General features: G+C 42.4%; 4 protein-coding genes and 1 non-coding gene across 8 annotated transcripts; 2 read left to right on the plus strand and 3 right to left on the minus strand.

The window, feature by feature from the left end:
* Nucleotides 1–19608: 19608 nt before the first annotated feature.
* On the minus strand, nt 19609–30699 carry Lrriq4 (leucine rich repeats and IQ motif containing 4). Of its 2 annotated transcripts, none has more exons than XM_042678877.1 (6): nt 30203–30699; nt 28948–30026; nt 26689–26862; nt 23811–23949; nt 22222–22418; nt 19609–19936 (listed from the first exon to the last, which is right to left on the minus strand). In XM_042678877.1, the coding sequence occupies exons 1-6, from the start codon at nt 30300–30302 to the stop codon at nt 19745–19747; spliced, it is 1881 nt and encodes a 626-aa protein (XP_042534811.1). In that variant the 5' UTR covers nt 30303–30699; the 3' UTR covers nt 19609–19744. The 2 variants fall into 2 exon arrangements, with proteins under 2 accessions (XP_042534811.1, XP_042534812.1); XM_042678878.1 differs by having other exon boundaries at nt 28948–30072; nt 30203–30265.
* A 613-nt stretch (nt 30700–31312) lies between these two features.
* On the plus strand, nt 31313–49815 carry Lrrc34 (leucine rich repeat containing 34). The gene is made up of 11 exons (XM_042678851.1): nt 31313–31466; nt 33898–34018; nt 34764–34885; nt 35038–35102; nt 35603–35686; nt 36690–36818; nt 38521–38616; nt 45367–45521; nt 45849–46004; nt 47250–47376; nt 49587–49815. Exons 1-11 carry the CDS (start codon nt 31373–31375, stop codon nt 49788–49790), a joined length of 1353 nt encoding a protein of 450 aa, XP_042534785.1. The 5' UTR covers nt 31313–31372; the 3' UTR covers nt 49791–49815.
* A 5779-nt stretch (nt 49816–55594) lies between these two features.
* Mynn (myoneurin) lies at nt 55595–74951 on the minus strand. Of its 3 annotated transcripts, XM_042678848.1 has the most exons (8): nt 74813–74951; nt 72389–72685; nt 65468–66258; nt 63970–64129; nt 61276–61454; nt 60239–60322; nt 58349–58435; nt 55595–56812 (listed from the first exon to the last, which is right to left on the minus strand). In XM_042678848.1, exons 2-8 carry the CDS (start codon nt 72652–72654, stop codon nt 56550–56552), a joined length of 1830 nt encoding a protein of 609 aa, XP_042534782.1. In that variant the 5' UTR covers nt 72655–72685; nt 74813–74951; the 3' UTR covers nt 55595–56549. The 3 variants fall into 3 exon arrangements, with proteins under 3 accessions (XP_042534782.1, XP_042534783.1, XP_042534784.1); XM_042678849.1 differs by lacking the exon at nt 60239–60322 and having other exon boundaries at nt 74813–74947; XM_042678850.1 differs by lacking the exon at nt 74813–74951 and having other exon boundaries at nt 72519–72605.
* Nucleotides 74952–76799: 1848 nt separating this feature from the next.
* On the minus strand, nt 76800–76872 carry Trnav-aac. Its single transcript has one exon. It is a non-coding gene; the product is annotated as a tRNA-Val (tRNA).
* Nucleotides 76873–77510: 638 nt separating this feature from the next.
* Nucleotides 77511–80285, plus strand: Actrt3 (actin related protein T3). Its single transcript, XM_042678853.1, has 3 exons — nt 77511–77588; nt 77709–78402; nt 79232–80285. The coding sequence occupies exons 2-3, from the start codon at nt 78206–78208 to the stop codon at nt 80148–80150; spliced, it is 1116 nt and encodes a 371-aa protein (XP_042534787.1). The 5' UTR covers nt 77511–77588; nt 77709–78205; the 3' UTR covers nt 80151–80285.
* The last annotated feature ends 62933 nt before the right edge of the window (nt 80286–143218 follow it).

Here is a 143218-nt window from a genome sequence, read left to right on the forward strand (position 1 = left end):
ACTCATGACTTGGGCAATGTCCCTAAGTGTTTTCACTCATGGATAGCACTCTACTACTTTGACTCACAGCTCCACTTCTGGTTTTCTTGTGGATAAGTGGAGATGAGTCTCATGGACTTTCCTGCCCAGACTGACTTTGAACTGTGATCCTCAGCCTCCCAAGTAGTTCAGATTACAAGTGTGAACCACCTCCACCTGCCTTTTTCTATTTTTTATTTACTTATTTGTTCATTCATTCATTCATTTAGTGTGGGACTGGAGTTTGAACTCAGGGCCTCTCTACCACTTAGCTGTGTCCCATGCCAATCCAACAGGTTTGGACAAATACATAGGAACATGTACCCACCAGTATATTGTCATATAAAATGTTTTCCTAGCACTGAAGTCCTATAGGCTTTTAGAAGAATATGATCAAATATATGTGTGTGTACAAATATATACTTATACATTTTATATACATATATGTGTATATATACATGTATGTATGCATACACATATGGATACATATGTACCGATATATGTATGTATATATACATAGGTATGTATTATGACTTTCACTTTAGGATATAGGATATTCAGACAATCTTTTTTTTTTTTTTTTTTTTTTGGGTCCGGTTGTGGGGCCTGAACTCTGGGCCTGGGCGTTGTCCCTCAGCTCTTCAGCTCAAGGCTAGCGCTCTACCACTTGAGCCACAGTGCCACTTCTGGCTTTTTTCTTTTTGCTTATGTGGTGCTGGGGAATCGAACCCAGGGCCTCATGCATGCAAGGCAAGCACTCTACCACTGAGCCACCTCCCCAGCCCCTTCAGACAAACTTGCAGAACGTTTGTTACAAAAACAGTGTTGTTTCTCACTGGAGGGAGCATTGCTATGGGACTGACCAAAGCTGACATGAACACATTACATCAGGGTTTCCATTTCTGCTATACCCTTGCTTCATTTCAATGGGGATTTTTGTTGTGAAGTCGACCTTCCTGGCTTCTTTGAGAGCATCTGTACCTATAGGAAAGGGTGAGTGGCCCCTTGAATCTCCAGCCACCAGCCTATGGTTCCAGGCACATTAAAGTCATGTAGGACCACAATGACAAAATGTATGACTGAAGAAATAACAGTGTCAGTAAAGTGCAGTAGGATTCTCTGGCAAAGTCAAGCACTGATGGCTCATGACTGTAACCCTAGCAACTCTGAAGGCTGAGATCTAAGGATCATGGTTTGAAGCCAGCTTGGGCAGAAAAGTCCATGAGATTCTTATCTTCTGTTAACTTGAAAAAAGCTGAATGGAGATGTCGTTCAGTGTTAAATGAAAAAGCTAAGTGAAAGCATGAGCCTCTGAGTACCAGTACTGGCACACATAAAAAGTTGGCAAAGAAAGGGACCATTTGCCTTGCTAAGACACGCTTAGCAATATACTATAGAAAGGATAATAATGACAGAAGGGATCATGTCATTGGGGTTAGTCCCAGGAAATAGAGTCAATACTCCAGGAGTACTGACGTGGACACCAACGCCTTCTGTCTACTTCATGTCAAAATTATGCTCAAATAGTGGGTGTAAAAACTCATCCCCTACCTGGGCTCTGGTGATTCATGCCTCTGTGTGTGTGTGTGTGTGTGTGTGTGTGTGTGTGTGTGCGCGTGCGCGTGCGTGCACACATGCACATTCACACCAGTTCTGGGATTTGAACTCAGAGCTTTACCCTCGTGTGAAGCTCTAGTCTGGTGCTCTACTACTTGAACCACTCCCCCACTTCCAGTTTTTTACTGGTTAGTTGGAGATAAGAGTCTCTCAGATTTGTCTGTCTGAGATCCTCAAACCTCATGAGCAACTAGGATTACAGGTGTGAGCCACCAGTGTGCTGAGTTCTCAATAATCTTTTTTTCTTCTTCTTTTTGGTGCAAGTACTGGGGCTCGAACTTGGCCTGGGTGTTGTCCCTTAGCTTTTCCCTCTCAAGGCTGGTGTTCTAGACCTTGAACTATACCTCCACTTCTGACTTTTTGTTGGTTAATTGGAAATAAAAATCTGACTTTCATGTCCAGGTTAGCTTTGAGTCACAATCCTCAGATCTCAGCTTCCTAAGTAGTTACGATTACAGGTGTGAGCCACTGACTTCCTTGGTGGCCATGGCTGGGGCCTGTTTCCCCCACCCCCAGACTCCTCAGGAGGCTGAGATCTGAGGATCATGGTTCGAAGCCAGGTTGGGCAGGAAAGTCCGTGAGACACTTATCTCCAATTAACTGCAGAAAAAGCTGGAAGTGGAGCTGTGACTCAAGTGGTAGAATGCTAGCCTTGAAAAAAGGAGCTCAGGGACTGCCCAGGCCTAGAGTTCAAGCCTTAGTACCAGCAAAAAGAAAAAAAAAAACTCATCCCTTAAAGTAAGAATCTAAATGCCCTGTGGTTTGAGTCAAGGCTCAGGAAACCAGGTGAGATCAAGGGCTTGAAAACACATCTGGAATGTGTTGAAGGAGAAGCAGCCTAACACCATCTGCCTTGTCTCTTTCCCAGCCCATACAGACCAAGGAAGTAGTCTCCTTTTCATACAAGTCTTCTCTGTTCTGTTTCCTTTTCTTTGTTACTCCCCTAAGGTTTATAAACTGCAGCCTTATTATAAAAAGGTATCCCCAGCTTTTAACTAAACAAAACCCTGCCCTGAAAAACAGAGGAATAAACACTGATTAAAGCTATGTGCTCCTTACCACACCAGGTGGCCAGAAACACAGGCTCCCTCCACGGTGCTGTCTATATATATATATAATGGAATGTTATTCATCCATTAGGAAGAATGATATTGAATCACTTGCAAAGAAACAGAAGGACCTGAAAAAGATTATGTTATGTGAAGTCAAGTCCAGAGGGACAAAGGTTGCATATGTTCTCTCAAATGTGGAAGCTAGAATTTGTTTATAAATATGTAAGTAAATATGTTGGGTGGTATGCAAATATACACAAATATATTAGTATTAACAATAGGAATAATGAGTCACATTGATTACCTATGCTGAAAGAAACATTGTCTCCTGTAATCACCACAGACCAATTGCTCTCCTTTACAGATGAGGATGCTGAAGCAAAGATGTGGTTGGGTATACAGAGCTATGAGGAGATAGTAGTGAGATTTGAACTCACATCTGCTTGGCTTCATAATATTCTCACCACTCACAACCAGCTTTAGCCTGATGTTGAGTGGTTTTGAGCAGAACTCCTACCTCCTTTCTCCCACGTCTGTGCCTTTAGAATTTCTGAGTCTTTTCTTGGTCCTCTTGTCTCTGGTCCAATCTTCCCACACGACTCATTATTATTGTTGCTTTTATTTGCCATTGAGGTTTCAGAATGTAATCACTGCTATGGCCGGGTAGCCTAGGGCACACCTGTCACTTAGAAATCACAAACGTAGCACAGATGTCTCCAAGTTCAGGTTAACAATGCCTGGCACTTTTTAGCTAAGAGAATGGGAGCCCATAGCTGTCATATGTGGAATAGCAGAAGCATGGTGATGAAGAATGCACACACGCTAGCCAGAAGTCTAGGTCACAGGTCTGATAGGCTAGGGCTTTTTCTTTGCCTGTTCTGGTAACCGATGGCAAAAAGCCATCATGAGGGTAATTCTCATATGGGGGGGGGGGGGAGCTGCTAAATGCTGGGTTTGTGCATCAGCTACAGGGCTAATAGCAGGTTACTAAGACTCAAATTTGAACAGGAGTCCCTCATGTGAATGCTCCCCCTCCCTCTCTCCCTCCTTCCTTCCCTCCCTCCCTGCTTGCTTCCTTTCTTGCTTGCTTATTTCCTTCCTTCCTTTCTTCTTCCCTTCCTCCCTCTCTCCCTCCCTCTCTTTGTTCCTTCCTTTCCCCTCCCTCTCTCTCTCCCTCCCCCCCCCCCAATAGCACTGGAGTTTGAACTCAGAGCTTTGTGCTTGTTAAGCATGGTGCTCTACTACTTAAGCCATACTCTCCTCAAAACAGGGTAATAAATGTGGGAAATGAAAGCTCTTAGAGAAGCAAGCTGAAGAATCTCAGAAGAGAATGTGGAGGCTATGCTAACCGCAGGCAGTGGAATTACCTTGAAATGAGGATGATAACATGTCTTAAAGCGAGGACTAAAACCAAAGCCACCCAAAGTGAGTAGAGTTCAAGGCCAATAGGGAAGAAATGCTCTGTCACCTGCCCACATAGCTCCAGATATAGACAATGCATTCCAGGTTCGTGGAAGGGGCAGGAGCTCTGTGAAAAGGATCCAAGGAGCAACAGCCAGTAGAAGAGTTGGCCATTGGAGGTTGGCAAAAAATGCTGGTGGGGGGAGGCGTGGCTCAGGTGATAGGATGCCTGCCAATGAGTGATAAACATTTCAGATAAGAGAGAGAGAGAGAGAGAGAGAGAGAGCCCTTTTAGGGCTTTTAGGGGTTGGAGGCGTGGCTCAATTGGTAGAGCACAAGCCAGTGAGTGAAAGCGTTGGGTACCAGTTTAAGCCCTGGTCTCTAATGGAAGGGAGAAAATCTTCCGCTTTAAAGTTTGTGCAGTTAAAAAAAAAAAACTGAGAACAAAATGATGAAGCCGGCACCAGTGGCTCACGCCTGTAATCCTAGCTACTCAGGAGGCTGAGATCTGAGGATTGCAGTTCAAAGCCAGCCCCAGCAGGAAAGTCTGTGAGACTCTTATCTCCAATAAACCACCAGAAAACCGGAAGTGGCGCTGTAGCTCAAGTGGTAGAGTGCTTGCCTTGAGCTGAAGAGCTAAGGGACAGCACTCAGGCCCAGAGTTCACAGTGATGAGATGGGATCTGCTATGAGGTAGATCTGCCAGAGCCAGACAGGCAACATTAACCCACAGCACTGATGGGTGTCAGAAGCCAGGCAGGAATGTGATTTTTAGGCCAAAGACTAAAGGGGAGAGCTGGGGGCCTTGAAGCCCAGTGATGTGCTCAGAAAACTGGGAGTCTAAGCTAGTGAAATGGTCCCCAAGGACAAAGAGCCAGTGTCACGATTGAATTGTGACCTCCTCCATTCATATGTTGGGAGTCCTGTGTGCAGGACTCCAGAACGTGACCTTACTTGGAGATAGTATTTATAAAAGCATCAAGCTAAAATGAGTTTATCTGAGTTTAAAATGAGTTTATTAGCCATATCTGACGGGATTCCATCTGGAGAAGCAGAAGCAGGAGATATGGTCTTTAAAGGTTGCGGGGTTGCAGGCCCTCCACTACTTGAGCCACACTTCCGGCCCCTTTTGCTTTAGTTATTTTGTTAGATAGGGTGTTGTATTTGTGCCTAGGGTGACCAGGCATGGTCAATCTTCCTAAATTTTATGCTTCTTATAGGCATGAACCACTGTGGTGATTCAAATTCTTATTTCTGAGGAATATATTCTCTGTTATATGGTTTAAGATGATAGTGGTTGAGGATTAAAAGAAAAATCTTTATCACAATCCCTTTTTTGTGTGTGCTGATCCTGGGAATGGAACTCAGGGGCTATGCACTGTCCCTGAGCTTTTTCACTCAAGGTTGGTGCTCTACCACTTGAGCCACATGACCGCTTCTGGCTTTTTGCTGATTAATTAGAGATAGGAGTCTCGTGGACTTTCCAGCTGAGGCTGTGATCCTCAGATCCTAGCCTCCAGGGGAGGAAGGATTATAGGTGTGAGCCACCGGTGCCCGGCAAAAGCCTCTTTTTATTATGGACAATTTCACAGATGCAATAAAGGAGACATTAGAAAATGAGCATGACTATACAAAGTACGAAACCACAACCATCACAGGTTCTTGCCCACTCAGGTTTTATTTATAAATGAGTTCTTCTTCCTCCACATTGAATAATAGAAGCAAGTGCGAGCTAAGATACTATTTTATCCACAAATATTTCACTAAGATATCTCTAAAATGCAATATGTAAAAAACAAAAACAAAACTTCTATTGCCATGAAACAATGGCCATGCTCTGATGGTCTCATTATTTTTTTATAAAATTTGCTGGAGAATCCCAAAATAATCCATGAACTACATTTGGTTTATGTGTCCTGAGTTTCTTTTATCCACAGGTTTCCCGTCTGCCATCTTTTTTTTTGAGTGTGTGTCAGTCATGGGGTTTGAATTTGGGGACTGGGCCCTGTCCCTCAGCTCTTCTGCTCAAGGCTAGTGCTTTTCCACTGTGAGCAACAACACCACTTCTGGTTTTCTGGTGGTTCATTGTAGATAAGAGTCTCATGGACTTTCCTGCCTGTGCTGGCTTTCAACTATGATCCTCAGATCTCAGCCTTCTGAGTAGCTAGGATCACAGGTGTGAACCACCAGCACCCAGCCTTCCTCTCTTCTTTTTCCTTGAAATATTGGAACAAAAATCTGTCACCTTTCCCACTGAATCTCCCACTGTATAATTTTGCTTATTGCTGCTAGATTTTCCCACACTTGATGAGTAAATTCAGATGGTTGTGCTGAGTCGGGTTTCGGGAAGGACTGTTCTGAAGGTGATCATGATCTTCCCCCATGAGGCACAGTGTCTTCACAGATCTCTCCTCTTGTGCTGTCAGTAGTTAAGGATAGTACTGCCCTCAATCTTAATTCCCCTTTCTGCCAAATACTGACAGTCTGTTTCCACTCTTCCTTGAGTATGCACGTGTGTGTATATGAAGAAAGAGGAGAGATTCTTCCTCCTCAATATCAGCATCCATCTTCATCCCCTTTCTGCTCCTAACGCAGAATAATAGATGCTGACTCATTTATGGAGCAAAGAAATGTATTGCTCATAGTTCCAGAGGCAAGGAAGTCTAAGACCGAAGACCTCAGCATCTGCTGAGGCCTTTCACGTGACAAGAGGAAGGTGGGGGTAGGGGTTGTCTTCTCAAGATTCTCTTCTTTTGAGCCATTAATCCCATCATGGTATTACCTCATTTTACCCCATTACCACTTAAACACCTTACCCCCAAATCCATCAACATGAATTTGAGGATTAAGTTTCCAGGACATGAACTTGGAGAGACAATCAAATCACCGCCAAGAAGACAAGTCCCACAAAAATGTCAGCTCAGCACTTGGCTGTTTTCAGAATAATTCAGAAGGATGTTGGATCACTAACATCCTTTGAAGGGGACCGATGAGTTTATTTTCAGTTTGCATTATGGCTAAGTGATGGTGGATCATGCTTATAATTCTAGCTACTCAGGAGGTTGAGAACTGAGGATTGCATTTTGAAGCCAGCCCAGGCAGGAGAGTCTGTGAGACTTATTTCCAATTAATGACCAGAAAACTGGAAATGGAGCTGTGGCTCAAGTGGTAGAGCGCTAGACTTGAGCACGAAAATTCAAGGACAGTGCCCAGACCATGAGTTCAAGCCCCAGGACAGGCACACAAATTTTTTTTCATTATGAATTTACAGATTTTCAGTTTATTTAATCTTTTATTCAGTGGTTTGTACTCATGCTTAAGTAGTCCCTTCTTTGGCCATGTAGAGACACTTCAAGTTGATTCTTCAGTTTTGGACATAAGTTGATTAAGTATTTTAGGAAAAGGATGTAGCTACCAGTTTCTTGAACTCTAGTTATTCACCAGCATTATGCCAACTGTTCGGATTGGAAAGTTCCACCAGAAAATATTTTCAAGTATGAGTTTCTTCTCTGTGTTTATATAGTTTTAAATTATACCCATGTCCTATGCTTTAATCCTTTATGTACATAGTAAAAAACCCACCAAATGTTACATGATAAGATCAATATGAAACAAGCCATGTTTTTAAGATGGTGGGCTTTTAGGAGGTCACTGAATACAGCTCTCTCAGCCAACACCTAGAGCAGAGGGAAGAAATTCGGCCATGGCCCAAAGCGCTGCCTCTGCCTGCCTGGTGAGAAGCCAGGCATGGTAAAAAGAGATGAGGCTGCTGCTCTCCAGCACTGGGGCCTGGAGCTCAAGGCCTGGTTTCCTGCCAAGAGTTTGGCATGCACACAGCTGAGATTTCTAAAGTGTCCTGGCCCCCAACCAGGTCCTTAAAACACCCAGCAATCTGGCGAGCAGACACAAGTTGGGAGCCGGTTCAGGTGAGGGGAGGAAAGCTGGCTGCAGAGACAAGAAAATCATGTGTCTTCTCTTGGAGAAGAAAACATTTGCATCTAGAAAAGTTCACCTCCCTAAGAAGAGATTCTGTTCTGTTAAAAAAAAAAAAAAAAGAAGAAAGAAAGAGAGAGAGAGAAAGAAAGAAAGAGAAAGAAAGAAAGAAAGAAAGACTGAAATTGGTGCAGGTAGCTCATGCCTATAACCCTAGCTGTTCAGGAGTCTGAGACTCTGACAGTTGTCAAAGCCAACTGGACAGATAAGTCCATCTGGATCCTCAAAGCTCAGGGTATAGTTAGGATTATAAGCATGTATCACCAGCACCCTGCTAAATATCTTTTCTTCTCCAAAACAACCAAAACTTGAATTTGGTACATTTTGAAATGATAATCACAATTCTCTAATTTTTTAAGTTTTAAAGCAAATATAAATGCAAAAGAAAATCAATAACTAAAGTAAAATGAAACATGTAAACTTTGTTCTTTGGCCCTTTTCAATTACAGCAACCTTAAAAGCTGGAGGAACTATTGTAAGATAATCCTCATGAGAAAGTAGGAAATTCTAAATAATTCACCATCACCTAAAATTCTGAATACCAAAAGTCTCCAATTCTGTGACCCATGTAAAAATGAAAGAATGGCCCACAGGGGGCTGGGAAGGTGGCTCAGTGGTAGAGCGCTTGCCTTGTATGCATGAGGCCCTGGGTTCGATTCCTCAGCACCACATAAGCAAAAAGAAAAAAAGCCGGAAGTGGTGCTGTGGCTCAAGAGTAGAGCGCTAGCCTTGGGCTGAAGAGCTAAGGGACAGCGCCCAGGCCCAGAGTTCAGGCCCCACAACCGGACCCCCCCCCAAAAAAATAAAATAAATAAAAAGGAGGTAATTTGGGCTGGGAAGTTGGCTCAGTGGTAGAGCACTTGCCTTGCATGCCTGAGGCCCTGGGTTCAATTCCTCAGCACCACATAAGCAAAAAGAAAAAAGCCGGAAGTGGCGCTGTGGCTCAAGAGGTAAAGCACTAGCCTTGAACTGAAGAGCTGAGGGACACCGCTCAGGCCCAGAGTTCAGGCCCCATGACCGGACCCAAAAAAAAAAAAAAGAATGGTCACAGATTGGGAGATCTTCACTATAGCCATACAACGGACAAGGGTCTCATATCTAAAATATACTTAGAACTCAAAAAACTAAATCCCCCAACAACAAATCCTCAAAGGAACAACCACCCCATTAATAAGTGGGCTAAAGACTTAAAGAGAAACTTCTCTGAAGAGGAAATAAGAATGACCAGTAGGCACATGAAGAAATGCTCAACATCTCTGGCCATAAAAGAAATGCAAGTTAAAACAACATTGAGACTCCACCTCACCTCTGTTAGAATGGCTATAATCAAGAAATCTAATAACAACAGATGCTGGAGGGGATGTGGCCAAAAGGGAACACTACTACACTGCTGGTAGGAATGTAAACTTGTTCAACCACTCTGGAAAGCAGCACAGATGCCCCTCAGTAGGTGAATGGATCAAGAAAATGTGAGATATATATATCACGTACACATATATATATGTGTTTGTGTGTGTGTGTATATATATATATATATATCACATACACATATATATGTGTGTGTGTGTGTGTGTGTGTGTGTGTGTGTGTGTGTATATATATACATACACACAATGGAATTCTATGCTTCCATCAGAAAGAATGACACTGCCCCATATGTAAGGAAATGAAAAGACTTGGAAAAAAATCATATTAAGTGAAGTAAGCCAGACCCAAAGAAACATAGGTCCCATGGCTTCCCTTATTTGCAATAATTAGTGTACATCAAGAATAATTTTAGCAGATGAGTAGAATAGCTCAACAGTTACATACATATGACCATATAAGATGATGCTAAGCAAAATGATCTCCAAGACATGGACTCAAGAGGTTTTTCTTTGCTGTGGTTGTTTTTAATGTACTATGTGATTTCTGTTTCTTTTGTATGTTCTTCCCCCACTACGGTATATCCTTGTTGTTGCTGTATTTGATTTTGGTACCCTGGTATTGTAGATACATTTATCTGAATTAGGGAAGAGAAGGGGAAGAACAGATTGGTGAGACAAAGGACAAGGAAGGAAACCAATGCAGCAGCAATATTCACAAGGCAATATGTTGTACATGATCTGTACAACGGGGGGGGGGGGGGAGGAATTGGGGAGGAGGGAAATTGGGAGAAAAATGAGGAAAGGGGTAACAAGTTTGACAAGAAATGTACTTATTACTTTACTTATGTAACTATAACTCCTCTGTATATCATCTTGACAAAAGAAAAAGAAAAAGGGTGGAAAAGTGCAGTAGTAGAGCTCACTGGATACTGATGAAAGTGAACTATACAACTCATGAGTGGAGATGGGAGGGAAGGACTGGGAGAGAGTGAGGGAACAGAAGACACTATGAAAGGAAATGTACTCATTACCCGACTCATGTGATTGTAATCCCTCTGCACATCACCTTTACAATAACAATAAAGTAAATTAATTTCTAAAAAATGAATGAATGAAAATGTGAAAGAAGTGGTATTTAGACTGTGGAGACTTTGCTCTTGCTTGGTTTGCATGCATAGTTAGCACTCTACCACTTGAGCCTAGCTTTTTGCTGGTTATCTTGGAGATGGGAACTCACGGACTTTTCTACCATGGTGAGCTTCTCTCAAACTTTCATCCATTCATTCTATTTTTAAATTGATTTACTTTATTGTATTATAAAGGTGACCATATTTGCTAGTTAATTGGGGACTAAAAAAAATCTCACAATTTGTCTGCCCAAGCTGTCTCTGAGCCTTGATCCTCAGATCTCAGCCTCCTGAGTAGTTAGGATTGCAGGTGTGAGCCACCAGCAGCCAGTTCCCATTCATTCTTAAATCAAGTCTCCCATTAAATCTGATTTAAAGATGCCCACATTTTATGCTCTCGCAACATGCACTACTCCTTTCATAATTTGAATCAAAACCAGGAATAAATAATGGCTTATATAAATTAAAATAGACATCTGGGCCAGGCATAGTGATGAGAATCTGTAATCCCAGCAATCAGGGGTTTGAAGCAGGACCAGCAAGAACAGTTTGGGCCACACAGTGAGGTCCAAGCCAACCAGGTTACATAAATACATGGAAGAGTACTATCCCCAGTTTCTAATCTTGCTTTGCTCTATTGGTAGAGTCTGAATGAATACATTGCATCTGTCTGCTCCAATATGGTTGCTTCTAATCAAACACCTATTTCCATGCTGGTTGTAGCAAGAGAAGACTAAAATTTAGAGAATGGAACACTGGCTCCAAATAACCCTGCCCAGGACTGATAATGCATTACTTCTGGGAGCACCTAATGGGTCAAAGCAAGTCACAAGGTCACCTGAATTCAGGATGATCCAGAGAGGGAAAAACCACAAATTCTGTCAAAGAATAGCAATGTCGATTTCAGCCTCCTGTCCAGGAAGCTGATGTAAACATTAATGTTGAGATAGGGGGAAGCATGTATTATTCTGGTGATTTGAGTTTTTAATCTTCTAAAACAAGCACTTTGCTAAAGAGTATTTTTGTCTGAAACTTTGTCATGTTCCCTTCTGGTTCGTGTGCATTCTTTCCTCAGCCGTTCTAAACCAAGGGATTTACCAGAAAGATCCCTGTGAGAATGAGCTTTAAGGCCAATAGCAGAATGTGCTTACCCACACTGCGGGGCATCTGGTCACGGCTGCCACCAGAGCAAGCAGATTTAGTTCCTTTGTTCCACGTGAGCCACAATTGTACTGTGGCTCTTCATTCATTTGTCAGGAAAAGCAGATGCTCTCGGGGCTTTACAGAGTGGAACTTTCCTCACTGACTTTACATCTGTTTACTTATCATGCCTGTGTGTGCTTGCACGCATCCATACTGCAGCTTGAACTCGGGCCTACACGCTGTCCCTTAGCTTTTTCAAAAGCTCAAGGCTGACCCTGGCATCTGGGCCATACCTCCACTTCCAGCTTGTGTGTGTGTGTGTGTGTGTGTGAATCCTGGGGCTTGAACTCAGAGCCCAGGTGCTGTTCCTGAGAGTCTTTTGCTCACAGCTATCACTCTACCTCTTGAGCCATAACTCCATTTCTGGCTCATTTTTCTTGGCTAATTTACTGGAGATGAGTCTCACACACACACACACTTTCCTGCCCTAGCTGGTTTTGAACTGTTAGATCTTCCCTGGAGAACAGCACCCCCCCCCCTCCCCCGCCACCCCCCCCCCCCCCCCGCCACCCCCCCCTCCCCTTCCTAAACCGCAGCACTTGCAGCCTAACCGGTAATCACATGACTCTTGAGTCAGCAAAGGACCCCAGACTCTGAGCTCACTTCCTGATCCGTGGAGGTCACTTCCTGAACCGCCCCTTCAGGCCTCCTTCGCACAGTGAGAGGCTCCCTGGGCTCTGAGGTCACTTCCGCATCCGCTGTGGTCCCGCCTTCCCCCTGCTTTTCCCTATATAATCCTTCTCAACCCCGTTCCCTTCTTTCTCTCCTCTCCCTCACTCCCTCTCTCCGATCCTCCCTCTCTCTCCCTCCCTCCCCCTCCTTCCCTCTCTCCGTCTCCTGCTGGCCGGCTGTTTGCTCTCCCTCCAACAAACTCTTCTCTGCCTGACCCGTGGCGGTCTCCTTTGGTGAACGTTACTGAGCCACAGTCCCCAGGTCTCAGCCAGGATTACAGACTTGAGCCGCGGCGCCCGGCTGGGAGAATCGATGCGTTTGCTTCGCTCATACCTGCTTAGGCTGTCCAGATCCTCCTGGGCCGCTTTACAAAGTAGCTCCAGTCAGCGGCAGTCATTTAAAGTCTATTGATTCACTTGCGATGTCCTTGCAAAAGTGATGTTTAATGGCTCCATAAAGGCTGGGTAACTTTGCTTTGGACCTGTGTCCATGCCTGCCTTACATCATTCTTATTCATACATTAAATGTTACCAACAATAAAAACAGAATGATTTCCCACAGACTTGAATCTTATTTTCTCCTCAGAAATCCTAAAATCAAAACAGAACCAGGAAGCTATCGTCTTGAGAAAGACCCTCTTCACCTTGACCGTCAGTCAAAACAAAAAAGGAAAAAAAAAAAATCCACAGATTGAGAGTTTATTTGCCAACAAATTCTACAGGAGCCCCGATCTCAAGTTGTTCAAAACTGAAAGTAGAAAAGAGAGCAACTATTTTTACAACAATGGATTCAATGGATTCTCAGCCACTTTGGATGCTGGTAATTTTTTTGGCTGCTAGTATTTATTTTTTTTAGAATAATATTTTCTTCTAAAAGGATCTTGTATGCTCCACTGAGCAATATTAGTCTCTATGCTAAACATTTATATTACTTAAACATTTTAGCTCTTTTTTAACCCTTAGGTTATAAAAGGCAATACAAGCCACAAATGCCAGTTGAAGAAAGAAGCCAAGCATGAATGGCTCACCTCTGTAATCCTAGCTACACAAGAGGTTGAGATCTGAGGATGGAGGTTTGAAGCTAGCCACAGCAGGAAAGGCTGAGACTCTTAACTCCAGTTTACCATCCAAAAGCCAGAAGTCAAGCTGTAGCTCAAGTGGTAAAGCACCAGCCTTATGCAGAAAAAGGTAAGGGACAGTGCCCAGGGCCTGAGTTTAAGGCCTAATAGTGGCATGCACACACACACACACATACACACTCCTGAGTAGGTAGTATTACAGGCATGAGCCACCAGCACCAGCCCTGGTGTTTAACTTTTTAAAGTCTTCATATATTCTGGGTCTCAACCCTTTAATGAATTGCTTGCAAAGATCTTTTCTCAGCTGGGCACCTGTTCAAATCCAACCACTAGAAAACTGGAAGTGGTGCTGTGTGGCTCCAGCAGTAGAGTGCTCGCCTTGAACTAAAGAGCACAGGGACAGTGCCCAAGCCCAGAGTTCAAGCCCCACAACTGATTTTTTTTAAAAAAATCTTTTCTCATTCTGGAGGCTGTGTTTTCATTCTAGTAATTCTTTCCTTTGCTGTACAGATGTCTTTCAATTGGATACAATCTCGTTTGGCAATTCTTGTTCTTATTTCCCGAGAAGCTGTGGTCCCACACCTAATTTCTTCAAAGGTCTTTTCTATGTTTTCCTGTAGTAGTTTCAGAGTTTCAGATCTTGCATTCAAATATTTGATTCACTTTGAGCAGGTTTCTGTCTAGGATGAGAGATAGGCATCTACTTTCTGTCTTCTACATGTGGATATTCAGTTCCCCAGCTGCATTTATTTGTCTTTTCTCCAATCAATGTTTCTATTTGTCAAAAATCAGTGGGTTGGAGCTGTGTGGACTTATTATTGGACCTGCATTCTACTGGTGGTTGTGTCTGTTTTTGTGTCAGTACCATGCCGTTTTCTTTCTATGATTGTGGTATAACTTGAAGTCAGGTGTTATGATTCCTCTGATATTGCTCTTCATGCTCAGAATTGCTTTGGCTGGCTTGTCAAGGGTTTTGATGGGGATTGCCCTCTTGGTAGTATAGCCCTGTTGGTAGTATAGCCATTTAGATAATGAACACAAGTGGTTTTTCCATCTCCCAGTGTCTTCAGTTGCTTTCTTCGGTGTTTTATAGTTTTCACTGTAGAGGTCTCTTCCCTCCTTAGTTAAGTTTATTTCTAAGTATTTTTGGAGACTCTTGTGAATGGGATTATTTTCCTGAGTTCTTCTCAGCCCATTTGTTACTTTATTGAAAATGTCTGTCATATCTCAGTTTTTTGGTGGACTATTTGGAGTCTTTAAGTATAGAACCATATAATCTGAAAATCAAAATAATTTGATTTTTTTCCTTTCCTATCAATATCCCTCTTTTCTTTCTCTTGCCCTATTGTGCTGTCTAGGAATTCAAGCAATATACTGAGTAGGAATGGAAGAAAGTGGGCATCCTTTATCTTATTCCTGATTTTAGAATGGTTTCTGTATTTTCTTGTTTACTATTATATTTGTCATCGATAGACTTTAATATGTTCAGATATATTCCTTTTTACCTGTAGTTTCTTCAGACTTCTGTCATGAAGAGATGTAGAATTTTGTTAAAGGTCTTTTCTACTATGTCTATTAAGATCATATGATCTTTATTCTTAATTCTGTGTATGAGCAATATTGTGTTCATTGATCTTCAGTAGATATCTATTAAGTCCATTTGAGCTAAAGTGTTATTTAATTCTGAAATTTCTTTGATTTTTTTTTTTTTGGTCGGTCATGGGGCTTAAACTTTGGGCCTGAATGCTGTCCCTCAGCTCTTCAGCTAAAGGCTAGCACTCTACCACTTGAACTATAGCCCCACTTCTGATTTTCTGGTGGTTTGTTGGAGGTAAGGGTCTCAGGGTCTTTCCTGTCCGGGCTGGCTTTGAACCGAGATCCTCCTCCTGAGTAGCTAGGATTATAGGCGTGAGCCTCCAGCACCCGGCTTCTTGATTTTTTTGTTTGTATAACCTATTGGTGAGGGTGGGGTATTAAAGTTTCCCACTATTACTGTGTTGAGGCTATCTGTGCCTTTATGTATAGAATGTGTTCATAAATTTGAGTATGCCATTATTTAGTGCACATATACTTACAACTATTATATCCTCTAGTCAGATGGTTTCCTTTATCAGTATGAAGTGACCTTCTTTGTTCTTTTAGCTAATTCGTGGTTGAAATCTGCCTTATCAGATGTAAGTATAGCTACTCCTGCCCATTTTCAGGTTTCATTTACTTGGAATGTATTTTCCATCCTTTGACCTTAAGTCTGTGTTTGTCTTTGCCATTGAGCTGTATTTCTTGTGGGGAACAAATGGGGAGGTCTTGTTTATAATTCCCAGATAGATACCTTCAACATAGTTTTAATACTTTGCAAATCCCTCCTGAAGTTACATGGAGCCATGATGCTACCTTGGATTATGAAGTGCTCAGTTCCTACATTGCTGCATGAGGCTCCCCTGCTTAATTTTTACCACTGCAGGATATTCCATTACATGCACCTGCTGTAACTAGTGAATTGCTTTCTGGTACTTCAGTGTTGATCTTTGACACTCTTTCCCATTCCTTACTTCACTGTGCCTCAGCCAATTTTTGGTATAAATTCCCAGAACAAGGATTACAGAGATTATGAGAACTTAATATTGACATATCTCTGAAATGTTGTTTGTTATATCTGATATGACACATCAACATGTTGACCACTGGATTAAATACATTTCTTAAATATTTTAAACTTTTATGTGAACATATACAAAAATATTGACCCATGGACAATCTTGTGCCTTTGTCCTATCCTCATTTCCATTGCATTGTTTGGCATCAAATACCAAATACAGTATCATTTTCTAATACGTAGATTAAGTATATATTAAGTATTTTTTTGTAACGAGAAAGTTAATGTTTACCTTTAAAAGCAGACCATGTTTGTTCGAAACATTGTTCACATTTGTTCTAACGTGTGATTTGGAACGTCAAGAAGGTGGTTAATAAATACCTGAAACCAAGATCGAGTTAATAGGGCAAAACCTGGCAGCTGGTCATTCCTGCCTGGCAACTCTGGCCAAGCAAGTCACACTGGGTGTCTCCATCACCATGTCTCCTCCGATTTAGTGGCACCTGGATTTGTGTTAATTCTGCCCCCCACATGGTTCTGAGAGCCGTGGCTTCTCTCCATTTCCCTTGGTCTCTTGCATGTTCCTGCAATAGCTCCTCACTGGTTTCTCTGCTCCAGGATTATGCTCTTTGCCAAGATTCCTGCATACCTCCACGCTATGACTTAAAGTCAGTGTCCTGAAGCATGGTTTCAAGCAGATCAGCAGGGTATCTCTTCAGGACCTCTGGCTTCCCCTGCCCTTCCAGATGGACTTGAATTTTTCTTGGCTGACCATGTTTCCCTCAAGTGCTTCCCTGTGCCCAGAAAGATCTTCCCTTGTGTTGTACACCTCCTGGGGCCACTCCCTGATCAGTCCTCCCACGCACCCACCCTCCTGGATCACCTCCATTTATCCTTTAAGGTCAATGCAATATGCTTCCCTTAGAAGTTTTCCAAAGGCCATCTGCCCTGCCAGTACTATCATAGCTAAGGTTTTCATCACCACTGAGGAAAGTTGCTGTAGCCCACTCTGCATCCCCACCATTGTACTTCCCATTTTCATTGTAACCACATCTTTCTTGTCTTATCTCCATCTCTGAACACAAGAACTTGTTCTCTTGGTTCTCTGAATAGATCCACCCATGTTATCAGCATATAGTGATGGTTTTTGTGTTTTTACTTTTGTTTTATCCCAGTCCTGGGGCTTAAACTCAGGGCCTAAGTACTGTCCCTGAGCTCAAGGCTCACACTTTAGTTATTAACCCACAGATCCACTTCCAGCTTTTTTGGTAGTTTATTGGAGATAAGACTTCACTCTCCAGGGCTGGAAAGGTGGCTCAGTGGTAGAGCACTTGCCTTGCATGCATGAGGCCCTGGGTTCGATTTCTCAGCGCCACATAAGCAGAAAGAAAAAAGCCGGAAGTGGTGCTGTGGCTCAAGTGGTAGAGTGCTAGCCTTGAGCTGAAATGCTGAGGGACAGCGCCCAGGCTCAGAGTTCAGGCCCCAGGACCAGACCCCCCCCCCAAAAAAAAACAAAAAGACATCTCTCTCTAGGCTGGCTTCAAATCATAATCCTCAGATCTCAGCCTCCTGAGTAGCTAGGATGGCAGGCATGAACCACCAGCACCAGGCTTGTAGTGATGTTTCATGAAAGCATGATATTCTTGGTTGTAAATGAGAGAATGCAACTCTGACAGGTTTGCATCAGAAATGGAAGAAGTGAGAAGAATCTTCTAAGCCCACAGAATCACCCAGAGAACCAAGCTTTGTTCAAAACTAAGGCTACCAGGAAGTGGCCTGGAATTGCTCCCCAGAGCTGTTTCCCTGGGGAGGGGGGGGGGGGGGTTCACCATTGTCCCTTCCACCAGAGCATGGCATCTCCACAGCTCAATTCTACAGCTCCAGTTCATCTGTTTACCACACAGTGGGTAAGGACATAAGATGTCCTCTGTAGAAATGCTCTGAAGACTAAAAAGCAAACACTGAAACACACAGTCTGTGCCCAGGGGTCTCACAAACCAGTCACCATATTCATATTAAGTGTTACAGAAAAAAAAGATGTATCATAGCTAGGTGTCAGTGGCTCATGCCTATAACCCTAGCTACTCAGGAGGCTCAGAGCTGAGGATCAAGGTTGGAAGCCAACCCAGAAGGAAAGTTTATCTCCAAGTAACTAACAAAAATCCAGAAGTGGAGCTGTGGCTCAAGTGGTAGTGCTCTACCCTTGAGAGATTAAAAATAAACAGGCAAGAGAGTCTGTCCTATCTTCTACCTTATTCAAAATCAGGGATGCCAGATAAAATACATGTGATGACACAGAACTAAAACATCATCCATGTTTATCTGGAATTAGAACTCATTGCATACATCTTATTTTTGTTTTCTCTAAATCTGCTGGTCCTACTACCCTGAATAAAATACCTGGTATCCAATGTACCATGATCAAAATGGCTAGAGTGAAGAGGAAAATTGGTGGGTGATGCTGCTCCCTGCTGGTGAAATGTGACAATATCCACCATCTCCAAAAGTACAGCCAATAGTGCAAGTCAGGAGAGTTGGGGTTCTATCCTCTTTCTATTCATTTAGTCTAAACTTATTACTATTTCAATCTACTATTGTTTTCACTGGTGCCTATATTTCCTCTTGACTGTGGTTTTATACTTTCTTTAGCAGACTTAGTAAAACATCACTGCACATCAAGAACTTACAATTCAGGGCTGGGAAGGTGGCTCAGTGGGAGAGCACTTGCCTTGCATGCCCGAGGCCCTGGGTTTGCTTCCCTAGCACCACATAAGCAAAAAGAAAAAAAGCCAGAAGTGGCGCTGTGGCTCAAGTGGTAGAACGCTAGCCTTGAGCTGAAGAGCTGAGGGACAGCTCCCGGGCCGGACCCCAAAAAAAACAAAAACAAAAAAAAAAGAACTTACAATTCACTATTGGATTCCTTCCTTCTTCCCTTCTTTTCATTCTTTTTCTTACTTCTTTCCTTCTGTTTCTTCCTTCCCTTTCCTTCTCTCTTTTTCACTCTTCCTTCCTTTCTTCCCTTCCTCCCTTTCATCTTTCCTTCTTTTTCTTTCTTCTTTCTTTCTCTCCCTCTCTTCCTTCTTCCCCCCCCTCTTCCTTCTTTCCTTCCTTCCTTCTTTTTTTCATGTGCCAGTACTGTAGCTTGGACTCAGGGCCTGTTTCTTGCCTTTTTTAGTCAAGGATAGTGTTCTACCACTTGGGCCTCAGCTCCACTTCTGATCTCTTGGTGGTTAATTGGAAGATAAGAATTTCATAGACTTTCCTGCTTGAGCTGCCTTTAACTGTAATCCTTAGATCTCAGCCTCTTGAGTATCTAGGATTTTAAGTGTGATCCACCAGCGCCTGGTAAATTTTTGTAGACAGAATAGTATAATGAACCCCTAAACCCCTATTATCTGGTTCTCTGGTTTCATTTGAAACTTTATCACCTTTTTCTCCCCACATTATTTTGAAGCAATTCCCAGGTATCTTTGCATACACCTTTAAGTAAAAAGAAGAATCTTTTATTATTACAAGTAGCTATAAATTGACAGATAATTGTGTGTGTGGCTGGCATTGAACGCTTCACATTGTGGCTTCAACATCCATTCGGGTTAACACCCTTAACTCATTGATTTACAGTATTATTTCTTATTTCCCTTTCCAGGCTTCCCTTTTCCAGGTTTCTTTGCTGCTTCTGCTGCGGCGGCGGCAGCTGCTGCTTTTTTATCTTTTTTATCTTTTGGAGAGGACTTTCCTTTCTTTCGTCCTTTTACTAGGTCTTCAAATTTCCCTAGGCCTCTAATCACCATGACCCCACGCCACCACGATTGAATCTGCAAATAAGATCAATACAAGCTTAGTATCCCTTCGAATCATTATTGTTAAGGTCTGCATATGGCCTGGCCTTTCTGAAACCTCAGGCTGAAATTTGATTCCAGATGTAATCAAATTGAGAAGAGGTGGGACCTTTAAGAGGAGCTTGGGTTGCAAGAGCTTAATGGCACTCTTGGGAGTGAGTTCTTGCTCTCAGTGAAGCTGGATTACTACAAGGGACAATCATTTCAAACTAAAGCTGTCTCTGGTATTTAATCTCTCTTCTGTACAAGCACTCTTGCAATATTAGGACATTCTCAACAGATGCCATTACTATGTCCTTCCTCTTCCTAATGTCATAGACCAGAACTCAAAGTCAATCCTTACTCTCTTGATTCACTCAGCCTCAGATCTCCTGTGATTGAGAACCAAAGATGATGATAATCTGGAGGCTGTGAAATCTCCCTGTTCTGGTCTGTGGTCTTAGTGACATGGAGAATAGGCTATGACTAGACTTCCAAGCTTGACTTGATTTTCTATCTTTCTCGGCCAGGCTGTCACTCTTTCAAACAGAAAACAAAAAGGAAAACAAAACAAAACAAAAACCAAGACACTTAATCCTGTGTAAGCCAGGTAGTTGTAGACATTTGGAAAATAGCAATGGAATGCTCACATCCCTGACTGTGGAATTCACAACCAGTTGGGACAAACAACAAATACAGGAGTGTGTGCCTGGAATATGGTGATAGAGCGATGAAGAAGGGCACTGCGTAGGGAGGGCAAAGAGGAACATCAGAGAGCATGTGTCCTGCTTTTCCTGATGGTTAGGGTGCTCAGGTCCTTCTAAAGCCACTTCACACTTATTCTTCGCCTCCTCCTCTCCTGTCCACCAACACAGGAACAGCCCTGCCCTTCCTCCAAAAGCAGACACTTCTAAGAAGCTCCCAGTAGCTCCCTATTTCTTCCAGAATAAAACTTTGACTAAAAGAATTAAAAAAAAAAAAAAGGCTGGGTGCTGTTATCTAGCTACTCAGGAGGTTGAGATCTGAGGATTGTGGTTTGAAGACAGCCCAGGCAGAAAACTCAGTGAGACTCTTCTCTCCAATAAACTACTCAAAAAAGCCAGAAGTGGCACTATGGCTCAAGTGGTAGAGTGATTGCCTGGAGCAAAAAGCAGCTCAGAGACAGCACCCAGGCCCAGAGTTCAAGCCCCAGGATTGGAAAAACAGAATAAAAGCTTTATTATGGGGGGGGGGGGAAGAAGAGGGAGGGGGAATGGGAGGGAAGGGATGGGAAGGGGAAACAAAGGAAGAGGCAACAATGCTTGATAAGAAATGTATTCATTACCTTGCTCATGTAATTGTAATCCCCCTGTACAGTATTTTCACAATTAAAAAAATAAAAATAAAAAATTTACCCTGGCTCCAGTGCCCTCTGTGATTCTCCTGTTCCCCTGACCTCTTGGATCTCTTTTTGTTTTGTGAGTATACCAGTCCTGGGGCTTGAACTCAGAGCCTAGTTGTTTACCTTGAGCTTTTTTTGCTCAAGTCTAGTGCTCCATTTCCAGTTTTTTGATGGTTAATTGGAGATAAGAATTTCAGGGACTTTCCTGCCCAGGCTGGCTTCCAACCTCCAGCCTCCCAAGGAGCTAGAATTAGCTACTCAGTGTGCAATCAGGGTAGGGTCCTCCTTGATCTCTTAACCCCTCCTTGCTAACACTGTTCCAGCTACATAAAGCCTTCCACTTCCCAGGCAAGCACTTTACCACATGACCTATACCCCCTGCCCTTTTGTAGGCTTCTTTTCTGATTAAAAAAGGGGAAGAAACACAACGACAATAACATAGGGCCGAAATGTAAAACTAGTCTCTTAGCCTTGGAGACAAAAACAAAAAGTGAATGAGATTTTCATGTCAAGAAGGACATGGGGGGGGGGGGGCGGGGAGGAGGGAGGGGGAAGGACATGTGTAAGCTGGATGGCATGACTCATGCCTGTAATCCTAGCTACTCAGGAAGCTGATATCTGAAGATCCTGGTTTGAATCCAGGCAGGAAAGTCTGTCTCCAATTAACCACCAAAACAGCTGAAAGTAGACCTGGCTCAAGTGGTAAAGCACTAGTGTTGAGTGAAGCACAAAAACTAAACAGCTAAGGGATAGCACCCAGACCCTCAAGCTCCAGGACTGGCACAAAATCAAAAGACATGTACATGCATATAAACACAGACCCACAGATCCTTTGGTAGATACGAGGGCCTTTTCCCAAAGCAATTGTGAACACATTCACAAGGACCTGTGCTGCTTTTACCCTTATTGCCGTTAGTTTCTTGGCTTTCTTCTCCTTCAGGTACTTCCAGATGCTCTGGATGCCTCGGGCACAAACATCCTGGGGTGGGTCTTCCATGGGGTTGTCCATCAGGGTCAGAACCTGAAGATTCTCTAGTTGATCTAAGTTTTCTGGAATCTCTGTGAGCAAGTTGTCCTCTAGCAGTAGCTCTTTCAAATCTGGACAGAGTTATTTTGGTTTTTTTTAATGGTGAATTTATCTTAGGAACACAGTATCAGTGAAATTTTTCTCTGTATAACTAATGTAAACAGATAAATGGATTCATGAGTAGGTGGAAAGATGTGCAAATAAAGAATGATTTAGGGACTGGGCATAGTGGTGCATTCCTATAAACCCAGTTACTTGGGAGGTAAAGCAGGAGGATCAATGTTCAAGCACATCCTAGACAAATTACTGTGAGACCTTACCTCAAAAAAAAAAAAAAAACTAAAAGCAAAAGAACTGGGGGCATGGCTCAAGTGGTAGAGTGTTTTGCCTAACAAGTTGAGTTCAATTCCCAGAACTACCCCCCTCACCCCCCCCCCCAAAAAAAAGCCAACATCCAGTAGCTCATGCCTACAAACCTAGCTATGTAAGAGGCTAAGAGAATATGATTTAGTGTCCGAGGCCAGTGCAAACAGAAAAGTTCATGAGACTATTTCCTAAAGCATAGCTGGATGCAGTGGCATGTATGTGTTATGCAAGGGAGGGTGAGATCAGTAGGATCGTGGTGCCAGGCCAGCCTAGGCAGAACAATTCAAGATACTGCCTCAGTGGAGGGAAGGAAGCTGGGTGCTAAGGCAAGCACCTCTGATCCCAATCATGACAGGAAGCCTAAAGTGGGCCGACAGAAGCACAGGTGGGGAGCTTGAAAGCTGGGCAGGAAGTGAGACCCTGTTCTAAAAATAAAAAGAAAAGAAAAACAAGGTTAGAGGCATGGCTCAGCTGTATCATGTCAGCCCAGCAACATGGTTTCAAGGAAGAAGGAAAAAAGGAAGGAAGGAAGGAAGGAAGGAAGGAAGGAAGGAAGGAAGGAAGGAAGGAAGGAAGGAAGGAAGGAAGGAAGGAAGGAAGGAAGGGAGAAAGGAAGGAAGGAAGGAAGGAAGGACTTAACCTATTGGAAAAGGTTTGTGTGGTTACACAGAGATCATATGTGATTTTTCTAAGTCAGTCATATAGTTCCAAAAGTTCCTTTGCTGATTTTTACCTTCTTGAGTCAATACTTTTCCTGTTAGTCCAGTGACTTAATAAGCTGGATGAAAATTTCCTTCTGAACTCCAAGTCCAAATACTAGCGAACAGTATGCATATAACAATCCATTGCTGGGGATGGACATAATACAAGTAGAGATGTATGCTGAGTTTCTTAGCAATTATGACCTTATTCTCTTTTTCATTCAGATTACAACTGGCCTTTACAAGATGGTTAGGGAGGCACCTGGCCTCCCTCTAGGGCTCAGCCTCTCCAAACCTAGGGCCTGGTCTTTCAGAAAAGAGGGAAGCCATTCATTGCATCCCTCAAATTGCTGCCCTCAAATTCTATAAAGCCGTAGATATACTAAGTTTCCTCACCTTGTGCTTGGCAAAGGCTATCTGGGATCTGTTTAAGCAAATTGTGCCGGCAGTCAAGAACTTCTAGATGAGGCAATGACCCCAAAGATATGGGAAGGTACTCGAGGCAATTGTTCTCTATGTGCAGCTCTTTAAGACTCTGAAACAACACAAGTATGGCACAGTGAGCCTTATCTTTACTCACAACTCAAATCAAAGTGAGAATCCATGTACTCTCAAGGGGGAAATCATCTATTGAGATATAGGAAAAAGCATATTTAAATGCCCAACATCAAGCCTATAACCCTAGCTACTCAAGAGGCTGAGATCTGAAGATCATGGTTCAAAGTCAGTCCAGGCAGGGAAATCTGAGACTTTTGTCTCCAAGTAACCAGAAGAAAAAAACAGAAATGGAGGTGTAGCTTACATGGTACAGCACTAGCCCTGAGTAAAAAATCAAAAGGACAGCGCCTAGGCCTTGAGTTCAAGCCATGGTACTGGCATGCATGTGCATAAGCACAAGCATGCACAAACACCAATAGGCACACACACACACACACACACACACACAAAAGCTAACATCAAAAAAATCTCTTTTTGGGCTGGGAAGGTGGCTCAGTGGTAGAGCGCTTGCCTTGCATGCATGAAGCCCTGGGTTCGATTCCTCAGCACCACATAAGAAAAAAAAGCCAGAAGTGGCACTGTGGCTCAAGTGGTAGAGCGCTAGCCTTGAGCTGAAGAGCTGAGGGACAGCACCCAGGCCCAGAGTTCAGGCCCCACAACCGGACCAAAAAAAATAAAAAATAAATAAATAAATCTCTTTTTTTAGTAAAACCATTTAGACTTTAGTTCCTTTGGTGCAGGAAAAGAGAGTATGGGAACTTTGTTTTACTGAAACTTTATGGAGAAATAGTTTGGATAATTTTAGTGAATTTGTCATTTGTCCCTTTCAATATCAGAGTATCTCTAGAAGTTACTTCCAAATTACAATTGCTGCAATGATCAAACCAACATTGGCTAAGAGGACATGACCATAACATGAAGACTATGGAATCAACTACTTTTCAACTTTACTGAGCAAAAATTTAACATTTGTGTTTTGCCCTGTGTATGACATGTTCAAGGAGCAAAATTACAAACAAAAAAAAAAATCTATGAACAGAGGGTAAGGAATGGAGAAATCCAAATGGAATTTCTAAGTCATGGTGAGCAGCATTACCTGTGTTGTACCTGCCAGTGCTTAGTTCCAAGGTTGGGAATTATGTAGTAGCCATCATCGAGTTGTTATTTAGGGCTGGGAAGTTGGCTTAGTGGTAGAATGTTTGCCTACCATGCATGAAGCACTGGCTTCAATTCCTCAGTACCACATAAACAGAAAAAGCCAGAAGTGGCACTGTGGCTCAAGTGGTAGAGTGCTAGCCTTGAGCAGAAAATCTCAGGAATAGCACCTAGACCCTGAGTTCAAGCACCATGAACGACCAAAAATAAAAAAAAAGAGTTATTATCTATTATTATTAAGTGCATTATTATTATTAACAGACACATGAAAAATGCAATTATTAAATAATGCATAAATCAGTAGGGCAGGGCTGGGAAGGTGGCTCAGTGGTAGAGCGCTTGCCTTGCATGCATGAGGCCCTGGGTTCGATTCCTCAGCACCACATAAGCAAAAAGAAAAAAGCCGGAAGTGGCACTGTGGCTCAAGTGGTAGCGGGCTAGCCTTGAGCTGAAGAGCTGAGGGACAGTGTCCAGGCCCAGAGTTCAGGCCCCATGACCGGACCAAAAAAAAAAAAAAAAATCAGTAGGGCATGGTGGCTCATGGTGAATCCCAGTTATTCAGGGTATTGAGATCAGATTTGAGGCCAGCCTGATCAAGAAGTTTGAGAGACCCTAGCCCAAGCAATAAAAAGCTGTAAATCAAAAGTATGTGCCTGTCAGCTACATGGGAAGCGTGTTATTTTTTTTTTCCTGACCAGTCTGGACTATATGAATTATAACCAAAGCCAAAATAGCTGAGGCAGTGGCTCAAGTAGTTAGAGCACCTGTCTAGCAAGTTGTAGGCCCTAAGTTCAATCCTCAGAGCTTTCAAGAAGAAAAACAAAGCAGCATACATGAAGACATGCTTGTGGGTGCCAGTGGCTTATAACCTTAATCCTAGCTACTCAGGAGACTGAGATCTAAGGATTGTGGTTCAAAGCCAGTCCTGGGAGAAAAAGTCTGTGAGACTTTTATCTCCAATTAATCAGCAAAAAGCTGGATGTGGAGGTATGGCTCAAGCAGTAGAGTTCCAGACTTAAAGAAGCTAAGGGACAGTGGTCTGGCCCTGAGTCCAAGCCTCAGTACTAGCAGAGAGAGAGGTAGGGGAGAGGCCGGCAGGCTAATAAAGCTGCTGTTCATAAGATTACTTTGTGGCTTGGCACAGTAACATGGACCCATCACCAATATAAACTTAGTGCAACAAGATTCCTCATCACTACACATGGAAGGAGTCACACTGACTCTCAGCCATGTCAGTTGTATAACACCTTAACTCAAAACAGTACCATTGTCAAGGAGTTACTTAGAAAACTGGAAATGAAATGGGAAGAGGCATGACTCCATGTCTACAAAAAGAAAGATACATGCCAGGCACCACGTGAGCACAAAAACTCAAGGCCAGTACCCAGGGCCTAAGTTCGAGTCTCAGAACTAGCACACACACACACACACACACCCCAACACACGGGTAATAAAAGAAGTACTACATGGCCTCTTCATCATTAATAAGGTGTTCAGTGCCAGCAAAAAACCTCAACATATTCAAATGACTGTATGAAGTAGAAAACAGAATGTGGACCCCTGTTCTCTTAGTACCAGCCAACTTCAAGGTGCTTCTTTTCTGTTTACGACAGAGGCTTACCTGCAGTTTTCCAACTTGTTCTGGCAAATAGGTGAACTTGGTTCCCTGGTCTTGCCCGATGTATAATTTCTCTAGAGACATGAGAGAAAACACTTCCTCTGGAAAGGAGACAAACTCATTTCCTGTGAGTCCAAGTATCTTCAGTTTTGAAAGCAAGCCCAACTCGGGAGGTAACTAGAAGCATTCCAAACAGAGAGGGTTCGGGTAAGACTGCTTTTAACAATCAGCAAAGACATTGGGCTGTGGGGTTTGAGCTGAAGTGCTACATCAGAAGTAGACCAACTGAGGGCCTGGGAAGGTGGCTCAGTAGTAGAGCGCTTGCCTTGCATGCCTGAGGCCCTAGGTTCAATTCCTCAGCACCACATAAGCAAAAAGAAAAAAGCCAGAAGTGGCGCTGTGGATCAAGTGGTAGAGCGCTACCCTTGAGCTGAAGAGCTGAGGGACAGCGCCCAGGCCCAGAGTTCAGGCCCCAGGACCGGACCCAAAAAAAAAAAAAAAAAGAAGTAGACCAACTGAGCTCTGCTGCTGAGCAGTGTGCGTGTTTGCATGTGTAGTATGTACATTTGCAGGTCTGCATTCTGGAGGTCCTTCATTTTCTCATTGCCAATCTGATTTCACTGTTATGCATTATTTGTTCTTTTGTTTACCGGTAGTAGGGTTTGTATTCAGGGCCTTGGGCTTTTAAGGTTGTTTTTTTTTTGTTCACGTGCTCGACTTCTTGTGTCACACCTCAACTTTTTTTCCTACTTATTTGGAAATAGTTTCATGGATTTGTCTGCCCAGGCTGGATCCAAACTATGACTCTTAAATCTCTTGAGTAGCTGGGATTACAGATGTGAGCTACCAGCACCTGGCTCTTTGTTTCCTTGTACCAGTACTGAGGTTTGAACTCAGGGCCTGGACCCTATCCCTTAGTTTTTTGATCGAGAGCTGGTGCTCTACCACTTGAGACATAGCTCCACTTCATGAGTCTCAACAATGCAGCAGGGACCGATCTGATCTTGCGACTCTCACCACATGGGGGCGTATGCACTGCCTAGGAACAAAGCTGTTTTTGTAGTTCAGTTTCTGTTAAGTGGAACATTGAAGACTAAAATGCATAGATCAGAAAAACCCCTGGTTACTGAAGCCCTGTGTGGAGGTGGTCTCCGTTAAGAATCTAGATAGGCCCTAAGCCTGCTAGGACCCCTGGCTCTCGTTTGCAGGCTGTGCGGATTTGGAAACATTTGATGTTGAGCTCACTATCTGCCATTATCCTCAACGAGGACCAGAGTCCTGCAAGGATTGAATGAGAAAGCCAATGTAAAACACATACCTGTGACTGGCACACACGTGTTTTACCTAAATGTTAGCTACTAGTTGTGATCGCTATTGGTGTTTAGGGGAAAAAGAAATAATTTGGGCACTGGTGGCTCACGCCTGTAATCTCAGCTATTCAGGAGGCTGAGATCTGTGAGTAGCAGTTCAAAACCAACCTGGGCAGCAAAGTCCATGAGACTCTTCAGTTAACCACCAAAAAGCCATAAGTAGAGCCCTGGCTCAAGGGTAGAACATCAGCCTTGAGCAAAAAAGCTAAGAACCGGGCTAGGAAGGTGGCTCAGTGGTAGAACGCTTGCCTTGCATGCATGAGGCCCTGGGTTCAATTCCTCAGCACCACATAAACAAAAAGAATAAAAGTCGGAAGTGGCGTTGTGGCTCAAGTGGTAGAGCACTAGCCTTGAGCTGAAGAGCTGAGGGACAGCGCCCAGGCCCAGAGTTCAGGCCCAACGACCGGACCCCCCCCCCAAAAAAAAGCTAAGGACCAGGGCCCAGGGCCTGAGTTCAAGCCTCAGGACCAGCATTAAAACAAAGAGGAGGAGGGGGGGGAGAAAGAAAGAAAAGAGGAGGAGGAAGGGGAAGAGGGGGAGGAGGAGGGGGGGGAAAGAAAGAAAGAAAGAAAGAAAGAAAGAAAGAAAGAAAGAAAGAAAGAAAGAAAGAAAGAAAGAAAGAAAGAAAGAAAGAGACAGAAAGCAAGCAAGCCAGGTACCTGTGGCTCACACCTGTAATCCTAGCTACTCAGGAGGCTGAGATCTGAGGATCGAGGTTGGAAGCCAGCCCAGGCAGGAAAGTCCAATGGCCTCTTATCTCCAATTAAGCAACAACAACAGCAAAAAGCTGGAAGTGGAGCTGTGGCTCACGTGGTGGAGCGCCGTCCCCGAGTGTCAAAGCTCAGGGACTGAGATCAACCCCAGCACCTGCGCAAGGAAAGCGGGCCGGTACCTGGAGGAGGTTGTTGTCGTCCAGGGCCAGGATCTCCAGGTTCCTGAGCGAGCAGAGCTGCGCGGGCAGGTGGTCCAGGTGGTTCTGGCTGAGGTCGAGGAAGCAGAGGTTGGTCAGCCTGCGGATGGAGCAGCGCAGGGAGCGCAGCCCCGCGCCGTGCACGTAGAGCAGGTGCAGCGCTGGCCACCGGCACACCTGGCGGGGCAGCTTCTCCAGCCGGTTCCCGCTCAAGCCCACCTCGGTCATCTCGACCAGCTCCTCCAGGTTGTGCGGGAGGGAGTGGAGGAGGTTGTGGGACAGGTCGAGCACGGCCATGCGGCCGCACAGGTGCAGCGACTCGGGCAGGCTGCACAGGTGGTTGTAGGCCAGGTAGAGCTTGTGCAGGCGCCGCAGGTGGCCCACCTCGTCCGGGAGCGCCGTGAGCTGGTTCTCGTCCAGGTCGATGATCTCCAGGTTGTTTAGCGCACACAGCTCCGAGGGAAAGACCTTGAACTGGTTTTGCTTCAGGTAGATCTCCCTCAGCTTGGTCTGGTTCACGATTTCCTTCGGCAGCGATTCCAGGTGGTTGCCGGACAGCCCGAAGAGCTCGAGGTGGTGGAGGGCTTTGCAGAGGGGCACGGGGACCTCCCGGAGGTCGGTGTGGTAGAGGCGCAGCTCGCGCAGGGCGCGCAACCAGGACAGCACGCCCAGGGAGGACGGGAGCAGCGGGTTGGAGCTCAGGTCCAGGCCCTCCAGGCTGCTCAGCCTCCCCAGCTCCGGACACAGGCTCCGCACCCGGTTGTTGTTCAGGTAAAGGACCCTGACGTTCTTGAGGCGCTGGATGTCGGCGGGGATCTCCTCTATCTGGTTGCCTTCCAAGTGGATCTCCTCCAGTTCCGCCAGCGCCAGGATCTCCGAGGGGATGCGCGTCAGGCCCCGCCGGGAGGCGTCCAGGAAGAACGTCCTGTCGGTGATCTGCGCCTCCTCGCCCGTCGGGGGCACTCTCAGGGGAAGGCCTTCGGGCGGGAGTCTGTCCTTGGACATGATTTCGAAGGGATGTTGAAATATTCCAGAAAAAATCTGAAAGGTCGTCGTGGACACTAAAAGGAAAGAAAAATCAAAATTCTCCGGCCATCAGAGTTTGCCCTTAAAAAAAGATTAAAAGTCGAATTGATTAAATTAGTGACACTGTTCTGTAACATAAAACTTATGTTTCATAGAGGTTCCTCTTTCTCTGGGGGAGGGGGAGGGGGGGAGAGAGAAAGCCCTCTTATACCTGGTTCCAAGTGAGAAGATGACCGTGGACTCGGTGATCCCAGTTGTCTTTTGCCCGTTACCTCATTAGAATCTATTTCTTTTGTGTGTGGCCGTTCCATGGCTTGCGTGGAGGGTCTCCTGCTCTCCGGACGGGCTCGCTCGTGGCTGGCACTGTACCACTTGGACCAGGCTTCCAGCTATTGCTGGTTATCTAGAGACCGGGAGTCTTTCAGACACTTCTGCCTAGCTTGGCTTCCAACCCTACTCTCCAGATCTCAGCCACCCGAGGCCTTTATAGTTTGTTGTTATTGCTTTTAAGAGTTTGGGGTTTGTTGTTTAAGAAAACGATCAGGTTCATTCCAGCCGAACAAGATCTACTTCATTCGTACAATATAAGTTCCTCGACGTAGAGAATACTTTGCCGGAAGTATTTGTGTGGAACCACATGGATCTATCCCTGATCGCCCCCCACACACACACACTTTCCGTAACGACATCTGTAGCCAGCCTCCAGGGACGCTCTCCCGGACGCCCCGCCCCTCACAGGTCCCCGAAGGCTGAGGCGCGCTTCGGGGGCCGAGGGCCGGGCCAAGGGTCGTATCGGTGGTCCGAGTCCACTCCGGCCCGCTCCATCCCTTGAGACTCCGCTCTCAGCGATCCCAGGGCCGAGCACTGCTCAGACCTCGCAGTGCAAGAGGACGCGGCCAGGAGCTGCCGAGGCGCCTAGCCCCACCCTCCTCAAACCCCTCCCATCTGGCGGGCTGGGCCTGCGCGCGCCAGACTCCGTCTCCGCCCACCCCGTGAGCCCTACCTGCGGCCTGCCCAGGGTTTGGGCGGCGCACGCGCGGTCGCCATGGCAGCACCGTGGGCCCCTCCATCCCCATCTCCTCCAGCACTCTGTGGCTTGGGCGGTGCACCTGCGGTAGCCATGGCAGCGCCGTGACCCCCGCCTCCATCTCCTCCAGCATTCTGAGGCTCGGGCGGTGCACCCACGGTCACCATGGCAGCGCCGTGGCCACGCCTCCATCTCCTCCAGCCTTGTGTGGCCTGGGCGGTGCACCTGCGGTCACCAAGGCAACGCCATAGTCCCCGCCCCTCTCCTAGCGTAGGGCGCCTGGGGCAGCGCGTGTACGGTCGCCATGGCAGCGCCGTCCGGGCCGCCATTGCTGTCCTGCGGAGTGAGGCCAGCATGCCGAGGAGCTGGAAAAAGAAGGACAGCAAGTCCCGGTCTCCGGGCCGCACCCAGGCCTTCCCCAAGGCCTCGGTCTCGAGGGGCCAGCTCGGTAAGGAGGAGGGCACCTCCTGGCCCGGAGGACACACGCGAGCGCGCCGGTCGCTCCGCCCGGCCCATCTCTGGGGAGTTTGCGGCGCCTCCTCCAAACCCGAGGCCCCGCGAGGTCCGCCTCGTGTGGGGTCGACGGCGTGAGGCCTGCCGCGTAGATCTCGGCCCCCAGGCCCCAGGCGAGCGCGGCCATCGGGGCCTCCCGAGGGCCCCCTAGACACTCGGAGCCTTAAAACCACCATCCTCCTATTCCCAGACTCCCAAATGGGATGGGTGAGTAGTAAACATTAGCCACTGCTACCTGGCCTGCAGGACGTTTAAATTTTTCCAGAGAATGACGTGAGGACACTTTATAATGTTATTTAAAAAACAAAAAAACACATCAAACTGTGCCCAAACACTCAAATTTTGTTTTCTTTTTGTATTTATGCGTTTTATATTTATATATTTCAATTGAAAAACAGACATTTTCCTACATTTTTGTGAAAATACCGTACAGAGGGGTTACAATTACATGGGCAAGGTAATGAGTACATTTCTTATCAAGCATTGTTGCCTCCTCCTTTGTTTCCCCTTCCTCAAATTTATTTTTTTAAATATATATATGTGAGCTGGTAAATGTAAATTTATTTCCTTTCATCCTCAGTCTTGTTTTGCAGATTTCTTTAGCAAACTCTTTTTTTTTTTTTTTTGGGTCCTGTCATGGGGCCTGAACTCTGGGCCTGGGCGCTGTCCCTCAGCTCTTTAGCTCAAGGCTAGCGCTCTACCACTTGAGCCACAGCACCACTTCTGCCTTTTTTCTTTTTGCTTATGTGGTGCTGAAGAATCGAACCCAGAGCCTCAGGCATGCAAGGCAAGCGCTCTACCACTGAGCCACCTTCCCAGCCCCCAACTCTTTAATTCTTATAGGATAGGAATCCACTCAGCAAAGGATATTTCTGAGATGTCAACACTTAAGTCAGTTCCCCAAAATCCAGATCTCAGGTCACAGACATTTAAAGAGACACACACAAAAGGTAGACAGCAGAGACCATGACCCATGCCTCTTAGAAAAGTAACACTTTAACTTTCCACCTCAGAAAACCTGGGCCTGTAGAAAATGTTTGAAAATAGTAAGACTGTTAAGGAAAGATGCACCGGGTGTGGTGGCTCATGCCTGTAATCCTACCTACTCAGGAGGCTGAGATCTGAGGATCACTGTTGAAAGCCAGCCCTGACAGGAAAGACTGGACTCTTATCTCCAATAAGCTCAAGTGGTAGAGCACTAGTCTTGAACTGAAGAGCTGAGGGACAGCGCCCAGGTCCAGAGTTCAAGCTGAGGGGGGGGAGGAGGGGAAGGTGGCAGGGAGGGAGGGGGGGGGGGAGCGAGAGAGTCATTTTTAAGAACTTTCCAGGAAAAAAGTCAGCTTTAGGAATAGGAAATGAAAGTTGTTGGTGTTTTAATAAGCCGGTTTTGTTAGAAGATGCCTGGATGGTATACAGGGTACCAAAGAGATCTGTGGGACCAGACACATTTTCAGATCCTTCTGGACTTAGATTGTTGATAAAATTGCCTTTATTTGGGAGCTAGTTTAAGGAAGCTTGAGTCGCTGGAACCCATTGTGTCACAGTGGGTTAGAATTTGGAGTCATCTTCATTTGCACATTCCCCTTAAAAAGAATAAATTCCAGCTGAGCACTAGTGGCTCACACCTGTAATCCTAGCTGCTCAGGAGGATGAGATCTGAGGAGCATGACTCAAAGCCAGCCTGGCCCGGAAAGTCCGTGACTCTTCTAACTATTCAAAAAGCTGGAAGTGGTGCTGTGGCTCAAGTGGTAGAGCGCTAGCCTTGAGCACAAAGATCTCAGGGACAGTGCCTAGGCCCAGAGTTCAAGCTTCAGGACCAAAAAAAAAAAAAAAAAAAAGTTCCATGATCTTATGCAAAATGTTTTTTAACTTATTTCACATTTAGTGATCTACACATCATTTCTCAGAGCTACCAGGCTTTGCACATGGTAGAGGATACTTTTCCTTTTTTTTTTTTTTTTTTTTTTGGGGGGGAGGGGTCCAGTCGTGGGCCTGAACTCTGGGCCTGGGCGCTGTCCCTCAGCTCTTCAGCTCAAGGCTAGCGCTCTACCACTTGAGCCACAGCACCACTTCCGGATTTTTTTTTCTGCTTATGTGGTGCTGAGGAATCGAACCCAGGGCCTCATGCATACAAGGCAAGCGCTCTACCACTGAACCACTTTCCTAGCCCTGTAGATACTTTTTCTTTTGTATCACCAAGCCAGGGTTAACCCACACTTTATGGATGTAATCCTCATTTTCAAAGTGGCATTTTTATTCTTCCATTATTTTCTTCTTTCCCTCACCATCTTCACACATACACATCTTTGATAGCAAACTTCTTCAATAATTAGCATATTGTAATGGATACACTTATTTTTCAAAAGCTTCAGAATCTGCACCTGGTCTCAAGGAACAGTATGTTATTCTGTGTATGGAAAAATCGCGTACGATTAATCCTTTCATTGAGCACATACTCCAAGAAGTGGATAAAGCAATGAAAAAGGGGTAAGGAAGGCAAATACTCGATGACCTCGTAGTGTTCACTATTTCTGTGAAAATCCTAACAAGTCAGTGATTTAAAGACATGAAAATGGCTTGGTAATACACATGAGTGTGTGTGTGTGTGTACTGGTACTGGGGTTTGAACTAAGGACCTAGGTGCTATCCCTTAGCTTCTTCCCTTCAAGGTTGACATTTTACCACTTGACCTACACCTCCACTTTTAGCTTTTTGGAGGTTAGTTGAAGATAAGGAGTCTCACAGACTTTCCTGTCAGAGCTAGTTTTGAACCACAATCCTCAGATCTGTTTCCTGAGCAGCTAGAATTATAGGCATGAGACATCAGTGCCTAGGTTGGGCATTTCCATGGTTTGATGGTCTTAGAGGTGGTAGAGGAACAGCCCTAGATTGGGCACCCTAAAGTCTTCAACAAGCCTATGAGCTAGGTGAACTTCACCAGATCATCAGTTCTTCAGTTCTCAATGTTTTTATGTATAGAATGGGGATTCTTTGTGTGTGTGTGTGTGTGTGTGAGAGAGAGAGAGAGAGAAAGAGATTAAATTGTACAGAATATTAAAGTCTAGATGTCCAGTAGTTTTTATCTGGTGTAAGTACTTGATGTAAGTCTACTCCATACTTAGTTCCAGCAAATGTTATTTATACATGAAGAAAATAATAGTTCCTCACTGGATTTCTTTGAATTTTAACATCTTTGCTTTTATTTGTTTGCTGTTATTTTCATGTATTTTAGAATGGTAACAGGAATCACATTAAACATTGCTGGTAACAATCGCTTAGTCCAAGTACAGAGGGTAACAGGTGAAGACTTTTGCATTCTTTCCAAAGTTCTGAAGAATCATTCGTGTATCAGTGGTATGCTTCATTAAGAGACACTACTCTCCTCCCTCCCCTCCCCCCTCCCCTCCGAATCACTAGTCTCCTCCCTGTCCCCCCAACTCCCCCCTTTGGGTTGTATTGCTTCCATTCTGCAAGGAACATCTCTTTCTGTGCTTTGTGTCCTCCAGGTGTGGATGCTAGATATAACTTTATCGGGAATACTGGTGCATACTATGCTGCAAAACTGCTACAGGTATGATATTCCTACAACATATTCTTATTTCCACTTATAGGAAATCCACACACACACACACATTCTCTCTCTTTCTCTCTGTCTCTCTGTCTCTCTCTCTCAAGGCAAAGCATCAAGGGTCCAGAACTCTGGGCTGTATTTCTAACACTTGAAACACAGGGAACTCCACTCAGGGTTAGTCTCAGCAGAGCTGGCACCAAGAGCCACTCGGTCATCCTTTTCAGATTTGTACACCATGGTGACACATGTAAGGCAGGACCACACTTAGAACTTGCTAAAACTGGAGACTGTTTTCCTTTCACTTGCATTTTTAAACAAGAATGCTCTTTTCCCTTCAGGTCAGTCTTTTGCTGGGATTCAGTTTTCCTGAGTTATAAAGATTATCTTTGGAGGTCAAAGATTATCTTTGGGTCAATCAACACCCAAAAACATAAAACCTGTGTAATTGATGGATTTCCCAAAATGCCTGTGTAATAGCTTCTTTCTGTTCTTCATTACAGAAACAGCCGTCTATCGTTTACTTAAATCTTATGTTTAATGACATTCAGGCTGATGGTGGAGAATTGATTGCTAAAGCCCTACAAGTAAGCACGTATATGCCTCTAACCATTTTTTTGAATATTAATTTCTTTTTTGTTGCTTTTTTGTTTGTTATTTTTGTTGGTAGGTTTGAACTTGGAGCCTGGGTGCTGTGCTTTGGCTTTTTCCTCAGTGCATGCGTGCACGTGTGCGCGTGTGTGTTTGTGTGTGTGCACACACGTGTATCAGTGAATTAACACTTGCTGAGCATTCATGAAGCTGTGGGTTTGATCCAGAGCATGGGGAGGGAAGGGGAGAGAGATAGGGGAAAAAGAGAGTGACAGAGACAAAGACAGAGAGAAAGAAGAGAGATAGACAGGTGGAGGGAGAGAGAGGTTATGCTTGCTTAATGGCAATAGCACAGGATACTGTCAAAGATGATAAAAATGTCTTGAACTAGCTGTAAGCAATGCTCATGTAATAAATGCTACTGAACTGTTACACTTTAAAAGGGTTAATTTTTTAGGAAATAATTTACAGTTTCCAGTGGAAGGAAAGTTTATTAAAATCTGCATTCATCACTAGTTATTGCTTGGATGACTGTTGTTTGATCATTATTTCTAATTTTTTCTTTTATTCAGTGTTACTTTTATTTTAAGTAACTGTTTTGCTTCCAGTGAAAAAATATGAATCTACAAACAGTAATGTTGCCTTCTAACTCATTTTATGTAGAAAATGCTGTAGATTAAGATGTAAATTGCTGGGTGCAGGTGGCTCATGCCTGTAAACCTAGCTATTCATTGGGCTGGGACCTGAGGATTGTGGTTCAAAGCCAGCCTGGGCAGGAAAGTCTGTGAGATTCATCTCCAATAAACTACTCACACAAAGCTAGAAGTGGCACTTTGGCTCAAGTGGTAGAGGCCTAGTCTTGAGCAAAAAACTCAGGCCCAGAGTTCAAGTCCTGGGACTGGCAGGAGAGAGAGAGAGAGAGAGGGAGAGAGAGAGAGAGGGAGAGAGGGGGGGGGAGAGAGAGAGAGATTCCTTTTCACACATTCCATTCCTTTTCAGAAAAATAAAACTCTGAAATACCTCCGAATGACTGGAAACAAGATTGAGAATAAAGGTGGAATGTGTTTTGCTACAATGCTTCAAATTAACTCATCCTTAGAGAAATTAGACCTGGGTGATTGTGATCTTGTGAGTAAATTTTTTATGAGAAAATCACCCAGACACTGGGTTTTCCATCCCCTGCCTCCCTTGGGCCAGGAAATCAGCTTGGAGAACTAACTGTTCAAGAGACCAGCTAAGGGCTGGAGTCCTGGCCTCAGTGTCAGAGCTTGGTCCTGCTAAGTGTGAGGCCCTGAGTTCAAGTCCTAGTACCACCTACAGAGAAAGATACATAGCAAACAATACACACACACACACACACACACACACGTTTTATTAATGGTTAACCCAAATATGTGTCAGAAAATGTTTTTTCATTTCACATAGTAGTTCAAGACTATTAATAAAATCAGATTATAGTAAATACTATACAAAAATAGGCAGCATAATAAAAACATTTCTGATTATCCATAGTTCATCTCAACCTGTGTATGTTTTTTTAAAGAAGGAGGTTTCACCAGGCAATGGTGGCTCACGCCTGTAATCACAGCTACTCAGGAGCTGAGATCTGAGGATCACAGTTCAAAGCCAGCCCAGGCAGGAAAGGCCATGATACTCTTATCTCCAATAAATGACTCAGAAAATGGGAAGTGGTACTGTGGCTCAAGTGGTTAGAGCACTCGCCTTGAGCTGAAGAGCTGTGGGGGAAAGCACCTAGGCCCAGAGTTCAAGCCCCACAACCAATAATAACAACAACAACAACAAAAAGGAGGTTTCAAACTACAATGATGATGCTAAAAGTAGCTCTGAGCTACATTATCAGACATTTGGTCTGATAATGAGAAATGTATTGTTTACATATTTTGAAAGAGGTACATGAACATTGAGATATTTTAAGAACTGAAAATTTTACCATAAAAAGCCAGAAGTGGAGCTGTGGCTCAAGTGGTAGAGCAAAAGCACTAAGCAAAAAAGCTCAGGGATAGCAAGCCCGAGGACTAGCATACGCAGAACAAACAAACAACTCTACAAATACTGAAAAGTCCACGTGTTATGTTGAAGTAGAAGCGTTGAGGCTCCCTGAGACCAGATCTGTCAAGGTCCATACCTGAGAAGAGTCGTTTGAAATATGAACCACAGAAAGGCTTTGAGCTGTGACATGAGCAGATAGGTGCTTTTAAAAAGTCCCTCAGGTTGTACTGGGAATGTGGCTTGTGATAGAGTGCTTTCTAGCATGCATGAAGCCCTGGGTTCAATTCCTCAGTACTACATACACAGAAAAAGCCAAAGTGGCACTGTGGCTAAAGTGGTAGGGAGCTACCCTTGAGCAAAAGCAGCTCAGGGACAGAGCCAGGCCCTGAGTTCAAGCTCTAGGACTGGCGTGCGCACGCGCGCGCACACACACACACACACACACACACACACACACACACAATTATATATGATGTTTCCCTAATGAATTTATTTGTTTTTAGGGAATGCACACACACACACACGATTATATATGATGTTTCCCTAATGAATTTGTTTTTAGGGAATGCACACACACACACACACACACACACACACACACGATTATATATGTTTCCCTAATGAATTTATTTGTTTTTAGGGAATGCACACACACACACACACACACACACACACACACACGATTATATATGATGTTTCCCTAATAAATTTGTTTTTAGGGAATGCGCACACACACACACACACACACACACACACACACACACACACACACACACACGATTATATATGATGTTTCCCTAATGAATTTATTTGTTTTTAGGGAATGCAAACTGTGATTGCATTTGCTACAGTCCTAACTCAAAACCAAGCAATTAAAGGAATAAACCTCAACCGACCTATAATGTACAGTGAACAGGTATGTATTCAAAGTGACAGTAGTTAATCTATAATGTGACTGAAACTAAGGTCCTACAGAATTCTGATGTTAATAGGCATAGGAATTTCCTTATATAGTGTATACCACTAGTTAGAAATGAAAGGTTTTATTCAAATGAAAATTTTCTTGGGCCTGGGAATGTGGCTTAGTGGTAGAGTGCTTGCCTAGCATGCATGAAGCCCTGGGTTCAATTCCTTACTACCATGTAAGCAGAAAACAGCTGGAAGTAGCACTGTGACTCAAGTGGTAGAGTTATAGCCTTGAGCACAGAGAGGCTCAGGGATAGAACCCAGGCCCTGAGTTCAAGACCCAGGACAGGCAAAAAAAAAAAAAACTTTCTCAAATTTTCATGTTTTAAGTCAGGTTTTCTATATAATCCTAGTTTGCCTCTGGCTCACGGTCCTCCTACCTCAGCCTCTTTAGTGCTGGAATTACAGGTGTGTACCAGCATGTCTTGCTTGTTAATTCCTGGTGAGACTTTATAACTAAACATGTACTCAGATGTTGCTTATTTAAGCAGCAAGCACTTATCTTTCCTCATGAAACTCAAGTTCTGAATGAGTAAGTATGTCAAAAGTTAAAAGTGTTTATGCTTAATGTTTTAGAGGTCATTGATGTAAGATCACTTGCCAGTTGTCTTCCTGTTATATTCATGTGAGTGAACAATGCCATTTGTGAGTTCATAAATGAACACAGCAAAGTGTGTGAGCAGCACTTGGCAGGTCTGACCATGAGCATGTGGAAGTGCTAGCTGGAGATAGAAAGATAATGGAAATGTGTGTGATTCTCTCAAAGCTTTTTCCAGCATCCTTTTGGGCGACTTACTTCTCTGTCCATTGTAAACACTAAGAAATAAATTCATTCTATTACTGGCCTAAAGATATATTTACTACAAGGAAAAGTAAAAAATATCCAAAGTGCTTTCTTTAATGAAGTGAACATTAAAATTCAATGTTCAAGTGAACTTTAAAGTTCAGAGTACTTTAAGTCATTTTAAATTAATGACCTCCTTGTTCCCCCTTAGTATAACTGAGAATGAACCATTCTTTTAAAAGCCATTTTTCAAGCCGGGTGCCGGTGGTTCACACCTATAATCCTAGCTACTCAGGAGGCTGAAATCTGAGGATCAAGCCCAGGCAGGAAAAGTCTGTAAGACTTTGTAGGGCTTGAACTTTGGACCTGGGCACTGTCTCTCAGCTCTTCAGCTCAAGGCGAGTACTCTACCTCTTGAGCCACAGCACCACTTCTGGTTTTCTGTTGGTTAACTGGAGATAAAAGTCTCACAGACTTTCATGCCCAGGCTGGCTTTGAACCTCAATTCTTCAGATCTCAGCCTCCTGAGTAGCTAGGATTACAGGCGTAAGCCACTGGTGCCCAATTAACTGCTAGAAAACTGGAAGTGGCACAAAAGCTCAGGGACAGTGCCCAGGCTCTGAGTTCAAGCCCATGACTGACCAAAAAAAAAAAAAAAGTTTTTTTCTTATTCAGAAGTGCTTTGTGTTCTCTTACCTACATAGGTATCTCCCTATCTGTACTTTGTTATACTAAGTTTTTAGAGTTTTAAACCATGCTCTTAAAGATAACCTTAATTTGTCCAAGAGACTCATAAATAAGAGAAACATACTTTACAAGCTCTCAAAATATTGAGTTCCAATGGTTCCATAAACAAATCTTTAAAAAAAAAAAACCAGCAAAATGCCTGGCGAACTGCTTCACTCATGGTTTATTTCACTCAGTAAATATCTAAATGGAACTCTAAACTAGACAAACTTCTAGACACTAGAGGTAGTTATAAAATGGCTGAGCCTTGGTTTGAGGGACTGCAGTCTGTGGAGGCAGTCAGCTGGTACAGTCAGGGCTCAGGGCGTCATGGGAGCCAATGGAAGGACACTGAAGTCAGAGCCACGAAGGCGGGAAGCAGGAAGGAAAGGGTCTCAAAGTGAAGACATGACAGATTTGAAGGCTTAATTAAAAAAAAAATTCTGGATTATATTCCTGAGGAAATGTCGAGCTATGTGAAATCACATTAGAAGCACAATCCATTCCCTTTGTAAATATGTTGTGTGGTATTGTTAACCCCAAATCTATCTAAGAATATTAAATCCCCAGTACTGGTACAGGTCCAGGTCTAGGTGTTTATAGTGACCAGGTAGGCTCTGGTCTGCTTGCTAGTCTCTAAGGCAGCTATGGTGTCCCCCCACCCCTACCCCATATATATATAAAAGCTACTGCATGCAAGGTTTTAATACTCCTCACTGTGGCTGATCGCTAGGTAGCAGGATCAGAAGCTACAAGATGTTGGATCTCACCTGTGATTTTGGATCTCACCTGTGATTTTTCGTTGACACTATCTGAGGAGCCTGTAAAAGTGCCAATGCCAGGTGCCACTCTTCCCACTCCCTCCCTTAATAAGGCTGCTTCCTTTTTCAAGCTTAAAAATGCAGCCATGACAAGACAAGGATGCCCACTCTCTCCACTTCTCTTCAATCTAGTATTAGAATGCCTAGCTACAGCAATAAGACAAGATGCAGACATAAAGGGGATCCAAATAGGGAAAGAAGAAATAAAACTCTCCCTCTTTGCAGATGACATGATCTTGTATTTAAAGAATCCCATAGACTCCACTCCCAAATTACTCAAGCTGATTCAAAACTTTGACAAAGTAGCAGGTTATAAAATTAACCCCCAAAAATCAATGGCTTTTCTGTATGCCAACAATGAGAAAAGTGTGGCTGAAATCAGGAAAGCAACTCCATTTGTAATAGCACCACAAAAAATAAAATACCTAGGAATTAACTTAACTAAAGAGGTGAAGGACCTCTATGATGAAAACTTTAAAATCTTGAAAAAGGAAATCAACACAGAACTAAAAAAATGGCAAAGCCTCCCATGCTCCTGGATTGGAAAGATTAACATCGTGAAAATGGCAATACTTCCCAAGGCTATCTACAAATTCAACGCAATACCTATCAAAATTCCACCCTCATTCTTCAAGGAAATAGAAGAGGCAATCCAAAAATTCATATGGAACAATAAAAGACCCCGAATAGCAAAAACGCTCCTCAATGGAAAGAACACTGCTGGAGGAATATCAATACCAAATTTCAAACTCTACTATAAAGCCATAGTAATCAAAACAGCTTGGTATTGGCATAAGAACAGACCTCAGGACCAATGGAATAGAATTGAAAACCCAGAAATGAAACCTACAGACCTATAGCCATCTAATCTTCGATAAGGGAGCTAAAACAATACAATGGAAGAAAGACAGCCTCTTCAGTAAATGGTGCTGGCAAAATTGGTTAACTACATGTAGAAAACTAAAGCTAGATCCTTATATATCACCCTGCACCAGAATCAACTCCAAATGGATCAAAGACCTTGAAGTCAAAGCAGACACTCTGAAAACATTACAGGATGGAATAGGAGAAACCCTAGGTCTCCATGGCTCAGGCCGAAATTTTTTGAATAGAGACCCGGAAACACAACAAATCAAAGAAAGGTTGGACAAATGGGATTGCATAAAGTTGCAGAGCTTCTGCAGGGCAAATGACATAGCTAGCAAGATCAATAGAAAGCCCACGGATTGGGAGAAGATTTTTACTAGCCATACAACGGACAGGGGTCTCATATCTAAAATATACTTGGAACTCAAAAAATTAAACCCCCCAACAACAAATCCTCAAAGAAACAACTGCCCAATAAATAAGTGGGCGAAAGACTTAAAGAGAAACTTCTCTGAAGAAGAAAGAAGGATGGCCAATAGACACATGAAGAAATGTTCAACATCCCTAGCCATAAAAGAAATGCAAATCAAAACAACATTGAAATATCACCTCACTCCAGTTACGGCAAAAATCAAGAACTCTAACAACAACAGATGCTGGAGGGGATGTGGACAGAAAGGAACCTTACTTCACTGTTGGTGGGAATGTAAACTTGTTCAACCACTTTGGAAAGCAGTATGGAGGTTCCTCAAAAGACTTCACATAGAACTCCCCTATGACCCAGCAATCCCACTTTTGGGCATTTACCCAAATGTTTACAAACAAGACCACACTAAAGCTACCAGCACAACAATGTTTTTTGCAGCATTATTTACCATAGCTAAGATATGGAACCAACCCAGATGCCCCTCAGTAGATGAATGGATCAAGAAAATGTGGTATATATACACAATGGAATTCTATGCCTCCATCAGAAAGAATGACATTTCCCCATTTGTTAGGAAATGGAAAGGCTTGGAAAAAATTATATTAAGTGAAGTAAGCCAGGCCCAAAGAAACATAGGTCCCATGGTTTCCCTTATTTGCAATATCTAGTATATGTATGAGTCAAGCGGAAAAGGTCAGATAATGTGATGTTAGGAAAACGAACCCTTAAATATGTATTTTAATGTTTTTGTTTCTTTCATGCATGTGTTTCTAACGCATTTATAAGATTATTTCTTTGTTGCTTTGTATGTCCCTCCCCCACAGTGTAACCCCCGCTTTCACTATATTTGATGTCAGTATAACTTGTGGAGGAGACGGGGACAAACAAGTCGTTTAAGGTTTCAGGTGGACCTGTTGCAACAATGAGAAGTACAAATTGTCATGTCAAAAACGAGCTTTACAATGTCGGTGTGGGGGGGGGAGGGGGGGAAGGATTGGGTGGGGGGGAGGGGGGAGGCTGGGAAGGGAGGTGAAGGATAAACAAAGGAGGAGGCTGCAATGCTTGGTAAGAAATATACGCATTATCCTGCCCATGTAACTGTAACCCCTCTGTACAGTATGTTCTCAAATAAAATAAAATTAAATTAAAAAAAAATGCAGCCATGGTACAGATCAAGTGTACCTGCCCTCTGTGCCAAGCCAAAGGCACAATGGTAATGAACCCTCTAGTGGTCAGTTTGTGTTTTTAAGATGCCAGACTACGTGGCATTTCTGTGAGAATCTTTCCTGTATGACAGCAGTAATTTCAATGAATCAGATACAGGATTGCAAGAATACTGTGCAATAAATGATTTGAGGGTTTGCTATACTATACTTATTATGTGTCGGGTACCTTTTATTTGCAAACTTACTGAATGCTGTGAAGGAAACATCATTTCACTATTTTAGAGAAGGAAAGTGAGATTCAGCTAGACAAAGTAAGTTGTCCCAAGTCATAGGAGCGAATAGAAGGTACAGGTTTATCTTGGTGCACATGCACTTGCTGCTATGACTGTGTGGTTTCATCTAACTTCTGGAGTTTCTGAAGGCACTTCCACACTGCAAGGGCACATGGCTGTCCAGGTCCATTAGCATTCCAGTGACTAGAAAACCTGGCATGCTGCACAACAATCACTGGAGCGGGATTTCCTACCACAAACTACTCTACAGCATTCGTTTTATTTTGTTAAAAGAGTGCTTTGCATTAACATCTACTTTTTGCTTAGAAGCAACTAGATTGTAACTTTTTTGGGGGGGGGGGGGGGGTTGGTCGTGGGTCTTGAACTCTGGGCACTGTCCCTCAGCTCTTCAGCTCAAGGCTAGTGCTCTACCACTAGAGCCACAGTGCCACTTCCGGTTTTCTAGTGGTTAACTGGAGATAAAAGTCTCACAGACTTTCCTGCCCAGGCTGGCTTTGAACCGTGATCCTCAGATCTCAGCCTCCTGAGTAGCTAGGATTACAGGCGTGAGCTACCAGCACCCAGCTAGAATGTAAAAAACATTTTAAAGTCTGTGACCAGAAAAAAATCATGTATTTGGGAAGATTATAAAAGAAGTCAGATACATCAGAGGGTTTAATGAGTGTATTTAAAAACCAAGATAGGTAAATGTCTTGTTTCATCTTGGAACCGTCAAAGGGGTGATGAGGAGCCAAGGCAGCTCAGGGGCTGGCTGCGAAGGAGAGGGTGGGAGTCTTCACAGGACAGCAGTTGGTTTCATGTGCAGTACAAGATGCAACAAGCTGTTTCCATGACTTTTTTTGAAATGACCGATTTGTATCAATTCTTGTCAATTATTTTTGTAATCCAAATTATCTATCTTTCTCATATTACTGAGTCACTGCAGTTGTGCATGTGCGTGTGCACACGCACTGGTCCTAAGGCTTGAACTCAGGGCTTAGGCACAGTCTCTGAGCTTTTTTGCACAAGTTAGCACTACCATTTGAACTACAGCTCTACTTCTGGCCTTTTTTATCCCCCCTTGGTGGAAAGCCAGCCGAGGCTGGCTTTGAACCATAATCCTCAGATTTCAACCTCCTGAGTAATTACCATTGTAATAATGACCAGTGCCCAGCCACTGAGTAATTTCATTTTACAAGTGTCTGTTACGGATTTGTAAAAAGGAAAGATACTCTTTGGGCAGCTGGGAATGTGGCTTAGTGGTAGAGTGCTTGCCTAGCATGCATGAAGCCCTGGGTTTGATTCCTCAGAACCACATAAACAGAAAAAGGTGGAAGTGGCACTGTGGCTAAGTGGTAGTTGAGCAAAAGCAACTCAGGTAGTGTTCAGGAGCTGAGTTCAAGCCCCAGGACTGGCAAAAAAAAAAAAAAAGAAAAAAAAAGATACTCTTTGGGGCTTGGCATGGTGGCACATGCCTATAATCCTAGCAACCTGGGAGACTGAGGCAGGTTCAGAGTTCATGGTCATCCCAGACTACCTAACAAGCTTTATTTTTTAAAAAAAGACAAAGGTAATCTAAACACCAGCAATGTAGTGCTTCAAAACTGTAACTTAGAGCCACAATTATGTATTTTTAGGATGAGTCTACTGTCCATGTGGGAAATATGTTGAAAGAAAACCACTGCCTTATTGAGCTGCATATGTGTAAGCATGGAATAAAAAATGACGGCATGCAACAGCTGTGCGAGGGCTTGCACCTGAATAGCAGCTTGCGCTACCTGGATGTCAGCTGGTAAATGAGCATTTGCACACTAGGAATTTGGGAGTTAGGTCATGACAATAATCTACAGAAATGTCATAGTACATGGGATGCTTCTGTTACACTATTATCCTAAGCTTGAATATTGTGCATTCTGTATTATATCTCTTAAAAGGGCAAACAAACAGTTATACCAGCAAGATAAAGGCTGTATTTTATGGTTAATTTTCATCAACTTTCTTGGAAGTTGAAGTTACTAAGATGGAAAGTACTATTACAGGATTTCAAGCATCTTACTGCTGCTATAAACAAAAAACACTACTCTATTTTACAATATTACTAAATATTTTCTTTCTCCAGCAATAAGATAACTCGAGATGGAATGGTATATCTGGCTGCTGTACTGAAAAGCAATACTACCCTGGAAGTAATTGATCTTTCTTTTAACAGAATAGAAAGTGCAGGAGTAATTTATCTCAGCGAAACGCTAACTTCACACAACAGGAGTCTTAAAGCGTTAGTATGCTTTTATATTTAATCAAAATAATCAAATCTTACCCTTTTAGAATATCAACCTCAATCTTTTAAAATCATGAAATGTGAAAATCCATTTTCTAAACCATATTAAGTTATATAAAACATTTGGTTTGTTTTGCAAGTATAATGTCTTTTTTTTTTTTTTTTTTTTGGTTGGTTGGTTGTGGGGCTTGAACTCTGGGCCTGGGCACTGTCCCTGCGCTTTTCAGCTCAAGGTGAGTGCTCTACCACTTAAACCTTAGCGCCACTTCTGGTTTTCTAGTGGTTTATTGGAGATAAGAGTCTCACAGACTTTCCTGCCAGGGCTACCTTTGAACCACAATCCTCAGATCTCAGCCTCTGAGTAGCTAGGATTACAGGCGTGAGCCGCTGGTGTCCAGCTAAGTATAATGTCTTTCATCTATAATTATATATATATATATATGAGGTTGAGAGCTGGAGGATCTTGGGTTCAAAGCAAGCTCTGGCAGAAAAGCTCAAAGGACTCCATCTCTAAAATAAACAGCAAAAAGCAGGATGAGGAAGTGGCTCAAAAAGTAGAATACCAACCTGGCACCGGTAGCTCACACCTGTAATCCAAGCTACTCAGGAGGCTGAGATCTGAGGATCTCGGTTCAAAGCCAGCCCAAGCAGGAAAGTCTGTAAAACTCTTATCTCCAATAAACCACCAGAAAACTGGAAGTGGTGCTGTGGCTCAAATGGTACAGCGCTAGCATTGAGCTGAAGAGCTTAGGGACAGCACCCAGGCCCAGAGTTTAAGCCCCAAGACTGACAAAATGAAAAAAAAAGTAGAATACCAGCTGAGTTCAAGTCCTTGCTCTGCCAAAAACAAAAACACAGAACAAGAAAAAAAAAAAAAAAAAAAGACTAATTCTAGTTATTTGTTTGTTAAAATTCATGAAAAATTCCTTGTTTATATCATTTATCCAGAATTCTAACAGAAAAGCCATAAACACTCAACATGACAAAGACACTATAATTTAAGTATTTTCAAACATGTTAAAACACAAAGACTGTCTGAGCAGCTCTCCTAGAGATATGAAGCATTTAGTGATAAAACTAAATTTCTTGGGCTTTAGGAATTATATGATTAATATTTTGATTATCACATAAAAATGTTTAGAATACTAAGAATTACACAAGAAAGGGATGGTATAAATGTTGCTGTTATGTGTTATTTTGTGAAAATGATTTCCACTGTTACTACCTTTTATTTTTCTATAGACTGTCAGTAGTCAGCAACCAGATAGATGGAGAAGGACTTATTGCACTTTCAAACTCAATGAAAATAAATCCCATATTAAGTAATATTTACATTTGGGGAAACAAATTTGATGAAGCTACATGTGTGGTAAGTTTTCTTCAATAAAAGATTTTCCTGGGGTGTCTTTACAGCTTCAGACATTTATAGGGACCTTAGGAAAGGTTACAGAGTATAGGGAAACACTACAGTTTGTTTTAATATAAATCCTAAAAATCAGCTACAAGAAAGTTTTATGGTTAAAACAGTAAAATACTACATACCATATACTGGTATTAAAGAACACTGAATTACGCAGCTCCAGTTCCTCTAAAGTAAAACAAACTACAAAAACAAAAAACAAGCTGGATGTGGGTGGCTTCATCCCTGTAATGCTAGCTACTCAGGAAGCTGAGACCTGAGGATCAATCATGGTTCCATGTTATCTCACGCAGGAAAGGCTGAGACTCTTATCTCCAATTAACCACCAGAAAACCTAAAGTGGTACTATGGCTCAAAGTGGTAGTGTGTTAAGTCTGAGTAAAGTGGCTCAGGGTCAATGCCCAGGCCCTGAGTTCAAGCCCCATGACCAACAAAAACAAAAAATTACTGATTTGAGGTAGCAAAATCTCCAACTATTTCCTCAGAATTGTATGAAGACAGAACTACAGACATATGGTACAAACTGTAAAAAACATTTGGTATGTTGTTCACATAAATCCTGAGAGTCCCTGATAGTACAAAACAAACTCATAGTAACAGCTTTCATTCAGAAAAAAATATGTTAAAATACTCAGAATTTGCCAAAGGACTTACCAGAATCCCACTGTGACTACCTTAATAAAGCATAAACTTTTGTCTAAAAAACACAATTTTAGAATATCCATATGCTTTAGTAGTTGTACATTTTAGAAGCTATATAATCTGACTTTGGAACTATTGCTAATGACAAGCTAAACAGAAAGCAAATCAAATTCTTAAATCTTTCAGTGTTTCAGTTTCTGTTTGTTTCATAGAATGGCAACCTGAACACGGCAGTGCCAAGTTTGCTTGGCATACTTAGACACCAAGGGTCTGCTGGAGATTTACACATTCTAAAGTGAAGAATAACTAGTAGGTCAATATCAAATGCTGTGGTATTTTCTTGGCTTAAATTCGCAGACTCATTTCAAGGGTTCACAAACTCCATACAATCCTATGTCCAAACATGGGGCTTTGATTTTTATTTTTTTTTTGAGGAATGAATTCCTACTTATTCATCAGATTTGCCTCAGCCTCTGCATTTCTGGGATTTCAACACACACCATCAAGCCAAGTTCCTGTGGTATTTTGAGAGCATTGGAACAATGCTGCTTGTTTTGTCTACTACAACCTGTCTTAAGAGCACTTGTGGGATTTGAGAATTTTGACTATCAGACTTATAATCCATAAAGTTGGTGGTATACTTATGATCTATAAAGTTGGTGGTATAAAGGGCTGGGAATGTGGCTTAGTGGTAGAGTGCTTGCCTAGCATGCATGAAGCCCTGCGTTCTATTCCTCAGTACCACATAAACAGAAAAAGCCAGAAGTGGTGCTGTGGCTCAAGTGGTGGAGTGCTAGCCTTAAGCAAGATAAGTTCAGGGACAGTGCCCAGGCAGCCAAGTTCAAGCCCCAGGACTGGCAAAAAAAAAAAAAGAATTAACTCTAGGAACCACCAAATGACAAAACATGCTTTGTACATTAAAACTTAGAAGTTTTGTAGCTAGACACTGTTTGCTAATGCCTACAATTCTAGCTACTCAAGAAGCTGAGACCTGAGGATTATGGTTCCAAGCCATGAGACTTTAAAAAAAAAAAAAAAAGAGCTGGAAGTGGAGCTGTAACTTAAGTGGTAGCTCTCTAGCCTTGAGCACAAAAACCCAAAACAAAACAAAACAAAAAATATCTCTGGACAGCACCCAGGCCTTGAGTTGAAGCCCTAGGACCAGTACCAAAACAAAAAACAATAGCAAGCTGGGTGCTGATGGCTCACACCTGTAATCCTAGCTACTCAAGAGGCTAAGATCTGAGGATACTGGTTCAAAGCCAGCCTGGGCAGGAAAATCCATGAGACTCATCTCCAATAAACCACCAGAAAACCGGAAGTGGTGCTGTGGTGTAAGAGGCAGAGTGCTAGCCTTGAGTTGAAGAGCTGAGGAATGGCGCCCAGGCCCAGAGTTCAAGCCCCACAACCAACCAACAAACAAAAAACAATAGCACACAGCTAAGTGGAATATTTACATTTGTTTAAGCACTATAAATTGAAAATTGTATTCTTATAGTTTTCCTTAAAACTCCTAGGCATATTCAGATTTAATTGAAGAGGGCCATCTGAAAGCGAACAACACAGATGTCAAGCCGTACGTGGTAGATGAACATGTGTACCTTGCAGAAGTGTCCAATGGCCTGAAGAAGCACTATTACTGGACGCCAACTTACGGAGATGCTTATGGCCCTTCAACGAATGCAGGTTTTGCTCTTGTTCCAGTGGGTGAACATCTATGAAAAATAAACTCTAAAATAGGTCTCATGCATTTGTCTTACTACTTTTACAGAGATTAGTATTTTATAATTTTTTCCAAATACAACAGTTAGTGTTTATCAAAAGTGTAAAACTTGTTCAAATGCTGTAACTTTAAGCAATTTTTACAATGTAAATACTAAAATTCTAACCTCAAAGAAACCAAGGAGCATACTAATTTTGTAATAATGAAAATATAACCATAGTGATGGCATACAAATAAAGGCCTCTACAGATCTCCTAACGAGAAGGTTGTTACTTAGTAGAGAGGTTTCAGATAGCAAATTTCCAGTGAATTCTAGGGGAGTTCAAGTTTAGAAGCTGAAAATTCATTGTATATAACCCATTTAGGTATAATAGGCATAACAATTTCACAAAAAGAGGCAAATAAAACCCTCTTCTCATAGACAGCCACTACCTGGCTCCTAATATTACAGAGTAGCATGTCTAGTTTTGAACTTTATATAAATCAAACTAACCTTTTTTGTATGTCTGGATTTTTACGGTATTAGTGTAATTTATTAATGTTGTTTAAGTATTAGTAGTCTGTTTTTCATTGCTTTGAAGTTCTGAGTAGGAGTCTACAGGATTCTGGAAAGAGATGGCCTTTCATGCTAACTCACAGATGCCCTAATCCTTAACAATGCAGGTCACTGAATTACTGTAGGCTAGGGGTGGAACCCACAGTTCTCATATTCCTGCAAGGGGAGATTCAGAAGACAGCTGAAGGGGAAGCAAGTGTGCTTCCTTGAGCCTGCAGAAGGATGGCACAATAGACCTGCAGTCTGACTTACACTGGGCTGCTGGAGACACAGGTGCAGGTGCTAGAGCCTTGGAGAACCAGAGTGAGGTCAGCTGAGCCAAGACCTACTTGGGTCGGCCAGGCTAGGAAAGACCTGATCACACATCTAACAAGCTACTATATTTGGTAACAGAGAATGGAAGATCCAAAGACCCCATCCAACCTGATGTCATGATGTCAATGTAAACATTCATACATGTGGACACCATTTCAGGGACAAAAGGTAGGAAGAACAGTATTTTCCCAAAAGATTAAGCAGTACCTTAAGATATCATCAACTGTATTTTCTTTGTATCAGTTTTTAACTGGCTACAACTAGAAATTAATTTTCTAGCTTACCAAAGTAAGCTAGAAGTAAATACACCTTCCTCTATTTTGAGGGTGAAGGAGGATGAATACGACATACGACTTACACACACACAGACACACACACATGTATGAAAATAGCAGAATGAAACTGACTAAAAACTGACTACTAAGTAAAGGCTCAAGAAGATGTATGTTCTGGGATGGGAAGGTGGCTCAGTGGTAGAGCATTTGCCTTGCAGGCATGAGGCCCTGGGTTCGATTCCTCAGCACCATATAAGCAAAAAGAAAAAAGCCGGAAGTGGCACTGTGGCTCAAGTGGTAGAGCGCTAGCCTTGAGCTGAAGAGCTGAGGGACAGTGTCCACGCCCAGAGTTCAGGCCACACAACTGGACCCCCCCCCCCAAAAAAAAAAAGAATGTATATGTTCTGTAGAAAAAAACATTTCCACCAGGCATAGTGGCTCACATTTGTAACCCTAGCTACTCAGGAGGTAGAGATGAAAAGTAATGTTTCCAGAGACCCTATCTAAACCAATAAAAATTGAACATAGGGGCTGGGAAGTTGGCTCAGTGGTAGAGCGCTTGCCTTGCATGCATGAGGCCCTGGGTTTGATTCCTCAGCACCACATAAGCAAAAAAGAAAAAACCCGGAAGTGGCGCTGTAACTCAAGTGGTAGAGCGCTAGCCTTGAGCTAAAGAGCTGAGGGACAGTGCCCAGCCCCAGAGTTCAGGCTCCACGACCGGACCCAAAAAAAATTGAACAGTTTACACTGGTTATCATAGCTACTTGGGAAGCATAAAAAGGATTGCAGTCCAAGCTAGCCCAGGCTTAAATGCCAGACTCTATTTGAAAAATAATTTAGGTAGGGGAGAAGAATGATGAAAAGGTTGTCACTGACCAACCAAGATGTGCTATAAACACAATGGACATGTTACATTGAAACCACTTTGACCAACTATTTGAAGACATAAACAATAAAACTGAAGCAAAATGGGCTGAGGAGTGACCTAAGTGATAGACTGCCTGCCTACCAAAAGTTTAGGCTGATTCAACCCAAAAGTTTAGGCTGATTCAACCCATAGTACTGCCAGAAAGAAAAAGGCTCAATTTTTTCTGTACATAAAAATACTGTAAATACATAACTTTAAAACTTTCTTCCAGTGTTTTTAGAACAATCATCCTTTAAGGACACACACACACCCCCCCCTGCTTAAGCCAGTTGCTGGGGCTAACACCTATAATCCTAGCTACTCAGGAGATAATGGCTATGTAATTCCTGCCCCTCAGTTTTCTACAGTTGGGTACCAGTGGCTCACGCCTGTAATCCTAGCTAATCAGGAGGCTGAGATCTGAGGACCGAAGCATTTGAAGGATTTGAAAGCATTTGGGGCAGAAAAATCCCTGTGAGACAATTAACTACTCAAAAAACAGAAGTGGCGGGCTGGGAAGGTGACTCAGTGGTAGAGCGCTTGCCTTGCATGCCTGAGGCCCTGGGTTCGATTCCTCAGCACCACATAAGCAAAAAAAAAAAAAAAAAAAAAATCTGGAAGTGGCACTGTGTGGCTCAAGTGGTAGAGTGCCAGCCTTGAGCTGAAGAGCTGAGGAACAGTGCCCAGCCCAGAGTTCAGTCCCCACGACCAGACCCCCAAAAAAAAAATTAAATTAAAAAAAAAAAACAAAAACAGAAGTGGCACTGTAGCTTAAAGTGGTAGAGTGCTAGCCTTGAGCACAAAAGCTCAGAGACAGCACGGAGGCCCTGAATTCAAGCCCCACAACCAAGAAGTCTTCAATCTATGGTTTACATTGAAATCGCCAACAAAGCTTCTCCAGCATGTACATGGTTCAGCCAAGTCCATAAGACTCTTCTCTCCAATTAACTAACAAAAAAACCCACCAAAAGTGGAGCTGTGACTCAAGTGGTAGAGGGCTAGCCTTGAGCAAAAATGCTCAGGGATAGGGCAAGACAGGCACACACAAATCTCTTTTGTCTATAAAACCCTGTGGTGATTTTTTTTTTTTTTTTTGGGGGGGGGGTTGGTTGTAGGGCTTGAACTCTGGGCCTGGGCGCTGTCCCTGAGCTCTTCAGCTCAAGGTGAGTGCACTACCACTTCAGCCACAGTGCCACTTTCACCCTGTGGTGTGAAAGGGGTGATTTACATTACTGTAACTACTTTTGTACATCACTTTTTTTTTTTTTGTCAGTCATGAGGCCTGAACTCTGGGCCTGGGCAGCTCTTCAGCTAAAAGCTAGTGCTCACAACGCCACTTCCAGATTTTTCTGCTTATGTGGTGCTGAGTCGAACCCAGGGCCTCATGCATGCAAAGCAAGCGCTCTTCCACTGAGCCACCTTCCCAGCCCCTGTACATCACCTTTATAACAAAAAAATATATTTACAAAACCATCCTGTGAAATAAACATTAAGCAAATACTATCTATAGCAAAACTCTACTATATGTAACCCATGACTTCCTTCTAAAGTCTGCACCCTGGGGTTGTGGATTTAGCTCAGTACAAGAGTATTTGCCTGGCAAGCCAAGGCCCTGAGTTTGATCCTCAGCTCTAGAATAAATAATGTCTATACCCTAACAGTACAGCAAGAGTAATCTAATCCAAATACAAGAGAAAGTTCATTTAGAAATTCCTCAGGAAGCTATTCAGCATCCTAAAAAGATTTTTCAGAAATTCTATTATATTTAAATAATGAAAAATATTTTCCAGAACGCTTCATTGTAAAAATGTGAAAAACTTCACTAAAATGCTCCATTGTGGGACTAGAATGATTATCAAGTACAACTAAAACATCTGAACGTTATTAAGGGAAAAATAAGACACTCTAGTCTCTAGGCTTTCTTTTCATGTAATTCTGGAAGGGCAGATGATAACAAAGATAACTGAAGCTATGTAAATTTTAATTTTTTAGCTAAGCAGAGGTGATTTTTTTTTTTTTGGGTTGGTCGTGGGGCCTGCACTCTGGGCCTGGGCACTGACCCTCAGCTCTCAGCTCTAGGCTGTTGCTCTACCACTTGAACCACAGCGCCACTTCCAGCTTTTTCTGCTTATATGGTGCTGAGGAATCGAACCCAGGGCCTCATGGATTCAAGGAAAGCACTCTACCACTGAGTTACCTTTCCAGCCCAGAAGTGTTTAAAAAGAAAAAAAAAAACTATGTTAGCTATTCCAGTTCTACCGAACAATACTAAAAATAATGTTTTGAAAATAATTTATGGATAAATATAGGAAATTTGGGACCTCTTGGCTTCACACAATACATCACTATAGTTGCTTTTTTACTTTGAGTCATCTACGATGCCAAGTTGGCTTTAAGTGCTCATCTTCCTGCATTAGCCTCCCATGTGCTAGCATCATAGACATGTGCCAGCACTCCTATGTAGCAGTATTTAAAAAAAGTTTTTTGACTGAAGATGCTTGGATTATTTAAGTTTCCATTCTGATACATATTTTTGTTGGTGGTGGTAGTGGTTGTGAGCCTTGAAATTGGCTTGGATAGCTTGGGCACTATCCCTAAGTCTCTTTGTGCTCCAAGACAGCATTCTACCATTTGAGCCATAGTGCTGGAGATGAGTCCTCAGGAGGACTTTTCCGCCCTGACCAGCTTCAAACCATGATCTTCAGATCTCAGCCTGAGTGGCTAGGATTACAGGAGTAAGCTACTGGTGACTGGCTCATTTTGATAAGACTTTTTTTTTTTTTTTTTAAAGTTTAGTCTATTAGTTATCTTTACATTCCAGTAAGTTCCTTTGGAATTTTAAGCCAGAGTAAATTAGCCTGAACATTTAAAAAACATTAACCCAGTATCTTAACTAAGTACACATGTATACCTTTCTTAATTGTGCAATTCTGTTGTCTGTACTATGCAAAGGTGGTATTTCAAACTTTCTTCAAGTCAACTATACTGGTGGCAATTTATTGCAAAAGCACTCTGTGTGGGCTGGGAACATGGCTCAGTGGCAGAATGTTTGCCTTGTATGCATGAGGCCCTGGTTTTGATTCCTCAGCACCACACAAACAGAAAAAGCTGGAAATGGTGCTGTGGCTCAAGTGGTAGAGCGCTAGCCTTGAGCTGAAGAGCTGAGGGACAGCGCCCAGACCCAGATTTCAAGTGCTGTGTGTTGGCTGGAGGTATGGCTCAAGTGGTAGAACACCCAGCTGTGAGCAGGAAAATGTTACATGTGCTGAGGTGAAAGATCTCTCTAATTTACAAAATTAATGTTTTGTTTCTTCTAACTGGCTCCTATGACTTTGACTCCCAAATACAGAAAATTGTAATTAAAGAAATACAGCAATAAACACATTAAATTTATTATATAGTTTAAAACTCAAAAATAAATAAGCCACAACTATTGTAGAAATGTCACCATGGTGTCTGATCAGCATTATGAAAACTGTACGAAACATGGTAATTAATGGCTAAAGATGAAGCAGCGAAATAAATTAGTATGTGGGAAGAGTAGTGGTATCAGGATACCATTAAGTTTCCTATGTTCCCTTGGAAGGAAGAGGGCCCCGTGAAAACTAAAAGTTTGCAGTTTAGTTACAAAATTTAAAAACCCAAAGTGTATAGAAAACTCAAGTATAAAATGTTTAATAATAAAAATTAAGTTAGTTTCTTACCTCTCTATTTCATTTTTTGTTTGCTTTCCCATGCTGGGGATTGAACCCAAGTCTCCAGGCATACTGGACAAGTTTTCTGACTATGCAACATAACGTATTAAATTTAGGAGACAAGTGATTTCTAGTATGCATTTTCTATTTAGAAAAACTCCTCTTAGAATTTTTTAAAAGTGCATAATAGATATGATAGGCTTATCAAAAAATTTTCAAAACTCGGTATATATTCCTCATTTCCAATAATCTACAAACCTAATAAAATATAAACTGAATCAAATTTTGAAACTGTCTTTTGACTGGATAAAAACACCAAGTATCTATTTTAAAAATATAGTCTCAAATAACTAAAATAAAAAATACTGACCCGACTGACCACTGTTTTTCTCCAGAATACTGAGTTCTAAATGAGCAAAAATTTATATACAGTTTTCTAGTTTTAAGGGAAGCATTTCTTTTGGTTTCATTTAGAAAAGTTACTTCTAAAGGAATATACTGATAAGACAAATAGCACTATTGTTTTCAGTACCTAAATTTTCACAGAAATGTCAAATTTTGTCCCCAGAGTTTATGCATTGGCCTATGAGACTTACAAACAGCAACACAGATGGAGACAAAAAAATAAAAATCCCACAGAACTATATAAGAGATTCTACTTCAGTAATTGAAGGGCAATTCTAAAATGCAAAGTAAAAACCCAGTTAAGGCAGCTTTAAAAGAGAAGTTATTCACCCAAAATAGTGCTACCATGGTATAATTCATTCCTTAAAAAACTGTACTGTTTAGCCATAAAAGCCAAAAATCAAAACCAGCACTGCAGTTAGAATGCAGCCTCAGCTGTTTTTACTTCGGTGAATGAAAAAAAAAAAAAGATCATAATGCAAATGAATGGAATTTAATATATGTATATATACATACATATACATATATATATACATATATATATCCAGAGATGTTTATGTATACCACCAGACCATGTGTTAGCAATTCCCCGTTCCTCACAAAGTCAGTATAACTGTTGTAGAAAAATCAACTGTGGCTCTGAATACCCATTCATGGCAGACCTCAGCAATGTATCTGATGTAGGAGACTGGTTATCTGTGACAGGAAGAAGCATGTGCTGGTCCTCTGTCCCAAGTGGAAGAGCTAATGGTAAAGTCATATCAAAAGGCTTCACATCTATAGTTTCTGACACAGGACTTTTTTGTATGGAATCTTGTTCACTCAAAGTGTGATCCTCAGCACTGGAATCTAGATTTTTATCTGCACCTGAAATGGAAGAGGGAAAATGTTGTTATATTATCTTTAAAAATAAAACATCCGAAGTAGACTAATCTACTCACAGGTCTCTGAAATTACATTCCAACCTCAACACCTTAGTGTAAGCTGTTTCTTTTACTGATATGCCTAGGGTAATCTGGGTCTCAAGGATGGGTTCACTCACCAATTCCATCATAAAAATAAATTATTCCAGACCAGAGTGAACTTTTTATCTAGCGCATTCTTGTCAAATTTCATGCTCTACTCTGTGGCACCACTGCTATTAAACATTAAATCTTCAACTAGTATAAATGTTTATACTTTCCTAAGTCCTTCAAAGTACTGAACAGTGATAGATCAAATGAATACTATTTGTTCATTGGATATTTTTATAAATAGCCACCAGTAATCTATGAATTCAAGTTCAGAAGTAGGAACTTATCTCCAGGGTGAGAAATTCTGTACTGCAGGAAGCAATTATCATAACTGGAGATGAACTGTTCAGTTTCCACTAGCTTTATTTGTTCTTGTAACTCCAAAGTGTTCATATGACTTCATTATACTTGTTACAGTGTACACATGCATAGAAATGTGCCGGTGAAATTCTCCCTTTCATACTATTATATGTTAATAAAAACAAAAGCAGAAAAATAAAACACGTATTTGCTTTAGTAAAATTCTAATTCTCAAAGCCAAGTATCAGTGGCTCATGTGTGTAATTCTAGCTACTCAGGAGGTGAGATCTCAGGATTGTAGTTCAAAGCCAGCCTGGACAGCAAAGTCCATGAGACTCTTATCTCCAATTAACCACTCAGAAAACCAAATGGCGTTATGGCTCAAGTGGTAGAGTGATAGCCTTGAGCTGAAAAGCTGAGGGGCAGCTCCCATGCCTGGAGTTCAAGCCTCATGACCAACAAAAACAAAAAAAAAACCCAAACCTATAAGGACTAGGGTATATGGTTCAATCCTCTTGCCTCTGCCAACTGAGGAATGAGATTACATATGTGCACCACCACACTTGTACATGTGATGTTTTTTAAAAAAAAAAAGAATAGATTATTAGCCCTGGGTTCTACTCTTCACTAGCACATAAACAGAAAAAGCTGGATGTGATGCCACGGCTCAAGTGGTAGAGTGCTAGCCTAGCAAAAAAAGTGAAGCTGTTTGTGTATGTCCAGTTTGAAAATACAGATACACACTGGGTACTGGTGGCTCAAACCTGTTAATCCTAGCTACTCAGGAGGCTGAAATCTGAAGATGGTGGTTTAAAGCCAGCCCAGGCAGGAAACTCCGTGAAACTTATCTCTAATTAACCACCAGAAAATGGGAAGTGGTGCTATGGCTCAAAATGGTAGAGTGTTAGCCTGAGCAAAAGAGCTCAGGGACAGAGCTCAGTTCCTAAGTTCAAGCCCCACAGCCAAAAAAGAAAAGAGAGAATAAAACACAGACACAGAATGCAAATTGTTAGAATTTTACACTTCAACACTTACAGTTCAAATGGCATGAATGATAATAACGCATTTTTAAAAATATATAGACATTTACCAGAATGGACCTTTGTTTTATGCTTCTTTAAATTTTTAATATCTGTGTAAGAATTTCCACACAACTCGCAGATAAATGGTCTTTCTCCTGAAAAACAAGTTAAAAAGTTTAAAACTTAATTTTAAAAGCTGTTGGCCAAGGCAAAATATCAGTGTTTATGAACATGAAGCAAAAATTATATTATTTAAATTTGGTTTCAAACTCACATTTTTATTACTTGGTTAAACATAGTGAAATGAGAAGTCTTGTTCATATAGGTGTTCATTCCTCTATAGAAAGCACATCCCAATTTCAGGGAAAATGTTCAATTTCATGTTTTGAAATTTACAAACTCCTTGGGCTGGGAAGATGGCTCAAAAGAAACCTTCTCTTATTTGTATCATATACTTATTGGGTATCAATTATATGCTCAGACCCTGGCTAAAAGAGCTAGAAAAAATATATAATTTTAAGCCAGGTGCTGGTGGCTCAGGCCTGTAATCCTAGCTACTCCGGAGACTGAGATCTGAGGATTGAGGTTCAAAACCAGCCGAGGCAGGAAGGTCTGTGAGACTCTTATCCCCAGTTAACCACCAGAAAACCAGAAGTGGCACTGTGGTAGAGCACTTGCCTTGAGCTGAAGAGCTCAGCGACAGCTCCCAGACCCAGAGTTCAAGCCCCATGACCGACTTTAAAAAAAAAATTAGCTTCTACTTTTAGGTATCTTACAAATTAGAACATCCTTTAAAAATGACATGCTACAATATAATTTTTTTTAACTAAAAACTACTCTGGCTAGGGATATAGCTAAGTAATAAAATATATGCCTAAAATACATAAGGCTCTGGTTTTGACCCCTCGCACTGGGGAAAAACAAAACAAAACAAAAAATGCTGAAGATCCAAGGAGCATGAGAATGCAGAAGTTGCCAAGTGAAAATAAAAAGTTTAATAAGAAAAGTTGATGTTGGGCCAGGGACTGGTGGCTCACACCTATAATCCTAGCTACTCAGGAGGCTGAGATCTGAGGACCATGGTTCAAAGCCAGCCTGAGCAGGAAAGTCCATGAGACTCTTATCCATTAATTGCCAGAAAACCAGAAGTGGTGCTGTGGCTCAAAGTGGCAGAACACTAGCCTTGAGTGAAAAAGCTCAAGGAAAGCACTCAGGCCCTGAGTTCAAGCCCCATAACTGATGACCACTGCCCCCCCCCCCCCCCGAAAAAAAAAAACAGGAAGGAAGGAAAGAAGGAAAGGAGGAAAGCAAAGGTAAGTTAATATTATCTTTTCCTTTCCATTCCATTCTTTTTCCTTTGTAGCACTAGGATTTGAACTCAGGGTTTCATGCTTGTCAGACAGGTACTCTACAATTTGAGCCGTGTCCTCAGCTTTTCTGCTTTAACTTTTCAGATTGGGTCTTGCATTTTTACCTGGGGCCGGCCTGTAACTGCAATCATTCTACAGAGGCTTCCCTTGAAGCTTCGACCACAAGCATGAGTTGCCAAATCCAACTTGTTGACTGAGAAGGCGTCTTGCTAACTTTTTGATCCGCCTGGCTTTAAACCTCAATTATCCTGATCTCTACCACCCAAGTAACTGACATTATAGGTAAGAGCCATCATACCCAACTATTCCTTTTCATTTCTTGATATATCTCTAGTTTGATCCAAATTGTTTAAAAAACTGTTATGTTTTTTAGAATAGCTACACAATTCTTGACCAAACTTGTACTTGAAATAAAAAATAAAAACACAACAAAATAATCAAATAAAAAGTTGATATTACACAGTAAAATACTAGTACATATAAGTTATGACTAGATACCATATAGTCCATTATGGTTTCAAAGCCAAGGTTTATATAAAAGGAAATTAAGAGAGAACAAAAAATAATACGTTCTCCCTAAACACAGACCTGTATGGGATCGAAAGTGTTTGTTGAGCTCTCCTGAGGAAATAAAACTTTTCCCACAAATACCACATATGTATGGTTTTTCACCTAGATGGAAAATAAAAGATATCCAAGTGGTGTACTATACCAATATAATATACAGATAAACTAAAGTAAGCTATTTAAAATATACTTAAATTGAAAATTCTACTGTATTTTAGAGGTATTCTCAAGTGATCCATCTTAAATGAGTGAGTATACTGTTTATAACCGGAAACTTTTCATAGGCTAAAACTAAATTCCTGAAAGTCTCTTCTCGTAGAGGTGACTTAGGCAATGAATTTGTATGTGACTAAGAGCACATTAAATTCATTAACCCACATTTTAAATCTTAAAAAAAAATGTATTATATAAAAGTGGCATACAGAGGAATTATGGTTAAGCTTCTTCCCTCACTCTCTCCAAGATTTTCCCTCCTAACCCCAAGACCCCGTATTTCAAATCTTGCTATCTGCTGCATTATTAAAAAAGAAAATGAACATTTAAGGAATATTATAATTTTAAAAGTCTACCCTACCAAAAAAAAAAAAAAAGACTCAGGTTTGCTTCAAACCTGATCATTTACACTGACTCATCTAAGTTGCAAGCCTTTGGAATGTCTGTGCAGGAAAGGTCATAATAAATTACAAAGTCAATTTTTCACCAGAATGCATCATCCACCTTTAAATTTCACTCTACAATTGTACCCAAAGGAAATAAATTCTCAAGAGGCTAAGGTTTCCTAAAATCCTAAATCAAGTCTTAACTGCAATGTACACAGTAGCAAAATTATCTAATTTTAATGTATTCAAGTTACATAATGAAATTTTTTTACCTACCTTGTACTCTAGAAAACAAGTCTGTTTTTGCATCTAATATTTATGTGAAAACCATAGACAGCCTTAAAAAGTACAAACATATTTAACCTCAAAAGTCAATAATCTACCTTCTGTAAAGATCCAGTTCTGCTTTTATTTACAACTTTCTTTACTTCAATCGGCTTCTCCATGGTAAACTCTTACCTGTATGTTTTCGAGAATGAGTGATAAGAGAACTAGAGACAGCAAATGCCTTCCCACAGGTGTCACATACATAAGGTTTTTCTCCAGTATGTCTGCGGACATGATAGGTCAGTGTGCTGGCTTGGGCAAATCTCTGTCCACATCTGTCACAAACATATGGCTTCTCTCCACTGTGCTTCCTATCAGTAAATAAATACATAAGGTCAGAGTCTGGTAAGCAAAACAATCTGGAGGTTGATCTACAGAAAGTGTTTTTCATAGCATTTTATTAAACCTTATCTTTTCAGTTTGAAATAAGATGAAGTTGTTTCTATGTTTTATCATCAATACATTAATTCTAGCTGGGTGCCAGTGCTCACACCTACAATCCTAGCTACCTAGGTAGCCCAGATCTGAGGATTGCGGTTTGAAGCCAGCCCAGGTAGAAAAGTCTGTGAGATTCTTTTTTTGTTTTTGGTCAGTCACAGGACTTGAACTCTGGGCCTGGGTGCTGTCCCTGAGCACTCAAAGTGAGTGCTCTACCACTTGAGCCAGAGTGCCACTTCTGGTTTTCTGATGGTTAACTGGAGATAAAAGTCTCATAGACTTTCCTGCTTAGGCTGGCTCTGAACCATGATCTTCAGATCTCAGCCTGAGTAGCTAGGATTACAGGCGTGAGCCACCTACCTCAGGCCTGTGAGATTCTTATCTCCAATTAATCATTAAAAAGCCAGAAATAAAGCTGTGGCTCAAGTGACAGGTCATCAGCCTTGAGAGGAAAAGCTAAAGGATAAGGGACAGTGCCTGAGTTCAAGCCCCAATACTGGCACCAAAAAAAAAAAAAAAAAAAACCTAACAACAACAAACCCTGAGATGAGTTAAACTGAAGTTTTGCCAAAATCTTTTCTATTTTACCAGTGAATACCTGATACTAAAATTGCTGTTGTCTATTCATGCTCATCTGTCAAAAAATCCTTCCTCAAATTGCTAGCACTTCCTCTCAGGTGAAATTCTGCTTCCTATTTCTCTCTGAAAAATTGAAAATCAGTAACTAGCATCTGCTCCCACTGGTGCCAGACTTTGGCAGAGTCCACATAGTGCTAGTTTTCAGAGTGAAGTTGTGGGGTCATAAAGAGTTCCACCCACACTTCCAGGTAAAGCCAAAAGGGCAGGAAGTGGACAGTGTTGGAGTCTCACATACCTGAAGGGTTTCCATCTTTGGTCCTACCTTGATATTCTATTCATCCCATTTGAAATGAAAATCCTTACCCTGTGCCATTGTACCGTGGAAGTAAGTAAATTATTCATTTTTACAGGTGTTCACAACTAGTGTGTGTACAGTTTTAGAAGAGACTTTGGACTTGGATTTTTGAGCAGTGCTAGAACTGTGAATATGAGTAAAGAATCCCAGAGCCCTGCCTTGGGTGCCTAACACTCTCTTTTCAAAGTAAGTTTACATTTTTCCACCCCTGAGCCTGTGATGGATAAGATCTCGCCAATTCCTGAGGTGCCCTCGGGAGATCTTTCCTATTGTCCCTATGGAAAGTACTTTTTCCTTTTTAAAAATTAATATGTGTGTGCTGTGCGTGTGTGTGCGTGTGTGTGCGTGTGTGTGTGTGTGTGTGTGTGTGTGTGTTACTGTGGTTTGAAGGCAGGACTGTGCATTCGCTAGGAAGTTGCTTTACTTCTGAGTTACACACTCAGAACTCAGAACCCATCCGTGGATGGGTTTATAATCAGATGGGCTATTAGGAAGTGCCCGAAAATTAGAAGATAGGATCTAGTTGTGCCATTGGAGTCTGTCTTGAGGTTAGCCTTTTCTCCCCCCTCCCCCAGCCCCTTTCTCTCTCTCTGTCTCTCTCTCTCTGTCTATAGCCCCCAAGGTTAAGCAGCTCACTCTACTAGGTCCTCTCCACTACAACACTCTGCCTCACCAGAGGTCTAGAAACAGCAAAGCCAACTGATGAACTGACTAAAACCTGTGAAACTGTGAGACAACATAAATGTTTCCTACTTTCAGTTGATTTTCTCAGGTAATTAGACATAGCAACAGAAAGTAAGACATCAAGACATAGAGTACATGTTGATCATTGCATAAAATCATACCTTTCAACTTAAAACTGCTCTACACACAAACCTGTCTCAGGAAATGGTAATTCTATGTTTTCAAATTCTTCAGGCCCTGAAGCTTGAAATCACTATTTTATTCTTTCATTTAGTTCCACAAGCAATCTGTCAGTATCAGTTTTACCTCTCCAATGTATCCAGAACCTGTCTAGTACTTATCATCCATGCCTGAACAACCATCAGGCCACTTGCACTTAGGTTTTATCCATTGATTTCTAACTGGCCACCCTATTTCCACTCTGACAATTCTAAAGCCTTTTCCTAATATAACAGTCAGAACGATTGAGCATCTTAAAATGCAAATGAGATCATATCACTTATTTCTCAATCTTAACAGGAAAAGCTTCACAACTGCCAACAACAACAAAAAGAAACCCTTGTCCCATCCAAGCACCCTATTACCATTATGGTCTTATTTTCCAGTTTTCCCCATCTCTTGCTTATTCCCCTCCAAATGCTGTGGCTTGCAGTTTCCTTGAATGTGCTAAGAATACAGTACTCTACTATCCTGAATTCAGATACAGTAGCATGTTCAGAAGACTATGATGATTAACAAACTTAAAGGTCAAATGGCTCATTTTTGTTTACCTTGCATGAATCTTGAGATTACTAGAAGTTGCAAATTGCAAATTGCAAACATCACATTGATAGGGTTTTTCTTCCCCATGGTGCATACGACTGTGGAAGACAAGCTGGCATTTCTGAGCGAATCCTTTATCACATAACTCACATTTGTATGGCCGCTCACCTAACAAACAAGAAATTTTGTATTAAGGAGGAAAAATTCTGTTTCAATTGCTAAGGGCAAATAGGTTTTCAAAAGTGGTTATCAATAGTACCAGTTTGGATATTCAGAAAATGCTAAGTGCTAGGAACAACTGCAAATAAGATCTATTTCTAAACTATTTGAAAACATTAGAAGACTTAAGAGAAATTGTTTCTCAATTTATAATAGTAAAAAGTAACCAATAGCCAGGCGCCGGTGGCTCACACCTGTAATCCTAGTTACGTAGGAGGCTGAGATCTGAGGATCGCAGTTCAAAGCCAGCCCGGGCAGGAAAGTCCGTGAGACTCTTATCGCCAATAAACCACTAGAACACCCGAAGTGATGCTGTGGCTCAAGTGGTAGAGTGCTCACCTTGAGCTGAAGAGCGCAGGGACAGTGCCCAAGCCCAGAGTTCAAGCCCCACGACCGACCAAAAAAAAAAAAAGTAACCAATGATTTAAAAAAAGTGTATTGCATCTAAAAACATAGATCTTAAGTGTACCTATGGGTGTTCAAACTCTGTAAAATAAAAAAGAACATATAAAAGAACATGTAAAATAAAACTACAGAAGCTGAGAAAAGAAGTTATGTATAATTTAGAAACCAACAGTTGAGGAAGCATGTAATAAGAAATGTTAATATTAGTGAAAATTGGCCTGAGTTGTAATTATATTTTCTCTTATAACTGTAATCTGTTAAATACTTAGAAAGCTTACACATACTTTGAGAGAAAATATAAGATATAAAGGAGCAATGCATTAGGATCTGCATAACAATGAACAATACCGCAGCCTTTAATATTTGGTTTGTAATCACAAATTTTCAAGTGTCTAATGCTGAAATACTTTTATGAATAAAAGAATGGCAAATTTTGGTCATAAGTAGTCAACAACATGTGCTACCAAACTCTATAAAAACAACAACAGTATTTTAGGGCCTGGCACTCATGGCTCACGCCTGTTATCCTAGCTACTCAGGAGGCTGAGATCTGAGGGTCACGGTTTGAAGTCAGCGTTGGACAGGAAAGTCCATATAAGACTCTTATTTCCAATTAATCACCCCCAGAAGTAGAGGTGTGGCTCAAAGTGGTAGAACACTAATCTTGAGCAAAAAAAAACAACCTAAAAAACAGTGCCTACACCCTGAGTTCAAGCCCCATAAGCAACAAAACAAAAAACAGTATTTTAGGCTGAGGTTCTACCTTAGTGGTAGAGTGCAATATCATGTTCCAAGTCCTAGGTTAAATCCCCAGAACAAAACCATGAAACTATTTTAGACAGAGTATAAAACAATCACATCTTCCCCACAAACCAGTCTTACCTGTGTGGGTTCTTACATGTGTTTTCAGCTGGTTACACTGTGTAAATGCTTTTCCACACAAGTGGCAGACGTAAGGCTTCACTCCTTTGTGTATTCTCATGTGCCTTCTCAAGCTGCTGGCTTCTGAAAATATTTTCCCACATGTGTTACACATTGGCTTGGCCTTGGAGTACCTCTGATCCAGATCTTCTCCAGAGTTCTCTACCTCATAAGGACTCTTGATGCTGGCTATATTAGACATAGAATGTTCTTTCAGAGCACAATTTGGCTGTGATTTTCCACGTTTCCGTTTCACTGTAGCAGTCTGAACAGTATCTTGTGCCGGCGAAGTATTTTCCACAACTGATGTCAATTCAAGTTCTGAACGATCATTTCTTTGGGCAACTTGTTCGACTACAGATGAGGACAATTTACTTGCATCTAGGAATTCAACAGATGTGTTCTCTAAAATGTCACCAGAATATTGCAGTGTTTTATTCTGTCCTGTTTTCTGGGAATTAAAAGCTTTTTTCTTCTTTTTAGTTTGAGATGACTTCTTTGCTAAAGCCCCTTGTTTAGCATTTGTCTGACCTAAATCTGCAGATACTTCTGATTTCTCCCGATTATTATAATCTTGAAGAGTAAGAAGACAAGACTGTTGATTCAATTCAATGTTTCCAGTAATACTGGATATCTCTGTAGAAGAGGGATTAGCAATAAAAGCAAAATCTTCCATCTTTATTTTACACTTAGTTACCACCTCTTCCACTTTGAGATAATCAGCAGCCTGATGAATTTCTTTAACGTTCCAACTGTAAGGAAAAAAGGCTAAATGACAATATTCTGATCAAAGAAAAACTTTTTGATAATAGAGCTGAAAATACGACTCCATGTATTTTAAAGACCTAATGAAGTAGGATAAACAAGGTGTAACTTAACAAAGGTACAAAACTAAATTCTGTCAGAATTAAAGTTTAGACAAATATCTCCAATTTTACAGAACCTAAAAAGATAAAAAAAAATGCCTATTCATAGCAGTAATGAACTATTACAGAAAAATATGATGTTACATTTTCTGGCTGTTTTAAAAAGAAACTGAACACATAAATTGTTGTTAGCAACTCACTGTTTTCTCTCATTTTCCTGAAGCCTCTTCAGACAGCAACCAATTTTTTCTAGATAGGCAACAGGAAGAGTCTAATGAAAATTCTTTCCTACCATTTCCCCTGCTACCTTGGGAGAGGGCTTTGAATTGGGCTTCCCAAACATTTCTGTGCATGTGAACCACTCAAAGATCTTATTAAATGAAGATTCAAATTCATTAAGTGTGTGATAGAAAAGGAGTGTCTTCATTTCTGGTGAACCCTGTGCCCTGGATCTGGGGATCATAGTTAGGGAGACAAGGTTTTAGAATGTGTGAATCTTTCTCCCAATCTCTCCCATTTCTTGGTGATACTCAACCTAAATGGACTGGAAAGTTTTCCACATTAAGAAAAATACAGAAAGACAATCCATGCTATTCAACATTGTAGCCAATAGTTATTGCACATTGTGCTGTGTATTATACTTGGAGGGAAATTAAATATCAAATAGTTCCTGTTCTCTAAGTTTACAATACAGAAAAAGGATGATAAATCTAGTGTTGGCTCTGGCATTTCTAGCTGAACTAATTACAGTAAGGCAAAAATCACAGGTCTTAATTTTCTTATGTATAAAATTATTAATAATGGCCACTTCGAGGACAGATTCAAACACAGAGACACATACGCCCCCTCCTCAAGTAACCTTCCCACACCTGCCATTTTCCTCAGATATGTGATTGTCTAAGACAATCTCTATCTTCCTTTTTCATTTTAAGTCAGAACAAAAGGGATTTAATTATAGCTGGTGATGTAGTGTTTATAATATTAATTTTTTTTAAAAGGGAAAAAATTTGGGGGACAGGCACAGCTGACTCACTTCTGTTATCCTGTTACCACAGTTTGAACTTAGCCTGGGAAATAGTAAGACCCCATCTCAACAAATAGTGTGGTGGTTCATACCAGCTATACCAAAAGTATAAATAGGAGGATCATGGTCCAGGCTGACTCTAGAAAAAAACTTGAGACCCTGTTTGAGAAATAACCAAAGCAAAAGAGCTGAGGAAGTGACTCAAGGGATACAGTGCCTGTCTAGTAGGCTTGAGGTAGAGTTTAAACACCAATATCACCAAAAACAAAAATGAAAAATAAAAAAACTGTACACATAAATGGATATGTGATATTGAACTCCCTTTTCTCTTATATGCATGCTAAAATTTGTAATGAAATTTTAAAAATAGCTAGCATCATGAGCCTCTAAGCTCTCAAAAAGTATCCTCCAGTATGTCTCCATGTTGACCTCTTTCCTCCAGTACCACTGTGTGATTCCTTATTTAACCTAGTATGATAGCTCTTAAAATCTCTTTCGTTACAATTATTTTTAGCTCATTATAGATTAGTAGATTCACAGGCTAATTTAGTAACCACCCACAAGCTTACAATATTTTATTTTCTTGTGAAAACCTATCCTAAGTCCTTAACTAAATCACACAGCAACTAACTCTCCTAAATAATACTGCCTAAGATATTATTTTTATTGGCCTTTGACTATCATTTTTAAAATAAATCATGAATCTGAATCTTCATAGTCAATTTAATTCTGTATTTGCAAAGAAATTGCGCAAATGTCTCAAGAACATATTAAAATAATCTTATTTGCTTTTTTTCTTTTGGTTGGTTGTGGGGCCTGAATTCTGGGCCTGGGTGCTGTCCCTCAGCTCTTCAGCTAAAGGTTCACACTCTACCACTTGAGCCACAGCGCCACTTCCAAACTTTTCTACTTATGTGGTGCTGAGGAATTGAACCCAGAGCCTCATACATGCAAGGCAAGCACTCTACCACTGAGCCCCTTCCCAACCCTCTTACTTACTTTATACCAAATTTTCTTACATATATACAGCATTATCTAAAAACATTTTATCCTATGCATTTATTGATTTTGTTACATTGTTATTTAAAAATACAACAAGCGAGACACTCCTATAGTGAACATCAAATTTATGCTTTTACTTAACCAAGATGTTAGTCTCAAATTATATCTATACTTTGTGTTCTATTAAATAAGCCACCAAACAGATAACAAGATTAGGTAGCCTTAGCTACCTTAGCCCAGAGCTGATGGTTCACACCTGTAATCCCACTACTACTCAGGAGACTAAGATCTGACGATCCTGGTTTGAAGCCAGCCCAGGGAGAAGAGTCCATGAGACTTTTTCTTTTTTTTTTTTATTGGTTGTGGGGCTTGAACTCTGGGCCTGGACCCTGTCCCTGAGCTCTTCAGCTCAGGTGAGCACTCTGCTACTTGAGCCACAGCGCCACTTCCAGTTTTCTGAGATTAGAGGCTCACAGACTTTCCTGCTCAGGCTGGCTTTGAACCACAATCCTTAGATCTCAGCCTCCTGAGTAGCTAGGATTATAGGTGTGAGCCACCTGAGCCCAGTTCCATGAGACTCATGTCCAATTAACCACCAGAAAGTGGCGCTGAGTATCAAAAACCACCAGCAGTGGCACTGTGGCTCAAAGTGGTAGAATCCAGTTTCTGAGTTCAAGCCCCATAACAAACAAAAAGAAAAAAATTAGATAGCCTTTAATACCCCCCCCCCCCCACACACCCAACAATTAAGTCACATTGATTGTTCAATACTGAAAGAGTAACACAAACTACTTTACACATACTCTATAATCTCACTAACAGTTAACAGAACCAATCAGCACTTCTTTATTTCACTAGCTGATCTTTGTTTATAAGCATTTTAGTGTTTTCAAACTTGTTTTCATCTTTTGAAGAGTCACTGAAGGTCATTTCATTATATATTGCAAGGTATATGCTAAACTCCTTAATGGATTAGTTCCAGTAATATTCAGAACATGCCTATGAAATCTATTATAATCCTTATCAATGAACTAGGGGAGTTGTAACTCAGTGATAGAGCACTTGACTAGCAGGCAGAAGGCACTAAGCCGCACTCCAACCCCATATAAACACACACAAAACTCTGGGTTCCAGAAAAATTTAGCCTTTAAGATCATAAAATGTTGACTTTAAGCCAATTTAATTTTCTATTAATCTGCTTGTTTTGTTACTTTTTATTTTGGTATAAGTCTTACTCTCCTGGGTGTACTTTACAACTAATTATTCAGCTTGCCAGGAAAAACATGCACCAAAAAAGTTTGAACAAGACACCTGGCTCTTCTTCACATTGGTTCTTTGTATGATGGCACAAAGGAAGATGCACTGATGTGGGTTTATATCAGTAAGACTTTTTCCTGAATGGGTTCATTGAGAAAGAAAAACCCATGAAATTCAAAGTCAACTAAAATTCATTGTTCTGAGGCCACTTTCTATTACATATTATAAATACTCTTAGATCAGAGGTACTTGCATAATTAGCTATTTAGCATATTTAAATTATTTATCATACAAGTTCAGTCTATTACAGTGCTGTTTCTTTAATCAACTTACACAGACTGACTCACTTCAATATTTCACTGTATCAAAATTTCAAAGTAGGACTGGTAATGTGGCTTATTCATAGAGTGCTTGCCTAGCATGTATGAAGCCCTGGGTTCAATTTCTCAGTACCACATAAACAGAAAAGGTGGGAAGTGACACTGTGGCTCAAGTGGTAGAGGGCTAGCCTTGAGCATACAGAGGCCCCAGGACAGAGCCCAGGCCCTAAATTCAAGCCTCAGGACCATCAAAAAAAATTTTTTAAGTAATTCCAAAACATCTCTTTTTTTAGGGGTACTAAAAATTAAAAACTCAGGGCCTTCTGTGACGTGTGCTACTTACTTAAGCCATGCCTGGAGCCAAACATTTCCTTTGTATAAGGCTTGAAAATCATCCTGATTCGGGGCTGGGAAGGTGGCTCAGTGGTAGAGCACTTGCCTTGCATGGCTGAGGCCCTGGGTTTGATTCCTCAGCACCACATAAGCAAAAAGAAAAAAGCCGGAAGTGGTGCTGTGGCTCAAGTGGTAGAGCGCTAGCCTTGAGCTGAAGAGCTGAGGGACAGTGCCCAGGCCCAGAGTTCAGGCTCCACGACTGGACCCCCCAAAAAAAAAAGAAAGGAAAATCATCCTGATTCTAGCTTTATAAAGAACTGCATTCTCATGATCAGCAGCAATACAAAAGGAGAGGAGATCTACTGGAAAAGTATGATTATACATCCAAATGTTAATAGTGACTATCAGTGGGTGACACAATGTCAAGATGTTTCTTTTTATCCCTTCACTTTTCTAAGAAATATCCATGAAGAAACTAACCAAAGGAAACTACTGTTAATTTCAACATGAGGTTTTCAAGTATGTCCCCATTTAATCTTTTTTTTTTTTTTTTGTCGGTTGTGGGGCTTGAACTCTGGGCCTGGGCGCTGTCCCTCAGCTCTTCAGCTCAAGGTGAGTGCTCTACCACTTGAGCTACAGTGCCACTTCCAGTTTTCTGGTGGTTTATTGGAAATAGGAGTCTCACCATCTTTCCTGACCAGGCTGGCTTTGAACTGCAATCCTCAGATCTCAGCCTCCTGAGCAGCTAGGATTATAGGCGTGAGCCACCGTGCCCGGTGCCCGGCCCATTTAATCTTTACAATAACATGAAGGTAATTATTACCATCTAGGCTTTTGTTTGTGAATTTTGTTTTTTGTGTGCAGTTACTAGGGCTTGAAATCAGCTTGGGCACTACCCTTTAGCTTTTTCAGTCAAAGCTGACACTTTACCATTTGAGCCACAGCTCCATTTTTCAGTTTTTTTTGTTTGTTTGTTTTGTTTTGTTTTTGTAGCTTTTTTTTCCTGCTCAGGCTGGCTTAAATCCCAATACCCAGATCTTAGCCCGAGTAACTAGGATTATAGGTATGATCCATCTCTTTCTAATTTTATCTTTTTGTTTCTTTTTTTAACAGAGAGTGAAACTGAGGCCTAAAGAGGCTCAAGGAGACAGTGACTAGCAGGTAAAGTTTAATTCCAAAGTCCCAATCTTCTGTATCTGAAAATTCACTTCCCAAAGAGATGGAGGAAAGAGGAGAGTCATAAATGGTTCCATTTCTCTTTACTTTAATCTTCTATCTTTACTTTCCTCTTACAAGTAAGAATGTGTTGCTATTAATTTAATTATATGATTCATTATATAGAGAAGAAACAGTGTGGCATTATCAGTCTCTTTAGAACTGACTTGTTAAGGTCAGAAGCACAACAGCACCTCTGAATTAACAAGCATTATGTAACAGTGGTTATCAGTGGGTGGCAGAATTTCAGGTACTTACCTCTTTTTTTTATATCTATTAGTAAACAAACACTGTTATTTATTTTGAAATATAGTTACTCTCTAGATCAAAATCAGGAAGAGTTCTACAAACAGCTATTTAAGGCTGGCAATGCAAACATCCTTTTAAGAGCCCAGAGGGTTTTCCTTCTTTCTCCATCTTCATTCTAACCACTTTACAAGAAGTAGAAAACAGGGCTACTGGTGTGGCTCAAGTGGTTAAATGTCTGCCTAGAAAGCTAGAGGTCTTGAGTTCACACTCCAGTATCAATGCAGCCAAAAAGAGAGAGGGGGAAGGGAGAAAGTGTGTGTAAGGGAGAATTCTTGAAGAATGAAACAATCAAAACATAATGGCAAACTGGAATTCTCTCAATACTGTTATCAAAGGCTCTGATTTAGCAAATAAATGTGTCACAACTCTTACTGTTTACAATGTGCTTTTTGTGCTTACCAAACATTTCTTCATCCCAAATCAGTGATACTTGTTTATTAAAACAATGTATAAATATTTGAAGTCTGAGACTAAATGAAAAAAAAAAAAATACAATTCTACTTGGCTCTAGCTTGACTACCTTCTATGACTGAACAAAAAAGAAAGCATACTGTACCTGTCAAGATTTAAAGTTCCTGTGTATATAAACTCCAACAGTTTCTGAAATCCATCAGCTTTCACCTGACTTTGATCAAGAAAAACATTGTTCTCAGAAGTGCTTCTGTAGATCGCACCAAAATACTCACTAAAGGAGGCAAGCACATTCCTATGTGCTTTAAACTGGAATTCTCCAATCACCACAGTGCAGTCACAAAGAAAACCAGCTTCCCGCTGCTTGTTCAGTCTCTCTAGAAGATGCTCACAGTGATGTGAGTACTGCATTTTGATATCAGAATGCAAGTTTACTCTTGACCTAAAAGGCATAAAGAAATAGCACATCAGTAATCACAAGCTTTCATCAAATGCAATTGAGGCATGGGAGTAGCAAGTGGAGAAAAAACAAAGGAAATGACATGAAAAATAGTTAGCTTTCATTCTGTCCCCTCCAAAAATCATCATCAACTACACATCATTTAAAAAAATCCATGGGGCTGGGAGGGTGGCTCAGTGGTAGAGCGCTTGCCTTGCATGCCTGAGGCCCTGGGTTCAATTCCTCAGCACCACATAAGCAAAAAGAAAAAAGCCAGAAGTGGCGCTATGACTCAAGTGGTAGAGCGCTAGCCTTGAGCTGAAGAGCTGAGGGACAGCGCCCAGGCCCAGAGTTCAGGCCCCACGACCAGACCCCCCAAAAAATAAATAATAAAAAAAAATAAAAAATCCAAGTGCCTCTCTTCTTTTTGTTTCACCATGGACACCATGGACATGCGTCCCCAGGACACATCAATAAATGACAGTAAATAAAACAATTCTGTGGGCTGCAAAAAGGGTGGAATCAAAAAAATAATGTAGGGCTGGGAATGTGGCTTAGTAGTAGAGTTGCCTGCCTAGCATGCATGGAGCCCTGGGTTCAATTCCTCAGTACCACGTAAACAGAAAAAGCTGTAAGTGGTGCTGTGGCTTAAGTGGTAGAGTGCTAGCCTTGAGTAAAAGCTCAGCCAGGCCCAGGACTATGTGTGTGTGTGTGTGTGCGCACAGAGATGTACATATATACATGCATGTATATATAGTTATTATGAAGGTGATGTACAAAGAGCTTACAGGTATGTAAAGTTAGGTTAGGTTAGGTAAAGAGGGAAGTGGCGCTGTAGCTCAAGTGGTAGAGCGCTCATCTTCAGCTGAAGAGCTGAGGGACAGTGCCCAGGCCCAGAGTTCAAGCCCCATGACCGACAAAAAAATAAAAATAAAAAAATAAAAAAAAAAACTTAGGCAAAGAGTACATTTTTTGGGGGGACAATGTTACCCCTCCCCTCCCTCTCTCCCAGTTTTTCCCTCCTGTCCCCACCCACAAGTTGCAGTTCACTTGTAGCACTGTGTCTAGTAGCATAGTGTCTGCTGCATTTGTTCACTCTTGGTCCCTCCATTATCCTCCTAAAGACAGATAAACGAACAAATAACACAAACAGAATGCAACAAAGAAAAGAAAAACCCTCTTGTTCATTTCCTGGAGTTCATTTCAGTAAATACTATTTTAAATTACCAGATGCACATATAGGCATTGCACCTTTGAAGGGTGGACATTTTTAAGTTGAACTCTCAAACTTTCAAGGTAAGTAGGCAGATGTGCAGAGGGAGGAGGGACAACAAACCACTTAAGAGATGACTCTCTGGAACAGAAAGGGGGTGAGAACACAGTACTACTTCCTCTCAAATCACTAAAACCTGTGAGTTCCCACCTAGCAGTTTCTGCAAAGCACGAGGTGAGTGCGGGGAAGCGGGAATGTAGGTGCTGGGCCTGGGCTGCCCAAGGTTCTGTCGAGCCTGGAAGCGGCACCCTTTCCCTCAACACAGGCCACAGGTCACACCTCCTTCTCCCCAGTCACCTGCCCTGAGGGCAGGCTACACTCCACCGAGCAGACCTACCCCCTCCCTTGTCACCAGCTCAGGGGAGAGACCTCACTCCTCCCTTGTCACCTGCCCAGAGACCACACACACCCCTCCCTCGTCACCAGCGAGGACGTCACACCCCGGGCCCTAATCCCCTGCTCAGAAGAGGCCAAATTTTCTCCCTTCACCTCCCTAGTGTTTCCTTGGCACCGGCCGGGAGGCCACCCTGACACGCTTGTCACCTGTCCGGAGGCCACACCCCCTTGTCACCTGTCCGGAGGCCACACGTCCCCAACCCAGGCTCTCCACGCAAGGCCGCAACAGAGGGCGACCACCGAAGCCAGGCCCTCCCGGCCCCGGCGGCCCGGTCCTCCTCCCAGCTTCCCTCCCGCGAATTCCCACGGCAGAGATGGTGGCCGGGGCCATTGCCGGGGCTACTTCACCTCAGCTTCCCGCCAGCGCCGCGACCCGCCCTGGAACTCCAAGGAGCCGGCCTTCGGACGGCCGGGAACCTGGAGCAGGCGAAGACGGGGCCAGGGATGAAGTCAGCACTCACCGGTAGCCGCCCAGAGGAACCAGTTCTTTCACTCTCTCTCCGCCATCTTGGCAGGACGTCACTGCGCCACGCTCCGCCTCTCCCTCCAGCCTCCCGGCGACGTCACATCCGGCTCCATCCTCGCCGCGATCTAGGACGCTCCGGAGCCCCGGCAGGTCCGGGCCACCGGCACAGCTGCGCGTCTCCAGCATACTACAGTCCCCTCGAAACAGCGGGCATCAGAAGTGCGAGAAGTCAGGGATCGTTCGCCGCACCGCACCGTCTTCCTCACGCTGAGCGATCCGGTCGGCCCGAATTCTCCCGGTCCTGCCGCTCAGCCGGCTTCTTCCGGAGCCGCGCCGCACGGTGCATGCTGGGACTTGTAGTTCTTGGTCTCGTCCCGTCTTCCTCCCCAGCTTCTGGCCCCTCCCCGTGGAAGCTGCTGCTTTGTGCACTCTGGCCCGCGGCCGTGGAGATTGTACTCGCTGAGACCCATCGCCTCTTCCCCGTTTTCGTATCCCAAAACTCATAGGACCCTCTGGGTTTTGTTTGCGCCAGCCAACAGCACCTGACCTTCCAAGATGCCCTTACCTGGTGATAGAAGTCTCAGACGCACGAAAGCGAAGCATAGCAGTGGGGCAGACTGCACATGCGCAGCGCGAGAGGAAGGTGGGCTCCCACACCGGAAAAGGTTTCCTCGCCCCTGGATCAGATCACTTAATTCGATTATCTGCATCCACTGGAGGGTTTTGTAGAGGGAAGGTTAGTGTGCACAGAAGTGGTTGGGAACAATATCTTGTTGATAGGTTCAGGCAGCTTTCTCCTTGAGTGGCGGTGGATATTCTAAATCTCAGAAAACCACCACTTCTTAAAAGTTTCGCTGTGCCGGGCGCCGGTGGTTCGCGCCTGCAGTCCTAACTACTCGGGAGACTGAGATCTTCAGATCTCAGTAGCAAGTGTGTAAGTGAAAGTGAATGGCAGAGGACAAATACTATTTAAAAAAAAAATACTTGGTGTCTGTATAAAAAGAGCATAAGAAAGCTCATAGAAGGGTACTGGGGACAGGGAAAGACCACAGTAGATAATCTGATCATATGCGCGCCGTGATTTGCCACGGTGAAGCTTCTTTGTATAATTCATATATGCAAAAACTGGCAAAATAAAACAGCCTCTACTGGGGAGTTGAAGGGCCCAAAGTTGAGGGTGAATCTGGTTAAAATACTTTCTTTGCATATGTGACAATAAAACGCTGAAACTTGTTGAAATTGTTTCAAGAAGGGCAAGGAAATGGTTAAGGGAGGGTTGGAAGAGTTTCTGCAGGGTACATTGCTTGTATGGAAGTGTCACAATGAAACCTCCTGCTGAATAACTAATGACTAATAAAGAAAAAATGTGTTTTTGCCATAAGGAATTTATTCATGCCTTCGTTTTAATGAATATTCTCAACCTGAATTAGTCCTTTGTTCTAAGATTTTCCCTACCAGAATCTTTTTGCTGTCGATATACCCATTTCTGTTTGAGTCATATTTGTAAGTGAAACCACACCCGTTGTGTTCACAAGGAAAATTGTGAGGCCGGTTCTCAATTTCTTCAGTATAAAATCGCCTTGCTTTTTTTGATGATATATTCAGAAATATTTGTGAATTTAACATATACAGTAAGAATACAACTGTGTGCCCGAGGTTCAAGGGAAAAGTTCATCTCGAGGGGAAAACTACGTGACAGAATACTTAGGAGGTGGCAAAGCAGACAAATGTAATGCTGTTTGACCTCTTCTAGACTACACGTTTCGCAATATTACCCTAGTTGCAAATCTAATTCAGTTTTTTTTTTTTTAAATCTGGGGTGTTTCTGATGGGCGAAGTCCTTCAGACTGCACGTCTGGTAAACACAAAATCTAACATGCAGCCTAAACGTTCACATTTCACAAATTGTCAAGATCACGTCATTTGAAAATAAGCCAAGTACCCAATAATAAAATCAAGCGAGAAAAGAAGAGGACACCAGCTGTTTCCGCCCGGTTTCGAACCGGGGACCTTTCGCGTGTTAGGCGAACGTGATAACCACTACACTACGGAAACGGAGCTGTCTGTGGGTGTCCTGGAACTCGTTGATATCTCTGTCATACTGTGCACTTTGCCGAAAGGCAAATTTCTTTCTATGGGATGGTGGTGATGTGGAACCCAAAAGACCACGGTTTAAACGGTGTGTTAAAACGACCTCAAAAGCTTGAATTTGCGTACGGCTTTCTGAAAGGCGCAGTCGCCGCGTCTGTAGAAACCAGGTAATCCCTGGTCTTGCTCCTTTGGAGGTGCTCCCCTCCCCCCCCCCCCCCCCCCCCCCGGCCCCCAGAGAAGCGCTTGACTACACTTCCTTCCCCCGGGTCCCGCGCAAAAGCCCGGGGCGAGTTACCCGGTTTCTTCTGCAAGGGAGGGCGGAGGCCCAGGTTCTAGCGCTGGCGACTGGCGCCCAGTACCCAACCCCCTCTTATTAGCCGGGAAAAAACACATACACACAAGCATGCATACACACATGCATGCATGCACACATGCATGCATGCATACACACACACACACACACACACACACACACACACACACACACACATAGAAGCAAAGCCCAGGGCGCAGCCTCTGGGGGAGGGACGCGCGCACGCCCCCTCGGCAAGCAACCTCAGATTCCGAAGATGCTCTTTTTCACCACGGGGAGCGTTTTTGTTTTCTGGATCTAAACTTCGTATGAGTATTACTTTTCCTAAAAAGAGGAAGACACATTCTTACGATTAAAAAAAAAGTTGGTAGGTGAAGATCAGCTCCTGCGGATCAGGAAAAATACAATCCCGAGGCTGACATTTTAACTGAATATTTATGTAACTGAATATTTATATTTGCACGTTCTCGCTGTGTATGTTATCTAGAATACAGAATACATCTCGCCAGAGGAAATCCAAGGCATCGCTCAGCACACAGGCACGATCTTGGACGTCTCTGAACTCGTCTGCACCTGGCACTGCTTCCATTCTCGGGTTAGAAGCGGAGCACTTCAGACGGCACGGCTGGTTTTCCTCTCGGGCGCGCTCCCCGGGTTTCCCCGCGGGCCCGGAAACGTACCCCGGTTCGCTCCACTCCGGCGGCGGCGTTGGGAAGGGGCAGACGCGCGTGGAGGGGAGTCAGCTTTTCCGGGTATTGGGGTCGGGGGGCGCGGATGGCGCAGCCCCCCGCGCCCTGTGATCGCAGGAGAAGACTATAGTCACTGTCTGGGGACCCCCCCATCCTCATCCCCCATCTCCCCGGGGTCCCCTCCAGCCCGGCTCCCGCCCCGTAGGCTCCTTTGTGACGCGGCGTTCCAGGTCCCGGGCCCGGCACAGCCCAGAAGAGGGGCGGCCGGGCGGCTGTGCGCGGCGGGGGCAGCGGCATGAGCGGCTACCAGCTCCCGGTGGTGATCGACAACGGCTCGGGGACGATCAAGGCGGGCCTGGCGGGGAGCCGGGAGCCGCAGTTCCTCTACCCGAACATAGTCGGCCGCGCCAAGGGCCCGAAGGGGGCGGAGGGCGCGCAGGATCTGTGCGTGGGCGACCAGGCGCAGGACCGGCGGGGCGCGCTGTCCATCAGGTGCCTCGCCCGAGCGGCGGGGCGGGAACGGATGGCGGGATCGGGAGCGCGGGGACGGGGGCGGGACCGGGTCGTGGCGGAGGACGGGACCGCGGGGCCCCGGAGCCGGGGACGGGGGAGGGACGGGGGACCCAGAGCCCGGGAGCGGGGTGAGCGGGGTGACAGACAGGATCAGGTCTTGGGACCCGGAAGTCTCAGCCGGTTCCCCTTGTTGAAAACTGCACCCCAGGCCACTGATCGCCTTGGGTACCCAACGTGGAAAGGCTGAACTTCGTACAAATGCTTAGAAAGTCATCGTGTACAAGTTCATTTAAGAATGTTACAGTTTAGGTGCTTTTTCATTTTGAGTTTTCAGTTAGTTGACATTACAACCATAAATAACGGAGCGCTGGTGGCTCACGCCTGTAATCATAGCTATTCAAGGAGGCTGAGATCTAGGATCTGGGTTCAAAGCCAGCCCTATCATGAAAGTCCATGGACCCTGATCTCCAACTATCCAATAAAAAGCCAGCATTTGCTGTGGCTCAAATGGTAGAACACCAACCCTGAGCGAAAAGATGGACAGTGCTCAGCCCCCAGTGTAAGCTCCCATTACCTCTGAACAAAAAATAAGATAGTATAATAACGTGGGATTTCCCAAATGTTGTAAAGTCGCAAGCTTCCAAAGGGGGAAAAGGTGGAGAGGAATAATTGATTTCAGAGAAACGTAGCTGTGCTCGCGTTTGGTGAGTTAACTGCCCATGAAGGGACTGTTAGGAACAGCAGTTCCTCCAAGATTTGAAGATAGTAGAAACTGGAACACTTACTGCCTCTATTGCTCTCCATCCAGCTATCCAGTGGAGCGTGGACTCATTACTTCTTGGGGAGACATGGAGGTCATGTGGAAGCACATCTTTGATTACAACCTCAAGTTAAACCCCTGTGATGGCCCAGTCTTGATTACCGAGCCTGCCCTGAACCCTCTAGCCAGTAGGCAGCAGATCTGTGAAGTGTTTTTTGAGAATCTGGGTGTTCCTGCCTTCTATATATCCATCCAAGCCGTGCTAGCGCTCTTTGCTTCTGGCTTCACTAGTGGCTTGGTGCTGAATTCGGGGGCTGGAGTTACCCAGTCTGTGCCCATCTTTGAAGGTTACTGTCTGCCTCATGGTGTACAGCAGCTAAATCTAGCAGGTGCTGATTTCACCAACTATCTCATGATGTTATTGAAGAACCACGGTATCATGCTGCTGAATGCTGCAGACAGAAAGATTGTCACCAGCATCAAGGAGACTCGTTGTTACGTGGCTTTGAACTACGAGGAGGAAGTGGCCAAGCAGTCGAGTGTTTTGGAGAAAGAGTACACACTACCGGATGGGAAGGTCCTCAAGCTCAAAGACGAGCTGTTTCGATGTCCTGAAGTTCTCTTCTCTCCATGTCTCATGAACCTTGATGTTCCTGGCATCGACAAGATGTGCTTCAGCAGCATAATGAAATGTGATGCGGATCTGAGGAATTCCTTCTTCTCCAATATTATCCTTGCAGGAGGATCAACCTCCTTCCCTGGTTTAGAAAAGCGGCTGGTTAAGGATATAGCAAAGATGGCACCTGCTAATACTTCTGTGCAGGTTACTGCTCCCCCAGAAAGACAACTCTCAGTGTGGATGGGAGGTTCCATTCTTGCATCCCTGTCCGCCTTCCAGGACATGTGGATCACCACTGAAGAATTCAATGAAGTTGGACCCAATATAGTACACCAAAGATGCTTCTGAAATACAGATGAAATGGTTCAAAGAAAAATGTTTTGAGTATTTGTGGCAAAACTTTGGATAGTATAGGTTTCCTGTATGAATGGAAATGACTTGTTATTAGTCATATCTGTGTTTTTTATTATTTATATTTTTATCTTTTTGTTCCTGTCAGTCCTAGGCACCGACTGTTCTTGAGCTTCTTTTGCTCAAGGCTAGCACTCGTTACCACTTGAGCCACAGCACCACTTCCAGCTTTTTCTGTTTATGTAGTACTGAAGAATCGAACCCAGAGCTTCAAGCATGCTAGGCAAGCACTCTACTGCTAAGCCACATTGCCAAGCCCATGTCCCTGAGTTTTTTTGTGCTTGAGGCTAGAGCTCTACTACATGGGCCACACCATCCTTTCCAGCTTTTGGTGATTAATTAGAGATGAGTTTCATGAACTTTCCTGCTGGGGTTGCTTTGAATCACAATTCTCAGATCTCAGCCTCCTGAATAGCTAGGATTATAGGTATAAGCCACTGACACTGCTCTGTTACATTTTATAATGGGAGAAATAATAATGGTGATATGAATACTGGCCCAACAGTGAATATTTGTTGATTTAAAACCAAGTTAAGGGCTGTGAATGTAGCTTAGTAGTAGAGTGCTTGCCTAGCATGCATGAAACCTTGAGTTCAATTCCTCAGTACCACATAAACAGAAAAGGCTGGAAGTGGTGCTGTGGCTCACATGGTACAGTGCTAGCCTTGAGCAAAAAGAAGCTCCGGGACAGTGCCCAGGCTCTGAGTTCAAGCTCCAGGATTGGCCAAAAAAAAAAAAAAAAAACTCAACAGAAACAACTTAAATGCTATAGAAAACCCTACTCTTGAACTTGGAGAGCTTACTTGGAGAGCAATTTGTGACACAATAGACTCTGTGCTAAATGAGTGAAAAGATTTAAGGCTGAGGAGGTTTCTTTTTTTCTTTTTTCTTTTTTTTTATTGTGAAAATACTGTACAGAGGGGTTACAATTACATGGGCAAGATAATGAGTACATTTCTTATCAAGCATTGTAGCCTCCTCCTTTGTTTCCCCTTCCCATCCCATCCTCCCCCGCCCTTACCACCAAAGTTGTAAAGTTCGTTTTTGACATAACGACTTGTATGTCTCATTGTTGCAATGAGTCCACCTGTATCCCTATTTAAACGATTTGTTTTTTCCCTTCCCCTCCACAAATTATAACAACAGTAAATACAGTGAAAGCAGGGGTTAGACCTTGAAGGCTGAGGAGGTTTCTAAGAAGGTTGCTGTGGTAAGGAAAGATTTCATCAGAGATGTATCCTAAAGGATGAGGTATCTCTAGGATAGGTGGGGCAAATAGAGGGAAGAATATCCAGGTAAGCACAATGGAATGAGCAAGGGCTTGGAGATAAGAATGAACAAAACATATTCAAAGGATGTGTGTGTGTGTGTGTGTGTGTGTGTGTGTGTGTGTGCGCGCGGACAGATTCAGTCTTGAACTCAGGGCCTGGTAACAGTCCCTGAGCTTTTTTGCTCAAGACTAGCACAGCTCCATGTCTGGCTTTTTGTTGGTTAATTGGAGATGAGCCACAGGGTCTTTCCTTCCAGGTCTGGTTTTAAACCGCAATCCTCAGATCTCAGCCTGCTTAGTAGCTAAGATTACAGGTGTGAGAAGCTAGTGCCTAGCTAGAGATTTTTTTCTTTTTTGTCTTTTAATTCGTAGTAGTAGTAATAGTAGGGTTTGAACTTTGGACTTAATCTTGCTAGGTAAGGCAGCTGAGCCCTTCAAGGCATGTTTAATAGACTGCTTCTTAATAAAATAAAGCATTCAGGGTTTGGGCATGACTCAAGTGGCAGAGTTTTCCTACATGGAAAACCTAAGGCATTGAGTAGTTCAATCTCCAGTAATTCATATATACACATACATATACATATGGACAGATTGGGAGGGGGGAGGAGTGTGTGTGTGTGTGTGTGAGAGAGAGAGAGAGAGAGGGAGAGAGAGAGAGAGGGAGAGAGAGAGAGAGAGAGAGAACGCAGAGTAAGCCCAAACTAAGAAGGTAAGTTAAGGCTAAAGTCCAAAATGTTTTAAGTGTTACATGCTTTACAGTCAAAGGGGAACTACCAAATATTTAAAAGCAAAAGACAGCTGAGCACCAGTGACTCATGCTTATAATCCTATTCATGCTATTCAGGAAGCACAGATTTGAGGATTGCAGTGTGAAGTCATCCCTGGCAAGAAAGTTTGTGAGATTTGTATCTCCAATTAACCAAAAAGCTGGAAGTGGAGCTTAAGAAGGAGGTTGGGGGTTGAGAGAGCTAACTGTATACTATCTAAATTAACCTTCACCATCCCAGAGACATAGGCAAGACAAGTTTAATTCCCACTTAAAAGATTGCATTGAAATTTAAGGAGGTAAAAAGATTTAATTTATTCCCAATTAAAAAATTACATTGAGGGGCTGGGAAGGTGGCTCAGTGGTAGAGCACTTGCTTTGCATGCCTGAGGCCCTGGGTTCGATTCCTCAGCACCACATAAGCAAAAAGAAAAAAGCCAGAAGTGGCGCTGAGGCTCAAGTGGTAGAGCACTAGACAGCGCCCAGGCCCAGAGTTCAGGCCCCATGACTGGACCTCCCCTGCCAAAAAAAAAATTACTCTGAGATTTAAAGAGATAAAAAGATTTAAGTTTAAAGGGATTCAAAAAACAGCTTTCTTGGCTATTAATGTACTTAATTCTTTTTTTTTTTTTTTGGGTCTGGTCGTGGGGCCTGAACTCTGGGCCTGGGCGCTGTCCCTCAGCTCTTCAGCTCAAGGCTAGCGCTCTACCACTTGAGCCACAGTGCCACTTCCGGCTTTTGTCTTTTTGCTTATGTGGTGCTGGGAATCGAACCCAGGGCCTCAGGCATGCAAGGCAAGTGCTCTACCACTGAGCCACCTTCCCAGCCCCATTGTGTACATAATTCTTAATACTGGTCTCTTCATCTTTATCCCTCTCCCAAGGACCATAGATGATCCTTTTCATGGAAAGTAAGAAATGTGAGGGGTTGGAGGTGTGGCTCAGTTGGTAGAGCCACAACCAATGAGTGAGTGTCAGATACTGAGTTTGAGAATAGCAAAAATTCTGCAGTTAACCCAATTAAACAGGAGTAAAACTTTTCAAAATCAGCTGATAGTTCCATGCAAAACGGCATATGTGCCCATTAATGGTGAATTAATCATCTTTTTATCAAGCTGTGGATTAAAGTAAGGTCAATAATTGAAAAGCCCTTCATATAGTACCTTGCCTACAAGGCTGTGAGTTCAAACTCCTACCACACCAAGAAAAAAAAAAAGTAGCCTTTCTCTCCAAATGAAAGGGAGATTTAGTTCTTTTGTTGTTGTTGCTAGTCCTGGGACTTGAACTCTGGGCCTGGGTTCTGTCTGAGCTTCCTTTGGCTCAAGGCTTAGTGCGCTACCACTTGAACCACAGCACCATGTCTAGCTTTATCTGAGGAGTATATTGGAGATAAGCGTCTCACTGGGGCTGAGAATGTGGCGTAGTGGTGCAGTACTTGCCTAGCATAAATGAAGCCCTGGGTTCACTTCCTCAGAACCAAATAAACAGAAAAGGCTGGAGGTGGCACTGTGGCCAACTCTGGGCCTGGGCACTGTCCCTGAGCTGCTTTTGCTCAAGGCTAGCACTCTTACCACTTGAGCCACAGCCTCCTGAGTAGGTATGATTACAGGTGTGAGTTACCGGTGCCTGACTATTTCATAAAATTTATAGTTTACATTTTATATAAGATTTATTTCTGCCTGTAATCCTAGCTACTCGGGAGGCTGAGATATGAGGATTGCAGTTCAAAGCTAGCCTGGTCAGGAAAGTCCATGAGACTCTTTATCTCCAATAAACCACTCAGAAAACCAGAAGTGGCACAGTAGCTCAAGAACATTAGCCTTGAGCTAAAGGGCTCAGGGACAGCGTTCAGGCCCAGAGTTCAAGCCATGACTGACAAAAATAAAAATATTTCTATATAATATATATAATATTAAAAACTCTGGGCGCTGGCGTTTCATGCCTGTAATCCTAGCTACTCAGGAGGCTGAGATCTGAGGATCATGGTTTGCAGGTAGCTCAGGCAGGAAAGTCTGTGAGATTCTTATCTCCAAAAAACAGGAAGTAGAGCTGTGGCTCAAAGTGCTATCCTTCAGCAAAAACTGCCCTGGGACATGGCCCCGGGCCTGAGTTCAAGCCTTACAAGTGACAGAAAAAAAAGTTACAAAACTTATTCTTTCTTTAAGGAAATGAAAAAAAAAAAATTTCTACTGAGAGGGCCAGGGAACATTGTGGGTGCAAACCACTGGCCAAGAGCCAAGTGCTGCCTGGCAATCTGTATATGTAGTTTTCCACATAAAATGATAACCAGAATTGTGAATCACTGTTCTGTATCCTTGATCCTAAGTCTTGTCTGTGAATGTCATTGTGTGTGTGTGTGTGGTGGTGGTGTACACCTGTACTGGGACTTTAACTCAGGGCCTTCAAACCCTCGCTTGGCTTTTTTGCTCAAGGATGTGGGTGGCACTTGAGCCGCATCTTCACTTTCAGCTTTTTCTGATTAACAGAGGAGTCTCACAGACTTGCCCGCTCAGGCTGACATGTGAACTAGATGCCATTAAAAAATAATAATAATAATATGGTGGTGGTGCCCTACACTACCTCTGGTCTGTGGAGGGCAGAAGGAAAGCAGGCCGTCATCGGCTCTGACTTCCAGCCTGGGGCTGGAAGCCGGGCAGGGTGTGCAAATGGGATAAATAAATAAGTCTGGGTCACCATCTTCGCCTTCCAGCAGCCTCATGTCCAGTAACCAGAACAAAATAGCTTAGAAAGGGGGGTGAGGGGTGGGAAGCCGGGTGCCGATGGCTCCCGCCTTTAATTCTAGTTACACAGGAGGCTGAGCCCTAAGGATCGCGGTTCGAAGCCAGCCCGGATCTGCCTGCGAAACAGTTGCAATTGACCACCCAAAAGGCGGAAGTGGAACTGTGGCTGGAGTTGGCAGAGTGCCATCCTTGAGAGAAAGCGCTCAGACCACGAATTCAAACTCTAGGGCCCGCACGAGGGGAAAAGAAAAATGGCGCTCACATCAGCTTCTTCTTAAAGGTAACTTAGAAAAACCTCGAAACAGCTCGCGAGGGCGGAGGGGCGGTGCTCCGTCACGCAGCCGGAAGCGGATCTTCCGGAGCGTGGGGGAGAAAGGGACGCGGAACCGACTCTCGCGAGAGCCGTGGCTGCGCCTCGGCCAATCCGCACGCGCGGCGCCCGCCTTTTATAATGCCCGGACGCGGCGCGACGCGGCGGGTCGGAGGGAGGGCCCGGGAGGGGTCCGGTCATGCTTTTCTAACCCTAAATCCGTAGGTTGTAGGCGCCGAGCTTTTGTGTCCCCGCGCGCTGTTTTTCTGGCTGGCTTTCAGCGGGCGGAAAAGCCTTGGCCTACAGCCGTCCAGTCCGTAGCCAAATAAAAAAAAAAATGCCAGCTTCCGGCCGGTCCACCCCTCCCGGGGTCCTGCGGCCCCGGCCGCCGGCCCGGTCCCCGCGCCTCGCCCTAGGCCGCGGTCGGCCCGGGGCCTCTTCGGAGGTGCCCATTGCCGCCGCGAAGAGTTCGTCTCTGTCAGCCGCGGGGGTCCGCGCGGGCCGGGCCGCGGTCGGCCTCGCGTCCGCAGGGACAGTAACGGAGCCGTTCCCTTCGCTCGGTGCGCTTCCCGGAGCTGTGGGATGAGCACCCGGGTCGGCTCCCACAAACCCCGCCGCCCTCGGGGAGACCTTTCCCGCCCGCGTCGGCGCCTCCCCGCCGCCCTCCCCTCCACCCCCCCTGCCCTTGTTTGTGGGTCGTGGGGCTTGGACTCGGGGTCTGGGCTCTGCCGCCGTTGCCGTGCGTGTCGGTTCCGGGGCGCGAACTCGGAGCCTCGTGGTGTGACTCAGCGGTTTTTCGCGTAGGCCTGGCCGACCTCCCTCGTCCTCTCCCTCCCCCCCCCCCCCCCCGCCCTTCTCCGTCCTCCCCTCCGGTGAGCGAGCGGGATCACCGGGAGGCCTCCGCCTCCCCGGCTGGCTGACGCCCGGTCCCATCCCGGAGGCCGACATCACTGGCACCTGGCGTTCGCCTCGCTCCCACCGACCCCTTTGATCCGGAATAGAAGAATATATTGGCAGTAGTTGTAGTTTTCCCGGTGAAAGTTGAATTCCATTGAGGTCCTTTTTCATCTTCGGCCTTCAGGTGTGAGATATTAAATGGAAGAATCTGGCCAGAGGGAAATACATGCCCTCTTTTCTGGCCCATCCTCATAACTGATGGTGTGGTAACCCCACCCCTAAGAGTCTGTTTCTTTCAGGAAAGGAAATGAGCCCACTGGATTAAAAGAATCTACCGGCTACGTACCCCCAAAAGTCGTTTTAAGGGCCTTCACTTTCTGAGGGTGTCCCGACCCGGTGACTGAACTACTCTGTAGACAATAATGAGTTGTATGTCTACAGCATCTCGGCTGATTACCAAAAGTAGGTTGCTTACATAATTATGATCACTAAGGTGGGAAAGAAAGCTGGGCACTGGTGGCTCATTGACGTCTATAATCCTAGCTACTCAGGAGTCTGAGATATAGCCACGATTTGAAGTCAGTCTAGACAGCAAAGTTCATGAAACTTCAATGAACCGCCAAAAAGACCAGAAGTGGGACTGTGGCTCAGGCGAGAGAGCATCAGCCTGGAGGGAAAAAGCTAAGGGACTGCTCAGGCCCTGATGTGAAGCCCCAGAATTGAAAGCCAGCACACAAAACACCCTGAAATACAGGTTTCTGGTTTTTTCCATTTCTTTAAGGAAGAGTACTTTCTAGTCATTGTGGGTTTGTTGAAAAGAACTGGAGGAATGTAAAGAGTATAAAGTCCTAGCAGTTATTTTTGTCATTCTCTATTCTTGAGGAAGTAATTTATTTAAACCTATTCACTCTTAAGATTCCTTCTAAAGACTGCTACAGACATTTACCTTTGGTTACTGCTCCATCTAGTGGCCACAAAGCTCCACATTTACAAACTACAGTGGTGTGGGGGTCTTGAAGGAAGGATAGCTTTTCTCAGGTTTTGTTTTTGCTGGTTCTGGGCCTAGGTGCTGTCCCTAAGCTCTTTTGTTCTCAAAGCAAGCACTCTACCACTTGGAGCTACAGCACCACTTCTGACTTTTTCTGTGAATAACTGGAGATAACAGTTACACTTAATTTCCTGCTTGGGCTGGCTTTGAACTGCGATCCTAGTATCTTAGCCTCCTGAGAAGGATTACAGGCTTGTATTCGCATGTTTTAGCTTTACAAGGAGGATCTCATTGTGAAATATCCATGTACACACTATGTAATCCTGATGGAACTCACCCTTCTCCATTATATAATTGAAACAGGTTTTGCTTTGTGTGTATGTGCGCGTGCATGCACACCCGTGTCCCTGTCCCCAGGCTTGAATTTAAGGCCTGTGTGCTGTCCCTTATGGCTGGCATTCTACCACTTGAACCACAACTCTCCTTCCTGCTTTTTAGTCGTTAATTGGAAAGAAGGGTTGCATGGACTTTCCTGTCTAGGGTGGCTTTGACCCATGATCCTCATATTTCAGACTCTTGGAGTTGGCTTGGATTACAAGCATGAGCCCTTGGTGATTGGCCACTGTTCGAATTTCATGGTGCAAATCAACCACTTTGACTATATTCATCCTCATATATTTTCTTCCTTAAACCTCTCTCTGATAGCTCCCAAACAGAGCCTATTTCACTTTCCTGTTATTCATTTTTTTCTTTTTTTTGTTGGTCATGGGGCTTGAACTTGGGCTTGGGTGCTGTTCCTCAGCATTCCAGCTCAAGGTGAGCGCTCTACCACTGAGCCACCTTCCCAGCCCTCTATTTTTTCTTATATATAAAAAGTAGTGGTTTAGTAAAAGTAGGAACTCTAGTCCAGGCTGGCCTGAAACTCTCAATCTTACTGCCTCACTTCCAGAGTGCTCAATTACAGGCATTCACCATGCCTTGCAATAAGTTTAAAATTAATCCACAGTTATCTGGTTCTTACATTTGATATCCTACATTTTAATAGCTAGTAAAACTGCAAAGAGAAGCTGAGTGTGGTGGCTCATGCCTGTATCCTAGCTACTCAGGAGGCTGACATCTGAGGATCACAATTTGAAGCCAGCTGGGGCAGGACAAGTCTGAGACTCTTATCTCCATTAGTCACCAAAAAGCAGGATGTGGAGCTCTGGTTAAAGCACTAACCTTGAGTGAAAAAGCTCAGGGACAACACTCAGACCCCAAATTCAACAAAACAACTTTGCAAAAGGAAATTATTTTTAACATAGTTAATGTACTATACAATTTAAGCCAGTGATTTGATGGGAATGTAGCTGGAGTAAGGGTATATTGGAAAAGGAGCATAGAGGAAGTTTGAAAAGAATGATATTGGTCCCCTTCACTTATTTTCAGTTATGCTGAATCTCAAATAATAAAGGAGAATGTGACATGTTATGCTCCTGAAGGAAGCTGGAGTTTTAAAAATACTGTTTAAAAATACTGAAAATGTGGATTTTTGTTGTCTTTCTCTTCCCTTTCAGAGTATCCAAGTCAGAAAAAACCCATACTTAATCCCTCATTTCCTGGCATAGACTGCCATGGTAAGGCAGGGCTGAGCCCATTTCAATCACCTTGAGCCATCTTCATTAGAGAGATTGGTCTTGGGTTAAATAAGGAGAATTGACATTCTTTTTTTTGGGGGGGGGGGAGGGTCCAGTCGTGGGGCCTGAACTCTGGGCCTGGGCACTGTCCCTCAGCTCTTCAGCTCAAGGCTAGCACTCTACCACTTGAGCCACAGCGCCACTTCTGGCTTTTTTCTTTTTGCTTATGTGATGCTGAGGAATCGAACCCAGGGCCTCAGGCATGCAAGGCAAGGGCTCTACCACTGAGCCACCTTCCCAGCCCAGAATTGGCATTCTTAAAAACAGCTTTCTAAGCTGGCTCAGGTGGCTCACAACTATAATCCTCACTACTCAGAAGGCAGAGATCTGAGGATCAAGGTTCAAAGGCAAAACAGGAAAGTACATGAGACTCATCTCCAATTAGCCACCAAAAAGCCTGAAGTGGTGCTGTGCTTCAAGTGGTAGAGTGCTAACTTTGAGCAAGAAAAGCTCAGGGGCAGTGTCCAGGCCCTGAGTTCTCTCTCTCTCCCCCCCCCCCCCCCCCCCCCCACACACACACAGCTTTCTGATTGGCAGATCTTTCTATTTCCTATAAGGTTGTGCTGTCATAGATTTATTGTCCTGTCCTTATTTCCTCATTCTTTTATCCTTCCCACTTCCTTGTCCTTTCGTAGCATCCCAGCTCGTATTTCCTTGTTTGGCAAGTTTTGGTTTATCAGCTTATCCTCCATCTGTACATTATATAGACCACAGTTCCCTGCTGCTTGCTTTTCTTTCTTGTATCATTTATACTGACTAAAAGAACTCTTTCTAAGGTTCTGGGTTCACTCTTTTTTTGACTTTGAGAGTGACAATGATTTCAGTTTAGCCATGCTGGTTTTACAATTCAAGAAAATACTAGACTAGTTTGGAAGTATGTGCCTATAATCTTAGCACTGGGGAAACGGAGGCAGGAAGTTTATGAGTTTAAGTTCAGCACAGGCTTCTTGCTTACCCTGCAAAATAAAATATCCATGTTAGCCTAACTCTAGACTCTTAAGAGATAAATAGATAACTCAGGTGTAATGTGTGTACATATACACCCATATTTATACAAAGTGTAGAGGAGCAGTGGTTGTTTTTTTTTCCCTTTGAGATCCTCCAGCCTTAGCCTCCTGAATGGTTCTGGTATAACTTTCCTGTTCAGTGATAAAAAGCATGTTTGTCAGTCAAGGAGCTTGAACTCAGGGCTTGGGTGCTGTTCCTGAGCTTTTTTGCTCAAGGCTAGCCCTCTAGCATTTTGAGCCACAATACTACTTCTGGTTTTCTGGTGATTAATAGGAGGTAAGGGTCTCATGGACTTTCCTGCCTAGACTGGCTTGGAACTGTGATCCTCAGATCTCAGCCTCTTGACTAGCTAGGATTATAGGCATGAGCCGCTGGCACCCAGTAGCAATTTTTCCCTCCAGAGCCTCATCACTCTCAATAGGCTTTCTTGCTCATAGTTGGTCCACTGCCATTTGAACCATACCTCCAGTCTGACACTTTGTTAGGTGATATAGTCTAATAGACTTTTTACCCATGCTGGCTCCAGACATTGGTAATGCCAGGTCTCAGCTTCCTGAGTAGCTAGAATTATTGGTATGAGCAAACACCTATACTTGTCTTACAGCAGTATTTTGTGATAGAAATAAAAACAGCAAAAATATCCAAGGCTTAGGCCAAGGTTTACAATTATTTTTTTTTGTCAATCGTAGGGCCTGAACTCTGGGCCTGGACACTGTCCCTCAGCTCTTCAGTTCAAGGACAGTGGTCTACCACTTGACCCACAAGGCCACTTCTGGCTTTTTCTGCTTACGTGGTGCTGAGGAATCGATCCCAGGGCCTCATGCATGCAAGGCAAGCACTCTACCATGAGCCACCTTCCCAGCCCAAGGTTTACAGATTTGAGTGAATTTCATAGAAAATAAAAGAAGGAATTATAACTAAGAAAAGTTTATTTTATTTTTCGCCAGTACTGGGGCTTGAACTCAGGGCCTGGGCACTGTCCCTGAGCTGCTTTTGCTCAAGGCTGGCACTCTACCACTTGAGGGCATCACCATTTCTGTTTTTTTCTGTGTCTGTGGCACTGAGGAATCAAACCCAGGGGTTTGTGCATGCTAGGCCAGCACTCTACCACTGAGTCACACTCTTGGCCAAGAAAGGAGTTTATATACAGAGATGGTCCCTTTTAAATAGGCAGTTGCCTTGGGAATGGAAACCTAAAATTGCCAGTATTGTAAGGAAAGATAAAAATTTTGTTGTTTTTTTTTTAAATTGTTTTATACTGGAGATAGACTCCATTACTTCTGAGCTACAACTCTCAGGCCTAAAAATCTCTTTTTTTTCATGCTGGGTGCTAATGGCTCATGCCTATAATCCTACTACTTAGAAGGCTGAGATCTGAGGGTTGTGGTTTGAAGCCAGCCAAGATAGAAAAGCCTGTAAGACTTCTATCTTCAATTACCCACCAAAAAAGCCAGAAGTCAAATTGTAGTATAGAGTGCTAGACTTGAGCACAAAAGTACCCAGGCCCTGAGTTCAAGCCCCAGGACTGTTTTATTCTGTTTTCATAGTTGCAAACAATCTATTCTGACTATATTTGTTTTCCTTGTTAGCCCATCCCGCTTCTGCTAATCATCTACAATGCTCCCATACTGGTCTAAAAATGTTGAGATAATTTGAAAGAAAATTTAAATATTATGGGTGTAAAGTTTTTTTTAAAGACTAGCTTTTGGTCTGGATTTCTGGGAATTAGCTTCCAAACTTTTGAATTTTGGGAGTGGTAGGAATATGTTTCTTATTCATGATGTACATCTTGAACTTGTCATAATGGTTTATACTAATGAGCATGGTTTATGCTAATAGGTATGATTTATGCTAATGAGTATGGCTTAGGATAATGAGTAGTTTGGGATGGGGATTGGTCATAAAGTTGAAGTATTTGTTAGAGAACTGGAATGGAGAAGTGGGTAGAGACTCAGTCACATGGCCAATAATTGAACTCACCATGCCAAGAGTGAGCTCCTAATAAAAACTATGGACACACTGAAGCTTGGATGAACTTCCCTGGTTGGCAGTATCTGTGTATTGTTGCATAATAATGTGCTGGTGAGATATAAGAAGAGGAATAGTGGAAACTTGGCCTTTGAGGCCTTGCCAGGCCACTTCTATGTATCTCTCCCTTTGACTAGTTCAGATTTGAATGTTTTTGTTAAAATAAAACTCTAATCATAAAATCACAGCATTTACCTGAGTCCTATAAGTTATTGAAGTAAACTTTCAAACCTAAGGAATAGGAACCAATAGAGTGAGGGTCAATTTGTCATTGTTGTCTGAAGTAAGGATAGTCTTGTGAAATATTTTTCTTATAATCCATAAAGTTGGGCCTCATTCAGGTTGTTAGTATCTAAAATCATTTCAATGAACCAAAACAATCTTTTTGTGTGTTCTAGTCCTAGAGGTTGAACTCAGGAGGGGCGGGTGCTGTCCATGAGCTTTTTTGCTCAAGGCTAACTACTACTTGAGCAACAATTCCAATTAAGGCTTTTGGTAGTTAATTAGCAATAAGAGTTTCATAGATTTTTCTGACTACACTGACTTCAAACAGTGATTTTCATATCTTAGTCTCCTGAGTAGCTAGGATGTCAGGCACAAACCTCTGGCACCCAGCAATCAAAAAACCTTTTGAGACAAAATCTGACCTTCTACAATAGGTTAACTTTTTCTTTTTCTTTTCTTTTCCTTTCTTTCTCTCTCTCTCTCTCTCTCTTTCTTTCTTTTTTTGCTAGTCCTGGGGATTGAATTTAGGGCCTGTGCACTGTCCCTGACCTTCTTTTGCTCAAGGCTAGTGCTCTACCACTTCTGGCTTTTTCTGTATATTTGGTTCTGAGGAATCCAACCCAGTGCTTCATGCATGCTAAGCAAGCAGTCTACCACTAGACCACATTCCCATCCCCATAGGTTAACTTTTTGTGTGTGTATGCTTGTCCTGAAGCTTGAACTTAGGGCCAAGGTGCTGTCCCTTAGCTTTTTGCTCAAGACTAGAGCTCTACCACTTGGGCTACAGCTCCTCTTCCAGCTTTTTGCTAGTTAATTGGAGATAAGAGTCTCAGACTTTACTACCTAGGCTGGCTTTGAACCTTGATCCTCAGATCTTGGCCTTTGAATAGTTAGGATTACAGGCAGCAGGAACATTTCCAGACATACAATGTAGTTCAATAAAATGCATCCCTTCTGTCAGTCTCCCTTACCTCTATCCTTGCTTCTAAAATAATTTCAACAGGTTTCATTGTTTTATCTTCATAGTGCAGATGAACTACTACCATACCCATCCTCATTCACTTCCTCTGATAATTCTACTCCCACAGATTGTCTCCAACAGGGCCTGTTTTATTTTTATTTATTTATTTATTTATTTATTTTTGGTCCAGTCGTGGGGCCTGAACTCGGCCTGGGCACTATCCCTCAGCTCTTCAGCTCAAGGCTAGCGCTCTACCACCTGAGCCACAGCACCACTTCCGGCTTTTTTCTTTTTGCTTATGTGGTGCTGAGGAATCAAACCCAGGGCCTCAGGCATGCAAGGCAAGCGCTCTACCACTGAGCCACCTTCCCAGCCACAGGGCCTGTTTTATTCTCCTGTCCTGCACTAAGGGGTTTCACCCTGGCATCAGACATGCATGTAAGGTTCACAGAAAGGAGACTGCCATGTAGTTCAGGCAGACAAGAGTTTATTGGGGAGAGCAAATTGCTGGCTTGCACAAGAGAAAAGAGAAGAAAAAGAGGGAGGGGACTGTGAATGAGAGGTATTATATAGGGAAAGGTGGGAGGGAAAGGTGGCCACAGCGGATGCAGAAGTGATCTCAGAGCCAGAAAACCTCTCACTGTCAAAAGGAGACATGATGGAGAGGTTCAGGAAGTGACCTCAAGGGATGAGGAAGTGACCTTAGAGTCTGGGGTCCTTTGGTAACCCTCAGTCAGGTGATTGACAGGTGATTACTGGTTTCCGGAAGGTGATTTCTGGTAAGGCTTCATGCTGTCTTTCACAAAGAGGAACACCCTCCTGGCAGTTCTCTAGGCAAACCTAACAATGCACATATTAATTTTACTAAGAACAACCTCTATTGTCTTCTCTTTCTCCATCTCAAACTTCATAATCAGTGTCTTTCAATGAGATTCTTTATGCCATCTTTGTTTATTTTGAAGTTCCTCACTCTTTCCCTCTTCTTTTCCTAGTTAGAATTGGTACAGATTTTTCTGCAGTCACTCTGGGTGAGCAGAGAGCATACCATCCTTTTGGCTCAGCAGCTGGCAGGGATCATTAAGGTTGTAGCCCTGTAGAAGGCAATGCCTGCCTAGTGTTACGTGAAGCAGCTCAGCAGCAGACAGTGCCTGCCAGTGTTGCTGCTCCTCGCCAGCATGGTGGCAGCCTCCATGGGTTCATATCTTAGATATTTGACAAAATCCACACCAGTGGAGGATGAGTGTGAAGAACTTTATTTGGGTGAGAAGTACAGTCATTCATCCTCTTTATCAGATAGCTGTTTCTGCGACTTTGTCTCCATCTCTGAAGTGCTTTCAGGTGTCTGTGTAACTAGAGTTTCTTATACCCTGGGTTGTGCTCTGACTGTTTTGTTTAGAAGGTAACATCTTATTGGTCAGGTCCTTCAGCATTCTGATTGGTTGTTAATTCTGAATTAGGTCCCTTCTCAAACCCTCTCCCCAGGGTCACAGGAAAGTTATCAAAACTAGAAGGGAGCTGGCAGTGGCTCATAGCTGTAATCCTAGCAATTCAGCGGGCTGAGATCTGAGGAATGTGGTTCAAAGTCAGCCCAGGCAGGAAAGTCCTTGAGACTATTATCTCCAGTGAACCACCAGAAAGTAAGAAGTGGCGCTGTGGCTCAAAGCGGTAGAGTACTAGCCTTGAGTGAAAAAGCTCAGGGACAGTGCCCAGGCCCTGAATTTAAGCATCACGACAGACAAAAAACAAAAACAATGAACAAGCAAACAAAAACCCCAAACCAACCAATAACTGGAATAACTGAATAACTGGAGGTAAGAGTCTCATGGACTGTTCTGCCTGAGCTCACCTTGTACTTTGATCCTCAAATCTCCGTAGCTAGGATTACAGGAATGAGCCTGGTGTATGTCTAGGAAATGGTTTTCATTTGTGTTGAGCACATAGATATGTGGTGAAAGGTAGAAATGGTAATAATTTGTGAATTCTTATATGAGACTAATCATGAACATTGATGTTGCTCTAGATACTATCGATAAAACATAGGATTTTATCCTGTGTTTTATCTTGGGACTGTAGCTATTACTTTCGTGACACTTATGGGTGTATTTTGGCTGTCTAGATTAGGATTTAAAGGCATAATTATAAAAAGCAATTTAAATAAATTCAGTAAAAAATGTGGAGATGAAGAAATATACATAATGGATTTTTTTGTGTGATCAATATCTGAATGAAGGCATATGAGAAAAATACTGTTTACACGTATGATTTTCAGAGAACAGTTGTACGCACCTAACAATTTCTTTTTAAATGTAAATAGCTGGCTAATGTGAGCCAGATGACTTATTTTCAACTTAGAAGAAAAATTCAGGGTCACAGTTGAACTGTAATGACACTGAAGAGTTCAACTTGACCTCAGATGCCAGATGATAATCATCTTTAAGTGTACAAACAAGGAAGTATAGCTATCAAAGAATGAGAAATACATTTGCTTGGAGACCATTTATTGCTTTAACAAGAGGTGAAAGCTTGCCAAAAAGGTATAAACACCTAACCTAACCCAGGGCTATTGTTAGGCTTAACAGATTCAAAGAGGGAGGGAGGCAATCTAAAAGTATCTTTGAAGTTGTGGGTATTTATCATTATATCTAATAATCCTTTCTAGAACCCCTCTCCACAGAAAAAGCAATTTATCTGATTTATTTTCATGGCATATTCTGAGACAAGGCAACCACTATTATCTTCTTTTTATAAATGGAGAAACAAACTTTGGGAGGTAAAATCACTTGAGGAAGTTCAGTAACCTGCCCAGGAATTAAACCTACACATTAAAGAGTTCAATGTCTATTTTAGTTCACAGAAAACTAAGAAAATAAACAAGAACTAAAAAAAAAAAAGACATCCTTTTTTATACTTTTTTTAAATTAAAGAATAAGTAATGGGCTGGGTGCTGGTGGCTCACACCTGTAATCCTAGTTACTCAGGAGGCTGAGATCTGAGGATTGCAGTTCAAAGCCAACCAGGGCAGGAAACTCAGTGAGCCCTTTTTTTTTTTTTTGGTCAGTCGTGGGGCTTGAACTCTGGGCCTGGGCTCTTCACCTCAAGGCTAGCCCTCTACCACTTGAGCCACAGCGCCACTTCTGACTTTTTCTGTTTATGTGGTGCTGAGGAATCGAATCCAGGGCCTCATGCATGCAAGGCAAGCACTCTACCACTGAGCCACCTTCCCAGCCTCTCAATGAGACTCTTATCTCCAATAAACCACTGTGTGGCTCAAGTAGTAGAGTGCTAGCCCTGAGCTGAAGGGCTGAGGGACAGTGCCCAGGCCCAGAATTCAAGCCCTAAATCAACAAAAGAAAAAGAAAAAAAAAAGAATACATAATGGTCAATTAACTTTTTTTTATCTACTTGGGTGAAAAATCGGTTAAATTTAAAAAATAACAGCAATCTTTTTTTTCTTGTGGTGCTGGGGATCAAATCCAACTTCAATAATAATTTTATTACATACTATAATAAATGAAATATTTGCAAAGTTGTGATATTTGTTTAACAAACACTGCAACATGTTGTATTGCTCATATTGTTGAGAATTCAAATGACATATCCCTTATTTTTAAAAGTCTCTTTGGAGGGAAAGCTTGTATAAACAGGCGATATAGCACAATTCTATGTTATTTAAATTTAACTAAATTTTCATCTTAACCCTTAAATCTATTTCTTCCTGATTTATCTTTTTAAATTAATTTTTTATTGTTATTATACAGAGGAGTTACTTACATAAGTTAGGTAATGAGTGCATTTCTTTTTGGACAGTGTTACCCTTGCCCTCATTCTCTCCCAGTTTTTTCCTCCCATCCCCACCTACAAGTTGTATAACTTGCTTTATCTTTTAGTTTTTCTGAGTCCTGTGACTGAACTGATGGACAAATTATTTCTTTTATCTTATTTTTCCCCCATCCTCTTTTCCACCTTGATTTCATTGCCAATAGTTTTTGACCACATTGAGTTAATTTCTTAGATTGTTTGTGATTTTTAAGGCACCCGGATCAGGGCTCAAGGCTATCAATGCAGAAATCATGGAGATAGGAAGATGACTCTTCTATATCAGGAAAGAAAGAAAGATTTGAGGAGGGAAAGAGGGACAAAGGGACAGACAGACACACATACATTTTGTGGGGGGGAGGATGTTCACACTGAGTATATTTCTCAAATTGTTTTGCTGTTTTACTTGTGGCTCTAAATTGCAGAGGTCAGGGTCAAGGGTCATAAGTACAGAGGCTGAAGATGGGCCTGCCTTACCTGTATCACTCTGCCTTCCTACTTTCATTCATATGTTGTAGGCAGGATGGGTTAACCCTGCCTATATTCTGGGATTTTTCTAATCCTCTCTCCTTGCCACCATAATCAGTCCCAGCATATTGAAATCAATGTGAAGCAATGAACTTCAGTTTAATGACGAGATGAACTAAGTGTCTTTTCATTCATATTTGGAAATTTCCTGTTTCTTCCCTTGAATGGGAATGAAGAAGTACTGAATGTAGCTATCTGTGACTTGCAACTAAGAAGGCACTAATTTGAGGACAGTTAACAAGCAAAGGTAGAAGTCAGAGAAAGCAGATGCTGGGAGTTGATCCTATTTCAAAGTTTGCTCTCCTTCTGAACTTTGCAAATACATGATTATTTCAGTCAGTTGGTGTAGGGTTTTTTGTTGCTTCTGTCTGTGGCTAGACTGCAATATTATTGCTATTTCTATCTATCTATCTATCTATCTATCTATCTATCTATCTATCTATCTATCTATCTATCTATCTATTCTATTTAGTTATTGGTCAGTTCTGGGACTTGAACTCAGGGACTGGGCACTGTCCTTGAGCTTTTTTTTTTTGTTGTTGGTTGTGAGGCCTGAACTCTGGGCCTGAACTCTGTCCCTCAGCTCTTCAGCTCAAGGCTAGTACTCTACCACTTGAGCCACAGTGCCACTCCCGGCTTTTTTTTGCTTATGTGGTGTTGAGGAATCGAACCCAGGGCCTCATGCATGCATGCAAGGCAAGCACTCTACCACTGAGCCACCTTCCCAGCTTGTCCTTGAGCTTTTTTGCTCAAGGGCAGTGCTCTACCAGTTTGAGCCACAGCACCACTTCCAGTTTTAAGGTGATTAATTGGAGATAAGAGTCTCGGGGGGAGTTCCGGGGAGATGGCGGAGGAGAAGCTGGAATCTGAACAAGCTCTCGCATAGAAAGCAGTTTTAGAGCTCCAGTGAACAGTCCTAAGCCAGAGAATCACACCAAGTGTGCCATCACAGGACAGAGAGTTAGACAAGAGAGGGAAAGCCAAGGCAAGAAGACACATCTGAGCGCTTGCCAGCAGCCGCTGCGGTTGCAGCGGAGACCACAGCTGGGGCCATACCTGAGCGCTCACACAGAGAGTCCGGGACAAAGGAGCCAGACCCAGCAGGCGAGTGGATTCTACTCAACACCAGCAAGAACCTACAAGGAGCGGACATCTTCATCCTGCAGTTTGCAGACCAGAGACGACCCAGGATCCAAGAGTTGGCATGAGTAGAAGCCTGACGTCCTCACTCCTTCTCAGGGAGCAGAGGAGGGAAGGCTACCCCTCCCCCCCAGCACCGGTGATCTCCATCTTGGATACCGACAAAGCTCGGAGGAGCTGCCAGCTCCAACTCAGGCCTTGGAATAAAACGAGTCATTTAGCAGGTCACAAGAACTTAACGGCGAAGTGACCTGCCAGATTCAGCTCCATCCAGGGAAAAGGCACCCAGCCCAGGCGCCAGCCATTGGAGTGGCTTTCCTCACTGGGTAACCAGAGCCAGAGGTTGCCCCTCCCTCTAGCAGCCTCAACAATCAATTGAAAAACAGAAACCCTGAGAATGGCTCCAGGCTGGGCTCTGTGAGTTTTTTCACAAAATAGCCCCAGGGAAAAGCTACTGATTGTTGCAAGGCCTCAACTACCCAGAACCTAGCCTCACCACTGCATCCCCCTCTTTTGTGATTCTCAAAGCAGATCACCCCCTCATTAAACTAATCTGGGAGGGGGATCTCAAAATCTTGGGTAAAGCAGAGCATTTTTGTGCCTGTTCGAACATACTGACTTAAGAAACCAATCAAGCCACAGGACCTCAAGCTGACCAGAGACTCCAACAAGAGGCTGGTTACAGACAAAAGGGAGATACAGGATTCTTCCCACCCCTCCCAAAAAAAAAAAAAAAAAAAAAATCAAAGAACTTTTTTTTTTTCTTCTTCTTCTTCTTTTTTTTTGTACCTTATGTATATATAATTTTTTTTCCTTTTCTAAAAATTTTATTAATCTTTAATTTTTGCCTTTTTTGAAAAAATAATTGTTTTCCAGTAACTTTTTTTTCCTCTACTGAACTTCTGATCTTTTTTTTCTCCCTTTCTTATCCTTATCACCTTTTCCTCTCTTTTGATCTTCTTTATGTGACTTAACTCTTGTCCTGCACATCCTCAGATAAACCCGTAGTTAACTAGTAGACCCTGTCCCCCATTGTGTACACACTTAATCCACAAATTTATTACTCAATTCAAAACCTCTGAGACTTAAATTTCTTAATAGCAGTACTACCTCTTTATACCTATATAATATTTTAAGCATTTTTTTAAAGTTTTTCACTTCTCCTCTATGTCCCTTCCCTTCTCTTAATATACTCACATTCCTCTCTAAATAGATGGTCTTTTAATCTCCATAATAATATTAATTTTTACGTTTCTATTTTTTTCTGGTCTCTTTTCATTTCCCTTTCTTCTTTTTCTCTCTCTCTCTACTTGCATCCTACCCAACCTATTTCCTGCATTGGGATTAGGACATAGTTAACTCTCCCTGTGCCTCCCCACACCAATCTATTCCTATTTTTTACCCACATCTCTCCTTAACCCTAATAATTTCTGGTTTTCCAAATTCTTCTCTGCGGTTCGAAGCCCATTAACATATAATTGTTTGATGTTGAATAGATGTATCTGTTGAACTAGATTGTATCTGTAGACTATTGACTGTACAAATGCAAACTTTGATTGATGGTTGCCTTAAGATAGTGTTCTAGCACAAAACTGGTGCTATTTTCATCTCAAATGGGCAGAGTAAACCAGAAAAACACAAGAAAAATGGCAAATCCGGATATCTCAATTCCCAATCTTGATAATCAGGGGTCAGAACAGATAATGAATAATCCAGAGGAGAGTTCCCAAATAGCTCTACAAACACTGCTGGCAAACATGATAAATGAGAAGTTTGACAACTTACAAAGAACTCTGTATGAGCGTGAAAGGGAGAGAGAGGAGGCATCCCAAAAGCTTATACAGGAATATCCTAAGCGTGAGGAAGCTACTCAAAAACTGATTCAGGATTTGTGTGAACAACTTGAGAATACTCAAAGAGAAAGGGAGGAATGGCATGAGCAGGCTGAGAACACTCAAAGAGAACTGCAGGAATCCCACGAACGGGAGGAAAGAGAACTGCAGGAATCCCACAAACGGGAGGAAGCTAATCAAAGAGTAATACAGGAATTGAGACAGCAGGATGAGAATACACAAAGATCACTAAAGGCATTCATGGAATCCATTAACAAAGAGCTGAAGGAAGTCAGGGAGACCACAAAGGGAATGCTGAATGGAACCCAACAGAAGGAATGGGAGTCCAAAGAAACCATAACCAATCAACTAAGTGATTTGAGAACAAACACTGAACACCAAATTAAGGAAGTAAAGAAATTCATACAAGACCTAAAACAGAGCTTCAACAAAGAACTTGAAGCCATCAAAGCTGACCAATTAGAAGGAAAAGAGATAAAAAACAAAGTAGAGAGTCTTGACAGCAGGTTAGACCACGCAGAAGATCGAATCTCAGGGATTGAAGACAGCCTAGATATTATAGAGAAAGAACATACAACCATCCAAGACAAGTCCAAGAAATATGAAAGATCTATCCAACACCTGGAAGACACCATCAGAAGGCCTAATCTAAGGATAATGGGTGTAGAGGAGCACCTAGAAACAGAAGTTAATGGTCTAGGAAATTTGTTTAACAGGATCCTAGCAGAGAACTTCCCAAACATACAAAAAGATAGGCCTATTCAGATACAAGAAGCTTTTAGAACCCCAAATAGACCAGACCAGAATAGGACATCCCACCGTCACATTTTCATCCACACAGGATCAACTCAGACCAAGGAAAAGATCCTTAAAGCTGTCAAGGAGAAAAGGGTAATCACCTATAAAGGGAAACCAATTAGAATCACCTCAGATTTCTCAGCAGAGACAATCAAAGCAAGAAGAGCCTGGAATGATGTATGCCATGCCCTAAAAACAAACAACTATCAACCAAGAATACTGTACCCAGCTAAACTCTCCTTCATAACTGAAGGCCAAATAAAAACCTTCCATAGCAAAGAAAAATTGAAACAATACATCTCCACCAAACCAGCCCTACAAAAGATTCTTAAATATGTCCTACACATAGAAAACCAACAAGACCGCAATAAAGGCCAAGAAACTGCACCCAAACTGAGAATCCAAGAACCATAGGAAGAACCCAGTTTTCGCAGCCCCCAAGAAGGTGGATAACATGGCAGGAACTCCCAAATACCTCTCAGTCCTATCTCTTAACGTTAACGGACTGAACTCTCCAATTAAGCGACATAGACTGTCTAGTTGGATTAAAAAACAAGACCCTTCTATCTGCTGCCTGCAGGAGTCACATCTTGCCCATAAAACAAACACATTTTCAATGTTAACGGCTGGAACAAAATCTACCAAGCAAACGGCCCCCATAAACAGGCGGGAGTTGCAATCCTAATATCAGATAAAATAGACTTCAAATTAAAATTCGTGAGAAGAGATAAAGAAGGTCGCTACATACTAATTAAAGGATCTCTCCTTCAGGAGGATATTACAATTCTAAATATCTATTCGCCAAACAATGGAGCACCCATATTTATCAAAGAAACACTACTTTCCCTCAAATCCCATATAGATCCAAAGACATTAATTGTTGGGGATTTTAACACACCACTCTCCCCACTAGATAGATCAACTCGGCAAAAACTCAACAGAGAAACCGCAGATCTAAACAGCTGCATAGATCAACTAGACTTAACATACATCTACCGAACATTTCACCCAGCAGCATCAGAATACACGTTTTTCTCAGCAGCACATGGAACGTTTTCTAAAATAGACCACATTTTAGGCCACAAAGCAAACTTGTCTAAATTCAGAAACATTGAAGTTATACCTTGCATCCTCTCTGATCACAAGGGAATAAAATTAGAACTCAACACCAAAAGCCACCAAAGAAAGTCCGGCATCACATGGAGGCTGAACAACACACTACTGAATCATGAGTGGGTTATGGAAGAGATTAGAAAGGAAATTAAAATGTTCATGCTATTCAACAAAAATGAACACACAAATTACCAGCTCCTCTGGGACACAGCAAAGGCAGTACTCAGAGGCAAGAGCTCTGAGCTCCTACATCAACAAATTGGAGAGATCTGAAACTAACAATTTAATGACACATCTAAACCTCCTTGAAAAAGAGCAGCAAGATAAACCCCAATCCAGTAGATGGAAAGAAATAATCAAAATTAAATCAGAATTAAATGAATTAGAATCCAAAAAAACTATAGAAAGAATCAACAAAACAGAGTTGGTTCTTCGAAAAACTTAACAAAATTGACAGACCCTTAGCAAATCTTATCAGAAAAAGAAGAGAACACACCCAAATTAATAAACTCAGAGAGGAGAATGGAAACATTACCACAGAAACAACCAAGATTCAGAACATTATAAGGGAATACTTCTCAAAACTTTATGCTAATAAGTTTGAGAACTTGACAGAAATGAACCTTTTCCTAGCAAATATTGACATGCAAAAACTAAACCAAGATGAGTTAAACTATCTTAACAGACCCATATCAAGCACTGAAATAGAAACAGCAATAAGAGACCTCCCAGCTAAGAAAAGTCCAGGACCAGATGGTTTTACAGCGGAATTTTACAAGGCCTTCAAAGCAGAGCTCACACCAATACTCCTCCAACTCTTCAATGAAATTGAAAGAGAAAGCTCACTACCGAACACATTCTATGAAGCCATCATAACCCTCATCCCAAAACCAGGCAGGGACTCATCAAAGAAAGAGAACTATAGACCCATTTCTTTGATGAACATTGATGCAAAACTTCTCAACAAAATTTTGGCCAATCGACTTCAACAATTCATCCAAAAAATCATACACCACGATCAAACAGGATTCATTTCAGGGATGCAAAGCTGGTTCAATATACGCAAATCAATAAATATTATTCATCACATCAACAGGAGCAAGAATAAGAACCACATGGTTATCTCAATAGATGCAGAAAAAGCATTCGACAAGATCCAACACCCCTTCATGATGAAGGTTTTGGAAAAATTAGGAATCCATGGAACATTCCTCAATACAATAAAGGCTGTATATGACAAACCTACAGCCAGCATTATACTCAATGGTGAAAAACTAAAGCCATTTCCTCTTAACTCAGGAACAAGACAAGGATGCCCACTCTCTCCACTTCTCTTCAATCTAGTATTAGAATGCCTAGCTACAGCAATAAGACAAGATGCACACATAAAGGGGATCCAAATAGGGAAAGAAGAAATAAAACTCTCCCTCTTTGCAGATGACATGATCTTGTATTTAAAGAATCCCATAGACTCCACTCCCAAATTACTCAAGCTGATTCAAAACTTCGGCAAAGTAGCAGGGTATAAAATTAACCCCCAAAAATCAATGGCTTTTCTGTATGCCAACAATGAGAAAAGTGTGGCTGAAATTAGGAAAGAAACTCCATTTGTAATAGCCCCACAAAAAATAAAATACCTAGGAATTAACTAAAGAAGTGAAGGACCTCTATGATGAAAACTTTAAAATCTTGAAAAAGGAAATCAACACAGAACTAAAAAAATGGCAAAGCCTCCCATGCTCCTGGATTGGAAAGATTAACATCGTGAAAATGGCAATACTTCCCAAGGCTATCTACAAATTCAATGCAATACCTATCAAGATTCCAACCTCATTCTTCAAGGAAATAGAAGAGGCAATCCAAAAATTCATATGGAACAATAAAAGACCCCGAATAGCAAAAACGCTCCTCAATGGAAAGAACACTGCTGGAGGAATATCAATACCAAATTTCAGACTCTACTATAAAGCCATAGTAATCAAAACAGCTTGGTATTGGCATAAGAACAGACCTCAGGACCAATGGAATAGAATTGAAAACCCAGAAATGAACCTACAGACATATAGCCATCTAATCTTCGATAAGGGAGCTAAAACAATACAATGGAAGAAAGACAGCCTCTTCAGTAAATGGTGCTGGCAAAATTGATTAACTACATGTAGAAAACTAAATCTAGATCCTTATGTATCACCCTGCACCAGAATCAACTCCAAATGGATCAAAGACCTTGAAGTCAAAGCAGACACTCTGAAAACATTACAGGATGGAATAGGAGAAACCCTAGGTCTCCTTGGCTCAGGCCGAAATTTTTTGCATAGAGACCCGGAAACACAACAAATCAAAGAAAGGTTGGACAAGTGTGATTGCATAAAGTTGCAGAGCTTCTGCAGGGCAAATGACATAGCTAGCAAGATCAATAGAAAGCCCACGGATTGGGAGAAGATCTTTACTAGCCATACAACGGACAAGGGTCTCATATCTAAAATATACTTGGAACTCAAAAAATTAAACCCCCCAACAACAAATCCTCAAAGAAACAACTGCCCAATAAATAAGTGGGTGAAAGACTTGAAGAGAAACTTCTCTGAAGAAGAAAGAAGGATGGCCAATAGACACATGAAGAAATGTTCAACATCCCTAGCCATAAAAGAAATGCAAATCAAAACAACATTGAGATATCACCTCACCCCAGTTAGAACGGCAGAAATCAAGAACTCTAACAACAGATGCTGGAGGGGATGTGGACAGAAGGGAACCTTACTTCATTGTTGGTGGGAATGTAAACTTGTTCAACCACTTTGGAAAGCAGTATGGAGGTTCCTCAAAAGACTTCACATAGAACTCCCCTATGACCCAGCAATCCCACTTTTGGGCATTTACCCAAATGTTTACAAACAAGACCACACTAAAGCTACCAGCACAACAATGTTTATTGCAGCATTATTTACCATAGCTAAGATATGGAACCAACCCAGATGCCCCTCAGTAGATGAATGGATCAAGAAAATGTGGTATATATACACAATGGAATTCTATGCCTCCATCAGAAAGAATGACATTTCCCCATTTGTTAGGAAATGGAAAAACTTGGAAAAATTTATATTAAGTGAAGTAAGCCAGGCCCAAAGAAACATAGGTCCCATGGTTTCCCTTATTTGCAATATCTAGTATATGTATGAGTCAAGCGGAAAAGGTCAGATAATGTGATGTCAGGAAAATGAACCCTTAGATATGTATTTTAAGGTTTTTTTCTTTCATGCATGTGTTTCTAACGCATTTATAAGATTATCTCTTTGTTGCTTTGTATGTCCCTCCCCCACAGTATAACCCCTGCTTTCACTATATTTGATGTCAGTATAACTTGAGGAGGAGATGGGGAAAAACCAGTTGTTTAAGGATACAGGTGGACCTGTTGCAACAATGAGAAGTACAAGTTGTCATGTCCAAAACGAGCTTTACAATGTCGGTGCGGTGCGGGGGGGGGGGGGGGGGGGGGGGAGGGGGGGCCGGGGGGGGGGGGAAGGAGAAGGATTGGGATTGTGGGGGAGGGGGGAGGCTGGGAAGGGATATGAAGGGTAAACCAAAGGAGGAGGCTGCAATGCTTGGTAAGAAATGTACGCATTATCCTGCCCATGTAATTGTAACCCCTCTGTACAGTATGTTCACAAATTAAATTAAATTAAATTTAAAAAAAAAAGAGTCTCAGGGACTTTCCTACCCAGGCTGGCTTTGAACTGTGATCTGAGGAGATCTCAGCCTCCTGGATGGCTAGGATTACAGCCACCGGCATCTGGCTATGATTGCTGTCTTGTATTGTGGCATGGACCTAGAAGAAAATGTTGTCTGCAGCCCAGGAGAACTTACTTAGAGGCTTTGGGGACTCAGTCTTCTTTCACTTGGTTTTCCTTTTCCTGGGATACATTGCCCTTTGTACAGACAGGACGCACAACTTCCAGATGCTATATTTGCATATAAATATCTTCCTATATGAGATGTTTTGTAACTACCAAATACCAAAGACATGGCTTGTGATTATTATAATATTGAATAGCAGAGCACAGGGGCTGTAATTCACAGGAGCAGAACAAATTTTGACGCCGTATGTTATTTAAGGATGTGAGACGACCAAAGTAGGAAACTGGGACCATAGCTGATACTTAGTATGGTTGGAATGTTTATCCTTAGAGACTTCTCCCATTTTTGTGTATGTGTCTGTTTGTTGCATAGCTCTTCAATAAGGAGATACAGGATGAGAACTTGATATTCTCCTGCCCTTTGCCCTCTCTCTTTTCCTTTCCCAGTGCTAACTCTTGCCTTATTGGTTGGTTGTTTATTAGAGAGATTCACATACATGATGTTATTAGTGGTGTGAGAATATTCTCTAGTACAATTTTTGTCTGCAAGTTAATTTTAGAAGTGAATATAAAAAGTTAATTAAATGGATGTTACTTGATAGCTGTCAAGCATGTGAGTGCAATAACAGAATAAATCTTCCTTTGGCATTTATTGTAACAAGATGACTGTAGAAAAATAGTATCACTTTCTGATAGTTCTTCTGAACTTTTGGCTTCCATATGAGCAGTCTTCTCTCCCTCTGTTAGACAGATGCTCCTCTTTAACCACAAAGATTCTTTTCACCTATATATTAATGTAATTTTCTTTGATGGTATGTAATAAGGCATTAAAACAGGATCATACAGAAAGCAGTAATCAAAGGAGAACTGAGGGAAAGGTTAAAGTTCACCTTTCTCTATATTTTCCTCTACTTTAATGTTAAGTTTTAAAAATTATATATGTATCTTTACTATCTTTAAGTAGTTGTGCAAAGGAGTTACCACTCCACAAAATAGGTATAAGTGCAGTGCATCTTGATTAATATCAATCCCTTATACATACTTGCCCACCCTTCCTTCACTTCTCTTAATTTTATAGAATATGCATTGAATTTTTATTGTATTCTCCCCACTTCTTATCTTCATTATCTTAATTAATTTTTATCTTTTCCCCAGACTAACTTGAAAGTTAGTCTTTGTAGTAATCATGGGTCTTTGCTTCAGAGATTCAGACCTTGATTTTTTTTTTTCTGTCATGGGGCTCAAACTCAGGGTCTGGGAGCTGTCTCTGAGCTTTTTTTTGTTCAAGACTAACATGCTACCACTTTGAGCCACAGCTCTACTTCCAGTTTTCTGGTGATTAATTGGAGATAAGAGTCTCATGAGTACTTTCCTGTCTGGGTTGGATTCAAACTGCGATCCTCAGATCTCAGCTTCCTGGATTGCTAAGATTACAGGCATGAGTCCCTAGAGCCTAGCTAGATGCTGATTTTTAAATAATTAATTAATTTTACAGTATTGGGGTTTGATTCAGGGCCTTATGCCTGCTAGGCATAAGTTACTGCCCAGAGCCCAGTTGCTGATTTGAAATAGGGCTCAAGGACCCAGTGACAGAAATTTCAATTTCACACTATTTTTGTAGTTGTTGTTGTTGGTCGTGGGGCTTGAACTCTGGGCTTGGACGCTGTCCCTCAGCTCTTCAGCTCAAGGCTAGCACTCTACCACTTGAGCCACAGTGTCACTTCTGGTGTTCTGGTGGTTAATTGGAGATAAGAGTCCCATGGACTTTCCTGCCTGGGCTGGCTTTGAACTGCGATGCTCAGATCTCAGCCTCCTGAGTAGCTAGGATTACAAGCATGAGCCACCAGCACCCAGCCCAATTTCACACTATATCAGTATTTTCCATGAGTATTCTGTAGGGTGTTTATTGATGTACTCACTCATACAATAAATATTCATCCAACATCTGCTATCTGGCAGCATCATGCTAAATGCTGGCACTTGGGTGATCAGAATTCTGGATCTCCAAAGTTTGGCCAAAGGGACAGATAGTGACAAATAAATGAGTAAATATATAAATATATAATTATAGAGTGCCAGGGAAAATGAAAAGCTTTTATGTCAGAGTACAGCGAGAAGAAGACCAAGGTAATAGATGGAAGAGGGAAGAAAGAGGCTTATATTTTAGGTCAATGTAGGGTAGAGATTTTATGGAATGGGTAAGAGAGAATAGGGAGATGGAACAAATTGGTGATGATTCCCATTTCTGGCTAGAGCAAATGGGATGAACATAGACATAGGAGGAGGAACACGGTTGTAGGATAATGGAAGACTTCATGTTTTCATATTGAGTGAATTTGAAACATCCAAGTGGACATACAAAGTTGTTTTAAGTGTAGTTGGGTGCTGGTGGCTCATGCCTGTAATCCTAGCTACTTAAGAGGCTGAGATCTGAGTATCTCAGTTCAAAGCCAGCCTAGGCAGGAAAGTCCAAGAGACTCTTACCTTCAATAAACCACCAGAAAACCAGTAGTGGCACTGTGGCTCAAGTGGTAGAGTGCTAGCTTTGAACTGAAGAGCTGAGGGACAGCACCGAGGCCCAGAGTTCAAGCCCTAGGACCGACCAAAAAACAAAAAAACAAGGTTGCCATAAGTCCAATTTGTATACTGGGTAGGCTGTTCATTCCTGTCATTCCAGAGTAATTAATACTGTGCTTTTTCATTCTCCAAAATCTTGGGTTTGGGATAAGGCATGGTGGTTCATGCCTGTAATTCCAGCTATTTGAGAGGAGGAGATCAGAAGGATTGTGATTCAAGGCCCAGAAAAAGTTAGTGAGAATCCCATTTAAACCAATTGCTGTATATGCTGACACACGCTGTCCTATCCCAGCTATATGGAAAGCATAAGTAGGAGGATCTTTGTCCAAGCCTGTCCAGAGATAAACATGAGACTTCACCTAAAGCTGGCTCAATGGCTTAAGTGATAGAGCACTTGCATAGCAAGTGAGTCCTTGTGATAAGCCCCTAGTACCACCAAAACAAAACAAAACAAAAAACATTGGTTTGGGCAATTCATTACATGGTCATTCAGAGTCTGTTGGTAACACATGTTTGGTGGAATAGGGAGGTAAGAGGCAGAATACAGCAGATTGAGAAATGAGTTGTAAGAATTGATATAGAGGTGGGAGATATGGAATTCTTTATTTTGATTGTGAAGGAGAAGAGACAAACAGGAGAGTTATATCATATGAGTTGAAGTGTGTGTGTGTGTGTATGTGAGATAAACAATTGAGGATAGATGAGATTCCCCAAAGCAACACTGCCTCTGTCCCCTCCAACTTATTAAATGTGTCTCTTTTGAGTCCTTTATTTACTAGGGTAAAATAGATGAAACATGCCATGCTTTTATTCTACTGAAATAATATTCTCTTGATCTGATTCTTTGGGAAACTTTCCATAGTTTTGATTACAGTACCTGTGCATTCTTAATTTAACAGAAGTTACATATTAGCAGGGACACTTGTTTTGATAGGCCAGATGGGAAACCTACTGACCACATATATAGGAGTACTAAACTGAGACTATCTGGGCTTACATTTCAGTTTTGCCATCTAGATAACCTGGGGGAAATTCACTTGCATTTGACCTCTTAATTCCCTCCCCTCTGAGGAGAGGTGATTAAAATATTGGCAGGGAATAGTATGCCAAAGGGAGGGAGATGTGGTGGATTTAACTATAGATGGGTAGGGGTAGGTGAATAGTTTATTAGCTTGCTTACATTATTGACTATACAAATCTGTACATGCAATAAAATTTCAGAACACAACACACACACATACAGTGTGTGCACATACAATGTCCCTATGGTAACTGAATTTTGATATTGTGCTGCAGGTAGGTAAGAGATTCTTTTTTTTTTGTCGGTTGTGGGGCTTGAACTCTGGGCCTGGGCGCTATCCCTGCACTCTTCAGCCCAAGGCAAGTGCTCTACCACTTGAGCTACAGCGCTACTTCCGGTTTTCTAATGGTTTATTGGAGATAAGAGTCTCATGGAGTTTTCTGCCTGGGCTGGCATTTGAACTGTGATCCTCAGATCTCAGCCTCCTGAGTAGCTAGGATTACAGGGGTGAGCCACTGGCGCCAGGCTGGTAAGAAATTCTCAATAGGGGAAACTAAAAGAATGGTATACAGGATCACTCTTATTTTTGAAATTGATGTGAATCTATAATTCTTTCTTTCTTTCTTTCTTTTTTGCCAATTGTGGGGCCTGAACTCTGGGCCTGGGCGCTGTCCCTCAACTCTTCAGCTCAAGGCAAGCACTATACCACTTGAGCCACAGTGCCACTTCTGGCTTTTTCTGCTTATGTGGTGCTGAGGAATTGAACCCAGGGCCTCATGCAAGCAAGGCAAGCACTCTACCACTGAGCCACCTTCCCAGCCCGAATCTATAATTATTTAAAATGAAAAAATTTAAATTAGTTTTCTCATCTCCCTCTGAAATACTCCCTTTCCCAATCCATTTGTCTTTCTGCCAGAGAGCAGGCAATATTAGACTTTTCTTCCCACCTGGCTCTTACCTGAGTAGTCTCAAAATCTTGTCCCTTTTCCACACGAGGAATGTCTCCCTTGCCTCACTGTCCTCCTTACCCTCTCTACTTCCTCTCTGGGTCGCTTAATTTCTAAGCTGAACCATATGCAATGTCTTCCTTGTGGTCTCTTCTCTCCCACCTATCTTTCCACATAGGGGAGACCTCTTTCATCTCACTTGGTGGTTCCCTGACACCTGTTGTTTCTAATCAGGTCTTTGGAGGAACAAGCAAGAGCCTTCAGTTCAGGTTATGCTCTCAGAAACAGTCTAGAGGCACAAATGGTCCCTGGGTTATGCTGGTTTGATACAATGGCTTTTCAGCTATACAATGGTGTGAAACTGATACACATTCAGTAGAAACAGTCCGTAGGATTTTGAATTTTGAGCTTTTCCAGACTCATATAAGCAAAGTATATATATTTGTTTATTGTTTCTATTCTATATTTACTTGTTACCATATTTATTTCTGTTGAAACATAGAGCTAACTATTAAGTTAAGAATGTACAAATACGGGGCTGGGAAGGTAGCTCAGTGGTAGAGTGCTTGCCTTGCATGCCTGAGGCCCTGGGTTCGATTCCTCAGAACCACTTAAGCAAAAAGAAAAAAGCCAGAAGTGGCGCTGTGGCTCAAGTGGTAGAGCGCTAGCCTTGAGCTGAAGGGCTGAGGGACAGTGCCCAGGCCTAGTTCAGTCTCCACGACCGGACCCAAAAAAAAAAAAGAATGTACAAATACTATAATCAAAGTGGTGGAGGGATTCAGTAGAATAAAAGCATGGCATGTTCCCTCTCTTCTACCCTACCTATTGTTAGTCCCCTTAGTGTTGGGCTACAGCAGTGAGTGACAAAACCACCAGTGTCACCAACAGGGACTCTGTAGTATGGTCAGTTAGGGTGTATGACAGAGCATTTGTGCTGGGGGCTCATCCCCGACTTTCTGCAGATTAGTGGACAAGTCAGAGTTCCCTCACCAAAAGGACTGATAGCAGCTCTTGCACCAGAAGCCTTCCTTTATCTGTCAAGGTCTTTTCTCTGGTCCTGTGTCATAGATGACTGGTCATAGATATACCTGATTTCCTAGGGCCATGTGGCAGAGCCATCTACTAGGACAGTAGCCATGCAAGGTCCCAGTTGAGGGATGAGGGCTCAGAGGACCGGAGGTTCTGCTAGCCACTGCTCATAAGCTCTCCCATATTTCCTTTATTTTCTGTCTTCCCCACGTGGCACTAGGCATAAATGTCTGTGACACCCCTACATGTGTGGTGCTTTCTCACCACACTTACCCACCAATGCCCACGGAGCACGGAGCATCCACGATGAAGCATGGTTCTCAGGACCAGGGCCTTCTCTGCTCGGCCATGCATTATTCAGCTTTCTGTCACTCCTGCCTCCCACGGAGCTGGCTGCTCCACTTGAAGCAGAAATCTACTCGACTTTTATTCTACCTAGCATCCCTTCATTCCTCCATCATGGAACTTTGAAGTCCAGCATTGAGCTTCTGGCTCACCGGGTCCCTGAAGCTTCTCGAAGGATGAAATGGTATCTCTTTAAACTTGGTATTTCTAAACCAGACTTGATGTGCAGCACCCATTTATTAAGTGGACCCATTAACTGGGGCCCGAATGTGGATGCTTTATCAACAGTGAACCCTAGTGTTAGTATGGACATCTAGTGAAGCTGGTGAAACAAGTCATAGTAGTTGGACACAGAATTATCGATCAAGAACATCTGATAATAAAATACTACTCTTTTTTTTTTTTGGTCTGTCGTGGAGCTTGAACTCTGGTCTTGGGCGCTGTCCCTCAGCTCTTCAGCTCAAGGTGAGCCACTGCGCCACTTCCAGTTTTCTAGTGTTTTTTATTGGAGATAAAAGTCTCACAGACTTTCCTGCCCAGGCTGGCTTTGAACCTCGATTCTCAGATCTCAGCCTCAGAGTAGCTAGGATTACAGGCGTGAGCCACCGGCGCCCAGCTTTATAATACTACTCTTTAAAAAAAGCATTAACTTTCCCATTTACACATAGGCATGGGCATGCACAGTGCACAGTGGTCCCTTTCCCTTCTCTCTTTTTTTTTTTTGTTGCACATGGGGCTTGAACTGTAGGCCTGGGTGCTGTCCCTGAGCTCTTCATTTCAAGGCTAACACTCTACCGTTTGAGCTACAGCACCACTTCCGGTTTTCTGGTGGTTTATTGAAGAGATAGACTGTTTTTCACATTGATTGATCTGAAGTCTCAGAACTCTACTTCCCGTTTATGAGAAGGAGAGTTTGGATATGGCAAGATTCTCTGACTCCAATGATGTTTTTTTTTTTTTTGTGCTAGTCCTGGGGCTTGAACTCAGGGTATAAGCACTGTACCTAGCTCAAGGCTAGTACTCTACCACTTGAACTACAGCTTTTTGGTACTTCCAGCTTTTTGGTCATTAGGTGGAGAGGACTCTCACAGAGTCAAGTCAGCCTGGGCTGACTCTGAAACATGATCCTCAAATCTTAGCCTCCTGAGTAGCTAGGATTATATGTGTGAGTCACCAGCCTCTGGCAGGAATGCATTACTTTTGTGGTAGTTTTTTTTGCCCTAATTTAGCTTTCTCTACTTGAAAAATTGGGAATTACATTAAAAAAAAAAGAAAACATAAGTGAATCTAAAAATCTTTGTCTAGTGACTTTCTCGGATAATAAAGAAAATAACTTGACCAAAGTCAAGTATTGAAACAAAGGTAGCTAAACATATTACCTTTCTTCTCCTTCATTGTAGTAACTAATGGAAACATGATTTGCTTTCAGCCTTTAATCAAAAGTAGGAATAGTTATGCATAGCACCTTTTTTTAATTCAGGAGAAGCTCTCTCGTGTATTCTCTTTTTATTCTTTTCAGTTCTCAAATTACGTTATGGATACTGAATAACTGCGTGCATGAAATGAAACTGACTACTTTCACTAAGTCACTTCCCTCCAACCCCACCTCCATTTTAATCTATCCAAACCTCAGCAAGGCTGAAAACTTTTTGTCTTGACCATTTTACTTTTTCTCAACAGTAGATGGCAATGTCTGTTCAGCTGTAGCAAAACCTCCAACCAAATGAATGTCGACATAGAGCTTTGCCTTTCACCTAGCCCAGTGAAATCCATCCATTTAAAATTGTACATTGAAGGCTGAGAGTTTACATGGCAGTACAATCCTTTAAAATTTTGCTTCAAAAGGAGGAAAAGCATGTGAGTTCATGAAAATCAATATGCCAGTGTAGGGAATGTTTCGTAGGTGGCGGGGAGCCGTAGAAAGGGCTGCTGGATGCCAGTGGGCCCTGGATCCCAGATGGAAGGGGTGGAGCAGGATCAGGTGATATTAAGTTAATGTGTGAATTATTTCCCTTATAGTTTATGCTTAGAAATTGTTACCTGGTGCTGGGAAGGTGGCTCAGTGGTACAGTGCTTGCCTTGCATGCATGAGGCCCTGGGTTCGATTCCTTAGCACCACATAAGCAGAAAAAGCCAGAAGTGGCACTGTGGCTCACGTGGTAGAGCACTAGCCTTGAGCTGAAGAGCTGAGGGACAGCTCCCAGGCCCAGAGTTCAGCCCCCACAACCAACCGGAAAAAAAAAAAAAAAAAAAAAAAGAAAAGAAAGAAAAAGATAAAAGAAATTGTTACCTATCTACAGAAGTGTTTTGGCCATTTTTTTAAAAATTCTCACATTTTGCTTAGACATTTGAAAAACCTTACAGGTTTATGTTTAAGATATATAATAAAGCCAAAGAAACAAACCAATGCCAATTTTGTATCCAAGGTCCACATTCTTCTTTCTTTTTTTTTTTTTTTTTTTTGGGTTCAGTCGTGGGGCCTGAACTCTGGGCCTGGGCACTGTCCCTCAGCTCTTCAGCTCAAGGCTAGCGCTCTACCACTTGAGCCACAGCGCCACTTCCAGCTTTTTTCATATTGCTTATGTGGTGCTGTGGAATCGAACCCAGGGCCTTGAGCATGCAAGGCAAGCGCTCTACCACTGAGCCACCTTCCCAGCCCCCACATTCTTCTTTTTTAAAGACTGAGATTTGAGATCCTCCTTTGGATTCTGTCAGCCATCTCAGCCTCCTGAGTAGCTAGGATTACAGGTGTGAGCTACCAGTGCTTGACAAAGGTGTGTTTTGTTAAACTGTATTATTATTGGTCCTTTCTTTTTGGGTACTGGGGATCAAATCCAGGGTGTTGCACTTGCTAGGCAAGTGCTTTGCTACTGACCTACAACCCTGCTCCCTTTAAGCTCTTTTGCTCAAAGCTGGTGCTTTACCACTTGAGCTACTGCTATACTGTGGCTTTTGGGTGGTTAATTGGACATAAGACTAGACTTTTCTACCTGGGCTGGCTTCAAACCTTCATCCTCAGATTTCAGTCTTCTGAGTAGCAGCTAGAATTTACAGGTATGAGCCACTAGTGCCCAACCTCCCCTACTTTTTTAGGCTTCCATAATGAGTATTAATCCTCAGTAACATCTATTATTAATAAGCAGTAGCAATATTTGTTATTAAGTGGATTATTTATTGGCCATAAATGCCAGCTTTGTATTTAGGGATATGTGTGTGTGTGTGTGTGTGTGTGTGTGTGTGTGTGTGTGTGTGTGTGCGCGTGCGTGCGCATGCTCAGCTTTTTTTTGCTCAAGGTTCTACTATTTGAGCCATACTTCTGGCTTTTTGCAGGTTAATTGGATTTGAGTTACATTATCTTCCCCTCAGCTGGCTTTGAATTGTGATTCTCAGATCTCAGTCTCCTGAGTAGCTAGGATTATAAGCCTGAATCACTGGCGTCTGGCGGTATTTAAATTTTTGTTTCTCTTTGAGATAGGGTTTCACTATTTGGTCCAGACGTCTCAAATTTGTGACCCTCCTCCCCCAGGTAATAGTACTACAAGAGTGAACTACACACTCAATTCAGTTCTGTATTTAAAATAATTCGTTAATATTCCATTGAAAATAGCTGTCTTAGGCAGCAGTGCTAAGGAAGCAAGGCAGGCATCTGCAATCACCAGCCAGGATCACACCATGTGTAAGATACAAAGAAAAAGGCAGGTGGGGGCTATGGTTCAAGTGGTAGAACATCTGCCTACAGTCTGAAGCCTGACTTCAAACCTTCATATGGACATGGAAAAACAGAAAGGGCCAGAGCGTGGCTCATGCCTGTAATCCTAACTACTGAGGAGGCTGAGATCTGAGGATCACAGTTCAAAGCCAGCTGCAGCAAGAAACCGTAAGTGGTGCTGTGGCTCAAGTGGTAGAGCGCTGGCCTTGAGCTGAAGAGCTGAAAGATAGCGCCCAGGCCCAGAGTTCAAGCCCCACATCCAACCAAAAAATAAAAAACAAACCAAAACCAGAAGGGCTAGAGAAAATCAGACCTGACAGCACCCACTATCAGGTGGTGTCGATTAGGTAGGCATCATTCTAATCAGGACTTCAAAGATTCTATGACACACTTGATAACTGGGTTAATATTCATTAAAATGATGGCCTCCTTATTTTTATAATTGATCTTCAATCTCTCAGGATCAATGCATTGGACGATAACTTTTGCATTCAGTTTTGAAAGGATTGTTAGATTTCCACACATGTTTACAATATGTTCCACAGAAATTCACTTTAAGTAGATAGATCTTAAAACACAAATGTGAGGATTCAAAACTGAATGCAATAGAATCTATTTCTAGGTCACTCTTTGTTGGCAGCTGTTGATTTCAGTAGAAAATTCCTCAGGATTATGAAGATTTACATTAATACTTAAATTTCGATTAGAGAACAGGTCCCAGGGAAGTCTGCCTGTCTGTCTCTCTTATTATTTAAGACGGTTACCGCTTGTGTGGTTACTGAACATAGGTACTGCATAAATACAGTAACCACATTCCATAGAATTTTGATGGGTTTATGGGCAAATGAAGGGAATTATTTTGGCTGTTTCTTGGTGGATGTTTTCCATAGAGGGAAGTTGTGTTTCTCTCATTATTTCCCGCGAGGCGCTGGGTTTCTCAGTGGCAGCTTACCTATTTTTAGGAGCACCGGACATCTGGCCAGTTTTTACTATTTATAACAATTCTTTCTTCAGGCAAAGAACCAAATTTCCTCAGTTCTTTCATCATATTTATATGCCTGTAAATGAATACATTACCGGATCTCCTGCACTTAGCAGTGCTCTACTACACATGTACATCTATGTATTTTTCATCCTAGGAAATGGCTTAAATTGCTTTACCACATAGGGAATTCTCATTTACCTTGTTTCACAAAAGCCTTTTGCTGTCCTTCTAGTTGTATGGCCCTGATTCCGTAGAAGGGTAGTGTCCATCTAAGTTAGGCCTCATGATTGTTCAGCTTTCCTCATAGGCATGAAAGGTTCAATTTACTACTATGTATCTGTAGACAACTTTGAACAAACAGTGTGAACTGGCTAATTTCTCTTCTGTTCCCTTCACTCTTATCTCAAATTCTTCAAGGTAGGACTTGACTTTTATCTACATGTTTCCATGAAGGGGTTCAATTAATAAGAAGAACTGGGTGCTATTGGCTTAAGTTTGTAATCCTAGCTACTCAGGAGTCTGAGATTTGAGAATTAGAGTTTGAAACCAGCTTGGCAGAAGTGGTGCTGTGGCTCAAGTGGTAGAGCGCTCACCTTGAGCTGAAGAGCTGAGGGACAGCACCCAGGCCCTGAGTTCAAGCCCCACGACCGACAAAAAAAAAAAAAAAAAGGAAAAAGAAAAAAGAAAAAAAAAGACACCAGCCTGGGAAAATGTGTGAATTGTTTCTCCAATTAACCACCAAAATGCTGGAAGTGGAGCTGTGATTCAAGTGCCAGAGTATTATTGAGCTGAAACACAAGAGCTACAACATAAAATTTCAGATTTTTAAAGAAAAAGGGGCTGGGCACCAGTGGCTCATGCCTGTAATCCTAGCTACTTAGGAGGCTGAGATCTGAGGAACAGGGTTCGAAGCGAGCCCAGGCAGGAAAGTCCGTGAAACTCTTATCTCCAGAAAACCGGGAGTGGTGCTGTAGCTCAAGTGGTAGAGCGCTAGCCTTGAGCTGAAGAGCTGAGGGACAATACCCAGGCCCAGAGTTCAAGCCCCATGATCGACTAAAAAAAAAAGGGGGGGGGTGAGGGGGGAGTAAGTTTGACCTGGGTACATGGTACATATGTATGGAAATGTCACAATACATCTCTCCTTGTACAATTAAAAAAATCTGGTTTTTAAAATTGCATTTGTAATATCACAGATTGAATGTTTTCTTTCCACCTATCATAGGTAATCTGATATTTGATCACTCACATAACATATGCATATTTAAATTTTCATGGATAATGCTTAAAACATTCTATTTATAATCTGTGCAGGGCTTGCTCAAGTACCCTTCTCCATGCTGTCTGCTGTTAAGGTGTCAGTATTTGGTATCTGTAATGACTTGTCCTTCCCAAGTTTCCTCCTCTAACCTTGAGCTTGTGTTGCTCTTTTGAACTTGTAAGGGCTTGTTTTTAGCATTTCCTCAGTTGTTAGCAAACTAAAAGAGACCAGAGGCCAATCATCCATGCCTGTAATTCTAGCTACTCAGAAGGCTGAGATATGAGGATCTGCTTTTTTTTTTTTTTTTGCTATAAAACAAACATTTGGGGGTGTGGGAAAAAAGGAAAAAACAAACAAAAAAACCCCAAACATTTGTCTAATGTGCTATGCTAAACTTAAATAGTTCATAGATTAATCTCATTCTCAATATCTACAGGTTCACCTGAGATTAGCTTGAAGAATACCCTGAATTCTCATAGGAATTCCTGCGGTGAGGTGTGTATCTGATTACAAGAATTTTTTTCATTCTTCCACTGATTTCTGTATTTTCTACATATTTAGTGTTTTATTTTGTTTTGTTTCCACTCATGCATGTCTGGCTAGAAGAACGTTATTTTAAAATAATTATAAAGAAAAATGTCCACTTTTTGGGTTAAATTTGTTTTCTAGCTAATATATTAATATTGCTCAACAAACCCAAGGTTATAAAAAAGTGCATGGTGAAAACTTTCCCTTTTATATGTGCTTTTCCCTTGTGTTTCTTGTTAATCCATCTCTTTTTTCCAAATACCCATTGTTATAAACATTCTCATATACTCTCTGAAATCCATATTTGCCATGCCTTATATGTAAATCCTAGCATATTTAAGCACTCTTCTGCACTTGTATTTCTTTAGTTAATTAACTTTTCTGCCACCAGATGAGGGGCTTCCTGTTTCCCTGCAAAATCACAGGTACTTGGAAAGAATTTATTTTATTTCTTGGGTGCCAATCCTGGCTGCTTGAACTGAGTGTCAGGGTTCTGTCCCTTTTGCTTAAGGCTAGCACTCTACTACTTGAGCCACACCTCCACTTCTAACTTTTTGGTAATTAATTGGAGATAAGAGTCTCACAGGCTTTCTTACCTGCGTTGGCTTCAAACTGTGAACTTCAGGTCTCAGCTTCCTGAGTAGCTAAAATTATAGGTCTGAGCTACTGGTGCCTGGCCAAGAAAATATTTTTAAGAAATTAATCAATATATTTTTTTTTTGGGGTCTGGTCATGGGGCCTGAACTCTGGGCCTGGGCGCTGTCCCTCAGCTCTTCAGCTCAAGGCTAGCGCTCTACCACTTGAGCCACAGCGCCACTTCCGGCTTTTTTCTTTTTTCTTATGTGGTGCTGAGGAATCGAACCCAGGGCCTCAGCCATGCAAGGCAAGTGCTCTACCACTGAGCCACCTTCCCAGCCCGAAATTAATCAATATTATATTTAAATAACTATACAAGAGGATTTCAATTTAACATGCCCATTTATGTGTACAATGTATATCTCTTCTAGTACTCTCCCTTCCACCTATTTCATCCCTACTCAACCTGTCCCAATTCCATTTTTATGTATATACAGTAAATATGTGAATATATTGTTCATCATTCATCTTTCCATTCTTCTGCCTCCTCACCATCTGCAATCAAGACATGAACTTGAAAAGAATTTCAAGGTATCTTACCACCAGAAACTTAAAAAAAAAACCCAACTCATCCTAGGGCTTGAACTCAGGATCTGGGTACTGTCCTTGAGCTTATTTGGCTAATGCTCTACCACTGGAACAGTAGTGCTTCTTCTGACTTTTTTGGAGTAGTTTATTGGAGATAAGAGCCTTTCCTGCTGGGGCTGGCTTCAAACTGTGATACTCAGATCATCCAGCCATTGTTGAGATGGAGTCTCACGAATTTTTTGCCTAGTATTATTCTCAAACTATGATCCTCAGATAAGTCTCCTAAGCAGGTAGAATTACAGGCTGAAGCCACTGTGCCTGGATTTTTAACAATTAGATCATACCTTCTGGTTAATTTTAGATACTAGTGCTAAAAATCTTTTATTTTAAAAATTCACCTATGTAGGCTAGACACCAGCGGCTCACTCCTATCGTCCTAGCTACTCAAGAAACTGAGATCTGAGAATTGAGGAGCAAAACCAACCTGGTCCGAAAAATCCACAAGACTCTGAAACTCCAGTTAACCAACAGTAATCCAGAACTGGAGATATAGCTCAAGTAGTAGAGCCTCAGCCATGAGGAAAAAACAAAAGGTAAGCAAGAACATGAACTTTTGAGTTCAACCCCAGTACAAAATATCTCTATATATTACAAATATATTGGATATATAGTATATAAATAAATATAAGTGTATTCTATATATAGTATATATACTACATATGTATTATATATATACAGTGTGTGTGTGTGTGTGTGTGTGTGTGTGTGTGTGTGTATTCTGCTGGGGGGGGGGGTTCTATAATCAACCCCAGAAGGCTCTATGGTTCCTTGGGCCAGCCTCCCCGCCTCTTATGCAGTGAATGTGTTTTCTGCAAGTGACAATCAGGTGACAGGATATGCCTTCCCTGTGTTAGAGCATGGTCGCTGGTTTAGTGATTTATCTGATGGGAAGTTTTCTCTAGGGGAGCAGGGTTGATGATGTTTCTCTAATTCAGCTACCTCTGCTTCATTGAACACAGCTAAACCAGACTGGAATGCAAATAGGAGACAATGTGGTGAAGTCACAGGAAGAAAGAAAGAGCTCTGGAGGATTCCTGACCAAATAAAGGCCTGACAAGGAAGAATATGTGTTGACAGCATTTCTTAGGATATGCTTCAAGGACCACATTAAAAACATTTCCGCAGGGTACAGGCTTCAATCAGCAGAAGATGTTCTTGTGTCCCAAGTACTGTAGGGTGGAGTTTTCCATGACCCTGGTGCAGAAGCCAACCCAGGGCTGCTAGAGTAATTAAATAAATTTCATTAAGTGTCAGCAAAGGCTCATGGCAAGACGTAGACCAACTTTTATGCATTATTACATTCAGGTCCTTTTTAAAAGCATTCAGCCTAATCTAATTGAGTGGGATACTGAAGTAAGGAAACATTTATTAAAGAGGAAGATGTGTATTTCTGTCTAGATGACAATATTTTAAGAAATCCTCCTGCTTCATTCAATTTATAAAATAGAAAAATGATGAGGATAAATTCTCTCCAAGAGTATTTTTCAGACAGATGCATATATTATTTCTACAGATTTTGCTGATTTGGGATTCATATTCACCTAACATCAAATTCCAACAAAAAATTTAAACCATTCTTCATAGATATATCATGTTGCATAAGAACAAGAGCTTCCTGGGCACTGGTAGCTCAGGATCTCAGTTCAAAACCAGCCCAGGCTGGGTGCTGGTGGCTCATGCCTGTAATCCTAGCTAATCAGGAAGCTGATTTCCAAAGACTGTGATTCAAAGCTAGCCCAGGCAGGAAAGTCTGTGAGACTCTTATCTCCAATTAACCACCATAAAACCAATAGTGGTATTATGATTCAGAGTGGTAGAGTTCTAGTTCTAGCTTTGCTCTAGCTTTGAGCAAAAGAGCTCAGGGACAGTGCCCAGGCTCTAAGTTCAAGCCTCATGACTACTACCACCAACAACAAAAAGAATAAGAGCGTGGGTATAGTTCAGGAGTAAAGCACTTGGCTAGCATGTTTAAGATCTTGGGTTCAACCCCAAACTACCAAAAACACATACATACATTCCCCCTTAGTAGCTGAAGATACAATTAATAGGTAGTCATTAAATGAAGATGAGTCATTTAACAAAGCTCTGTATCCATGATGAAAATTCTCAACAACTAAAGAAGAGTAGGGAACTCCCTGAACTTATTAAAGCAGCTACACAAACAATCTGTTGGTAATATCCTACCTCATGGCGTAATTATTTTGTCCTAAGACTGGGAAGAAGACAGGATGTCCACCCTGACCACACCTACGCAGCACTATCCTGAAAGTCTTAGTCAAAGCAATGAGGCAAACAAAGGAAATCGGGACACAGATAGGGGAGGAAGAAGTGAAACTGACAGATAATTGTCTCCAGAGAAAAAATGGCATGTACAAAAGCTCTCAGAGCTAACAAGAAAGTTTAGCAAGTTCACAGCATATTAAAATATTCAAAAAATCAATTGTGCTTAATGTACTAGTAGTGAAAAAAAGTACTGTTTACTATGGAACAATGAGAGAAAGCAAAAAGAAAAAGATACATACATATACATACATACGATTTGTAGGGTCTACATCATGAAAAATCTATATGTGAATATTTATTTATAGTCCCAGTGAAAACTGGAAGCATCCTGAATAACTGGTACAAATTATGGTACTTCCATCTAATGTAATACTACACAGTAAAAATTACTTTATTTTTGCATATAACAACATGCATGAATATTGAGTGCATTATTTTGAGTGAGAGACGCCAGATGTGGGCTGTTACAGTACAGTGCATCGAGCTGGGTTATTTATTTGCCTTTATAGTTATGTTTAGGATTGAAACTAGGGCCTCATGCAGCTAGCTATCTACCATTGAGCTATATATCCAGTCCCTAAGTAGGTAATTTATAAACAACACAAATTTATTGCTTATAGGTTCTGGAGACTGGGGATTCCAAGATCAAGCATCAGCAGATTGTCTGGTGAAGGCTTGTTTGTTTCTCACAGATGTTGCCTTGTGTGTATATTAACACAAAGGTAAAACAACTATCTCAGTCCTTTTTTTGGGGAGGGGGGATAGTACGTACCATGGTTTGAACTCAGGGCCTCAAACTTGTTCAGCTGGCTAACTCAACTTGCCTACTTAACTTGCTTGATCAGCTAGCCCTCTACCACCTGAGTCATGTCTCTAGCCTCTCTCCCCCTTTTTAATTATGCAATTTAATATGTATATTCGTGTGTACAATGCATCTTGATCAGTGTCACCTCTTCCATTCTCCCCCACTCTCCCATCCATCTCGCCCTCATTCATCTCCCCAAGTTTCCTAGCTCCATTTTCACCTATGTACAGTGATGAGTGAATTTACCCATCATGCCTCTCTGTGTTTGTCTCTCGCTTTTTTTTTATTTATTTTGCCAGTCATGAGGCCTGAACTCTAGGTCTGGGCGCTGTCCCTCAGCTCTTCAGCTCAAGGCTAGCGCTCTACCACTGGAGCCACAGTGCCACTTCTGGCTTTTTCTGTTTATGTGGTGCTGAGGAATCGAACCCAGGGCCTCATGCTTGCAAGGCATGCACTCTACCACTGAGCCATCTTCCCAGCCCCTTGTCTCTCGCTTTAACCTCCGTTTCCCTCAGTCAAGACGTCTTTCAGCTTCCTGGTATTCATTTTGCCAAATCATCTGTTACTTGTTCAAAGGATGGAATCCTATCCCTATTGATTATCACACTTGAGAGTCATACTTTGATCGTGTATACATGCATATGGCTCTCTGTGTGTTTTCATAGATGTCTAATTTCTACATATGAGAGAACACATGTACCCATTGTCTCTCTGGGCCTGATTTACTTAACTTGATGATTTGTCCAGTTCCATCTACTTCCCTGCAAATGACATAATATTATTTTTTATTGGGTACTTAGTAGTTATTAAAACTAAGTAATTACTACTTAAAACTTGCAGCAAAGGCAGTGGGGTGTGGCTTAGTAGTGGGATGTGTGTTTATTTTGTACGAGACCCTGGATTTAATATCCAGCCCCAAAGATAACCAGAAGATTCTATCAGATGAATGTAGTTCTTATAGAAGTAAGAACTTAACTGTGGTGGTTTGACTTTTGTCTCTTTTGTCTATGGACCAGGAGGTGACAAAACTGGCTCAGACCCGTGAGAAGAGGGATGGAAACAGAGCTGACTTGTCCCACAGTAATATGAGGGGGGAGTGAAACTGGAGTGCAAGGGCTGAGAAGATGTGGGGAAGGGGAGAGATGAGGCAACATTGGTAGGAAGGGGCTGCAGCTTGGGGTGATAAATGAGGAGCGTGAGTTTTGGAAGATTTTTCCGGAGTGAACACATCCAGTGTTCCAAACGGGTCGAAATGACAGCCAAAGTCTTTACTCAGACACTGTGAGAGACACCTACCCCAATGTCACCCACCAGAGACAGCCAATGAGGGCGATCGCTCTTGCAAGGAATGCATTGTGTGTGTATGTGTGTGTGTGTGTGTGTGTGTGTGTGTGTGTGTGTGTGCTGGAGCTCATTCCCATGCTGAACCTCTTGCTCCCACCATGTCTGGGGTGGGCAGGGCAGTGGGCTTAGCTACCAGGAAAAGCAGGCTGGCTCCCTCTTTGCTTCCCCGCACAGGGCCTGGCGTTAATGTGCTGCCAGGTCACTAGCAGTCTGTAATCATGTTTTTGTCCACTGTGGTGAATTCCCCAGGGAGACACGGGAGGAGGGGGGGGGGGGTGGAATTCCAGAGACAGTGGTGCTGCCCAGCTGTGTATGTCCAGAGGTCACTGCACTGCTCTGCTTGGGGTCAGAGAAGTAGGGAGAAGAAGCGGCTGGACATGGAGTGTCAGCAGGAGAGTGTTTGCCAAGATCAAAATGTTCCCCCATTGCTGTGAGCAGATGAGATCTTGGAACCTGGACTCGTACAGTCGCAGCTCCAGCAGGGCCTCTGGCAGCCACCCCAGTGTCTTCAGCTACAGACACCACCTCTGTGGATGCCAAGAAAAGCAAACACAGCCCCACATCTCCTGTTGCACCAACTGGAAAGCAGCCCACAGCAGCAGAGGAGCTGAGCCCTGAGGACAATCTTCCCGTAGCTCTTAATTTTCCACCAACCTTTCTCCATCGGAACCAAACAAACAAACAACACACTGGTAATAAAATTTGCAGGTGTGGCTAGTTTCTATTCTGGGATTTTTTTCTTTTGATCAAATTCCCTATGGACTGCTAGGGACAAAATGGCGGATAAGGCTCAGATAATTCAGTAAGTCCCAGATATTTTTGACTACATAGGAGGGGGAGGGAGCGGTGGAAAACCAAAGATTTCATTCCATCAAGTGGGAACTGATTCCTTTAAGTGGCCCATGCTGGTGTCACTCAACCCTCCAGACAGCCCTTGGGAAGGAATTCCAAGTTCCTCTTCTTGGGACATGGGTGGGAGGTGGGGGCAGAGATAGTTTTGCAACACTTAGGGAATAAGGCTATAAAGTGATCCCTTGAAATCCTGACTGTCCAAACATCCAAACATCCATGGCCCACTAACTACTTAGTGATCCTAACTACTCAGGAAGCTGAGATCTGAGGATCCCAGTTCAAAGCCAGCCTGGGCAGGAAAGTCTCTGAGACTCTTATTTCCAATTAACCACCAAAAATGTGCTAGCCTTGAACACAAATGCTCAGAGACGGTGCCCAGGCCCTGAGTTCAAGCCCCAGGACCACACACACACACACTCTTGACTGGTCAAGATTGGTGAAAAGACTAGAAATCCATTAGGAGAAAAACTTTTAGGATTAGGAAAATAGAATTAATAATATTAAGAGTGACAATAGCTTCCTGTAAAGGAAACTCTTGTAGTTTACCAAAGACAAATGGGAGCTGTTTGTGGTACACAGCGTGTGGGATGTCTTAGTGTGAGGAAGCTTCCTTTCCAGAACACACTCAGCTGGTGCCCGGACTCCTCAGAGATTTCCAAAATGTTAGCATTTGGATTAAACCAAGTTTAGTTCTATCTCCAAACAGCTGCCAGGTTTCTAGATTAAGATCAATCAACTGATATTGGCCATAAGTAAGGTGTCCAGCATTGGGCTTCCTTTGTCTTACTTCTAAATGTAGTCCTCTGCCATGAGCTTTGAATACCCTTTCTGGCCCCAATTTTTCTCCTCTTTGGATTCATCCTCTGTAGCCATCTCACTGTCTTTCTTATCTTAAATAACTGATAAACATATAGAAGAGCTGGGAATGTGGCTTAGAGGTAGAGTGCTTGCCTACCATACATGAAGTCCTGGGTTCAATTCCTTCCTACCACATAAACAGAAAAAGCTGGAAGTGATACTGTGGTAGAGCGCTAGCCTTAATCACAAAAGCTCAGGGACAGTGCCCAGGCTCTGAGTTCAAGCTCTAGGACTGACCAAAAAAAAAAAAAAAATCATATAGAAATATACAGAGAATATTCCAAAAAACTATCTGCCCCTCATCTTTAAAAATTAACATTTTGTGAGTTCATTCTGTTACCTCTGTTCAAACACCATATTTCTCTGTTTGATAAAAAAAAAAAAATATTGCAAGCCAGGTACTGGAGGCTTGTGCCTATAATCCTCGCTACTCAGGAGGCTGAGACCTGAAGGATTGTGGTACAAAAGCCAGCCTGGACAGAAAAGTCTATATGAGACTTCATCTCCAATTAACCAGCAAAAAACTGGGCTGGAGGTATGGCTCAAGAGATAGGGCATTAGCAATGAGACAGAAAGTTCAAACCCTAGTAACTCCCTCCACTCAAAAGAAAATTGTGCAGGGGGCTGGGAAGGTGGCTCAGTGGTATAGCGCGCTTGCCTTGCATGCCTGAGGCCCTGGGTTCCACTCCTCAGCACCACATAAGCAAAAAGAAAAAAAAAAAAAAGCACTGTGGCTCAAGTGGTAAAGTGCTAGCCTTGAGCTGAAGAGCTGAAGGACAGCGCCCAGGCCCAGAGTTCAGGCCCCATGACCAGACCCAAAAAAAAAAAATGTGCAGGAAGTGGCGTTGTAGTTCAAGTGGTAGAGCGCTTGCCTTGAGCGGAAGAACAGAGGGACAGCACCCAGGCCCAGAGTTGGAGTTCCAGGACTGATAAAAAAAATTGTGAAATAATACCTAAATCCAGGAGTAGTTGAATGGTACAAGCAGTAGAGCATCTGCCTAACTAGGCAAGGACCTATATTCAAACACAGTACATCCAAAATAAGAAAAACATAAAAGGAGTGTCCCAAGCAGACAGCCACATTATATGCAAAACAAACCACAGAAACCCAACCTATGAACCTACTTTCAGGTTAAAAAAAAATGGAAGATTTGCTGGGTGCTAGTAGCTCTTGTCTGTAATCCTCTCAGAAGGCTGGGATCTGAGGATCTTAGTTCACAACTAGCCTGAGGAAGAAAGTTCATGAGACTCTTCCCTCCAATTACCAAAAAAAAAAAACAAACCCCAAAACAAAAACAAAAACGAAAAACAAGATCTCTGGAAGTGAAATTATGTCTCAAGTGGTAGAATACTAACGAGCAAAGAAAGCTTATGGACAGGGCTGGGAGTGTGGCTCAGTGGGTAGAGTGCTTGCCTAGAATGTATGAAGCCCTGGGTTCAATTCCTCAGTATCACATACACAGAAAAAGCTGGAAGTGGTGCTGTGGCTCAAGTGATAGAGTACTAGCCTTGAGCAAAAGAAGCTGGGGGTGGGGAAGGGGGATGGGAAGGGATGGGAAGGGGAAACAAAGAAGGAGGCAACAATGCTTGATAAGAAATGTACTCATTACCTTGCTCATGTAATTGTAACCCCTCTGTAAGGTATTTTCTCAATAAAAAAAATTCAGAAAAAAAGAAGCTCAGGGACAGCATCTAGGCCCTGAGTTTACAAGCCCCAAGACTGGCACAAAAGAGAGAGGAGAGAAAGAGAGGGTGTGTGTGTGTGTGTGTGTATGTGTGGAGAGAACCTTTGGCCCTTAAAAAGATAAAAACAGGGGCAGAATTTGACTTAGAATCCCTAACATGATGTTAAACTAGCAAGAATGTTTGACTTTCTCCCCGCAGCTGACCTGTTGGAGACTGTAGAAGTGAGTTCATGAATACCCTCAGCCCTCAGCCCTGAGACACTGGACTCTGTCCTGTCAGGATTGCTCTGAATAATTAACTGGCCCTTCATTCCCACCATCATCCTTTCAATATGTAAACATCCTGGTGAGGGAGCCTGATTGGTCAAAGCTAGGTCACATCACTGTGTCTTGGCTACTAATCAGCTGAGAAAGGATATCAGCTACTCACTGATTTCTCTCAAGGGAAGAAGGGGGTCTGCCTCTAGTCTTATTTTCCTCAAATATATGAGTTGAGTACAAAAATGATTTTTAAAAAAAGTTCACTGTATCCAGCTTAGTCTTCTGAGCTCTGGCTGTATGTCTAACACCCTAGTTCTCGGTCTGCACATTTGTCTTATAGTCAGTATGTCCAACTCTGAATTTATCACCATTTTCTTGGTCTCCTCCTCCTTGATTACTTTACATGATGAATGGTGCTATTATCCACTACCACTCACATTGGAAGTCAGAAAGCCATCCCCAAATTCTCTCTGATCTTTCATATTTAGTTTTATCTTTTGAACACATATATTTTCAACCCATCTCTTCTGCTTCCAAGTCTACCTCATAACTCACTTGTGCTAGTTTGATTTTAGTTTGGGTTCCCCTGAAAAATCAGATTAAAAAAATAAAAAGAGATTTAAATGTGGATAGGCACTAGAGGCTCATGCCTGTAATCCTAGCTACTCAGGAGGCTAAGATCTGAGGATCAAGGTTTAAAGCCAGCCTGTGCAGGAAAGTCTGTTATAGTTTATCTCCAATTAACCATCAAAAAAACAGAAGTAGAGCCTATGGCTCAAGTTGTAGAGGTCTACCTGAGAGCAAAATAGCTCAGGGATAGTGCCCAGGTCTTGAGTTCAAGCCCCAGGAACATCCCAAAAGTAAAAGAGTGAGAGAGAGAGAGAGAGAGAGAGAGAGAGACAGAGACAGAGACAGAGACAGAGACAGAGACAGAGACAGAGAGAGATTTGAATGCAAGCAATTTACTTGGAAAGCAAAGAATACACAGACAGTATAGTTCAATGAAGATCCCCCAAATACGAGGTAAGACAGGAAAGGAAAGAAGCCAGAAGTTGCATCATCCAGTGGAGACATTTCAGGTTAAAAACAAGCCTCTTCACTGGTTGAGTGAATAATTTAGGTTCTAGTTCTTTGACCCTTCAAGCCTGCTACAGGCAACAGAGTGGTTTCTGACAGCAAGAAGAAAGCATTCAGGTGATGAGAGGCAGATACTGGCTTTTGAAGACTGGTTGGTGTGGCAATGGAGTCAAGGAAGATGGTAGCGTGAGATACTGGTCTCTTAATTCCCTTCCTGGCATCTAGTGTACCTTTCCTACTACTGTAGTATTCTACTTCTCAGCTAGAAGGATATTTCTAAAATTGATAACTAATCATGTTATGGCCATGTTGAAATTTCTTATAAGGCTTTTATGAGGAATAGCTCTCTGTATATGAACCAAATAGTTTAGCAATACTTTATAAGGTTTTTCATGCTCCTGTATCTCTGCATATGCCAGCTCATTATATTTCTTCTTCTTCTTCTTTCTTCTTCCTCTTCTTCTCCTTCTCCTCTGCCTTCTTCCTCCTCCACCTCCTCCTCCTCCTGCTCTTCCTCCTCCCTTTTGGGCTTGAACTCAGGACAGTGTGTTCTTGGTTTGCTTTTTCATCTAAGGCTGGTACTATATCACATCTCTACTTCCAGATTTTTTTCTTTTTGGTTGATTGTGGGGCTTGAACTCTGGGCCTGGGCACTGCCCCTCAGCTCTTTAGCTCAAGGCTAGTGCTCTACCACTTGAGCCACAGAGCCACTTCCAGTTTTCTGGTGGTTTATTGGAGATAAGAGTCTCATGGATGTTCCTACCCAGGCTGGCTTTGAGCCTCAATCCTCAGATCTCAGCCTCCTGAGTAGCTTAGATGAAAGGCATGAGCTACCAGTGCCTTACCTACTTTCAGATTTTTTGCTGGTTAATCAGAGCTAAGAATCAGATTTGTCTGATCAGTCTGGCTTTGAACTGGGATCCTCATATCAGCCTCCTGAATACCTAAGATTCTAGGAATGAGCTACCAGGCTCCTGTTCTTTGGATTCTCTAAAATATAGGGTTCTGCATGGGCCACTATAATTCAGTGGTGTGTGTATATGTGTGTGTATGTGTGTGTGTGTGTGTGTGTGTGTGTGTGTATGAGAGAGAAAGACCTATATATGTACTCTTTGTAAGACCTTATCCTGTAAATGTGTCTTGCTACTAATAGAATTAGATGATTGAAATCCAATGCTATCAAACATTTGGAGCTTACAAATAACTCCTTAGTTCAAATTTCTAACTGCTTGCCAAGGAACTTCCTGGTTATAATTTGATTTAAATATTGACTACTTACAGGGAATGTACAGGTGCAGTGGTTTGAATGTTGTGTTCTTTCACAACTTCATATGTTGAAACCTAAATCCCAAAGTGAAGGCAATGAGAGGAAGGTGTTTGGGCAGTGATTAGGTATGGGATCAGGGAGCCTGTTTTCCCTCCTTCTTCCACAGGTGGGCGCATGGCAAGAAGACTCCATCCACGAAGCAAAGAGAAGCTCACCCACACCACATCGACTGATGCTCTTCTTGTGAACCTCCCAGCCTCCTAAATTATGAGCAATATCTTTATTGTTTATGACTCAGCCAGACAAAGGCATTTTGTTATAGCTGTAGGAATATGGACTAAGACATCAGCTAGCTCATGCCAAAAGCAGCATTCTTTTGGATGTCACAGACATATTCCTTTTTTTTTTCCTTGTGCCAGTATTAGGCCTTGCAACTTGGAGCCTTATACTCTCGCTCAGCTTTTCCACTCATACTTGGCTGGTGTCATGCCTCTATTCCTGCATTTTGCTGGCTTATTGGAAATAAGAGTCTCTTGTACTTTTCTGTCTGGGCTGGCTTCATATTAGATCCTCAGATCTCAGCCTTCTGAGTAGCTAGGATTCCAGACATGAACCACTAACACCTGGCTTCATATTTCTTTTTTTTTTTTCCAGGGCTGAGGACCAAACCCAGGGCCTTGCGTGCGCCGGGCGGGCGCCTTCCGCTGGGCTAAACCCCCAGCCCCTCATATTTCTTAATTAAATAAATAAATGGCATTTGGATTCATCTCAGCCTCTTGCAGGCTTGCCTATCATGAATAATCCCCGAGTCTGATGGCATTTATGCACTGTGAGGAGCATACTTTTTCAATCTGTAAAGGTAAGGAAAATAATTTAGACTCTGGTGATATCCACCTTTCAGATGACCAGCCAGTGTCTTATCTCTCACTTTCCTTTATCTTATGTGGAACTGAGTCATGAGCAACTCATTTAGTTCCCTCTCTTGATCTACAAAGTTTGGAGGGTTCTGACTAGTTAGGAGTCACTGTTGTAAGAATTAATCTTTGGTCAATATGAAAAGTGGGTGGCTCTCACAGACTGACTCCGTAGTATTATTTAGCAAAGTCTCCCTGGCCAAGACAATTAAATTCTCTATTCAAGGATAGAAGGATTCTATTCCCAGCCCCACCCCCACCCCCGGAAGTCTCATGCAAGACAGAATATTGTGGAGGAAGATTAGCCCCCTTTGATTAAATAATTCTATAAGAAGAGTTATCTAATTTATATAAAAGCTTAAGTATTTTTAAAAAAATGTTCCCCAAAATAAAAGTAGCTGAATAATTAAAATGTGTGGTTTTAATTCTCTCATTTTTTAACAGGCCAAAAAAACATCTACATAAATGTCACCTATCAATAGTTTAAATTTAGTCACCAGTTAAGTTACTATGAACCTTGAGAATTTTTAAAAAAATATTTTTATTGTAAAGATACTGTATAGAGGGGTTACAGTTACATGAGTAAGATAATGAGTACATTTCCTATTGAGCATTGTTACCCCCTCCTTTGTTTTTCCCCTACCATCCCTTCCCTCCCCAAACCTTAAGAATTTTTGTGTTCTTGACCATGTTAAATCAAGAACTAAACATATTTTAGGAAATGATTCTAGACAGGTTAGATGTGTAAGAGAATTAAATGTGTAACAGAAAACATATTGGTGTGAACATTAGTGATTTGTAATGATTTGACGTTCCATATCTTGGCTTCCCAAACAAGAAGTACATGCTCAATTTAATGTATGGAGTACAGCCAGCTTTTAGAAGAGATGGCATAAGCATAGAATATGATCACACTTGTCCTTTCCCTTTCCTCAGGCGGATGGCAGATAATGACAATGCCCTGCACAGAGGTAGAGCCACACAATAGAGAAGGTTGGGTCCCTGGATTACCATGTGGAAGTGAGCCAACGGCACTGGCCTCCATTTCCTACCAGGGTTGTTTCAGGAGTAGAAGATTCTGCTGTTGGTGCCATTTATGTTTTGCTCTGTTTGTCATGTCAATTACTTTACTCTGCTATGCTAGGAGAAACATCATATTGGTGAAGCTGGTGAAATCAGAGAGACACGTCCATGAACCAGGAGCTTGTGACAGAACAGGAAAGCCAAGAATGGAGAACTCCAGAATGTTTTTTGTTTTTGTTTTTGTTTTTTGGGTCCAGTCGTGGGGCCTGAACTCTGGGCCTGGGCGCTGTCCCTCAGCTCTTCAGCTCAAGGCTAGCGCTCTACCACTTGAGCCACAGCACCACTTCTGGCTTTTTTCTTTTTGCTTATGTGGTGTTGAGGAATCAAACCCAGGGCCTCATGCATGTAAGGCAAGCGCTCTACCACTGAGCCACCTTCCCAGCCCCTCCAGAATGTTTTTTAAAAATATTTTTTATTGTTATTATAAAGGCGATGGACAAGCTGGGTGTTGGTGGCTCACACCTGTGATCCTAGCTACTCAGGAGGCTGAGATTTGAGGATCCTGGTTTGAAGGCATCCCAGGCAGGAGAGTGAGACTCTTACCGCCAATAAACTACTCAGAAAAAGCAGGAAGGGGTGTTGTGGCTCAAAGTGATGGAGTGCTATCTGTGAGCACAAAGAAGCTCAGAGACAGTGCCCAGATCTTGAGTTCAAGTCTTAGGACTGCCAAAAAAAAATTTTTTTTAAAGTGACTTCATAAATCAGGTAATGAATATAATAATTTTTGGACAATGTTACACCTTCCTTTGCTTTCCCTAACTTTTTCTCTCCTGCCCTACCTACAAGTTTCCAGAATGTTTTAAAGTGAGAGTCTGACCAAAATGAATTACGGTTCAGAGTATACACATATCCTATACAATGGTATATGCTTTATTACCTGTTTTGTAGTAACATAGTAGAGAAACTCGAGTGCCATACATAGGAGACTCCCACTGAATTTAAATAGAGCTGTATTTTTTAAAAAGTTGTATCGTCAAGGTGATGCACAGAAGTATTACAGTTACATAAGTAAGGTAGTGAGTTCATTTCTCGTTACCCACTCGCTCATGGTGCTCCCGATTTTCCTCCCCCCAACTCCCTTCCAGATGTATTATTATTTTTTAATGAAGTACATGGCTATCACAGGTGTGGTATGTGTGAGTTCTACCTAGCTTCCCAAGCCGGGGGTCAGGGCTGGGCAAAGTCAGTGCTGAGATAAAAGATGGCAGGAGACAGGAAGCAGGTGAGCTTAATTGAGCCTGCAAGTTGGAGATCTCTTAGGATCTGAGACTTCGTGTTCCCACAGACTGAGTGAGGTCAGAGGCGGTGAAGCTGATCGAGCTGGCTGTGTTCACCTTGTCCTCATGACTGGCACTGCTGTCAGCGATGATCCTCAGGAAGAAAGCAATGGCTCTCCTGCTGTCAGCTGGCCCAGACGCGTGGCATTTGTGGTTGCTGCCTAGAAATCAGGGCCTGCTCCCTGCTGGTGCTCAGGAGTCTTGGACTCCTAGCAGGAGAACTGAAGCCAGCAGCATGATTTCCCATAAGCAATTGAGCCCCTCTCCAAGACAAGGAGACCTACCATTTTCTTTTGCAACGAGTGAGATTTAAAAGCTGTTTGGAAGGAAAAAAAGCTGTGTAAGAAAACTCTTGTTTAACGTTTGTAAATGCAGTGTGGAGAGATGTAGGTGGGAGTCTAGCATTCAGGAAGCTGAGGCCTTTGGATCAAAAGTACCAGGCTAACCTCAGCTGCATAGTGAATTTGAGATCAGTTAGGATTTACATATTGGGTTGTATTTTTTTGTTGTTGTGTTTTGTTTTGGTGCCTGTACTGGGGCTTGAGTTCAGGACCTGGACATGGTCTCTTAGCATTTTTTGCTCAAGGCTAGTGCTCTACCAGTAGGGCCACAGCTCCACTTCTGACTTTTTAGTAGTTGATTGGATATAAGAGTCTCGGGAGGGCTGGGAATGTGGCTTAGCAGTAGAGTGCTTGCCTAGCACACATGAAACCCTGAGTTCAAGTCTTCAGTACCGCATAAACAGAAAAGGTCATAAGTGGTGCTGTGGCTCAAGTGGTAGAGCACTAGCCTTGAGCTCAGAGATGATCAAGGACAGTACCTAGGCCCTGAGTTCAAGCTCTAGAACCAGCAAAAAAAAAAAAAAGTCTCAGTAATTTTCCTGTCTTCTAATCTTGATCCTCAGATCTCAGCCTCCTGAGTAGCAAAGATTACAGTAGTGAGTTCCTGATGGCCAGCAGTATTTTGTTTTCTTAATTCTGAGTCTTAGACTTGTTATGCAAGCTTTCTACCTAACTGGAGCTACTCCTTCAGCTCTTTGGTTTTTGAGATAGAGTCTCATTACTTTTGCCTGGGCTGGCATCAAACTCCAGATTCGTCTGTGTTGGTTTGATTAGCTTGCATTGCAACCTATGCCATGTCCAGCTCTACCTAGTAAATCTTAAGCTCCATGTATTCAAAATGGAAATACCACTTTAAAATGTCAGTATGCAAACCCATATTGTATCGGCCAACTCAGATTTTTAAATACAAATTTGACCTTGAAGATTTATTCCTACCATTTGGAGTAGACAAATGTTTCATGTTAATTAAAATGGACTTAGGGACAGCTTATTGGCTTCATGTAGGGTCAAAAATTTAGTTGCTAATCTTCATTATGGATATAGGATCCAATCATTGTTTATCTCAAATGGTTGCTAACTTAGTGCCTCATTTCAATGTTTTAAAGGGAATAATCTACCTAAGAGGAAAAAAAGAAGCATTAGGGAAATGAAGGTATAACAGAGAGACAACTAATGAAAAAAGTGTTTGGAAAATTTCAAAATCAGGATACTTGGCACATTAATATTCTCTCTCTCTCTCTCTCTGTCTCTCTGTCTCTCTGTCTCTGTCTCTCTCTCATATCATGTAGTGCTGGTCCTGGGTTTGAACTCAGGGCCTGCTGTCCCAGAGCTTTTTTGCTCAAGGCTAGTGTTCTACCACTTGAGCCACAAGTCCACTTCTGGCATTTTGTGGTTAACCGGAGATAAGAGTCTGACAGACTTTTTCTGCCTAGGCTACTTTGAACCATGATCTTCAGATCTCAGCCTCTTGAATAGCTAGGACTATAGGCGTGAGCCACTGGGTACCTGGCTTCTAATTAGCTTTTGAAAGTAGAAGTGGTGTTATCATTCAGAAGGACACAAAATTAATCATACCCTTTTTGTTGGAATAAGTAATGATTTCTTGGTGTGTGTGTTTGTGTGTGTGTGTTCATGTGTGTGTGCGTGTGCATGTTTGAGTGTGTGTGTGTGTGTGTGTGTCTATGTATGCTGGGGTTTGAACTCAGGACTTTGTATTTGCTTTCTCACTGTCATGTCTCCGGCCCTTATTTCTTAAGTTAACAAAGAGAGGGCTTTTTCAATAAACCAAGTTCTGGTTTTGTATTGAAACAGGGAACATAAAATACATGATCCAAAATTCATGGGATTTAGTCAGAGACTGGATATTATAACTAAACCGAAATAGTGATGGCACTCACTAAAGTTTAAAGCTCTCCACCATGCCATGCAAGCACTGTCTTTAAAGCTGAGGAATTAAGGCTGTGAATGTGGCTTAGTGGTAGAGCATTTGTCTAGCATGCATAAGGCCCTGGTTCAATTCCTTGATACCACCAAAGCAATAAATAAACAGATAAATAACTAATAACAGGAATCCAAAGACAAATGTAAAGAAAATAAAAGTAACCTTCTTTAAAAAATGAGGAATCAGATTAGCAAAAAAATTTCAAAAGCTGTGTACATATGACGCTAAGTGAAATGAACCCCAAGATACGATCACAAGAGGTTTTTCTTTGTTGTTGTTGTTTTTAATGTACTATGTGATTTTTTTTGTTTCTTTTGTATGTTCTTCCCTCTATGGTATATCCACTGTTGCCACTGTGTTCGATTCTGGTGCTCTGCATCTTGTATATACATTTATCTAATTTCGGGAGGGGAAGGAAAATAACAAAATGCTGAAATAAGGACACAGGATGATCCATTGCAGCAATGAGACTCACAAGACACTATGTTGGAAACAAACTTTACAATTTGGGGCAAGGGAGGAGTTGGGGAGGGAAGGGATGGTAGGGGAAAAACAAAGGAGGAGGTAACAATGCTCGGTGGGAAATGTACTCATTACCTTACTCATGTAACTGTAACCCCTCTGTGCAGCGTCTTTACAGTAAAATAAAATTTAAAAAAAGGAAAAAGAAAAAAATTAGGAATTAGAGTTCATCTCACCCAAAGGCTCTTTCTTCTTTCAGTAATCTCTGGAGGTTTTCTTTAAGAGTTATTTTATCTACTTTGGGAATGTCAGCTAAAATGACTTCATTTGTTGAACAAGTGCCATAAGATAAGAAATAGTGTAATAAAAAGTGATGAGTTGGATGGTGGCTCCAGGAGCTGAGTTCAGAAGGAGCGGGCCAAGAGAAGACAGGGGAGATCAAGCTGAAGTAAAGAATTGGAGCTTTTTCTGGAGTAGAAGGTGAAGTGGGCACATAGAGGTAATTTGCCTCTGTAATGATAGCAGCAGTGGTGGCCAGCGATCTGAGGCGATGCTGGGGTGGAAGCAAGGCCAGATTATATACATCCAAACAGTGTGAATTTAGTCTAAGGATAATGACAGGCTTGAGAAGTGATCTGATTGCATGTTGTAAACAACAACAACAAACCTCAAAATATTAAAAATATTTAGACATTTTTATTTCCTTCCTTCCTTCCTTCCTTTCTCTCTTTTTCTCTCTCTCTCTTTCACTCTCTCGTTCTCTCTTTCTTTCTCTTTCTCTCTCTTTCTTTCTTTCTCTTTTTTTTTCTCGCTAGTCCTGGGGCTTGAACTCAGGGCCCGGGCACTGTTCCTGAGCTTCTTTGGTTTAAATCTAGCACTCTACCAACTTGAGCCAGCACTACTTCCAGCTTTTTCTGTTCTTATGGTACTGAGGAATTGAAGCCAGGACTTCATGCATGCTAGGCAAGCACTCTACCACTAAGCCACCTTCCCAGCCCAACATTTTTATGTTTAAGAAAAAATGTCATAGGTTGCCATAGAGAAAGCAGGTGTGACCTGGCAAGTGAATTCATGTCCACCAGAATGAATGATGGTAATCGGACCAAGGTGGTGGAAAATGGAGAGAGATGAATGTATCCAGGAAATATTTTGGAAAGACATCCTACAAAACATGTTGATGGATTACACAAAGACTGTGATAGAAAGTGAAGAATCAGCCATGTGCCGGTGGCTCACGCCTGTAATCCTAACTACTCAGGATGCTGAGATCTGAGGATCACGGTTCAAAACCAGCTTGGGCAGTAAAGTTGATGAGAAGCTTATCTCCAATAAATTACCAAACAACTGGAAGTGGAGCTGTGGCTCAAGTGGCAGAGCACTTTCCTTGAGCACAAAAGCCCAGGGACAGCACCTAGGCCCTGAGTTCAAGCTCCAGGACTGGCACAAATAAAGAAAGAGAGAAGAATCAGTTTGAACACCTTACAACTACATAGCCACCTTGTAAGGTAGAAAGATTTGGGAGGGACCAGATTATTCTGTGGGACTAGAATAGGGAGACGATTTATAGACATGTGATCTATGAGATTCCTTCTAGACATCCAAGAAAACACTTTGGAAGATGAGATTGGCCGTGGTAATAGTGTTTTCACTGTTACATTGAGGAACTAGGGAAAATGACTAAAGAAATTCTGAAAGCAAGTTTTCATGTGAAAGAAGCCGAGCGAGACACAGCGTGGCAGCTACAATGAATGCCACATTAAGGAAGGTTTGTTTTGTTTGGAGAAGGAACATTGGATGGCAGAGGGAAGGAAGAGACTGAAGCACATTTATTTCTATGAAGGGAGAGATGTTATCCTACAAGACACAGGAGGATCCAGAATTGAATGGAAGGATAAGGGACTGTACCCATAACAAAGGAGGTAGGGAAAAAAGTGTGGATATGTGTACTTGTGTGTGTATACACACACACACATAGATACACACATATATACATACATATGTACACACATGTATGTGTATGTGTGTGTGTATGCTTTTGTAGATTTGGAGCTAGGAAGATGAGGGATCCTGTCTCATTTCTGTACGTTCAAGAATGATGAGATCAGGTCACCAACCAATAGTGGGGGGCAAGACAAGCAGGGTAGTATAGTTTTTCAGGAAAAACTTGGCTATGCATGTGAGAGACTGAAAATCTGAAGATACCATACAATATTGAACCATGTCACATGCAAACCCCAGAGCCATGATCATGGATTTAGAACGAAAACTGTCATCATGATTGGTTGTCCCCCTAGGGATGTTTTGGAAGTCTGGTTCCCACGTGAAGGCCTTGTGGCAGTCAGTCAACAATGACCGATGACTTTATTAGAGTGTCACAGTGCGCTTGTGTGCAGGATTGTAATTAGGAATCATAGGAGACATAAGGACAAGGGAATGTTGAATGGGGAAAAACAATAGGGTCAAGGGACCAAAGATCTCTAGAAAGACTTATTGATGAGAGAGTGCTTGACTAAGTGAATAGAAATCTACTGCTTGTCTGTTAAAGTGCAAGCATGCTTGCACATCAACTCTGAAGATGCTGTTCTCATTTGATTGGTTTGGGATGGGAGCCTCTGTTTTAAAGAATCACTCGTTAGATTATAGGTCCAGCTCTGGATCAAGGCGTTGGATCAGTGCATATGGCTGAGTCTTCTAGGATTACAGGCATGAGCCACAGCACTCAGCTTACCTACTCGTGCTTTTCAATCTGTAAAGATGAGTGAAAGTGATAATAGGAAATTTATATGAAGGGGAATTTTGGTGTGTCCTCTGAAGGAAGAGGTTGGATCAGCGCCTAGTGGTTAGCTAGGAAGGTGGGACTAGCCAGAAAGTGCTCTCTTCTGTTCCTGGTGCTTCTGGGGTGGCCTGGGAGCTACCCCAGAGTGAGTGACAATCTCCTGGGTTGATCAGTGTCCACCGAGTTGCCTTTTTTTTTTTTTTTAATTTAATTTAATTTTATTTGTGAACATACTGTACAGAGGAGTTACAGTTACATGGGCAGGATAATGCGTACATTTCTTACCAAGCATTGCAGCCTCCTCCTTTGTTTACCCTTCACATCCCTTCCCAGCCTCCCCCCTCCCCCCCTAATCCCAATCCTTCTCCTCCCCCCCCCCCCCCCAACCGAGTTGCCTTTGAGCCTGACCAAAGTGAATATGAACAGGACAAAACTGCCAACTATCAATGTGAACACATCTCCTTGTTACAAATTGTCTCTCATCATGTCCACAGCTCCCACCTATTACAAACATTTTTTTCTGGAGCTTTCTGAGCTTGTCATAGTCTGGGACAGTGTGTAGCATGACAAGAGTCTGAGTTTAGCATGACCCTCTGTGGGAGTCCTGTCAACAAATTGGAGTCATAGGTCTCTTGAGTCATTCACAAATGGTTTCGAGTCATTCACGAATCCCCTCTCTCTCTTCATCATGAAGGAACAAAGGATACTTTTTTGTGTACGTAGCCAAGAGTGTTAAGAGGACACAATGACATTTCCTATTATTCACTTCTGCTCATCTTTACAGGACCAAAAGGATGAATAGGTAGGCTGAATGCTGTGGCTCATGGCTGTAGCCCCAACTACTCAAAAGGCCAAGATCAAGATCAGGAGGATTATGGTTTAAGACCAACCTGTGCAAAAATTTAGCAAAACTTCATCTCAGCAAATAAAAAGCTAGGTGTGGCTATTCTCGCCATCTAGGAGATAAACAATGAGGGATTGTGCTTCGAGACCAGCCAGGGCAAAAAGACTCCATCTCAAATCGATGGCTGGGTATGGTGGCATGGGCCTGCAATCTGGGTACAGAGGAAGCACAATGGTGATGCACAGCAGAGTTCCTGTCGCATCCAGCCACTTTGGAAAGCATAAATAGGAGGACTACAGTCCAGACTAGCCAGGGCAAAATGGAAAATTATATTCAAAAGTATCAAAACTAAAAAAAGGAGTAGGCACATGATTCAAGTGGCCTGCTGAGCAAGTGGAAGACCCTGAGTTCAAATTCTGCTACTCTCAAACAAGCAGACAAACATTAAACCACCACAAACAAACAAAGAAGCAAAGAAAAAAACAGAAGTGGAACTGTGCACAAGTGGTAGAGTATTAGCCTTGAGCAAAGAAAAGCTCAGGGACAATGCCCAGGCCCTGAGTTCAAACCTAAGCCTGGTACCAAAAAAAAAAAAAAGAGGTGAAAAATGATCAAATAATGTCCAAAGGTGTATGTTTGAATGTAACCACACTAAATATGTTCACTGGAACAACAATCCTAACTGTTAACATAAGTACATTTTCATTGTTACAAACATTTGGTTTAATTTAATCCCTAGAATATATTACTGCCAAAGAAAATCTCATTGACAAGAGCTAATGCATGGGTTACTCTTGAAGCTATCCCCTTTTAACTGCTGACTTACTGGTAGTGGTTACCACAGAATAGGACTCTTTTTATTACCACTGTCGTCAATCTCTGTGAAGTTCAAGGGTATTTGCTTGTAGTCACTCTGGCTTATTTCTTTGCTGGTCACAATGCACATGTGTGAACAAGAGCAGAGCTTTAGGGATGCCGCATTTCCATCAGATGATAGAGTGACTATGATTGGATCCAGGAAAGAGTTTGGCTGGGCTTCTAATTCAGTATATATATATCCTATCAATGCCAATAGACAACAGAAATATAGTGAGTTCTCTTTCAAATGCTTTTGCCTGAACAGCTTTCTTGGAAGTGCTGAAGTTCCTCTAACTCCTCAGGTGTTCAGGTTTGCTAACAGAACCAAATGAAAATCTAACTCGCTAACTAGTGCAGGGAGCGAGATCTAGTCTGTTCAGATCTAGTCTGTTCTCCATTCAAATAATGTCCCCTGGGGGGGGGGGGGAAATAATGTCCCCTAGGATTCCTGAGGAAAGGAACAAAGCAGAGACCCTGTCAGGGAAGATTATTTGTTCTAGGCAATGTAGCTTTCTTTGGAGAAGGATTTCTGCTATCCAAAAACACTAGAACTATTTGATTAGAAATGCTCTTTAAGTATTTTGCCCTGAATTTCACTTAAGAATGAATATACTGAATTGACAACAGTGGTTTCTAAACTCTTGGATTAGGCATCATAATCAGTAAACACATTTTTGTCATGCACTTCTATGAGGTTTATGAACTACATGTGTTTTGTTAGAAAGCAGATAGATCGCTTATAAAACATTTCTGTCAAAATGGAAATCTCAAAAGCAATTATGAAACTTGAAAGGTAAGACACTAATTTACCTTAAACATTAAACAGTTAAAACATTTCATTATCAATATAATTATTTTATTTCCTAATGTTATTAATATTACCACTAAAACTTTCAGTGAAGGAAATGCTATTTAATTATATTGTAGCTGATTGGTTGGCCATTGTAAGATTACTGTGTAGATTTGTTAACAGTCCTTCCTTCCTTTTTTTCTTTTTTCTGTTTGCCAGTCCTGGGACTTGAACTCAGGGCCTGGGCACTGTCCCTGAGCTTCTTTTGCTCAAGGCTAGCATTCTACCACTTGAGCCACAGCACTACTTCTGGCTTTTCTGTTTATGTGGTACTGAGGAATCAAACTCAGGGCTTCATGCATGCGAGGCAAGCACTCTACCACTGAGCCACCTCCCAGCCCCTTCCTTTTTTTCTTTCTCCTTCCTTCTCTTTGTTTTCCTTCCTTCCCTCCTTCCTTCCTTTTCTTCCTTCTTCCCTTCCTCCTTCCCCCTTTCTTTCTTTCTTTCTTTGTTCTCCCCCCACCCCTCCCAGACTTGCCTAGTATTCTTCTATCTCAGGTTCCAGGGTACTGGGATTATAGGCATGTGCCACCACATCTGACTGTAATGGTTAACTTTCTACTACCACAGTAGAGTGCACAGATTTTAAATATTAACAATGCTTTCTGTAACGATCTGCAAACAAAAATTAAATGAACAGTCTATAGTTGTAGGATTTCTGATTAATAGATTTACAAGATATTAAAAGATAATTCAAGGTTGGCACTGTTGGCTCACACCTGTAATCCTAGCTACTCAGAAGGCTGTGATTTGAGGATCGTGGTTTGAAGCCAGGAAAATCTATGAAACTCTTAACCCCATTAAATACCAAAAAGCTAAAAGTGGAGCTGTGTCTCAAGTGGTAGAGTGGCAGACTTAGGCGAAAAAGCTAAGGGACAGGGCCTAGGCCCTAGATTAAGCCCTGACTCCTCCATCCCCAATTTTCTTTTTTTTTTTTTTTTTTTTTAGAGTTTTAAATTTCAGACAAAATAACTGGCTCTGCTTGGTTTAAGCAGAAAAGTTTTACTGAGCTAGGCACTGGCAGCTCACTGTTGCAATCCTAGCTACTCAGGAGGCTGAGATCTAAGGACTGGTGTTTGAAGCCAGCCCTAGCAGGAAACTTCATGTGACTCTTATCTCCAAATTAGCCTCCCTTAAAAAAAGAAAAAGCTGGAAGTGGAGCTCAAGTAGAGTGGCAGCCTTGAGCAGAAAAGCTGAGGGATAGTGCTCAGTCCCTGATTTCAAGCCCTAGTGCTGGCATGTGCACATGTGCATGCACACACACACACACACACACACACACACACACACACACACACAGTTTTACTAAAAGATATTAGATTAGACCAGAACACCAGGTTGGGATGTCTCATGTAGTAACTAGAAGAAATGCCCTCCTTCCCGTAGCACAGGATTCATCATGCAAAACACCACCACTTACCTGCTTTGCTTGAACTCTGCCCCAGCTTTTGTGCTCAAGGTTTGCACTCTACCACTCAAGTCACAGCTCCACTTCCAGTTTTTTCCTCGTTAATTGTCACTAAGAGTTCATGGATTTTCCTGCCTGGGCTGGCAGCCTCCTGAGTAGCTAGAATTACAGGTCTGACCCCCGGGTACCTGGCCCATGCTGGGTTTTGCCCTCCTTTGCTTCTT

The sequence above is a fragment of the Dipodomys spectabilis genome, unplaced genomic scaffold (genome assembly GCF_019054845.1).
Source record: "Dipodomys spectabilis isolate Male_0828 unplaced genomic scaffold, ASM1905484v1 ptg000050l, whole genome shotgun sequence".
Classification (NCBI taxonomy): domain Eukaryota; kingdom Metazoa; phylum Chordata; class Mammalia; order Rodentia; family Heteromyidae; genus Dipodomys; species Dipodomys spectabilis.

What these genes read in the sequence shown, in the direction of transcription:
- Lrriq4 (XM_042678877.1), bottom strand. Translation starts at nt 30,302, where the DNA reads ATGGAACGGCCACACACAAAAGAAATAGATTCTAATGAGGTAACGGGC. An exon ending in ATCTTCTCACTTGGAACCAG is followed by an intron (nt 30,027 to 30,202) that starts GTATAAGAGGGC and finishes CTTTCCTTTTAG; the next exon opens with TGTCCACGACGACCTTTCAG. An exon ending in TAGCCTTTGCCAAGCACAAG is followed by an intron (nt 22,419 to 23,810) that starts GTGAGGAAACTT and finishes AACTCTGTCCAG; the next exon opens with ATTTGAAAGAGCTACTGCTA.
- Lrrc34 (XM_042678851.1), top strand. Translation starts at nt 31,373, where the DNA reads ATGCCGAGGAGCTGGAAAAAGAAGGACAGCAAGTCCCGGTCTCCGGGC. An exon ending in GATAAAGCAATGAAAAAGGG is followed by an intron (nt 34,019 to 34,763) that starts GTAAGGAAGGCA and finishes CATGTATTTTAG; the next exon opens with AATGGTAACAGGAATCACAT. An exon ending in TGATTGCTAAAGCCCTACAA is followed by an intron (nt 35,687 to 36,689) that starts GTAAGCACGTAT and finishes ATTCCTTTTCAG; the next exon opens with AAAAATAAAACTCTGAAATA.
- Mynn (XM_042678848.1), bottom strand. Translation starts at nt 72,654, where the DNA reads ATGCAGTACTCACATCACTGTGAGCATCTTCTAGAGAGACTGAACAAG. An exon ending in AATCTCAAGATTCATGCAAG is followed by an intron (nt 61,455 to 63,969) that starts GTAAACAAAAAT and finishes ATTTACTGATAG; the next exon opens with GAAGCACAGTGGAGAGAAGC. An exon ending in TAAAACAAAGGTCCATTCTG is followed by an intron (nt 56,813 to 58,348) that starts GTAAATGTCTAT and finishes CTTCCATTTCAG; the next exon opens with GTGCAGATAAAAATCTAGAT.
- Actrt3 (XM_042678853.1), top strand. Translation starts at nt 78,206, where the DNA reads ATGAGCGGCTACCAGCTCCCGGTGGTGATCGACAACGGCTCGGGGACG. An exon ending in CGGGGCGCGCTGTCCATCAG is followed by an intron (nt 78,403 to 79,231) that starts GTGCCTCGCCCG and finishes CTCTCCATCCAG; the next exon opens with CTATCCAGTGGAGCGTGGAC.